At 42.5% G+C, this 121,896-nt stretch overlaps 1 protein-coding gene across 4 annotated transcripts; it reads right to left on the bottom strand.

Moving 5' to 3' along the window:
• Positions 1-314: 314 nt before the first annotated feature.
• Positions 315-67,151, bottom strand: ESRP2 (epithelial splicing regulatory protein 2). Of its 4 annotated transcripts, none has more exons than XM_030582077.1 (17): positions 67,054-67,151; positions 66,716-66,868; positions 65,679-65,807; positions 33,158-33,271; positions 31,621-31,735; positions 30,790-30,888; positions 30,600-30,660; positions 28,884-28,994; positions 26,434-26,566; positions 25,984-26,026; positions 24,823-25,124; positions 21,381-21,602; positions 19,655-19,853; positions 18,148-18,343; positions 17,165-17,342; positions 6,212-6,323; positions 315-1,621 (listed from the first exon to the last, which is right to left on the bottom strand). In XM_030582077.1, exons 2-16 carry the CDS (start codon positions 66,848-66,850, stop codon positions 6,234-6,236), a joined length of 2,127 nt encoding a protein of 708 aa, XP_030437937.1. In that variant the 5' UTR covers positions 66,851-66,868; positions 67,054-67,151; the 3' UTR covers positions 315-1,621; positions 6,212-6,233. The 4 variants fall into 4 exon arrangements, with proteins under 4 accessions (XP_030437937.1, XP_030437936.1, XP_030437938.1 ...); XM_030582076.1 differs by having other exon boundaries at positions 67,062-67,151; XM_030582078.1 differs by having other exon boundaries at positions 19,667-19,853; positions 67,062-67,151.
• Between the last annotated feature and the right edge of the window lie 54,745 nt (positions 67,152-121,896).

Here is a 121,896-nt window from a genome sequence, read left to right as displayed (position 1 = left end):
TCTGCATTGTTTCTTTTACAAAAGACTGGGCCTGACTATTTTGTATTACTTCTGAGCTAACTACTTGGATGACTACTAGCCATATTCTATGGCTTAGTTTAGGGGTCCCCGCTGTGAGCTATGATTAGCTATTGTAGAATAAACAAACAAGCTTACCTTTTATACGCATAATGTATTTCAGTATTCTCTATCAGCAAGATATCCTAAGCAATAGTCATACCACCAACACTTTAGTGTCTACATCACCTTGATGTGTTTGGATGAAGGAACAGAGGCACTTAATAAGCCAACACACATTGTAAGCATCTCTTTTATTTGTTGTAATATAAAGAAGCATACATCATTCATTCTTTTCAGTACAACTCAAATTGTACACCAACTAAAAAAAGATCAGTGTACACAGACATCCATGAGCCTGTCACAACAGGACTCATGACATTTTGCTCTGCTGGTATTGCACTTTGAATAGGCTTGAATTAAGGCACAGTAAAAACAAAATCATTTAGTGCTTCTACAGCAGATGTCTTCTTAAACACATGCTACATGACAAACTAGTTTTTCTAGCTTATGTATATACACACAAAGAAAGGAAAAATGCATGCACTAGAAGGCTTAGATTTCAACAATTTTGTTGCTTCATAATATACAAATAAAGTAGTTTAAAGATGTAAACAAATTGCATGCACATAAACTAGAGCGAAATCTTTAATACAGTATCTGAAAGCTATTATGCTTAAATAAAAAATATAACTTACTAGTACTCAATGTTTATGTGCCATTTTTGTCCTGTAGAAATTAAAAGTTTGGGGTTCTTTTTGCTTCACACATTGGCAGCATGTATGTTGGTAGGAAAGACTGATATGGCTTTTGCATTACACAACACAATGACAAGAAGCAGCTTCTCCTATTCCATTTGGATATGGCATCCTGGGTATTTTCCAGTTAAGGAAAGCAACAACAAAAAAATCCAATAGGATTTATGCTACAATTTGGGAAAGCTGCAAGTTTCAGCAGCCCTTTCTGGAGACATTTTGCTGAGAGTAAATTCTTAAAACCTAAAACAAAAGAATCTGAACAAACCAAATTTCACTTTCCACTTCAAACACTACAGAACAAAAATTAAGCCCCCCCCGGGGCTGTGATAGCTGAAGTGCTCTTGGATTGCTTCACGGGTTAACTGGGTGGCAGCATTTCAACAAGTATCCTGAAATCAATCTTCCTTCTCTTTCTTAAGGAAATTTGTGATATAGTTTTTATTTCTCTTTTTGGTGCAGGGCAGGAGATTTTTCAAATTAAATACAGGAACAAGTATCACTCCTGCAACCTACCATGCAGGCTGAGAAGGCACATTTACTGCTGTGTGGATAGCAAGGGAAGACTTTGTTTTATTAAAAGGCATAGTGTTTAATATTACTTCCCTTCCCTTTCTTCTCCCTCCCCCCTCCCCTCAAGAGTCTTTTGGTTAGACCAGATAGAGTTCTATATAGCGACTTCCCAGGAGCTGTCCATTTTTCTCAGCCACTGCTTTCTTAGCCAGGTCCAGGCTTGGAAAAGTCACCAACGCTTCTCCACTGGGCTGGCCACTAAAGTTGTAAAGCACGAGAATGGAATCTGTGTGGAGCTGCAGGAATAAGAACACAAGGGAGGGGGAAAAGAAACTTAAAAGCTAAGACCACAGATGTAGGCTCTGTCCCTAACTATGTACTCCTACTGGTTTCTTTAATTGCTTTAGATCAACAGAAAGGCAGTTCAGAGTTTTATACATAAAAACACTTCATCTGCCAAGCTTCAGATCATTGTGGCTACAAACAGCCAAGTCTGGAGGAGAATAAAGGACTGAAGACTGAACTGAGAGCTGTTTTTTAGTTCATAGCAGAAGGAACTTGAATTCTGCTGGTGTACGAGTCAGAAAGATTCAAAAGTAGCTCCAGGAGGACAGTCCAGTACAGAAGTACTGCAGATTACTTAGATTTAAGGTTAGCAAGACCATGTGTCTACATTATGGGCACTACAGTGGCATAGCTACTGCACTGTACCACATGGTATAGATGCAGACAACAGTGACAGAAGGGGTTTTTCGATTGCTGCAGGAACGCCACCTCTTCAAGTGATGGTAGCTAGGTTGTCAGAAGCATTCTTCCATCGACCTAGTTGCATCTATACCGTGGGCTAAGTTGGCATAGCTACAGCACTCAAGGTATGAATTTGTCATACCTCTGAGCATTGTAGCTATGTTGACCTAAGTTTGAAGTGTGGACTAGCCCAAGACAGAAGAGATATCAAATTTAGTAAATGATAGGCAAAGCAAGGAAGGAAACCTCAGCCTGCAGTGAAGTGTGCTTGTGCTACCTGGCTCATTGGCCAAACAAAACAGAAAGGGCTATTAAAGCATCATGAATACTAACCCAAAAGAAAATAAGGAAGACAGTGACACCAGAAAGAGAAGTATGGATAGAGCAGAATGAGAGGAGAAGATGCATGAGAATTAACAGAACTAAATTAGCCCCCAGAACCAGAGAAGTAAAAGTTGTAGTACTTCAATTGAATCAAAGGAGCCTTTAATATGGAGGGAAGAGGGCGGAAAGAGTGGTGGGAAATGATACTGTTCTGTCAATGTAGTTAATCTACTTGGGTTGACATCCGGGCCATGGTGTGTTCAAGGACTTAACCCTAAAATATTGAGTATAAAATCCACTCGGCAGATGTGCCTGAGCTTGTCTGTGCCCCCATACCAGACATCCTGGAAGCCCTTGCAGGGTAAATTTGGAAATCTCATTTGTATATTTGATTTAATAAATCTGAACCAAGCTAAGAAATCAAAAGTTGAAGCAGCAAAAACTCTGAATACAAGAGATTCATTTGCTGGAAACTTAAGATGGGGTCAACTCATTGCCAGAAAGAACACAAACACTTGCTAAGTTAGAACACCACAGTTTAAGGTGGGGGGGGAAAGAGATCAAGCGTAATACTTGCTTTGTGGAGTCTACATCCTTCAGATTTAAAGAGGAAAAACATTTGCATCCCTCCCCAAAAAATGATGCTACCATATATGCTTGTTACAGTAAGATAAATGGCAAAATGCTCACTTTTTGGTTACCTCCCATACTAATTTCTGAGAAACTTTATATTCTGACATGTAGAACTAAAGCCAGCACATACCAGAACTTCACTCACCAAATGCTTGGTAGGCAATAAAAGCAGCCTGAAGTTATAAGCAACAAATCATGTTAGGAACTAGAGGTACTTAACAGGGCAGTGAGCACAGACACTATTAGATCCATATAATACTGATACATTTCTCCCTCCAGAAACAAAGTGAATTAGGAAAGCAGCATGCTGAAAAATATTCAAGAACCTTATACAAAAATTCCTGTAAGAAGCCCAGATTAGGTTTAGAAATCAGATTAATAGATTTCAGATTACTAATGCACTTAAAGAGGAAGAAGCACTTCATTTGGGTAGAACCACTGACAAAATTGTATTGGATCTGTTTTAAAACGTTTTTGCACCTATACCTGGGATTGCTAACCGCTGGCTACAGTCATGGCTACAGTATATCGAGGTCAGTCAGTTTTAGTCTCCAGACGCAAATGCAGTGAGAGCATATGGGAATTATGGTTACACCACTGAGCACAGGAGACAACAAAAAAGCAGTTCCTGTAGCAGTTTTGGTTTTTAAATCAACGTATTAGAAAAAAAATAGTGTAGTTATGATAGTAGGAAGTGTGCTTCTCCCCCCCCCCCCCTTTTTTTTTTTTTTTTGGAACAAGCAACATCAGTAGCAGGAAAAACTGTATGGAAGGCCAACAGAACAGGCTGCAGGTTCTGCAAGAGGCAGAGTTGCCTATGTTTGATTAACTCTTTTCCAAGCTCATTTGTGTTCACTTTAAGACACTAACCTATGGTTTTAATGTAGATGCCTTACGTAAATGTATTAATTTTGGGAATTACAGCTGAAGATTCATTCAGAGGACGAGAATGATGTACTCACACATCGTGGCAAATATTTATTCTCTTTGGGTGGTTTGCACCAGAGATGTTCATACACGGTACCCAAGGCTACGCCACTCATTTTGTAGTCTCTTAGTCTGAGATAACTCAGCTCCCATCTGGCTGTAGCAAGGCCCAGTTATTAACCCCATTTTCCAGATGATACGAGTGATACACGAGAGCGGGTGAATAACTTGCCCAGGATCACAGTGAGTGTCTATGTATCTGCTCAGAATGAACCAGAGATTCTGCTGTCCGAGCTCTTCTAAACACTACACCACACAGCCTTCAGGTGACTGCTCCCCAGCAGGAGTGATATTTTATAGTGAAATCACACACATACGAAGGCCTTGATACAAATGGCTTTACAGAAAAGCCGCTCTAACCTAATGACCTATTAACTCAACTCTTTGTAAGTCATCTGTTTCCAAATGATATTATACCTATGGGGGAAGGGGGACCAGCAGAACTAATCAGCTGGATTTTTAAAAGAGAGACACTTGATATTATGGAAGTCATTAATACTTTCTAGGTCATATTAGAATTATGCATTACAACCACACAAATGCCAAAATTCATTATTATTAATATCAAGGCAGAGGCATAAAGTTGTGTCACTTATCACTGCACTGAAAAAACTTGGACATTAGCAGAACATTTAAATGCATAATTTAAAATAGTACCATTTGAGCTCTTAAATGATTGCTTTGGTTTCTCTTCCAAAAAGTATTAGAATAATTATTTTTAAAAACAAATCTAAGCGTCTTTAGGGAAAAAAAAGTTGGTTAACTTAGGGTATGGCTACACTGGAAACTTCAAAATGCTGCCGCGGGTGTGCTTTGAAGTGTGAGTGTAGTCGCAGCGCCAGCGCTGGGAGAAAGCTCTCCCAGCGCTGCATGTACTCCACATCCTCATGGAGTTTAGCTTGCAGTGCTGGGAGCCACACTCCCAGCACTGCGGCACTGTTTACACTGATGCTTTACAGCGCTGTATCTTGCAGCGCTCAGGGGGGTGTTTTTTTTCCACACCCCTGAGCGAGAAAGTTGCAGCGTTGTAAAGCGCCAGTGTAGCCATGGCCTTAGTATTTAAGGCTCAGGAGCAAACTTTTTACATGGGAATGAAGCAATACATAATTTAGTGCTCTAGCATTCAACAGAGAGCCTGTACAAAGCTTATGGACCTGAGGGCTTAAGAGATACATATCTCAGGTGGGCCCTGGGCAAAAGTGAATTTCATCATGAAGTGGTAACCAAAGTTTCCAGGCTCCAGAGATAAACTGCCTCCCCTCTCCTACTTTGTTTTCTTTTAATTTCTGAAGTTGTTCCACTCATACTGTTAAATCAGAAGAATACTTTGAACCTACAGTATAATAATAAAGGTATCTTAATATTGCTTTGTGCCCTCAAATTGCACAAATTTTTTCAATAATTATATGCTTTTTTTTGTTAATAGTTTAATTGAAGGATTTAGTAGTTTAATCAATATCCATTACACTTTTCAAATGTCTGTTACCTTTACTATATGTGAATGATTTGTAAGTCCCAGCTCAGAGGCCAAAGTGTAAGCGTGTATTGGGAAAGCCGGGATCAGACTGCAAAGGACAACTGGGATAGTTCACCATTAGCAAGTTTACTCACACATATAAAGAAAACAAACACCCTTATTGACAGAGCAACATTCCAGACCCATTCTAAAGAATAGGGATCTCACTGGTGCAAAGTGAGCAGGAGATATCTGAGAAGCATTCATTTCTAGACAACTTTGCAGTCTAAGAAAGATGGAGAAAGGCGGGGAGAGGGTTTAAAAAAAGAAAAAAAAAAGAGTGTCTTCCTCTTTTTGTTGAAGTCAAGGTTAGAAGAAATGTTCTTGCTATGTTCAAACAAACAAGAATAAAAGCCCTGGGCTAAAAGCCTCAGATGGAGCACTCAGCAAATGGTAATAAACCACTGTGAAAGTTTAACAGAAATTTCTTTGCACAAAGCCAAGCTGTCACATAACCTCCACCATTTACCACTGCTGTCCCATCAGCCACAGATCACAGGAGTAGCCTCAGTTTCACCAGATTAGTTGATTTTTTTTTTTTAATAGGACAGGAGCAGGGAAGGTTAGAGTAAGGTTCCCAAACACAAGCTAGGAAGGAAAAACAATCTCCACATCACCAAGCCCTTCATTTCCCTTCCCGTTCACCATTGGAGACCCAGCTTCTGCCATCCCATCTTACCTTCTTTGGAAGTTACAAACAGTTACAAACAGACCCACTCTTTCGGTGCTTGTAACACACTCCTTGCTTGATCGTTCAGCTGAATAAGGCCATTGTAGTCATCAGGTGCATACTACAGTACAAGTGTGATACACGATAATCAGCAATAGAAGGTACAGTTCTTGTACAGCAAGCCACACAGACTACATTTGCAACCTTAATTAAGAGCATCAGCTACAGTAACTGGCAGGAGACAAAGTGAATTTGACACACACAGCTTATATGCAATCAGTAAAATACATTACTTGAAGAATTGGTTGGAGATAGGTTTATGGAAGAAATATGGGGGAGATTATATACTGCATATACTAGCTTTTTGTAATGCAAGTCTTCATTAATAAGGAAATTTAAACAACCAAATACCCTTTTTTCCTTAATATTCATAGAACAGCAGCAAGTAGATATTGAAATGATGTGCCAGGTAACAAATGACAAAGTCTATGTATCAGAGAGAGCTATACTATGTTACAGCAGAGAATCTCATAGGAATTGGAGCACATGCTTTCTAGATTGCACAAACTGACGTGAGGAGAGGAAGGATTAGGAGAGACCAAGGTCTGAATTCTGATCTTACTTAGGAGTGTAAATAAGAAGTTAACTCCACTGAAGTACAGAGAGAGTTACCCTGGTGAAAAGCCAGCGGGAGGCGTTGTCCGCACACAAAAGCCAAAGTTATACGTCTGTGCCTAACACCAGCATAGCTAAAGTCATACAACTCCCAAGTGTGGATACATTTATACAGGTATAAAAGTGCTTGTATAGGTGAAGCTTACGCCATATAGGAAGGAGAACAAGCGATATCAGTGTAAAGCACTTTTATATGGATATAACTGAGTCCAAACAGGGGTTGTGCCAGTATAGCCATTTTGGTAAAAAGAAAAATCACATCACTAACCAATAAAGTTATATCAGTACAAAATAGGGTTGCCAACCCTCCAGGATTGTCCTGGAGTCTCCAGAAGATGAAAGATCATGTCAGATGATGAAATCTCCAGGAACACATCCAACCAAGATTGGCAACCCTACTACAAAAGCCGTGTATAGACTAGGCCTGAGAGAGAAGAGTCAGGTCAAAGATCTTAACCATGCATGAGAAGGGCGTGTTGTTATAGGGGATGGTGCAAGTCTGTGTCTAAAGTCAGAAAACAGATCTTGGTTGATGAGACCAAATGCTGGTTTATATAGAATGTCTCTAGAAGCACACATACCGGAAAGAAACAAATCCCAGAGAACACCTGAATATGTTGTGGAGACTACTGGAATGCTACTTTGCAGCAAAGAGGTACACATAACCTGGTTTACATTATGTCCTTTCTGCAATAAGAAGCAGAATTTTCTTTTTTGAAATGGCTTCCTTTACATGCATTGGCAGATTACACTATCCCCAAGCACACAAGTTCTATTGCTATGCTGCCCTTTCATTCTTTTGATACAGAAAATGTCTCCTGCCAGTTTATAGGGAAGAATAAATATTGTATTTATAAAAGAAAATAAAAAAACACTTTATAGCCACCTATAGTGAAATTTAAAGAACACATAATACATCTACCACACAGAGCAACATCCAAGAGCCCAAACACCATAAGAGAAAGAACCCCCATAATCTTCACTACAGATTTCTAGCCGCCTTCACCTCTAGACCCACTCCATTAAGTACAAACAAACGTAAGAAGTTTTTTCTAGATAGTCTCTACCAGGGCAACCAGGCTGAGCAAATATTAATTATCAGCTACCAGACCTGCCCTTGAAACCAATCTACAAAAAGTAAGTTTGTTCTTTGGAAGGAATGTCTCAATATAGTACATACTTTAGATACTAGATTATCAGCAGATTTGCAGTAGGTAAAGCCCTGTAGCCTCTAGTGAGAATATTTTTTTTTTAAAGTATGCATAAGCAACAAGAAAAATGAGGTATGGAAAAATTACAGTGTATCAGAAACGGCAAGAAGAGAGATTGGTATAAAGCATAAGCTCAAGTGTGCAGGAAACTTGAATAAATATTGTGGTGGGTTTTTTATAGAGTTTTTTATTTAGAGGACAGACATGTAAAAGGAGAGATTGTATTAAGTTACAGTAATTAAACAGAGGTTGTGGAGCAGTAAGTGCTTCTGAACAGCTCCAGCTTAAAAAAAAATTACAAAAAGGCATTATTGTTAATCAAGTTAGGGAAATAATGCAACAGGTGAGGTCAAACAAGAAACTAGGTCTCTAGTGAGAAAATGACAGCTACTCCAAAAGACTTGAGATAGAGCATTAAATGAGCATTTCAGATGTTGCCTATATTTCAGAAGCCTCCTAAATGAGCAAGGCCAAGGTACACTACTATTGGACTGGATGACCAAAAGTGGAAGAACCTGAGGTCAGCTCAGGTGTCCAAAGTGGAATATCAGTGTTGCTAGCTTTGAATGCAGGGACATGTAATTAGCATTAAGCCTCTTAATTTAGGCTCAGTATTTCTGCTTTACCAGTCCCCTACCAATCTGAGATTGTGAAATAATTACACAATAATGTAAAACTGCACTATTATGGACTTGCCAGAAGTCATCCAATGCCACATATTGTACAGATGACAAAAAGCAACATTACATAGAATCATAGATTATTAGGGTTGGAAGGGACCTCAGGAGATCATCTAGTCCAACCCACTGCTCAAAGCAGGACCAATCCCCAAATGGCCCCCTCAAGGATTGAACTCAAAACCCTGGATTTAGCAGGCCAATGCTCAAACCACTGAGCTATCCCTCCCCACCAACTCAGAAGCAGATAGCTAAAAAACTACTGCCAAAACCCATTTCCTGCTGTTGAAAAGCTGGCGTGTACAATAGCATGTTCTTTGCCTTTGTTCATTCATATGGGCAAAAGGTGAATTTTCAAATAATTCAAAAATTCTGCTTCCATTGCAATCAATGGCAGATAAGCCAGTCTGAAAATCCCAGATAAGATAATCAGCTGTGAACTCATAGAACCGGAAGTCATTTCGAAAAGCTTTATAAATCCAGTGACATATCAAATTTGGCCTCAACACATCCAACCTGAATATAGATGTTGCATTTTCAAAGGCACTCTCTTCAGTGGGCATTTTTAACTCACTCAGAAAACTGCAAGTTTCTGAGGAGAGCTTATTGTTAACTGCCTGGCAGCAGCAGCTGACCCCTGTTATCCAATTATTCATCAACAAACCAAGCATCTATTGAAGATGTTTTTCCATCAGCCAGTGTCTCTTTTTCCTCTATTTGACTGAACAGTCTAGTTTATTGATATAGATGAAGCAGAGGGAGCTGCTTCTTAGATTGAAGAAAAATATAAAGGAAAAATCAATCTGTCAGTGACAAAACGATTCCTTTTTCACCCTGAGGTGGCTATCAAGTCCAACTGAAGTTAGTGGGGAGAGGCACATGAAAAGAGCCAAGAAGAGGCTGCACACACATCACCACTGTGGGGGTTTCTTTAAAGGATTCCTCACATTTGACCTTCATCTCAAGGGCAGCAGGAAATGGTACATGGTGTGCCCACCTGTACTATGAGTCTTCCAGTGGGTAGGTAGGATTGGAGCCAGGTATAGAGTAAAGTTCGCACCAAGAGGGTAACTTGGAAGCAGAAAGTAATGCCAAGTAATAGCAAGTGGTGAATCTTTACAGGCTAGGAAAAAAAAATGGCAAGATACACCACAGAGTGGCCACAGATAAAAGACAGAGTGGGTGAAAAGTGCATCTGGTAGGAATAGAGTACTGGTACCAAGGGAAGCGGATGCTCGGTGAGTAGCAAAGCCAGTTTGAATAGGGGGAACAAGTTGATCCTTTCAGAAAGCAAAGGTAAGGCTGAATCATTTTATATGGGAGCAGGATCAATCTCTTATTGACTAATGAGACTGATAGTAGGATTTTCACACTGAGAAGTCGCCGTCAGAAATCTAGATTTATGAAGGCTGAGGGAGGAGATAGAAGCAACCCTGTTTATCAAATCAAGAGGATTTCCAGACTCAGTACGTCTTTTCTAGTGTCCTAATATGAACTGGCAAAAATGTAAATGTAAAAGAGAGAAAAGAAAGTTAATCCATCCCTTGGTTGACAAAGGTTAAGTTCTGTGTCTCAGGTCCACACTGTTAAAACAAAGTAGAGTTCTACGATTACTTGATCCTGCACTCTACATTTAAAGAGACATTCTTGTAACATTGTTTCTTTCTCTCTGCTCCATGTTAGTCTGTTTTCTTGCAGTTCCTCGGTAAGAGGGTTTTACGGTTTTTGAGTGGCAAGTTACAGCACTGTAAGTAGTACTTCATGTTCCAAGGGAAAGTTGAACCAAGAGTTGAAAACCCATGTACCGTCTAGGTGGAGTCAACTCTCCCTCACTAGCAGTAACCAAGGGGCTATTACATTTCCTGGTTTACCTCAGTCCATCCCAAGAGTCACATTCTCTGACTGAAAAATACTCCCTCTACTGTTTCAAAGGTTAGTTTGAGACATATGATATATAAACAATATCACAAGCATCCTTCACACAGCTTTTCCAACATTTACTAATTTTTGACCCGCAATAATTCTGCTGTGCTAGCCTATCATCTTATGCAGAGATCACCTGTGCTGCTTCCTGAGGAGATCATGCTGCTTTTTCATTCCTTTCCTAAAAAATTAATTTGAACCTAAATCTTTAGAAGCAAAAAAGTTAATGCATTACTATCACTGCATTACTAGCCCTCCTGAATTCCATTTTCCCCTCACCTTATGTTAGTGCCTCTGCAAGTATCTGCCACCTAAACAGGAATAAGGGCTTGGCTACACACCATTTGTGCACTGATTTAACTAAATGGTTTAGAAACTGATTTTAGTTAAGCCCTAAGGAAATAGGGAAATTAAGGGGAAACATAATAGGAGCTAAGAATAGTTTCCAGCTAGAAAGGAGGTGCAACTTGCAGTTGTTAGAGGCAAAATGGCCACTGCAGAAATGCAGCTGTAGCAATTCTATTCTGGATTTACAGGGCAAGTCACCAGAAGAGTTCGCTAGGAAAGTCTCCTCTGAAAATATGAACCCACACCAGAGAATAGGTCCTAGGGAGGGGAGGAATCCCTAAATGTCTGAGACTCTGATTCAGTCTAGATTATTTGGTATTGAATCAAAGTGCCAAAATACAGCAGCAGAGACAAGCTTAAATGTTTGGTGGAAGAGGTAGTAAAAGGAGAGACCTGTGTCATTCCAATTACCCACCACAATAGTGGTGCCATTAACTGAATTGCTTAAAGTGTGACAAGCAGCTAGTTGACAGCAATGGTAAACAGCAAAATTTACTATCCCAATTTTGAGAGAGGCTCTCTCCTTGTGGACAGTGCTTCCAACTGAAAGATCAATCTAAATTCAGAACCAAAGCAGTATATGTCTGTGAGCTACAGCTGTGTTCCATTTTAGATGGGGAAAGTGATACAATACACCTCTACCCCGATATAATGTGACCTGATATAACATGAATTTGAATATAACGTGGTAAAGCAGTGCTCGGGGGAGGGTGGGGCCTGTGCACTCTGGCGGATCAAAGCAAGTTCAATATAACGCAGTTTCATCTATAACGTGGTAAGATGTTTTGGCTCCTGAGAATAGCATTATATCGGGATAGAGGTGTATTATCTACTGCTTGCTAGCTTTTCTGCAAAGCTACGCTAAGTGAGGCTATTCTCCCACCCCTACTATTCCCTCCCACCCCCACCCCAGAAGGTTTTGTGACTAGAATTGGCAACTAGAGGATGCAATAGACATGGATGAAGAAGCTATCCCCCTAGGACTGTGAAAGGTGTCAGATTTCAAAAAGGACCCATAGGAAACAGAGAATACTTTCTTTGTTCAAACATACATGTCAGGCAAAGCTTAATCCAGGGGAAGTCAGCAAAAGTGAAGTCTGCTGTCCTGATATTAGAGATAGATGAGTTGTTAAAGCTCTTGGAATTTTGCCATTCATCCATCCATTTCCCCCCACTGCCTCATTGCTGCTTTTTTTAAAAAAGCAATTAGCCTTGAATTCTGTGTCTATGAAGACTCAGAGGATTAATACATTGCAAAACCCTCTATAGCTTCACATAAGGAATGGTATACATAAACCCAGTATAGGTTTAAAAGATATTCATTTTATTTTAAGCCTATCCTATATAAAAACAGTAAAACAGCCACCAGGTTTCCAACCTGGCCCTGTTTCAGCAAGTAGGGACAAACTCTCACAAGCTTTAAGCAATTTTCAGATGTTAACTACGATCCCTCAAAGTCAGTCTTCCCAGCTCATATCATTTCTGACTGTAGTTCTGAATGAAACACAATGCCCTAGTGAAGAGGACTACACTGACATCCAGGCTACCTGGGTTGATAAATCTGCTTTCTATTCCAGAGTACCACAATTCTATTAATGGCACACACATTCCTATGAAAGTAGCAAGCATCAAAAGCTTGGATTATTCTTGGCATCTTGGAACATTCCCCTTAATCTCATTGGTTCAGTTAGTAATCATGAGAAGCTGAATTAACCAATAAGCAAATGTAAGGCTAAAGTGCACAATACACAGCAGATTTAGCAAATACATGTTACATAAATAACTAAAGATAGAGGCAAAAAGTACCTTTGCTTACTTGGTATTTATTTACCCTTGCATAAAAACATCACTGTTTCTACAAGTGCTAATGGCTGTTCTCCAATCATTCACTTACCATTTCCTTAATTCCTCTCAACTTTAGTGACAGCTGTTTAGAGTGTTGTGCTGCAGTGACCTAACTGTACAGTTTACTAGTGCTGAATATAGTCAACCACCCAGGTTTCCCCCATTCCTTCTCCCTGATAGAGACACATTTTCAGGAACTGAAGAGTAGATTTTTATTTTTAAAAATAAATTCCAGAAATTCAGTTCTCCTTGAAGTAGAAGATTTTCAAGTTATGATAGGAGCTCGCAGTAAATATCCAGACTGACTCATAGTCCTCCTCCAAATCCCTTCAAAAATTTTAACAAATAATTAGGGAGCTGATGTGCTGAGGCCACTGCCAATCATGCTGACCAGTATGGTCTCATTATTTCCTTGTGTTTCCCCTCTGTCTATCTAAATTCTCCGATTGGCTGTTGTCTTATACTTAGGCTACATCTAAACTACAGACCACTGCAGCGGCATCGCTGTAAGGTCTCCTGTGTAGTGCTCTTTGCCGGCAGGAAAAAGCTCTCCCACTGGCATAATTAAACCACCCCCAATGAGCGGCGACAGCCTCGTTGGGAGAACCTCTCCCACCAACGTAGCACTGTCCACACCGGCGCATGTGTCAGTGAAACTTACGTCAGTCAGAGGGGTATTTTTTTTTCCACGCCTCTCACCAGCAAAAGTTTTGCCAACAAGAGCGCTAGAGTAGACAGTCTTAGAGTGTAGCTATCTGTGGCAGAGACTGTCTTTTTGTTAACTGTACAATGCTCAGCACAGTGGCATCCTGGGCCATGATGGGATCCCCAGGATTTACTGCAATACAATAATCATAAGCTACATCATGAATTATTGGATGGTAACATGCTAGCATTAAACGTTTACATTCAGAAGCGTATCGCACATTGCAATACAATAGAGAGAGTTTTTTCAAGCATCTCCAAAAAAAAAAATTGTTAACTGCTCTGTAGATTTTTTGTGAAGTTAACTGAAAGCATCATGTATGTTTAACTGTGATGAAGGAATTCTTAATTTAAAAAAAATCATAGGAGCATCTGATGGTGCTATAAGGATGAAACCAATTTACTGGGCTATTAAATAAAAGAAGCCAACACTAATAGTCAAACTGATGAAAATACTGAATAATAATTTTAACACCATCTACTGTTGGAAGCATGTACTGATGTTGAGACCAGCTTGTTCAAGCACATGGTAAGCCAAGAGTATCTCCCTTATGAGGCAGGTCTGGTGTGAAAGCTGCTTTCAGTTAAGTAGCAACATGTACATACATGCAGTCCATGAAGCCCCTGAAGACCAAAGAGATTCAGACAAGGAAACAGCAGAAAATAAATAAAACTGAACTCATCCCTTTCAGACAGGAATACACAAAAGATAAAAATCACCCTTTGTTCTCAGCATCTCAGATCCAATTTCCGCGTCCACTGAAAATCAACTTCAATTATTTTCACAAAGGGATTAAGATCATACCCATGCCAATGGTGGTTAACAAGGGCTCACTTTATAAAGGACCAGAAGCATCGTTCAATACATCCTCTGGGTAGCAGTAGAAAGAGAAGAAATGGGGGAGTGGGAGAGGGAGGGAGGAGATAATGTTAGATTTTCTTACCAGAGACAAAACACTGTCCCAACACAATAAGTCATCAGACCTTTTACTTACAAAAGTATTTTTCCAGATTACTGCAGGAGTGTGTGCGTGCGTGGGCGTGTGTAAATAAAAAACCTGGACTAGCACATGTATCATGTAGTGATTTCTCAGCTCCTTCACAAGATTCTGATCCCTGATCTACTCAGGGCAGCATTTTCTAAAGACTTAATTCAATCAGTCACTCTCTTTGATCAGCAGTAGCTGATGACAGTAAAATGCGTAAACTTTTAAATATCTTGCTGTGTTCCTCATCTCAAACTCTAGAAAGATAATTCAACTGGGCAAATGATGAAAGACACACCCAAAACCAGCTTCTTAAATGTCATAATGACTGAGCTTCACTTTTAAAATTATTTTTGGGTGGAGTAGGGTAGGGATTTATTTCTTGTGATTAGAGAACAGGTTAAAATAGGAGTATACATCTAGTTCTGATTTATAAACACATTCCTATACATTTAAAATTTTTAATTATGCTACACACACACTTTAAGCTACTTTCCATTTAAGGAGATCGAAGGGGCAAATTAAGCAACAGAACTGAAACCTGTAAACTATAAATATAAGATTTAGTTAATAACACCCAGCTATCAGAAGTGGAAAGTTCACTGATCTACAAACAATTGCCTATACAGTCCCATCTACGAATGGGGGCAGGTCTAATTTCACATATTTTCTTGTTACTTTTCCTCTGAGGTTTTGATGCAGGACATAATTCTACATTCTCAAAATAGAATCTCATATTAAAAGCTAGCAGGGAACAAATGAAAATAAAAATAAATGTAGTTTTAAAAAGTTAATTAAAATCAATACAAATGAATAAGTAGTAGCTGAAGAGTCACTGTCATATCTCAAAAAACAGGTACACATTACTTTGGTTTGAACTTCTCCTTAGAAGAAAATTTCTGAGACAAAATGAAAAACACAGCTGATTAATTTCTTAGCAGAATTCAAGAGGCTGTGCTTGATTTACACAAGAGCTTTGTGGTTTTAAAGCCATTAATTCCCCAAACTGTGTAAAATCTGCAAAATTCTTTCTGAATTACCAAGACCAGAGCAATATGATTTCAATACCACCAAAGAGGCCATCTCCACTGTTTAAGCAACACTAGTTCTGGAGAAGACCTGGTTTTCTTCCCATCCTAATTATCAGAGAGATCTCTCCTAGGATATATAGCTAAGTGTTTTCTGTGGCCCAAACAAGATTACATAGCTGATACCATGCATTACAAAAACAGTCTACTATAGACTTAGAAGAATCTTGGAGAAATTAACTTACGATTGCCTCCTTATTCTGACTGTTTTCCTTGCCTGAAGTTTGCCCCTGTCCAACAAGAAAAACCCCCAACCCATCTGCATTGCAGTCTCTAAAGGACAGTAAAAGTCAGAAACAGGGCTGGTGTGGCTGGACAGTCTATTTATAAGCCACACAGATGGTAGTTTGAGATCTAATGTAAGCTATATCAAATTTTTCATTTTTCCAATGTTTCAGTACAATTTAATCCCTACTATCAAAGGTTTGGAATTTGTACCATTTATTGCTATTTACAGACATTAAATTATCTCCTGAATGATTTTATTTTTGCCTTTGCAAGTATTCAGCTACAGAAGAGAGATTTAGATAGCAGGCATATCAACAAAGCTCATCTGATGTGTGCAGGAAGATGCAGGGAATACTAATCTACACATTCAAATATGTGGCTATCCCATGGATGCAGCTCAGGTTCTTCATCTTTTAAAAAATATATATGGTAGATTGATGCTCACTTACCCATTAACTGGAATTCAGTTCACTTGATAATTATTTAGATAACTACTGATGGTGTATAGAGCATTTGTTCAAGGTAAATCATGGTTTGGAGGATTAATTCCAGTCAACAGCAAAATATGTTAGGCCTTGTAAAATGCCTCTGAAGTAGGTAGGTAGATTGGTATCACCCTCATTTTACAGATACATCTCAATTCTTCCCCACCCAGGTCACAGAGGGAGCCTTTCAATGCTGAAATCATCATTCACACCTGTGCTCCGACCACTAGGTCATGCATCTAACATTTGAAGAGAAAAAAATCAGAATTGCTATAATTGACAAAAATGAAATGTCCATGAATATATTTTGGGATGTGCTGATTGTAAAAATTGCCTTACCCATGATGCAATGCACCACCATTGGCTGACCATGGGTACATCTACTCTGCACTGTGTTGCTATTTCCCTGATGCCAGAGCCTTTCCCCACTGCAGGGAAAGACTATGGTGGTGGGTAAAGGCTTTGGCAGCGGGGAGGCAGTGGAGAAAGTTTCCAGCAGCTCCTGGTTGCCTCCTCTCTGCCAGAGCCTTTTATTGACACATGTAACTAACTACACACTGCAGTGTAGCCTCAGCAGGCTTTTCACTGCAGCGTGTAGCTACATGCACCCTACCCTCTGCCACCAGTGGTGTGCAGTGCAGCTGTGGCCCATACGACAACGAATGCATAGCCAGCAGGTCCCTTCCTCTTTTTCCCAAAGCCAAGATTTACTAAGATTGACACAGAACAATAGCTATCAGAAGTCCAAGTCACAGAAAGGCAGATGTTGATGACAGGGACTGGATACTAACCTGGTATCCCTGGAAGAAACTGAGAATTTCCTTCATTCCTGTGTTATAAGGCAAGCCCTGCATACGAACTAAAGCTCCAGGCTGGGGCAGCATTGGAGTGTGTGTGGCTGAGGCAGCAGCTGCTACTGCTGCAGGAGGAGCTGCAATATACCCCACCGTGGTAGGCGATACTGGAGGACTGAAAAGGAAAGAGTGAGGCAGAATGGTTATCAGTGACCAATGGGTGGCTTTAGGGCTTGGGGTAGGAGAAAGGTTTGAGGTGGATCAATTTCACTGAAGATTCAATATTAGCTCAGGGGAAGAGCTCCTGAATGCTCTTCATTCCCAACCCTACCGCAAACCTAGGAAGTGTTACATCAGAGTAAATACCAATCAACAGTTCTAAACCACCAGGCAAGCAGATAATGGCTCTTCCTAGTATAATAAGCTGGCTATTTAAAAAACTGGCAATGGATATGTCTACACTGCAACTGGAGATGGGATTGCAGCTTGCATAGGCTTACCCCCCAGCAGACACGGCTAAAAATAGCCATGAAGGTGAGGTGTCATGGACACTGGCAGGGGCTATGAACGCGAGTATGTACCCAGGGCTCTGGGTAGGCTTGTATAGCCCATGCTGAAGGCTCTGCCAGCATGTGTTCAATGCTATTTTTAGCCACGCTGGCTGATTAAAGCAAGCGCTGGTATGACTACTGGGTTGCAATCACATCTCACATAAAACTGTAGACATACCAAGTGTCTAAAACATCCTTGCTTGCCTGAAGGAGGCTTGATTCCCTCCGGCAAAAGCTAAGCCCCATTAAGAGGCCTAGATGAGGCCACCTAAGCAGTCATCGTCCCTGTTGATAAACGTCAGCAACTCTCAGGACTGTCAAGATCAGAAACACAAATTAAAGGGACGCACAGGTGACCCAATAGTTTCCTTTCTATAAAGAAATGGATTCTGAGATCAAGTAGCAGAAGGCAACCAAGCCCCACTGTACCTGGGATAGTAAGCTGTGTAGTTCATGTAAAGCTGAGCAGCCTGAGCCGGGTAGTAGGTAACAGTTGGAGGGGCAGCAGCAGAAGCCTGGGGAGTCCTGGTTGTTGATAACAGGGCTTGTGGCTGGTAAAGTGCTGCTTCTGCTGGGATCACTGCTGCGGCTGTTTGGAAAGCAGCATACGCTGGTGGAGAAAGACCTAAAAAACAAACCAGAAAAACTGACCCATCAAAACAGGAATTGGCCTGGGGTGGGAACAAGATGGGAGAAGATTTATTTATTCCGTGAGTATTATCCACGCTAAGAGCATCTGACCACAATGAACTAAAGCTCACACATCTGCTCTAAACCCTCTCAGTGGAAACACCTATCATGTCAACACGAATGACAGGATTTCTGGGATACTTGGAATAAACAATACCTACCAAGTGCATGAAGATGAGTTGCCTCAGCCATATTAAAATGGATACTAGAAAGCTGCACAGTTAGCCAAAGAAAGTATGAAGCTACGTGAACAGATAATGCAGGGTATTGAACGCACATGTGTGCCCACATACTTCTGTTCCTTCTAGCAGAAGTTGCTCTCTGTGGGACAGATTTTCAAAGAAGCTAGGTACACAAGTGTACCTTCAATTCTCAACCGACAGTCTGCATGCAACTACTGCAGACTGATATGCTTATCAGGATATTGTAAATACAAATGGCTAATTAAATTCATTTGCATGCACAGATACCTGTTTTTCATACAAAGATTAAGCATGCGACTGCACACCTTGCTTTTATTTTTTTTTTAAATTTGGCCATCTATAATTTAATGTTTGGAACATATCCACATTGTGATTGGGTAATCAAACAAGTTTGAATGGAAATCATCAGCCCACAGTAAAGCCCCAAATGTTAAATTATAATCATTGTAGTATTTATATATTCTTAAGAAAGAGATAAATTGTCATTTGCTGGAAGTGTTCAGTACATAGTAGGGATAGTAATACTGTTCACAGATGACAGCCAGTAAAATCCATCCAATTTCACCCCCCCACCACACACTCCATTAGAAATATATCCCAATGGATGTTTCCTTCAAAAACAAGCTATCCCCAAGAGTAGCACCTTCTCAATGCTCAGAGGCAGAATAGCAAGAACATTCACTGGCAGCTATAGTAAAGAATGTCTTCCAATTTGAAAACAAAATAATCCAATTCCAAACAGGTTTCACTACAGGCAAATCTACTGCAGAGCTCAGAAGAACAGTACACCCATAAAAGCAAAAGTGCGCAACATATTCACTGGCAAGGCATCTCTGACATCTATTCACCACCGAAAACATAATAAAAATGCTTCAATCACTCCCATTATTGCCCAAGGGAACAACTTCCAATCTCAACTATATACAGATGGATGATTATTGATCACGGCAAAACCCAAGTAAAAAAGATGAAAGGCCACAGAGCTTGAGCACCTACCACATATCAGCCTTTAGCAGCAGAGAGCAGAAGAACTGGAGACTTACATGGTAACTTACATGGCGGTGGGGATAAGCCACTACGATTTAAAGTGCCACCCATTAAAACAAAGTTCATCTCCTCTCCTGAACACTGGAACACTTCCACGTAGCGGTCCTTCATCATTTTCTTGTGACACTTCTGGGCCACCAAAAAGGCTCTATCAGAAGATTTCATTTGGATAAAAGCATCACCTGATGGTCGTCCCTGTGGAATCGGGAACAGATCATGCTAAGAGTCATTCAACTTCCCAGAGCAATAAGTAGAGTTGCCCTGCCCCAGCCTGGTGCAAGTGAGTGAGGGTGGTGGAGAGCGAGCGATGGAGGGAGGGGAGATGGAGTGAGCCAGGCGGAGCCCCAGGGAAGGGGTGGGGAAGGGCCAGGACCAGGGTGTTTGGGTTTGTGTGATTAGACAGTTGGCACCCTAAGCATAAGGTATGCCTGAATTTCAGACAAACGTTAAGACCAAGGCTTTATTGAAACCCTGCAGCATAATAATTTCAAGGAGTGAATGGCCAAACTTACTTCATTAAATCATTGGTTATATTTAGTAATGGAAGCAAAACACCACACTACCAATTCCTTTGCCAATAAAAGTACAGTTAAAGCCTTACTTCAGTAAACCATAAAGCCATGTTACAAATTGATTCCCAGGTTTGTGATGCTATGGAGCACAAAACACCATTGCTGTTCTCAGAGACAGGAAAAAAAACCCTGATGAAAAATGGCTTTTCAAATAAATGATGATTTGTTTTTATTAAGAAAAATATTTTTCAACACCTTTTTTTAAAAAATAATTTGTTTAATTTTGATTTGTAGGGGTGTGTGTGTCTCTCTCTCTCTCTCTCATATACTCCCTCCCCTTTAGTAGAAAAAAAGTAGGGGGGAAGAAAGACACTCATTTAAAAAAATATTCTCCCAGTTTTCTACTCGTACAAAAAAAAAAAATGGAAGAAGCTGGAGGGGGAAGACAAAATGTAAACCTCTAAAATGAACCCAAAAAAACAAACACAACTTTTGAATTAGAAATGAGCACTTTTCCATCAAAACCCTCCAAAATCTTGAGACTTTTCAAACCAAACTACAAATGTTCTCTTTCTTCCAAAATGTTTCACAAAAGCTAAGATTTAATCTTCAAACCAGTTCCAATTTAGCTGCTCTATAAAAGCCAGGGCTTACTGTGGACCACACCCAAAAGTAGGGCTATTATGGTAACTCCCTGGAACAGGGCAAAGCTGCTTGTGGTTCCATCTTGTGCTGCTGCTGCTCAGGCAGCCAGACCAGGCTCACTGTTCCCATTGCAGTTCCGTGAACCCAGTAGCTAAGCAGGGATGCTATTAAAGACTCATTCCTACCCTCTGTTTCCCACAGCACTGGACCTACTTGTGGGAGAAGATTTAAAGATAGCCACCAGTGCAGAGTACAGATAGCTGATCACAGTTCCATCCCCTACCAATTCTGGAAGGAGTAGAGCTCAGAATCATTGATTTAATTTAACTCTCTCCCCTGCCACCCTTATGTCTGACTTCATGCAGCAGGAAGCAGTGGTCGCTATTAAAAGCATCACAGTGCTAAGATCACAGTAAGCACTAGCCCTGTTTTATTAAAGAGGAGAAGCTACTTTTGCAAGGTCACATAAGATCAGAGGTAGAGTCAGGAAGAGAGATCAGGGTTTGACTCCTAGGCTTGGTCTTTAATCAGAAGGTGAGCCAGCCTCCCTGCAAAGTTCTGTTACCTGTTGATTAAGGACCATGTGGACTCCATGTGGTTTGATATCTGCTGTCGCGTCTCCCATGAATTCCAGGATGTCATCAATGCCAGCTGTGTAAGGAAGGCCCCGGAGCCGGACACAGTCACGGATGCTGCCAGCAGCAATGGTGTAAGGCGGGGGGATGACAGGAATGATGGGAGTTGGAAGAGTAGGGATGAGAGGTGTTGACAAGTATCTGTTAAGCACCTAATGGCAAAAAACATAAGTGAATGGATAAGAGTTAAAAACCCTTATGGGGTGCAAATAGGTCTTCAGCATTCATTGAAACATAACCAACTGTTTTAGAACAGGCAAAAAATGTTCTATATATAAAATAGTCACAGCTTTTCTTTTTCTTTTTTTTTTTGGCGGGAGGCTGGGGAGAGTAGCAGTGCTGTTTTGGCACTTTTCAGTTTCAAATAGGGGGAAGATCTAAATAGAGCCATTGACAAACTGAATTTAGAAGGGTCCATTTAGGTTTCTACCAACCTCATTAAATAAAAGACAAAAAGTAGATTATAGATATTTATTTTACAGGATCCCCAAATGCAGCATTTGAAAACATCAGGCTCGCTGATAAACCCAAATTGGTACAATTACCAGTTACAGATACTTAATTTAATGAAGGTACTTCACATACAGCTATGTATCTTTAAAAAAGACTTAAAAAAAAAAGTTCTACTCTCCTGCTTTCCATAGTAAAGCACTTTGCAAGAGCTAAATATTACTACTACTTGGTCAATGCTCCCATGTAGAGTTCTTGAATAACAAAAACAGTAAAAGCGGTGGACGCCCCTCTCTCTCAGTCCCCCATTGTTAACATTTTATTTGCTCTCTGATCTCTCCCAAAGGACAAATATAGAGAGGGAGAGAAAGAGATAATTGGAAACATGTTGCGCTGCCAGAAGATGCTGTTGGGACTTATTGTTCAAAAGCTAATTACAGAGTATGAGTAATAAAATAAGTTAGGATGGACAAACAAGTTACACTGGTAGGTGCAGCAAATAAGAGGCAGACTTCAGTAGTAGGCTTTAATTTTGTCAGCAGTGATTCAACCAAGACTGTTGTGCTTCATTAGAAACAGTAGGAGCAATCTAATGCTCTAAATATACACATTACTAAAGGGAAGATTTCTCAACTATCAGATGGTTATTGTTTTTGACTACTGCAGTTTTGTCTATTTTAACACTAGCCAATGAGCTGGCTCTATAGTTAGAGTGAACAACTGGGCTCCAATTCCCAGAACTGGACTATTGCTCCTTGGATCAGCATGATGTGTGAGTGCCTCACTTCAGAGACACCCTCTGGTAAAGCAAGCAGCAGCGTATTCATCTAGTTTGAATGCAACCCTATGAAGTTCTCCTTAGTCAAGGAGACTGGAGTAGTAGGACATGAATTTTTAGGCATTCAATGGAATTATCCTCCCTCAAGGACAACAATAATAAGCAACACCACAAGCCGATGTCATTTCATTTACAAAATGGGTTTTACTATAGCTGTGTCAGGTTTAACAGACACTGCTATGTCTATGGGCACAGTGGTGTTGATAAACACCAGCAACTAAAATGTAGCATAGATATTCTTCCACTTGCCTCACTGCTTACTTGGACAAGAGTATACCATATGATATAGTGCAAACATGAAAAAAAAAATGCAGAAATTACTAGATGAAATTCTATGCCCTGTGTTATGCGGGAGGCTAGACTAGACTATCATAATGGTCTCTTTTGGCCTTAAAGTCTATGAATACAGTATCCCAAAACAGGTACTCTGCCATATCTCCTTAAATATGGTAATTTCAAAGGCTCAGCTTGCTGGTGACAAGAAATGTTACTTTCTGAAGTGATGTTTAATTGAAATGGGCCAGGGTTAATTTTTGTTACAAATATTACTAGATATCTATGAGTACATTCAGAGAGAGAAAGGAAGTGAAGTAGGGGAGGGAAGGAAAGTCAGGTTGTTGTGGGGGAAATTGAGAATTTCATTCCTATTCTTCAAAAATCTATTAGGCACTTCTCAAAAACTCCAGATGTCCCTAAAATGACCAAATTTTAACAAGATCCTTGACTGTACTCGAGTTTTAATCACACACCATATTATAGTTCTTTATAAACCAGAGGTGGGCAAACTTTTTGGCCCGAGGATATGGAAATTGTACGGTGGGCTGTACATGCTCACAAAATTGGGGGTTGGGGTGTGGGAGGGAGTGAAGGCTCTGTCTGAGGGTGCGGACTCTGGGGTGAGGTCAGAAATGAGGATTCAGGCTGCAGGAGTGGGCTCCAGGCTGGGGCAGAGGGTTGGGGTGCATGTGGGGGAGGTGAAGGCTCCAGCTGGCAATGCAGGCTCTGGGGCCCAGTAGGATGGTGGGACCAAGGGGTTTGGCGGGTGGGAGGGGGATCAGGGATGTGGCAGGGGAGTGGGGTGCTGGAGAGGGCTGGGGCGCAGGCTCTGGGTGGCGCTTACCTCAAACAGCTCCCAGAACCAACAGCATGTCCCCTCGCCAGCTCCTACACGGTGGCGTAGCCAAGCGACTCTGTACCCTGCCCCGTCCAGAGGCACCGCCTCTGCAGCTCTCATCAGCCACAGTTCCCAGCCAAGGGGAGCTGCGGGGGTGGCACTTGGTGCGGTGGAAGTGGACAGAGCACCTTGGCTGCCGCTATGCATAGGAACCGGAGCTGGGGGGACATGCTGCTGCTTCCAGGAGCCATGTGGAACGGGGAAAGTCCTGGACCCACTCCCCAGTAGGATCTCAAGGGCTGGATTAAAACATTTGAAGGGCTGGATGCAGTCCCTGGGCCATAGTTTGTAACATTAATTTGTAAATGGTTTATAACAGGGGTGGGCAAACATGTTACAGATATGAGCAGTATGTATTAAAGATGAGTTATAAGTAGAGGGAGTAATAAATGGTTATAAACAACTTGTTGGATTCTAATGATTGATTAACCATGTAGTAAAACATCAATAAATTTATCAACTCTTATAATCTATTTATAAAAGTAAACAGAATATAAAGTGTTTGGAATAATTCTGTGGTTAGGCACCCAAATTTTTGAAAAACGCTGCAGATTTTCAAGCAGCCCAACCCCTTAGCTGTTGAATATAAAAATACAAGTTAAAAAATTAAGTCAGTCTCAAACTTGTCAGGCAAGTGGAGGAAAAGACATATCTGATGATCTCTATCTAATGATATGGGCAGTGTTAAAGAGAGGGAAGAAAAAAAATCAATGCAATAAAAGTGTAAAAACTATGCAATCAATAATCAAAATGTCTTCCTTGATACTTGATTTATGTAATAGAAAAGCTGCTCCCACTATACTGTTTTTGCAAGACCTAAAGTGAAGATCAGCATTTACAAGTACAGGGCAACATTAGAAGATGACTGGAAAAGATAAGTTTTCTGGATTTTATAGCCAGTAGTTACAACCTGTTGGACTTCTGCTGCTGTGCTCCTGAACAGTTCAATGTAACGTTTTCCAAGGATCTCCTTGTGCTTTCTAAGTGCATTCTGTGCATATTCTTCACAGGAAAACAACACAAATGCATCTCCCGTGGGTCTTCCATCTGGGTACTTGACAAAAAGAAGTCCCTCTTTCCCTCCTGTGACTGGACACTCAGGCCCCAAGAACCCTAAGACATCCTCCAGAGTGGCTGTGAAAGGAAGACCCCTCATCCGGATGATGACTTGATTCTCCTTGGACAAGAACTGAGCTACTTCATTGGAGGTGCCTGGCAGGACAGGAAATAAAAAAAAAGTGTGTCCATTTAGTTTGGAAACAGTGAGGAACCAGCACAAATACACCTAGCAACACAAGGTGCAGGGACATCTCCTGATAAACTACCAGTTCGGTACAGCCCGTGGTACTGGAGACTTGCTCAGTAACATCTTGATGTGAAGCTATCCCTAAGTACATTGACTGGTTGCTTAGAGCAACATGAAACCATTCAAGAACGAGACAAGAGGATTTGTTGTACCAAGCAACAAAACAACTGACAAGCATGGATACTTCTTTCCCCTCCCCCCTTCGTGCTCCTGGGTATACTACTTTAAAAGTGCCACATTTTTAAACAAAAGGTGCATGAGTACTTCACATAAATCTGTTGGCATTAGCGAGAACCAAGGGCTTATAAAAGATACAAGGAATCTCCCACAGCAGAAACAACTGAGGTTTCTCTTCTCCCTCTAAGGGTGTGTATATAGCACTGGGGGAGAGAGAGAGAGAGAGAGACACTAGCTCTGCTAAAGCTAGAGTATTAAAAATAGCAGTGTAAATGCGGCAGCACAGGTGATGGCTCAGGCTAGCCGCCCAATTACAAACCCCGGAGGCTGGGTGGGTTTGTACTTGTGTGACTAGCCTAAGCTGCCACCTGAGCATCTATGGCCACACTGCTAAGTTTAGTGCACCAGCTCAAGCAGAGCTAGCGCGCGTCTGTCTACTTGTGCTGGGAAGCTCCCGATATTTGACCCTATGAACTTCTGAAGTGCAAAGAGAAAAAGTCGCTTATTAGTCCTTTATGTTCTCACCCACCTGAAGAGTAGAAGTAAACATTACACTTTAGTAAATAGGTTTATCTTAAAATTACTCACCTCCAGCAATCTTTAAAAATTCTTCTCCAGTTGCTTTGTAAACCTAAAACCAAGAAAATGGTTATATTTAAATAAACAGAAAAACATTCAATGGTCACTACTAAATTAAAAAGTAACATTTTCCAGAGCCCTGTAAAACTTCAGAATGTCTTATTTTTTAAACAACCAACAAAAGTAACTTTTAAAACTCAAATGAAGGATAGGATTTCCAGAAACAGCTAGTGAGGGCAGAGGTTCAATTCCCAGTGACCATCAATAGGAGCTGGGTGCCTAATTCCCTTAGTCTCCTTTGAATATCCAACCCAAAGTTAGTGAAAGACAATTCCCCTCTAGTTATATAAGTCTGTAGAGCACAGTATTGCACTGGGGGATAACCTTCTGCACTAGTTTAAAACTGGCTGCATTCCCAGCATAGTGGGGCTGATATGTTGTCATGCTGTAGTTCTTTACCTCAATGTATCTGCTACCCATGTGATGCTTATGTCTTTCCAATGCCAAATCTCTCTGTTCAGGGTTGACAAATCGCACTAGGGCTTCCCCGTTTCGCCTTCCTTGGGCATTCAGGCAAAGGGCAACACCGCCTCTGAAAAAGCAAGAACCCAAAGTAAAAGCTAAGCTTGAATCATCAATGCCTTATAATATATCATTGACATAATTCCCCACTCTTTTATTCAGCAGGAAAATACAGAGGCCAGGCTTTAAGAAAGAGCCTGTACTTTCAAAGTTTTTCCACTAACAACATTTATTGACCCAAAAATCATTTAAACAAAAAACAAAACAAAAAAATGGCTCTGCTATATAATCCACTTCTTTGGTAGACTAGTGAGGCAAGTGTCTTACCACACCATACCATTAATGCTTTACAGTGCTTCCCACAGGCAGAAATGCTTGATGTACCGTTAAAAAGTAAAGTAAATTCACAAAGAATTGAAAAGGTGGATTTAGAATTGTAAATTCATATTGATAACTTAGGAAAAATCTTTGAAAGAATATGGAAGTTAAAAAGCCAAAAAAATTCAAGTTAAACAAATAAACTTGCAAACTTTAGAGAATAATGTATAAATATAGAGTTACAGTACACCCAAACAACTTCAATTTGGATCCCGGTAGCTATAGCCCAGGAACAACCAACCAGAACATTATAAAATCAACTGACTTGGCCCCCTTCATCTATTTAAAAAATAAAATAAATAAATAAAAAAAAACCACACACAACATATTGGGGCAATTACTCTATACTGTTCCCCAAAGCCATATACTTCTCAATAGAGAAATATTGTTAAACACACAGCTGTGTTATCTATGTATAAGCCTCCGAACAGAAATCTCATGTACAGTACTGTAGGGCATTCTAATGACTGCCACAGTGCATTAAATCATACATTCAATCTCTATAAAACCTCTGTACCAAACTAATACTGTAGATTTACTACCTTTCATATTCAAACTGTAGAAACAGAATAGGTTTCCCAAATGTAAATAAGATTTCAAAATCTTTAGGAAAACTTATTCAGAGCTTTGTTAACTTATTAATGGAAAAATCACATCTTACAAACTAGGTAAGAGCATACCAACTGGAAGATGAAAGTAAGGAGGTGCTGCAGAACCAAAGAAAAGGTTGTTCTGGGTACCTTGGCTCTGCATTTCTAGACCTTTCCAATTTTTCCCTTTCTTAAATTTTGTTTTAATGTATCACTTCCTGGCGTTCTAGTCTGTATCATCATTAATAAAAAGGTTCAAAATTTTTCTGCCTTCTAACTGATATATATTTACAACTAACTCCCTCCTCCAGCTTACAGTGTTGTGTCTGGGAATTTCCCTCACTTTTTCAAATGGAAATATGCTGGTACCCTAGCATAATTAAGTATATATAGTCATCTCTAAATATGTAAATTAGATAACAGTTGGAAGCTATGCTAAATTAGCATATCAGTGAGTTAGAATTATACAAACATTTCTTCCAAATAATACTTATGGGCTTCCAAGTCCATTCTTCTTCAGAGCTAGACTAGGATCCTGCAACATTAACCCTAAATTAATTCTTCCTCAGTTAGCTCATATTAATATTTGACCGAACCCTGACTACTGCACTCAGAGCTTGTACCCATAGTGATAGCAACAAGTGAATTTGTGGTGCGTGTTTTAATAAAAGAAATCTCTCCTCTTCATTTACTTGTTCAAGAAATGTTTCGTTTGCTTCATAGTCTTGTGAGGAGGGTGAAGATGGGTATTTTGGTTAAAGGCTAAAACCTTAAGAATAGGAGTCAGAAAACCTAGATTAGTTCCTCACTCTACCACAAGTCCTGTGTGAGGAATAATCTATTTCAGGGGTCGGCAACCTTTCAGAAGTGGTATGCTGAGTCTTCATTTATTCACTCTAATTTAAGATTTCACGTGCCAGTAATACATTTTAATGTTTTTAGAAGGTCTGTTTCTATAAGTCTAATATATAACTAAACTATTGTTGTATGTAAAGTAAATAAGGTTTTTAAAATGTTTAAGAAGCTTCATTTAAAATTAAATTAAAATGCAGAGCCCCCTGGACCAGTGGCCAGACCTGGGCAGTGAGAGTGCCATTGAAAATCAGCTCGCGTGCCGCCTTCAGCATAAGTGCCATAGGTTGCCTACCTCATATCTATTTCATCAATGACAAAACCGGACACAGAGGGATTGTGTCTTGCCGAACATGATGGCTGGTAATAGCTCCAAGTTTGTACTAATTAGTGCACACTAGAAAGAACAAATTAGTAAAGGTGGGGCAAAAATCTTTTATTGGAACCTTTCCTGAATTTTGTGAACTGCACGGATGAGGAAGACCACACAAGGTTAGCACTTCCTTTACAAAATAAAGGCGGATGATAAAAACAAAGCAACAGCATTAGACCGGATGTAGCACTTACTTGGCAATATTGAGTCCTTTGAAAAAACGGGCAATATCTTGATCTGAAGACTGCCAAGGCAAACCTCTAGCACGTATTACCGTTTCGCTGTCTACTGCTTCAGATTTACTACTGCAGAAAAAGAGAATAGTAAAATTCAAGGTAATTAATCCAAGCTCTCTTTTATTACTACCAAATTTCATTGTAAGTATTAATTCAGCATATGGATCACAAAGAATGTCTTAAAACCACTGGGATATTTGCTGTTGGGATTTTTCTAATCATTCCCTTTCTTGACTGAAATGAGATGCAAGCTACTATGAATACCACCTATATACTACCCTGAAATATGCTGTGAGGCCATCCCATCACTCAAAAAAGGTTTTGTTTTCAATAGCCAGAACGTACAGTAACAAGTCTGCAGGGAATTGAATTAGATTCATGGGATTATTAGAGATGATTTAGGGTCAACAATCCTTTGGAAGATGGTTTGCACACCATCACTAATGATAAGTTTGATCAAACAGGTTTTAGATAGCAGAACTCCTGGTTACTGCAATCTCTTTCAAAAACAAAACAAATTTAAGATCTCCATCTTTTCTCCCTTCAAGCCACAATTTAGAATAGCACAAAGAGACAAAGCTTAACTCCTCAGAGGAAAATGAAGGAATTGCATTAATTTAGGAACTGTTTGTCGAGATACAGAGTGAGAATCTCTGGGTAAAGAGAATGGTATCCAGCATAACTTGAGACATTTCATGGTACAGTTACAAAGGGCAAGCTCATCTTAATTGCCCCTTTTGATTGGAAGGAGGTAGGTTTTCCTTACCCCATCCCTCCAGTCTCTTCCTTTCTATAACTTGATTGGAAAATTCCAGCAGAGAGAAAGAGAAAAATAATTCCCTGGTCACCTGTGAATTATCCACACCAGATGCTGAATACCCACTCATTAATAAACACAATACACCACACAATAGGGCATTATATGAACCTAAATGCACATTGCTAGCAATTCCAGCAACTAAAGTGAGAAAGAGCCAAGGTGCATTTTATATCGGCACTAATCAATAACTTTTGTTTAAAAGTTTGAGTGAAAGCAGCAATCCACAGAGGTCAGAGAATCTGTAAAAGATTTCTAAACAGTCTCTGACTGGACAGCAAGTAATCAGTATTTACATATCACACAGCTCTCTCACTCTTTTTGCCATAAGAGTGCAAAGGCTCCCTTCTACTAAGGTCCCAGAATCCCTCAAGTTATCTTCTGTTTCTTACATTAGCTTCAATTGCAGTTTGTAAGACAGTTTGCAATACAGTGTACAGTACAATTGCTCCTTTTTACCATCCCTCTGTACTGAAAGAAAGAAAATGGTATACTGCATGACAGATTATACTGGTTTAGTGTGTACAAGATACTATCCCTGTCCATGCTACAGACAGTTTCTAAATATTTATCTTCTACTGACTAAACGGTTTCAGCTCCACTGATGTTAGTCTTGTCCATCACTAGTGTATATGGACCACCAGCATTTTATGCACTATAACAATTGCACATACTCAGAGCAGGCCTAGTTGACAGTGATTAAGATATCAGTGGCAACCTGTCTACACTGGGGCTTCCCAACATTACTACCTCCAGTGGGGCTGAACTGGTTAGCAATGATCGAAAATGTTTGTAAAATGTTCCTAGTGTAGCTAAAACCCACATCAGCTAAAAACTGCCGCAACAAAGGCACTTACCAGGGACCTGTTTCATACTTGTATTTCACAGTTTCAGGGTCAGTAAATCTGCAATCTGTAACTAATAAGAGATTAAGTTTAAATATAGTCCTGAACAACAGCTATTTCAACAGCAGTGAAAATGCCCTTGACAATTTAATAAGATATTTTGCCTCTTCCAAAGAGAATCCCATACAAATATCCCACTTACTGCAGGTTTCAGAAAGCATGCTGAAAATAATAGCCACCATGGTTTTCACTTGCCATACACCAAAGTCCTCCTCTGATTCATCTGTCTCTAAGCCTATATCTATACAGCGAGTCAAAGAAAATAAAAAGGATTTCACAATCATTTGTCAACAAGTTATAAGGCTTTGCTATTGTCAACACAAAACTGACAATCCAATTAGATCAACTTTAACAGAGACATGTGACCACTGCATGTGTGTCACTCTGCTCTTAAATTGGTTAATATTCACTTTACTGGTCAACATTCTGAAAACTACTGATAGCTGACATCATCTCAGCCTAAGTTTACAAAACTGGGAGTCGTTCCTACTATAAATACACCTGATCTTTTGCTGTATTCATCTGGTCCACAAAATTCCTCCCTCGGAGTAAGATTAGTTGTTTTTTTTTTTACATTAGCCTCCCTCAGACACTCAGAACTATTACCAACTGCAAGTACTAATGTACTTGGATGTGTATCTTCAGGTGCTCAGTTCTAGAGAAGATCATTTTACTCAAGTGCTAGAGAAGCATTTTCTTATAATGCGAAGTTTGTGTCAATATCTCAAAGGATTAAAAAACCTTGTAAGTGTACCGAACTCATTCTAAATCTCATTACTAGACAGAAGACTAAATGTGAAAAAATATGTTAACAGCTGAAGATTGCAACACTATCTTCAGAGTTACGTTAAAAACTCTTTCAGCTCTATATAGAGATGAATTTTTAAAACCAGCTTCCAATTAATTCAGTGGGATGAAAACTATAAACAATTGCACGGAGAATTACAGTTTAGAAGTGACATCAAAAGGATACACTCTGCCATGGATTTGATAGTTTGATCCTTCACGGGGGCTGAATTGGGGTAGCACGCGTGAAACTCCTTGCGTAGATCATAAAATGAATAAAAGCAGTCTGACAGTAGGAAGTTCTATAAGGAAGGAAGGGAGAAAATAAATTAACATTATGAATGTTACATCCCAGCAAAGGACAATTAGGGTTTTTTGGGGTTGAACAAGGACCTTACCTGGCCACAGTTTATTTTATATATATCATAAATTTTTATTTTATACCAGATCTACTCTTTCCCTCTCTGATTACAGCCCTGCAATTTAATTCTCTTATCACCAACTTCTAATAGTTGGTGTCACTGACTGCAAGGATATACGCTCCTGGAGTAGCAAATCAGGATAGCTTCCCAGATGTAAGTCCATGCAAAACAGTTACTATTTTAAAAACCAAGTGGTGCTGTTATATTAAGGTTCCCATTTAGGGTATTGTATCTTTTTCTTCTGTGCTCTTGCCAAAAGCAAGAGGACTCCAAAATGTAAGCACCACAGGTTAAAATGTTTACAAAAATTTAAGAAAAGAAAAAAGGAAAATTGTAATAGTATAGAAAATACTTTGCAATCACTTTGTCCAATATAGGACAAAACAGATTTCTGGAAATAAGTGCTGCATTAACCATTGTTCCTCCCTTCCTTCAAATAAACAAGCTAAGTGGACAGATGGTAATCCAGGTCTATTTCAGCAGTCTCTTTCTCTGCTAGTGCTTTGTGAAGTTTGATTTTAATTCAAGCAAAATAGCACTCACCTTTGTTAGGATTGAATCATTAAGGAAAGTCATGAGAACCCTATTGCAGTAGTCTCCAAACTTTTTTGATTGCGCACCCCATCAGTAAAACATTTTTGAGCACACAACCCCTGCTCCCGGCCGAACTGTCAAAGCAAAAAAAAAAAACCACTCGGACGCCCGGCTGAACTGCCAGGGTGGGGGGAGTGGCGCTGCTCTGGCAGTGTTCCTCCTGCTGCGCACCCCAAAGGATCCTCTTGTGCACCCCACTTTGGAGACCACTACCCTATTGATAAGTTACAAAAGCAAGGGTCTGAGGGTGGTAAAGAGGTTTTAATAATGTTTGAAGAGAATGAAAAAATATGTTGGGGAGCGGGGAGGGAAGAAACCTCACAACTGAGTGAGGCCCATCCCTCAATCTGGTAGAAACAGTTGTTCTGTCTCCAGTATTTTTTTGCGGGGAGGGAGACAGAAATAGATAGAAGAGGTGAAGAGTCCTTTTAATCTACTGCCTTTTCATATTTTTTCTGCTTTACACTCCGCACCTTTGGCGCCCCATTATTATAGCCACCATCCTCCCAGTCAAGAAGCAGACTTCCTGGAGTCAGTCAACGCCACTATTTTATTAGCTACAGGGACCACCAATTAATATTACTGAAACATCTCACTTCCCAGAGCAGGATTACATGTCTCTGGTGTACGAGTACCATGCAGGATATTTTCTTGGTTGATTTGAAATAGAGGACTGCCTTTCTTCCACACCAAACTCTGCTCTCATACCTTTTTGGATGCTTCTGGGTGGAGGGCCTGCCGAATGAGCAACTGGCCATCTGTGCAGAGTGTGTAAGAGCTTCTTCCCAATAACTTCAAATCACTGGAGACCAGCTGGCTAAACTAAAATTAAGTGGTAAAGATTATTTTTATTGATGGTTCAGCTTGTCAGTCCATCTTGCTGCTTTATAAATTTTATTTACCAAATGTATTTTCAAAGATAAAAAAGAAATTAAACACAATGATAATCTTTGAAAGATCACAACAGATAGAAGAGAATGGGGCTCCCGTTATCTGAAGGGCAGACAGACAGCTATTAGGCAATTACAGGACAGAGATTTATACCACAAGGACAAATCCTCCCCTAAAACCAGAAAGCGGGCATTTCAGCAGAGTTAAAATTGTTGGAAGCTGTCATGGTAATGGTAAGGTTCAAACATTTGGACTCCTTACTATCAGTTTTCTGTTGAAAGCAAGAGAATATTAGACCAAGCATAACACTGATTTTGCAATACCACTTCTAGAAATAAACTGGACCCAAGTTTTATTTTGTTTTGAAAAAAACATGAAGAGCTAGGACACTACTCTTTAGGGTTTATTGGTATTTTAACAACCGCATACTAATCAAAACCAAACAAATTGAGGTCTGATGTCTTGAGTAATGAATTTGTAAGAATCTATGCAAAGGCAAGAGAATGTTAGTTAGAGATATGGTACAGTGAACATTAACACAAAGCTATCCCATCTTTTCAGGCTTCTAACAGTGTTGAGCCTCACTAGGAAAAGGATTGTTTGCCCCTAATTTCTGGATTGTTAAATGTTATTTTCCATCCTTGTACATAAATTTCTATCCTTTTGATCAATCTATATCAGTGCTGGAGGCCCTGATATAGAGATTACCATAACTAAAAAGCTATTTACTGATTTGATAAGCAGGAGATAGTTTTCAAGGGGACAAACATAATTAGTTTAAATTTCCCCCAATGCATACATTCTTGCAGGGAGGGGGTTGCATCGTATCACAAACAAAGCAATAATTAATAGCATGATTCAGCATCCACACGTTTCTTTCAGTAATGGCTTTTCCTTGCAGTTTGCTTTGTAAAATAGTGGTGATCTGTGTGCTATGGCTGCACCTATTAATTTAGACAAGCATACATGGCACTATACAGATCCACAATCCGTTTCTGCTCTTCAGATGTTACAGCTTAAAGGCTTGATTCTGCAACTATCACACAAGCAATTAGTCACATGAGATCAACATGGTGACCAAGTGTTGCAGTATCAGGCTGTAAGACGCAACAAGGAGAGACAAGGCCAGAGGATATCAGTGATTAAGGCAGAGTACTTTTTGTAGCACCCTCATTAGGTCCAATTTTTGGTAATAAACTTTTTTTTTTAATGTTTTAATTAATTTGAGTCAGGTGTGCTTTGCAGACAACGTCGAAAGTGAACTGGAAGGAGGAGGCAGGTTGTTAATATAGAGGTGTTATGGATTAACATGAGGGCTACTTCTGTGCACAGATTAGAGGTTCAGGTTTGGGTGCAACTTCCATCAATTTCTATGAGAGTTTCACCAGTTTATGTCAGGGCTGAATTTTGCTCTATATGTTGGGACGTGCTCTGCCAAGAGACTCTGTCTGAAAAGAGAGAGACAGGCACTTCTCCTCTGAGTGCCCAGCAGAGGGCAAAGTCAGAGTCACTGAGCCTTATTGAAGAAAGGGGTAATAGGGTTACCATATTTCAGATTTCCAAAAAGAGGACACTGTGGGGAATGGGGAGCTGAAGGGGAGGTAAAGTTGGGGGAGATAAAGGGGGTACCTGAAATGGGATTATTCACTGGAGGTGGGGGAGGGTGTCACTCACTGTCACAGTGAAAGGGGGGCTGGCACAAGCCCAGGACACAGAGACAGCTGTCAATCAGTGCTTCCCTGCGGGACACCCTCCCCAAAGCTAGGAGCCTGCAGCTGTAGCTGCAGGTGAATGGACCAATTCAGCTGCCGATGCAGGGGAGGGAATGATCAGGAAGCCAGCCAATTGGGGCTATTTCTGGAGCTGCCCTTTGCTCTGCAAAAACCCTGGACATTTCCCGTTATTTGAAAAATCCACCCAGAGAGAGGATGGTGGCTCGAGAGAGAGGCAATAGCCTGGAAAACCGAGATGAATGGTAACCCTAACTGGTATGAGTCAGCCACAGGAAAAGCTTTTCATCCCCCATGCTGGCTTTCATAGACTTCCTCTCTCTCAGAGCTGTGCACTTCACTAACAGGTCTCACTGGCTTTTTTCCAGAGGCTGCTGATGCAGAGCACCTCTCCTAATCCACACATCTCCTCTGCGGAAGGAATAGGAGGGACACAGGAAGAGGAGTTTGTGGAAGCCTCTAGTAATAACGAAAGTGTGCTGCATCCTGAGAGGAAGGAAGGAGACAAGTCTGCAAACATTCCTTTCCCTTATTTCCTTCCCCCTGCAGGCGCTACAGGTAGGCAGGACTGCACCCTTCCCAGGGCTGGTCCACACTATGGGGGGGAAATCGATCTTAGATACGCAACTTCAGCTACGTGAATAACATAGCTGAAGTCGAATATCTAAGATCGGATTACTCATCCGTCCACACCGTGCGGGATCGATGTTCGCGGCTCCCCCTGTCGATTCCGGAACTCCGTTGGGGTTGGTGGAGTTCCGGAATCGATATAAGTGCGCTCGGGGATTAATATATCGCGTCTAGATTAGACGCGATATATCTATCCCTGAGCAATTGATTTTAACCCGCCGATATGGTGGGTAGTCTGGACGTGGCCCCAGTCTCCTCTAAATTCCCTCTACTCTCCAGCAGACTCAAGATTCCAGTATTCTGCCCTATCCAAGTCTCTCTTGCACAGATAGATCATTAGAGGCAAAGGAAGAAGATTAAGTACTTCCACATGCTCAAACTGTACAATGGTAGGTTCCTAGCAAAGCAGCCAGGTCACTAATGATGCTTTTCTCCCTGCTAGCACTTCTCTCATCCCAGGATGCATTTGTGATCATTATTATAGTATCTAGGCACCACGTGGAGATGGCATCTGGGAACTCAAAATTGACTCTTTAATCCCTTTCATGAAAACAAAACAAAAAATAAAAATCACACCAATCCAACTGGGGGTTTGAGTCTGATGGGGATTTGGTTCTCTTGCCAAAAAAGTTCAAGTTTCCATCTTTGACATGCTACTTTGACCTAAAATTGCTACTTCAGCAAGATAGCTGCCACAGTAGTAGCCTCAAATTACCTACCTTTCATGCACGCATACTACTGAAACGAGCAAAATGATAAACTTCCTCCCCTTTAACAAACAAATATGACTGGAGATGCTGTACTCTTCTACAGTTTGTTTTATAGGTGTGTAGCATGGCACAGCGAACATTTGATTCATTCTGTGACCACAGAAAGAGATCCAGGGGTAAGAGTTCATTGGGGCAAAAGCTACTGCAGAGCTAGAGTGGCACAGAACACACAACATATAGTCTCGAGAAGACAAACTCTGTGCTTCAAGACTAATATGAATCCCCTCCCAAAATATGAACTGAGATTCTGTTTAGCAAACTGCACAGAATCTCTCAGTCTGCAAAATCTATACAACAAACAATTGTTTCATGAACTGTCACTACTGTTTTGAGGCATGTATCTTTGTGCCACGGTATACAAAGGCTATTCAGCGTCAATATCCAGATTTTCATTCCCACCCAGCACATATCTATCTTAAGCATTTACTAATCCATGGCAACCACTGGAAACTGCAGTTTAAAGGTTTTAGGGCCAGCATTTCAGACATTTTACATGTGCAAGTACATCTCTTAATACCACAATTTTACACACAAACCAAGTTATTTGGTTTTTGAATTGCAATGCCCAAAGGCCCAAGTAAAGATCAGAGTTCCATTTTGTTAGGTGTTGCGTGCACGCACAAACACACACACAAAGAGACAGTCCTGTGAAAATACATGTACTGAGCTAATTTTGCTTGCCACAATGGTAACTGCACAAGCAAATTGTGTGCAATATTTGCACACATTTTGAACAAGGAATTGCATGCCTGAAGCTTCAAAAAACTCTGCCCTGCCCTCCTCCTCCCCAATATTCACTGTGTTCAGTTGAATTCCACATTCAGGTAGGGCTGAATGAAATTTATGCCAGGAAAGAAATTAACCAAAATCTTAAAATGGTTCTGTCACATTTTGCACGAATAGCACAGTCTCACTATCCACTAAAGCAATCAAATCAACAAAAGGTTAACCAGTTAAAAGGTTATGTTACAAAAGCAGGTTTATTATTTTTTTTCAAATGAAACTTCCACCAAAAAACATTTCATTTGATAGAAGGGAAAAAATTATTTTGAAAAACAAACAATTTCCAATTTCTTTTGAGAAAAAAATATTTTTTTTAAAACAGTAAGACCGTTCTCCCATCTCTCAAATTACTCTCTCTTCCCCTCCAAGGAAGGAAAATAGATAGATAAATAAAATAAATAAAAATAAAAAGGTGGAGTACACGGTTTAACATTAGAAAGTGAAAAAAGATCTCACTCACACACACACCCCCACGCTTTTGCAGTATAAAAAAAAAAGAGGGAAAAGGATGAGAAGGTAAGTTTGGGAAAGATACTATTAGATTTCTCACTTTTTCCCCTTTGCCCCCAACCTACATGGGAAAAGAGTATTAGGGTATGTCTACATCTACAATTTTGCAGCGCTGGTTGTTACAGCTGTATTAGTACAGCTGTATAGGGCCAGCGCTGCAGAGTGGCCACACTTACAGCAACCAGCGCTGCAAGTGGTGTTAGATGTGGCCACACTGCAGCGCTGTTGGGCAGCTTCAAGGGTGGTTCGGGGAACGCGAGAGCAAACCGCGGCGAAGCAGGTCTCCTTTCCCGCGGTTTGCTCTCGCGTTCCCCGAACCCCCTCCTCGCAAGCAGGTCTCCTTCCCCGCGGTTTGCAGGGGGGTTCGGGGAACGCGAGAGCAAACCGCGGGGAAGGAGACCTGCTTGCAGGGGGGTTCGGGGAACGCAAGAGCAAACCGCGGGGAAGGAGACCTGCTTCCCTGCGGTTTGCTCTCGCGTTCCCCGAACCCCCCTGCAAACCGCGGGGAAGGAGACCCACTTGCGGGGGGATTCGGAGAACACCGGAGCAAACCGCGGGGAAGGAGACCTGCTTGATTACCAGAGAGGTATCCTCAGGTATGCTGGGATACCTGCTTATTCCACGGAGGTCAAGAAAAGCGCTGGTAAGTGTCTACACTTGATTACCAGCGCTGGATCACCAGCGCTGGATCCTCTACACCTGAGACAAAAACGGGAGTACCGCCAGCACTGCAAACAGGGAGTTGCAGCGCTGGTGATGCCCTGCAGATGTGTACACCTCCTAAGTTGCAGCGCTGTAACCCCCTCACCAGCGCTGCAACTTTGTGATGTAGACAAGCCCTTAGTAGTTCTTTTTCCAGAGTAAAAAAAGGTAAGTGTTGCTTTTCTCCACACACACTGGGGGCGGGGAAAGCAAAGGGAAAATGTTACTGTCTTTCAATTTTCATATTATAAAAAAAATGTGAAAGGGAGAGAACATTTCTGCACACACCCATCACTATTTTTTTCTTCATAGGAACAATATAGAAATAACTCTCTTACAACAAAAACAACCAACCACCGCCACCATCACCACAAGAAGTGAGAGAAAGTAAAAAAATATATATAAAACAAAATTTTCAAAATTAAAGATTTTTCATTGTAAAAAGTGATATTTCTTCATTGTAAAATTTCAAACAAAAACATTTTCTTTTGAAGTTTCCACAATAGTCCCTCTGTCAACCCTCATACACGTACAAAAATTTAACCAGCTCAATCCACTACGGGCTCAGAAGGATGGTCTTCTCCTAAAATATTTAGCCTGCAGTTTAAGAATTCGTATTCAGAGCAGATGAGAGTCAAAGGTCTGAGGAACATGAAACAACACAGCAGGTTATTGTTTAAGGAAGACTTTCAGCCACTGCATAAAACCCAGAGATTAAGATCTAAGAGTGCTCAAAATACCTCAATTGCAATATAAACACCAGAAAGACAAGCAAATTCCAGAGGGGTGGAAGCCCCTCAGAGGTGCAGCTCTGGAGACGGCAACATCCACAGCCCAGAAGCAAAGAGCTTCCCTGTAATAAAGGAAAAAGTGGGGAGCTGTCTGTTTTTTCATTAGATGCAGCACCTTACTGTTTTGGTGTAGCTATTTTCTGTGATAGATACAATAATGGGCAAACAAATATTTGCACAAAAAAAGGTGGGGTGGGGAGTACTAGAAATAGCTGTAGGGTTTAACTACAGATTCTCAATGAAAAGACACCAACAATGAGCTTTGTGCCTGATGCTTCCAAAGATGCACAGAGTCCATACAAAAGAAGTGCAAGCAGGAGATATTTTAAATTTAATGGAGAGTTGGTGAAGGAGACAAATGCAGGACAGTGATTTCATGTGGCAGGAGCCTTTAAGGATAAGGGTCTCCAACTAAGAATGAGGAGTGGTTATATAGCGTGACAGATATCCCCTCTGCTCATCTAGTATTGGGCCTAAGGGAGGGAGTAGGGGCAGTATTTGCAAAAAGGGTTGAACCAAGTCCCTGGAGAGTTGTCTTTCTGAAACAATCAAAGGGTGTTTACACTGCATCTTTATAAAGATTAACAGTGACATTTAGTGTAGCAGCACCGGTGTCTACTGCTAGACATATGTTGATAAAATCACCCACCCTGATTAACAGAGCAGGAGCGGATTTACCATGAAACAAACCGTGTGGAGGCCCAATGACAGGAGGCCCACCAAAATGCAGGACAAATCTCATCTGACAATCTGCCCCCGAGTCCCGGCTGGCAGCACAGCAGGGCTCAGGCAGGCAGGCTGGCTGCATGCCATGGCCCCACGCTGCTCCCAGAAGCGACCGGTTGCTGGCACGTCTCTGCACGAGCCCGGTGAAAGGGAGGCGGCTCCACATGCTGCCCCCCGCCCTGGGCAGCGGACGGAGACCCGCTGCCACCCATGCCACAAGAGGTGCTCAAAGACGTGCCAGCTCCCTGCCCACTCTGCCACCCTCCGTCCCTCCATGCCACGCTGCTCCCGGAAGTGGTCGGCATGACCCTGTGGCCCGGTGGGGAGAGGGGAGGGGCGGTGGTCGCCTCTCCATGCACTGCCCCCACCATGAACACCAACTTTGCAGCTCCCATTGGCCAGGAATTGCAGCTCCCATTGACTGCAATTCCTGGCCAATGGGAGCTGCGGGGGCAGCGTCTGCAAGAGCAGCACATGGAGACCTCCTGGTACCTCCAGCCTAGGAACTGCTGCCAGGGGGGTGCTGGTAGTGTGTGTGCCGGTCGCTTTGGGAGCTGCATCACCCGAAGTAAGCACCAGCCCCTGCCCCTCTCCCACACTCCAACCCCCTCCACCAGCCCAGAGCCTGTACCCACACCCAAACTTCCTCCCAGAGCCCGCATCACTCATCCCTCCCACACCCCAACCCCCTGCCCCAGCCCAGAGCCCACACCCCCTCCCACACCCTGCCCCAAACTTCCTCCCAGAGCCCAACCCCTGCACCCCCTCCCATACTCCAGCCTCCTGCTCCAGCCCAGAGCCAGCACCCAAACTCCCTCCCAGAGCCCGACCCCGTGCCCCAGACAAGGCACCTCACTTTATTTTACTTTCCATTACTTATTATATAGGAAGAGGACGAAGATAAAATGAATGAAAAACAGGGGGGAGACAAAAGAATGTTATTTTTCTTGGCTGGGTCCTGACAGAGGCCATGTCTACATCTAAAATTTTGCAGCGCTGGTTGTTACAGCTGTATTAGTACAGCTGTATAGGGCCAGCGCTGCAGAGTGGCCACACTTACAGCAACCAGCGCTGCAAGTGGTGTTAGATGTGGCCACACTGCAGCGCTGTTGGGCGGCTTCAAGGGGGGTTCCGGGACGAGAGAGCAAACCGGGAAAGGAAACCAGCTTCCCCGCGGTTTGCTCTCTCGGTCCCGGAGCCAGCCAGCAAACCGCAGGGAAGGAGACCTGCTTGCTCGGGGTTCCGGGACCGAGAGAGCAAACCGGGAACGCCGCGGTTTGCTCTCTCGGTCCCGGAGCCAGCCAGCAAACCGCAGGGAAGGAGACCTGCTTGCTCGGGGTTCCGGGACCGAGAGAGCAAACCGGGAACGCCGCGGTTTGCTCTCTCGGTCCCGGAGCCACCCAGCAAACCGCAGGGAAGGAGACCTGCTTGCTCGGGGTTCCGGGACCGAGAGAGCAAACCGGGAAAGGAAACCAGCTTCGCCGCGGTTTGCTCTCTCGGTCCCGGAACCCCGAGCAAGCAGGTCTCCTTCCCTGCGGTTTGCTGGGTGGCTCCGGGACCGAGAGAGCAAACCGCGGCGTTCCCGGTTTGCTCTCTCGGTCCCGGAACCCCGAGCAAGCAGGTCTCCTTCCCTGCGGTTTGCTGGGTGGCTCCGGGAACGCGAGAGCAAACCGCGGCGAAGCTGGTCTCCTTTCCCGGTTTGCTCTCTCGGTCCCGGAACCCCGAGCAAGCAGGTCTCCTTCCCTGCGGTTTGCTGGGTGGCTCCGGGACCGAGAGAGCAAACCGGGAAAGGAAACCAGCTTGATTACCAGAGGCTTCCTCCTTCCACGGAGGTCAAGAAAAGCGCTGGTAACTGTCTACATTGGATTACCAGCGCTGGATCACCAGCGCTGGATCCTCTACACCCGAGACAAAACGGGAGTACGGCCAGCGCTGCAAACAGGGAGTTGCAGCGCTGGTGATGCCCTGCAGATGTGTACACCTTCAAAGTTGCAGCGCTGTAACTCCCTCACCAGCGCTGCAACTTTCTGATGTAGACAAGCCCAGAGTGGGGGAGGGACCCAAAAATGAAGTTGCGCACAGGGCCCCACTAACTCTAAATCCGCCACTCTAACAGAGGTTTATAATATACTGGCTAAAAAACTGCCTCATGTGGAAAGTTGATAGTTATCAGATTAAAAGACTAATTTAATGAAGACATTAAGCAACTGTTAGAGGAATAGCAAAAGGTAGCAGAGCCTTATCCTCCACCCATAACAATCCCAAGCGGCACCAAGGTCTGGGAAGTTTGAATATGAACTGCATAGCTCAATCTAGGGTGACCAGATAGCAAGTGTGAAAAATCAGGACAGGGGGTAATTGGTGACTATATAAGAAAAAGCCCCAAATATCAGGATTGTCCCTATAAAAATCGGGACATCTGGTCACCCTAGCTCAATCCCAACTCTTGTTACCACAGACTCATGTAGGGAACGACAATGCTCCAAGGAAACAATTATGGACAAGTCTTTTCAGATGGAGTTGGAGCACATCAATGTAGAAATGGTTATCAAGCCACACTGAAATAAAGGCCAAGAAGTTCAGGCTTCCAGCTATAATGCTGAATTCTGCTTCTCTTACCACTTTCCCCCTGTGTCCTTGGCTCCAGTAATGAAAACCACCTCACCTCTATCTCCTCTCACTCATCTTTACACTTTATTTCATGATGCCTCATATAGCTGGCATGCCTTCATTTTAATGGAGAGGGTATGTGCCTTGCATGTCAAGATCCCTCCTTGAAACTCACTTCTTCCTTGAGTCTAACAAACTCTAGCGTCTGTTGGCAACATGCTGACACCCATAGGTGCTGGAACAAGGGATGCTGGGGATGTGGCAGCACCCCCTGGCTTGAAGTAGGGTTTACAGTTTGGTTCAAGGGCTCCCAGCACCCCCTCTATACAAATTGTTCCAGCACCCCACTATTATAAAACAACTATGATTACATCATCATCTGGGTGTCTCAGTGCATTTTCACAGCCATTTTCACAGCCAGTCTGTCTTTTTAGACTGTAAGCTACTCAGAGCATGGAGAGCATCTCTGTAGTGTGTATTGTGCAGGGCCAGTCGCTTCGGTGGTGCTTTACTAAATCATTTCATGCATTGGGAAATCATTTAGTGGTTCAACTTTTATTTCAAAGTTGAACAAAAATAAGTTCTGTGGCAAACAAGCTGCTTTGTACCTAACCTCTCTGAAGCCAAGACTGTTCTTGGGGGAGGAGGAAGGAGAGTGTTTGAATGCCAGATTGAAAAACTGGTTGAACAGGATTCTGGTCAATCAGCTGAGGGTAGAGAGAGAAGCGGAGAGACATGTTTAGCCAGCAGCATGCTGGATGGGAGCCAGCACAGACTGCGATGTTTTCTGCAAACCAGTCCTAAGTGGTTGAAATGACATAGCCCCCTTCATGTTGCCCTACCTATAACTGAACAAACAAGCTATGGATCTTAGAGAAACGTGAGATTTCTTCAACAGGCCTCTTTCCATATTTATGATTGATAAAGAACTAATATAAGATTCTCCCCCACCCCAAAAAATACTCCTTGAAAGGCCACCAGGCATCTGCATCAGTTTCATGCAGCATCTGCAGCACTTCTACACTAACTGTAAAGACATAGTTCAATTGCTTAATCCATCCAGACCAGTCATAGAGCGAACCATATCTAGCAGTAAGACACTATCCCAATCGTGTACGTGTTGTTCTGTTCTAAGGAATGGCAGGAAATACATCAGCTTCTCACTCACCAGATCTGCTCCTGCACATATTCAGAGTTAGATCTACTTGCTTGAATGTCTACAGCAAGTGTTTGGTTTCATGCCTGTTAGCCCTACAGAGCCAACAAAACTACAGCAGAGCAAGCTGTGTCCTATTCCAGCTCACACAAACAAAACTGCTAACAAGGTTCCAGGCCGAGTTCTGTGCTCTGGTATAACCCAGAGTAGAATGGGGCTGTAGAACCTTTTACCGTCATGGGACACGAGGAAGAGGCAGAAGCTATTGAAACTCAAGTTGTGTTCTAAATTTCAGCTAGGTCGTGACTACCCCTCTGTAAGTGCACCCAGGGTATAAGCAAACCTTCCCAGCAGTGCACAGCCTTTGTTCGCCTGCACTCTGAGCTCATGAACCTAGCTATGACAATGGTGAGGGTAAAAGATAGGACAATGGACACATGGCTCTGCATGCACCAACCAGTGCAGTTGGACAGTGGGATCACATTTGCACCCTGCGAAAGGGCGTAAGCAGGGGCTATTCTGGCCTACACCTTGCTTCTATGAGTGGCTGTCAGGCACGTTGCCTCTGGGAGCTAGAGCGACGTGCTTCTGCACCTCACTGCATACATATCATTGACAGTAACTGATATGCCACAGGTTTCCTAGGCTGGCAGTTGAAGGGTAGGGGAATCCAATTAAATCAATTCACTCTGGAGGCAGACATGGAACCCATGGTTTTACATGTACACACGCAATAACTGTTCAACTTTTCTCTTAATGCAGGAAAATATAGGACCTTGAACAGGGATGAATGTCACACACACATATATTTAAGATAACCATGTGATTATATCCACCTACATTCAAGTTCATTTAAAAGCATGTACCTTTATCCTTTAATGTGCATGTTAGTAATTTTGATTTTAAGTCTAACTTCAGCGTGGGTCATTTTTTGTTTGTAGCATCTCATGTATTGTCTGCTTTTGCAATAATGAGAAGAGTGAAAGAACAGAATCAAAATGTTAAAATATGTCAGCAATAAGTTAGGCCTATTTTGATAGTGTCATGAAGTACGATGTTGTATTATGTAACCAATTGCACAGTGTGTGCATTTTAATGTAAAAACTCTGAGATAAGAAAGTCATTGCAATCCTACAGCTTCTGCTTGGCTAGCCAAACTATCACAGCCCTTATGCCAGGGAAGGGATGGGCAAACTTTTTGGCCCAAGAGCAACATCCAGATATAGAAATTGTATGGTGGGCCACGAATGCTCTCAAAATTAGGGGTTGGGGTAGGGGGAACTGGGCTCTGGGGTGGGACTGGGAATGAGAGGTTGTGGGTGCAAGAGGGTGCTCCAGGCTGGGACTGAGGGATTCGGAAGGCAAAAGGGGGATCAGGGCTGGGGTGGGGGGTTGGGGCATGGGAGCAGGCTCCAGGTGGTGCTTACCTCAAGCAGCTCCCAGAGCCAACAGCATGTCCCCTCTCTGGCTCCTATGTGGAGGTGTGGCCAGGCAGTGCACACCGCCCTGTTGGTTGGGGTGGGGGCAGTGTGCAGAGCCCCCTGGCTGCCCCTACAGGTAGGAGCCAGAGCGGGGCCATGCCGCTGCTTCCAGGAGCTGCACGCTGTGGGGCAAGCTCCCAACCTCGCTCCCTGGCAGGAGCTCAAGGACTGGATTAAAACATCTGGAGCTCAAGGACTGGATTAAAACATCTGGAGGGCTGGATGCGGTCTCCGGGCCATAGTTTGCCCATCCCTGCGCCAGAGCCTAATCTTGAGAGAGACCAAATAACCACAATTCCTATTGCTAAAAAATCAGTGTTTATGGAGTCACAGGTACTGAGGTCCTACGAGGAGCCCTCCTTTGCTCCCTTCATTGTGCATTTTGCTCATGCTCCAGCTGGGACATGGGTCCATTCTTGGATGCCAGCAGCACTTAAAGACTTAAAAACAAACAAACAACTAGCTACACTATGAGAACCTCAAAAAGAGTCTTCCACAGCTTCTCACCAATACAAGACCTGATATTTCCAACAGGAGAGCAGCAACAACTCCAATTCCAGTGGCCCTTAAAAGGAGTCAATTAGAGTTACAGGCAATGCCTAAGCACTCTATGTGCAATTCATCAGCTTGCTATTAGACAGAGGTATGAATATATTCTACATTTCAACACTCCTTGACTTCAGAAATATTCCCATTTGGACGCTGTGTGTTGGGCCCCCTCTTTATGAGTGATCCACATTTCAGATACAATCTGAACCAATAGTTTTCTGCTCCTTTACTCTTTAGATGTTAACTACCTCTGCCTTATCCCTGCAATGAGGAATTTAAAGCGTGTCAATACTATAAAGAGGTGTGTAGCTAGTGTTTCAATAGTATTTGCAGGCATGATAAACCTTTATTATGTTAAGTAACTTTTTAAACAGAATCTATAGTAAGCCTTTTCCTTTGTTCATCTGTTAACTGTTATTCCATGCAGCTGACAAAGGATTACATAGTGACCTTGTATTGAAATCACCATGTGCTAAAAGTGTAATCAATCAAGTTGTTGCTAATTTCTTTCTGCTTCTGGCAATATAGAAGAGCTACTGTATCTGGATACTACTCTGGGCTTCCCTGGCATAAGAAGAAATGTTCTAGTGGTTACAGTCCCCCACAAGGGGGAACTTCATGTTAACAACATAATTATAGGGAGAAAAAACACCCGTCAAATCCTCCCACTTGAAATTTTATATCAGATTTTCCTTTTCAGAGCTAAAAAAGAAATTCTGCACATGGAAATGCCCTGCTTTTGCCCTATTACACAGAAATATGGGAAGCACTGTCCAGAGGGATATGGTGCTAGCCTAGGAACTAGGAGATGAGGGTTAAATTTCTGCCACAGATTTCCTGTGTAATTTTGGGCAATTATTTAATACTCTGTGCCTCAATTCCCATTCTACCTCACAGAGGTGTTGTGGGAAATACATAAAAACTCTGATGCGTTCAGAAAATACAGTAATAGTAGCCATAAACATGCATACAATAGGTTGATATCAGAATTAATAAATTAAACTAGAATAAAACATTATCCTAATCTCAGATAGTGCTCAATTTTGCTTCTGAGTTTCCAGCCAATATAAATATCATTTTCTTAGAAAAATATTGTCACTTTCTAATAGATATTAACCTTATCTTGTATTACTGTTCCAGCTCCATTTGCTGCCACTCCAATTCCAGTAAAATAGCTAGCATGCAGTGGAGTTCTGCTCTCCTTTCAAGTCAATTTCATCTACATCCAGGGTTCATATGAAAGACAAAATGATTAACGCAGGGGTAGGCAACCTAAGGCACGTGAGCCAAAGGCAGCATGTGAGTGGATTATCAGTGGCACTCACACGGCCCTGGGTCCTGGCCACCAGTCTGGGGGTTTCTGCATTTTAATTTAATTGTAAATGAAGCTTCTTAAACATTTTAAAAACCTTATGTACTTTACAAACAACAATAGTTTAGTTATATATTATATTATAGACTTCTAGAAAGAGACAAGCTAAAAACGTTAAAATGTATTACTGGCACGCAAAACCTAGAGTGAATAAATGAAGACTGGGCACATCACTTCTGAAAGGTTGCCAACCCCTGGATTAACATATCATGATATCAGTTATTTGTGAAAACCCATTTCATCTTTCTTTATAACTGGCATATGCTTAGGGATAATAAACAGCTCAACCATTATTCTTATAAAAATTAGAGTAGGCTTAGAGCGCTGATGTTATAGATTCTAACAAACAGCACACATTTTCTTCAGTGAAAAGAAGAATTGTTTGAGGAGTTTGTGTTTTTTAAATTCAGGACAAATTAAAAAAAATTCTGTTTATGGATATTTTTCTCAATGTCAGTTTTAAAAAAAATTGATTTTCTCTCTTGAAATTTTCCACCCTTTCCTCATGGTCAGGTGCCAAAAAACCAACGTTTCAGGAGTTGATATGATTGATATCACAATGCCTTACCTACTGGGGAAAGAGTAACTATGGAGTCTTGGGAAAAATAAAAAGCACATGTAGCTCTTACAATGGTGGGACAAAGTCCAACGAAAAAGCTATTAAGGGCATTACCCAGAATAAAGTTTTGTCAGATCCCTTCAGTTAACAACAGAAGGTAGAAAAATGTAGAATTATGAAGGGAAACTTATTTGAAAAGTGTTGGAAGGTTAATTGAACTGTGCGGGGGCTAATGCAATACTAGTTTGCTGGGTATAGATAGGCAAGGGGGAGAAGCAGGGTAGCACAAAGTGGAGACTGATGGAAAATGTGGGGGAAAGGAGCAAAATTTGTATGAACTAATTGTTTACCTGCTGCTGTAAATCTACTGTGACTCAAACAGCATAAGGCAATAAGATTACCAGAGGAGCTTCCATTGTGTATACCTTTCTTGCTTCATTTTAACAGTTTGGGGTTTTATATGGTTTTCGAAAGTAAACAGCAGCTGGTTGCTTAGCTTTTAATTCTTTCTGGGAAAGAGTGTCAATCTAGCTTTTAAGTTACTACCCAAGAGAAAAAACTGCCTGAGTCCTGCCCCTCTAGAATATTTACGGCCAATTTTGATTAATTATTTCTTAGGTGGAAGTTTGCAAGAACCAGAATATTTTCATGCCTATCAGCTACAGTCATCTATGGCACCCATCCAGCTCAGGTAACAGTAAAGCACAAAAGGCAAAATTATGGTTCAGGCCACCAGAACTTCATGGCAATCAAAATTCAAAACACACAATTAGGTTATTTTAATATCTAATGTTGAAAATATATATATGGAAAAGATGAATCATTTGACGTGTTACTTCCGTAAGATAAACACATTCCAAGGATTTATAAAACAGGGCTATGTTCCATTATTGTTAGTCTTGTTTTGCTACTGTACTATCATGATGGGAAGCAACTGAGAACTACTGAAATGTTTCCTTATTGAAAGGTGGGAAAAAAATCCCTCCCACCTTCAAACTAATTCTCTCTCTTGTTGGATCAGGTAATTGAAGCTAAACAAGCTACTGCACAAATTTGCTAGAGAAGTTAGGCTCAACACCAAGTTTCAGAGAAGTTTTGAGTATTCTACTCTTTGTGATACACACAATGGAAGGTTTCTGTTGGGACAGAAACTAAAAAATAGTGAGAAAGGGTAACCCCATAGGATTGAAATGAAGCTCATAAACTTTGCATAAAAGGAGTGAGGGTAAAACAGATTGTGTGGGAAGAAGAGAAAACTGTAGTACATGTCTTTCTGTACTTGCCTTCACCCCCCAAAAAATTAAAAAAAAAAAAAATCTCACACACCCCGGTAAAACACCATGTGCTGAAAGTGAGGTTAGTTTCCTGGTTAACATGGAAGTTGATGGAGGGAAGGGTTCTCTCTCTCTCTCTCTCTCTGCCCACTCCCTCACCCCACAGGAACAAGATAATTCCACTTCCCATGGCTGCAAATATTTGGAAGATCACCACTGCAGAGGTATACATAGTATCAAAATACTAATTCCCTTTCGCCTTCATGGGCCAAAGTTTAAACGGGGGCAGAAATATAACCTTATCCACAAGAACATATTTTAAGAATGTTTAAGGTTAGGAAGTGAAGCAGGCTGGGTTAGTGCATTTGAAGCTCCTGAACAGTGGCCGGTAGGACCTTCTCCATAAAAGTTCTCAAAGTTCCCTCCAGTTTCATGAGGATACATGCTCTACTGAATACTACCCTCTAGCATGAACACAGCTAGCTGTTGAAGGCTGCCTGTGTAATCTGCATGGACACATACACCCTTAATGAGTTCCCAATAAAAGGCAATAGGAAACAATAACATTTTATGATGACTACTTCATGCTTGATCTATTTTCATATGCAATTATCTATCCACACACAAAGAAACTTAAAATAAGAATCACATTCAATAGCCTGCTCCCAGGTCACCTCTTTATTTAAGAGGAGACCTGAATGGTCTAACAGCATACAAAAGAACGTTCTCCCCCCCGCCCCGCATACCACACCTTTAAAAATCTAAGGATTAGTGTGCGTTTTGAAAGTTTTACTGGCATAATTATGTTGCTACGGCTATGTCTATACTGCACACCTTACAACGGTGCGGCTGTGCCGCTGTAACCATGCTACTGTAAGGTGCACTGTGTGGCCACTCTATCGCCAGGAGAGAGCTCCCCCAGCGAAAAATAAAATCACCTCCAATGAAGAGTGATAGCTTCATCACCAGGAACGTGGGTCCTGCTGACGAAGAGCTGTCATTCGGGGGGAAAAAAGGGGCAAGGGAGGTGCAAAAGTTTTAGTGACAAAAGTGCCAGTGTAGACATTGCCTAAGTGATGTGATTTTTTCCCCCCCAACATAGTTATACCATTAAAAGCCTTACAGTAAATGCAGTTATATCAGTATAAATGTGCCTTACCAGAATAAGCTATATAGACATAAGCACTTTTATACTGTGCCCTCACTAGGGGAGTTTTACCGCTTTAACTATGCTGACATAGTTAAAGTGGCAACACTCTAAGAACAAGGCCTAAAATAAGTTAATCAAAAAAACTCAGCTACAAAAACTACTCCTAGCAGGGAAAGAACAGTAGCCAGGAGACAAGCTACTCACTACAAAAGAGATAAAATCCCCATTGGTATAAGGCGTGAGCAGAAGGAATAGCAGATGAAAATCCTGAAAATCCATAGCACTGAGAAGTGTGTCAAGAATAAGACAATGAAAAAAAAAAAGGGGGGGTGAGGGGGTGTCTTCCAGTGTGTGGGGGGAGTCTTAAATACTGTCAGTGTTCCCAATATAAATCTTTGTTTAGCCTTGAAGACACCTCTCCCAGGGAACGTATTTTTTCTCTCTCTCTCTCTCTTTTTTTTTTAAAATACTAGTCCCTTAGCTGCAAAACCTATGTAGTATTTCCAACCTTTAACCTATTTCTACAAGCACTATAATAGCATCTCATTGCTCCCAGCGGCTCCTAGCATTATCAGCAGTACTCACTTAACATGTTATTTCAGCCTGAAAGACAAGGTTGAACACAGTCCCCAAATTCTGTGCACTAGTTAATATATTCTGGTTGTTATACCGCTAAAGTCAAGTCTTGGGTTAAGTACAACTGTGCTCATACGGTATTCAGTATTCCCTCTCCTCACCCATCTGTGTTTCAAGGACAAACTTTCATTAGCAATGTGATCTTTAGCACTGGGTCTATTGATTGCAAGGCATAGTGGTTCTGCTGTGTTTACTCAACACTGTCCCATTGTTTGTAGTGCAAGCCTAACCAGTTGGAGGATGACAGCCAATACCTGTAATGTGGGAGAATGCAACTATGTTTTTCTCATAGTAGTTTTTAAAAGGATTTCTCTACCCTTCTTCCCTCCTCCCCCCATTCTTTTCTAAAATCAGAAGATAAAAAAGAATGGGTCTTTTCAACTCCCTTCAGACACTGCCCCCACATACTTTCATCTTCTTAGGGATTCTCTCATGCTTCTGCCACCCCTTACATCTTGCCAAAGGAACTAAAGCACTCATGAGCAGAAGGGGCTCCTGGGTACACACGCAGCCTTTGGGTTCATGACAGAACATATCTTTTTTTGGAAAGCTTTTTTCCCTACTCTTTGTGAAGAGCACTGGAAACATAAACCTGCGTAAACTCGCTGAGGGTTAGAATGTAGCTGGGCTCTGCTATGGCAACAGCAGATTTCCTTTCCCCTGAGTTCAATACACTTTTAAAAAACAAAATGGTTCAGTTACGTTTCGGTTGCATCCCAAAGAATCATGTACTATCACTCTCCAGAATCCTCAGCCCAGATCTGGGCTTGGCAGTGTGATCTTCGGGGACAGGAGTTGGTTGTATCACAGAGAGAGAGCAAAATACTTTTCAGAAACAAAAATGGTAAGGCTGGCTTTACTTGCTAAATCTTCTGCCTTCTCTGGCAGCTCTTGTGTTGCCCCACCCCCAAGTGCTCCAAAGAGCACATGGGATATGCATCACATATATCATTGCACCTCTCCTCAATACAGAAGGGGACAGAAAGAGGGGGCAAGCTTCTGTTCCCCTGATTGCCAGCCCTATAGGATAGCCCCACTGGTGGCCTTCCTGTACAGCCCCAGCTTGAAGCCTGGGAAACTGGTACCAGAGGAAAACTGGAGCACTGCTCCCCTGAACTAGCCAGAGACCCAACTTCCTCCCACCCACCAGTCAGGACCATCCCAAACACTTCAAGAATCAAACAAGAACCTTCCCCATCCAGCCACTGCAGTCCAACTTGGGTTGTCAAGTGGTGTCTGGCCATAACACCAGCCACTACCATTTTTTGTTCCTAGAGAAGGGCAAAATTTAATTCACAAATATGTAAAAGACCAGGTATCAAGTACCATATTGTTGCAATATGCAGTAATTCACGCAGCTTCTCAGAGGTCTACTCACAGCTGTTATCAATAAATTTAAGTACACACTGACAGCTGTTGCCCCTCTTTCCCCAGTCTTCCTACCTCCTCCTTCAAAGCCTGGTGGCCTTTCACAAGTTCCTCAGTAAGCAAGAGTTCATTCTCTAACAATTCTGATTTGCTATAAGAAATAACACTCCAGCTGATACAATGGGGGTAAAAATCTTTACATCCTGCAATCCTTCAGAGCCCTGTCCTTACTACCGCTACCCATGACCTACCCTCACAAACACACACTCTTCTCCCTCCCAACCAATACAGAACACGTCCTCTCCCAGGATGCCTCAAGCGACAGACTTCCAAGAACAAGCATAAGGTTTTTTCCTCAGCTGCAGAAGATGCTGCGAGGTCAAAAATCTTTAGCACCAATCCCAATATTTAGGCCCTGGAAACACACACAAAGATTTACACTAGGAGGAAAGCCTCCCTTCACTGTTTTCCATGTTTCTTTAGTCAGTGGTCTCCACATTTCATTGCTATTGCTCTAGCATAGCTTTATATGGTTGTACACCGAATATCAGTGTAACGGAATGTCTCATGATCCCATTCCTGCAAAGTTTTATGTACGTGCTTAACTTTAGATGTTGTGCTTGCAGTGAATAAAGTTCAGCATATGCATAAATCTTCACAGGATCATGGCCTTAGCCTGGTCATGTCATCCTCTGGGGCTATCCCAATGAAAGATTAAGAGCCATATTACTGACAGCTAACAGCAGTTCTCCTTGAGCTCACGTGGTAGAGTGTGTGTTTAGTCAAAAGATCCAGAACTTTCATGGGAGCCAGACTTAGACTCTAGCACTCACTCCCACGAGAGATAAGAATGACTGCTAATCTCATGGCTTTCCAAACTAAGTACAAAGCCAATTTCTTCAGTTTCTCCTCCTCATTAGCTCTTCACAGTCTACACAGGTGGACCGGAGGGGGAAGAAGCAGGTGGGAGGAGGAAAACAAAACCTTTTATCATTTATCTACTGCAAGAACTGAATGGGGGAAATTTTGTTTATTCTTTTATTACATTATAAAGTGCTCAAATACTAAGAATGTAAGCTTCTATTCCCAATATTTTATGTATACTCTTTAGTCCACTACTAATGTCTCTTTTTGCAGCACATGGATACACTGGGATGAAGAGCAGCTTGGCAAAGCAGCTATTCCATTTCTGGAACAATAAAAGACATTACCTCACCCACCTTGTGTCTCTTTTACAAAGCAAGAGATTTGCTAAAAGAGTGGAATGATCATCCTGTAAAACTAGGAAACTAGAGTAGAGTATGGAACTGATTCAAGATCAACCCAAGGAGACAAATGTATCATAGAGGTGAGGCAAAGAGGCTACCAGAGGGAGGGTACCAAGGTGAGCATCTTTTTAATCCAGTGTCTGCTAATGATAGATACATGAAGTTGCTTTCAAACAATGCAGTCTTTTTGTACGGAAGGGAGGAGGTAATTACAATAAAAGGAAGAAGAAAAACTAGTCATGCCCAGTAGAAATGGTGGACAGGCTGTGGCTCTGGAATTTTATGCAGGGCAGCAATTATAAGGAAAGCAGTGTTTCCAGGAATATATGGGAGGAAGAGGGCCACTATCTGCAACAAAAACATAGCATTTATGAAACCCAAATTATTATTTTTCCAGCGACTTAATGAGGAGAAGATAGACAATTCTGATCCTCCTGTGACATTTTAGGAAGAACACTAGGTGAGCTTAGCAAACACTTGTTAGTCAAGATTTATCTCAGATGATGATGTGTTAGGACCAAAAATCCCACATAACTGATATACTAGTAATCCCTAATCCTTCCACCAGTAACCGACTGCAGTAGCAAGTTTTTATTGTTGTGACGCTGGCAGACCAGGTGTGAACTCACACTGAAGCCCCAGGCCAAGTCACTTGTTTATAAGTATAGAGCAAAGAGATTGTTAAATGTATAAGAATGTATTTGATGTTTAAATTTCATGAAAACTAAAGGGATGCTATTTACATTGTTTTCATTTATCTGTATCATGTTATACACAATGTAAATGTTTGCTACTACATTATATCCATGTAATGAAATATCCCATCAAAGGAGAAAAAAGCCTTGTAGAATGCAGATGAAGAACTCTAACAGAAAAGAGTCAATTTCAAAGCAAGTGATCAGCATATGTGATGACTGAAGGTCAAAGACTCAAAATGCATCCCTTACGCTGTCATCAAAGGAAAACCCCACAAGGGTAGTGACTAGGTTACCAGATAGCAACTGTGAAAAAACGGGAAGGGGGTGTGAGGTGATAGGAGCCTATATAAGAAAGAGTCCCCAAAAAAAGGAACTGTCCCTTTAAAAAGGGGACATCTGGTCACCCTAGTAGTGACACTGTCAGCTGGTTTTCTGTGATAAGTATGGATTCAAGGAAAGATCTTAGATCTCTGGACTGTTTGGACTCTTACAGGGAAGTGAACCAGATGGAAAGCGGAGATACCCAGAGAGAATCCAAGTACCCTGACAAGACTTTTGGGAAACTGGCAGTTTAGTACATCACTGCCATCATTTGGAATGACAAACTGTGACTCACCTGTACATATATTTTATGTGCTTTAACCGCTCAATGACTCTCACTTCCTTTACTTAGTTTACTATAGAATTAGCTGCCAACATTATCTTTGGTGTAAGATCCAGAGTGCCAATTGGTCTGGGGTAAGTGACTGGTCTCTGGCGACTGAGAGCAACCTGATGTGGTATGATTTTTGGTTTAAGTGACTTTTTATCACAAACTCCAGTTTGTCTGGGTGGCAAAATATACTGGAGAGTCTAAGGGGACTCTCTGTGACTCCATGATAAGACTGGTACCGTGATCCAGGAGTTCACATTTGTTACTGGGTTAGTGAAATCTAATTATACAACACACCACCAGCTTGGGGTGCCTGCCCTGTTTTCTGACAGTCTGCCCTGAGGTATGCACTCACAGTCAGGAGCCACTCCAGACAGCATGACAATTGTCAAAGAATTATGCCACATTAAGACTATGCAGAGCTTCTCCTGCCAGAGAAGTAGGGAGTCACACATCAGGTACTTTGTCTGCATTTGTGGATTATCAAAATATTTGCACGTTGCTAAAAACTCTATGCAATCAGACCTTCAGATCAGGATGTCATTTAGCATAAATGTTAGATAGCAAGTTCCTCACCCATTCACGGGCATTAAGAGTCTATGGCACTTTTTTTTCCAAAGAATCCACAAGGTTCCTCTTGAATTAAATAAAGTTACATTTTGTAGTTACAATTCTGCCCATCTAAATACTCTCTGCAATTTCAGTTACATAGAGTATTCTATGCTTTTCATCCTAAACATCTGTGCAGGGTTATTAGAGTCAGAGTTTAAGAAAAGACGAGACCATCAGATCATCTAGTCTCACCTTCTACCCACACACTAAACCAAGCAACGTATTGTTGCACTCAGTCCCTGAAATGGCAGACTTGATAAGCTGGAGGAAATCACTAAAGTTTGGAATCTTTGTATGAAAGGAGTCTGTCAGTGAGACACACCAATATCCATATAATTACAGGCATGCAATAGAGAGAATTAGAGGTTTCATTTCTATAAAGGGAGTTTTTTAGCTTAAAAAAAGAAAAGGAAAGATATGAGCCAAAGGACCAAAATTAGTCTTTGAAAAATAAATGGAACTATCCCTAGATTAAACATACAAAAGTATTAAATGTAATGGTTTTGCATAAAGCAAGCATTACAAGGGCAGTTACTCTAAAACCAAACTCCAACTAACCTTTTTGGGCTCTCTCTCTAATATCGCCTTGCTACCTCTGCCAATAGCCAGAGTCAGCATCTATGTTTTTCTTAGACTGACTATTTAACCTAGATGTGCCACAACATGTTGAGTAAGGTGTTGTCTTCATCTAGCAGCAGTTAGCTACCCAATGTTCACATGCATGAGGCTTCGAAACTCTTAAAAAGTGCTGAGTAGAGCAACATGCAGAAGTGAGAGCTGTGCAATCCTCTGGACAGCTGCCACAAGAGCCAGATTGTAGGATCATAGGAGAGCAGTGAAAAACACAAACTCAAGAGATTTATAAGATCTACAGGAACAGTTTCTCAAACTGCTTCCCTGTTACCACATGCCAAAGCTGATGGTAGACCCACGATTTTTGATTATGAATAGAATTTCCAAAAGCATGTAAGGAGGTATTCAGACAATAGCATACAATAATGAGTCATAACTACCTACAATAAGGTAAAGTCAAATAATCCCTTAGGATCATGTGCTCCTCACTCGGCAGTCTTCATTTCATACATATTCCAATGCTATTTTTAAAAATAGAAGTAAATATTGTCTCAGGTTCTGCCTGACACAATATGAGCATGCCAGACTACATTAGTGACATGCCAGTGAAAAGCTACTTGGCTTCCAAGCACATCCATCTATCGCATGTGAAGATATGAATTGTTTGGGTGACTATACAGCAGAGATCGGCAACCTTTGGCACATGGCCTGTCAGGAAAATCTGCTGGCGGGCCGAGCCGGTTTGTTTACCTGCTGCGTCCGCAGATTCGGCAGATCGCAGCTCCCACTGGCCACAGTTCGCTGTTCCAGGCCAACGAGGGCTGCAGAAAGCAGCGGCCAGCACATCCCTCGGCCAGCATGCTTCCCGCAGCCCCCATTGGCCTGGAATGGCAAACTGTGGCCAGTGGGAACTGTGATCAGCCGAACCTGCGGACACGGCAGGTAAACAAACCATCTCCGTCCACCAGTGGATTTCTGTAGTGGGCTGCATGCCAAAGGTTGCCGATCCCTGCTATACAGGTTGTTGCAATAGTTTGCTATTTTATAGCTGCTACTCCACCCCAATCTGATAAGAAGCTTAAGTTACTGTTTAACTTTACCAGAAGTAGGCAGCAGCATCGGGAGAGAATGTCCAAATTCTCCCTCCCCATATTAGAATGAAGCCATTATGAACACTCACCAACAGTGACTAATGTGGTCCAGTGGTTAAAGAACAACAGCACTGGCAGCCAGCACTACTGAGTTATTTCCTTGTCTGCATATCACTCATGATGTAGCCCAAAGCAAGTCATTTAAGCTACCTAGGTCTCAATTTACTCAGGTGTAAAATGTTTTAAATATACTTCTTGGGGGTATACAAGGCTTAATATTTGTACAGCACTTGAATCTCTCAGATGAAAATATTATGTGAAAAATATTACTGTGCCCCAAGCCCCTGTGGAGGATATACCTTGCCAAGACTGCACACTGACATGTGACACAATGATGCTTTCGAAGAAGCTATCTTAGGCATGAGCTGTCATATGGCCTAACTGACTGTAAAGTAGGAAGTGTTCCAAATGTGACCTCCAGGGACTTGGACAGCCCAAAGAATTAGCAATGAAAAAAAGACATCAGACTCTACCTACAGCATCAAAAACAGAATCAGGGCTAGATTTGGGGAAACTGTGTTTAACTATCCATCTCCCCTGCTAATCATACGAAATCCCACTATATAAACAAAAGCCTGGAACCAGGCAAAAAGCATAAAGATCTGGAGGAACTAAAGGCAATTGTTTTATAGACTGCTGAAGCTCCAAGATTAGGTGCAAGACTTCACCTTAACTAGCTATATTTGAATTTAGCAAAGACAAGATGCAGGACCAGAGTACTGCACAAAACTAGATCCTGTAGATATGCCAGTAGTAGTGCTCAGTTTAGCAGACCATCCCAACAAGCTCTTAGCAAACACAACCAGTACTTTAAAAATAAAAAATGGCATATTCCCTATCCATCTTACCAGCAAATCACAACTCTTAGCTCTCACACTAGTCAGAGTCATGGCAGCTGAACATTCAAGGTTGCATGCAAGACAAGAAGTTTAGGGTACATCAGTACAGGGATAAAAGACCCATGGCACAGTAGCTGCTGGCCAAGGCTTGAGGCTAAAAAGCATATAGTGTAGATGTTTGGGTTCAGTCTGTAGTGCAAGCTCTGGGACCCTCCATCCTCATAGGATCCCAGATCTTGGGCTTGAGCCCAAGCCTGGACGTCTACAGTGATTTTTCAGCCCCAGAATCAAGTCCCACAACACCAAGTCAGCTGGCTCAGGTCAGCTGCAGGTTTTTTATCCCTGTGTAGAGATATCCACATAGATGCATTCTGTTGGGCTAAAGAACTGAAATACTATTTAAATGGCCTTTAAATTATGCATTTGTTTAAAATCATTAAACCACCTCTTTTAAAGCCTTTCCCCTTTCCCTGCCAGACTCCAAAACACTGTCCTGGGAAGAAAGTGGGCCAGGATAGGACTCTGCTCCCCTATTGCCCTGTACACCCTAGACATGTAAGTGCCAACATATGGTCATCATCAGCTTAAAAGACATTTGAACAGTTGTTCTCATTCACTCATTTCCTAAAATATTTTTTTAAAAGGTCACTATGTGGGAGAAAATATAGAGCTAGTGTAGGAAGTGGAAATGGGAATCTGAATGTCTCAGAAGTGGTGAATTTTTTGCCTTAAGACTTGCCTCCGCCTCCTCTCAGCCATGTAACATCCTATACTTCATTTTGCATGGACATCCTGAAGGCCACATACTTCTTGATGCAGATCTAAATATCTGCTGTAGAGGGAACAGCCTACTTGGTTATCTATGCCAACTACTCTCCAAAATACCAGGTCTATGATCTAGAGCAACACCACAATTTTAGAATACAGATATGCCAACTACAGAAAATTCATTTGGATCAATGGGTCACAAAATTAATCAAGGTTAAAAAAAGACACAAAACCATAGATCTCATTTTTAAAACTAGAGATTTTGTGAGCTACAAGTTCAGCACTTGAGGGAATCAATCTAAGGATAAGTTTTCACTGCAGAGTTAACTTGAGTTATTTACATTGGTTTTATTTCTATTGAGTTAGCCTAGCTCGAGGGGTAGCAGCCACACTGCAAAGTAACACTTAAGCTGCTGTGTCCACATTGACACTGCACTTGCATGTGGCACTAAGACTTCTGGGAACATATCCCATGGTTCTTGGAATGCAGTAAGATGAGCAGCTCTATTAATTGTTTCCCAGTGAACTGTGGGAGAACTTGTCTGTCCTTTCTTGGCATGGGGGGATTGTGGGAAAGCACCACTGGGCTAACAGTACTTGAGGTGGAGCTAAAGGCAAAGCTCAAGTTATCACTCATGTTAACTTTGCAACGAAGACAAGCCTGGAGGAGCTTGGATTTACAGTTGCTCCAAAGAGCTAATGTGCACACATGCAGTAGTACTATTTTGCAATTTTAATAATAGAATATGCTGCATATATAGGCAAAGACCTGAGATGGGGACTCCATCACATTGCTTTTCCTATGCTTTATCAGAACGAAGGCTGGGGAACAATCACATGATTGCAAAGTAGTTAAACACTGCTGTTATTTCCCTTCATCCATACCAATTGCTCTTAAAAAAAAAGCAAGTGTTGGTATTAGATTTTGTCAACACTACTGATACCATTTTGGTATGAAGAGTAGGGAGCATGGGTGCTAGAGAAGCCTCGAGGAAAAGACAACCCACAACAATGTATCTGTTTGGATTTTATCAGCATTGATACTAGCAAGCATTCAAGAGTCAGATCTCTAAAATCAAGAGATTGGCATAAAAATGAGATTTGTCAATATAAGTAGCTTGGGGTTCTTTTTATTTGTCTTCTGGCCTCTGAGGCTTTACAGTAAAAATCAGTTCATGTTTTCAGGTTTTTCCTATGTGAACATATGGATTAGAAAAACTAATTTCTTAAAAACGAAAGCTTTAACAGATACCAAATACACCTCTACCTTAATATAATGCTGTCCTTGGGAACCAAAAAAAAAATCTTACTGCATTATAGGTGAAACCGTGTTATATACTGAACTTGCTTTGGTCCACCGGAGTGCGCAGCCCCGCCCCCCGGAAGCACTGCTTTACTGCGTTATACCATGTTATTATCAGGTGGCATTATATCAAGGCAGCAGTGTATCACCAGACGCATCACAAAATCACAAGAGTTGAAAACAATGAAATGGGAACAACATTTACTACCACACTGTGGAGAAGAGGCTGCAGAACAAGTTCCCTTTAAGTTTAGTTCCAACTGGTTAATCAGGCTGCAGGAATCCACTAGTTCTATCACCCCTTGTCCTTTAAAGGCTCAAACAACTAGTTTGTTTCCTGCCAACTTGGTTGATATTTGGCAAAATATACCAACCCTGTGATTCTATTGCTAATGAACAAGAATATGGAAGTGTAAAAGGAGCAATTTGTTTTCATGGCCACTTAACTTAATGGCAAAGCCCACAGTATTTTCAACTTCTGCTCAATGTAAGAGAAAAAGAAATCGGTATATTGCTTGCTTCCAAGTTCTTTAGGCCAGAGAAGACAAAGTAAATTTATCCCTGGTCTATTTGCTGCAATATATAATATGATGAAAGGCCAGCATGCAAGTATTTGAGTGGAACTAAAAGATGATTTCATATTGTTCCATTACTGAATTTTGGGGGAACATTTTTCAAAAGGAGTCACACACACAACTCCCAATGAAAACTCCTGCTTTGTGATTACTGCTCAAAGGAAATCAGTAACTGAGAATGGAAGCCACCAAGTGTCTTCATATCGCAGGCATTTCTCCACCATAATTACTAATTTTTCTTCAGCTTTTTCCTCTCTCAGGATGACAAGCAATAAGGCTTGTGCAAGGTGAATAAAGTTGACTTAGGTCATGCCTTCGGTGGGGTGTGGAGGAGTTAAGATATTGGCAGTGTCGCTAGTTCTCACAATAGCTGGCTTTTCCTCAAAGCCCCAGCTGCTGGAATTAGGACACTGCATGAGAACCCCAGCTTTCATTTAAAAGCAAAAGTAGGCATCTAGCTCTCCTGGTTGCAAAGAAAAGCTTGAAAATATGAAGTAAGTGCACCTCAAAGGCTCAGAAACCAAAAGGGAAATAAAATTATTCAAAAATTTATTATTTAAGGAAAGTCTCATGATTTGTAAGCCACTCATGATTTGTTGGGGAGGGGGGTTCCAATTCACAAATTTTGAACTTTTGAGGTTGGAAATATGGCATGAGAATGACAAAGAAAAAGTCCACAGCTGGCCATACTTGCCTTTTAATGTCTAGACCAGGTACTTAGGACGCTTTCCTCTTCGTACGAGAGCTACAGCTATTTTTACCTGATTATATTTCAAAAGGTACTTGATGGGGCATTTCTTTATAGGCAATGACTGCTTTAAAAGCTTACATCACTGGATCTAGTGCATATAATTTGTGATAAGAAGTATTGTGCAAAGAGCTTCCAATCTGTTTTGTGTTTTGAGATGTTCAACTCCACTATACCATATGACTGCCTAAAACTGTAACTACATTAGGTCAGACTGTGCAATATGATTCTAATATGGAAGATAAAAATTCCTAGAGTGCAAGACATTTTTAGTTAAAAAACAAAATCAGTCTGATTTTATATGGCCTGGAAATTAATCTCTATATGCACTCAACTTACTGAGATATTTATTATTTTAGAAGAGTTTGAGACTTAATACTAAACTTGCATTGAATATGAAAGGAAACTCTCAAGCTAGGACAATGAATCCGAACCAGTAAGGAGCAGATCATAGGCTTTCCAAGACTGTAAGGATGTCGTACTTAAAAGTTATGTTTTGGAATCATTTCCATTTTGAATTCACTGACTACGCAAGCAAACTGACTAAAAGGGTGCAAATTTAGGATTTTGGAATCCCTAACCGAATTTCCTCCACTAAGACAAAAAGATACCTGTATACACTATATCACTGTGCATCATAGAATGCAATCTAGCCCTTGGATCTACAGGCATTGGAGTTTGTTACCATGAGCAAGGATGAATAAGTTAGAGAGACACGGTGTAAATTGATCATATCATGCACATTAAAAATATTCATTATTTGAAGATTCCCTTTGATCTTCAAATACTGTTTTTAAAATAATAAAACAAAACTTTGTAGAATAATATAACTAGTTTACTCAAGACCATACAAATACAAAGTTTTCCCTGCACTACCACACCAACTTATGCAGGTAAGTGCATAAAAAAAATAAAGCCCAATTTTGATTTAAAGACATCTCCTTAAATTGTTAAAGCCTAGTCCACTAGTAATATATAACCTGAACCCCAACACATGCTTTTAATGGGCCATGTGCCAGTGCTGAAGGAGAACTGCTGTCAGTCGTTTGAATTCTGCTAGAACAACAACAAAAATAATCCTTTCAGGCTCAATGAAAAAGCTCAGCCACCTGCAGTTCATCCATTTTTGTCCATGCCTGAAGCAAGGCTGAAAGTTACAATATACAGTGTACTTATGTTTGGAAATTCTCTCTCTCCAACATAGGTAGAGATTGGGAATCCAATGGAAGAACAGTATATGATTAACAAGCACTGACACTCTTGATTACAGGGCTGAGATTTGTGCAAGGGCAAATTAAGTGCAAGACACTTAAATTTACCTTTAGCTTTTCAGAATGGAGTTATATATATGAAAAACACTATATAAAATCTCAAACTAGGAAGAGGCATTGCAGTGTAAGATATTTTTTTCCCTGAAGCTACAGTCTCTCTGCAGGCTTTGTATACTGGAAAAGTGTAACTGGAAAAACAGTCTATTATTTCAGTCACAATCCAAAAAGCAAGATTTCTATTTTAAATATATTGCTAGTAGAAGTTGTATAGCCACCCATACATCTAATTTAAAACCAAACATGCTTTTTAAAATGTGAGTGAATAAATGTGCAGTACTATCATATTATATTGTATTTCTGCAAGCAGAGCATTTGAGATCTGGTCTAAAAAGAAATGGTGTATACCTAGGTGACCATATGTCCCAATTTTATAGGGACAGTCCTGATTTTTTGATCTTTTTCTTATATAGGCTCATATTACCCCCCACCCCCATCCCGATTTTTCACATTTGCTATCTGGTCACCCTACGTGTACCCACTGAAGCCAGTAAGAGTTGAGGGCACTCAGATGAGGCTCATTCACAATACAAGCTGCTACTGTGCAAGCTTCCCTTTCCCAGTGCTGCCAACGCTCCTGACTAGAAACAGCAGGGCTGGGCTACTTTCAGCAACAAACGCCTGTCATTATAAGTTTGGGGGGGGGGGGCCTTCTGAGGGACCAGATGAAGACGACTAGTTTTGTGATCTCACCCTCCCTCTGCAGAGTTTGCAATAGTGTCTCCAGAGGTGGATAACGTTTAGTAGACTGATCAATTGCAGGTTCTCTACAACATGGCCTCCAATCTAGGTATAATTTGTGGTGTTTTTTTTAAATAACCACTTTGTCTAATTGCACTTTTAAAAGTGCATTAGAAAAATAATCTAAATTTAAAAAAAAATCTGCATTCATTGACAGTACAATAGAACCTTGATTTTACAAACACCAATCATATGAATATCCAGTTACACAAACCATTTTTCTTGATAGGGGTTGAAAAAACAAAAAAAAACACACCCGCACACAACAAAATGTTGAAGAGCAAGTTGATATCCTTTCACATTCCAATTCCTTGAACACACTGAAAAATCACTTCAGAGTGGTTTGAAGGACAAGAAGAAAGCAATGCAGTGCACCTGACTGCAATTTATGCATTGTATTTATTATAATTTTGAGATGTTCCATTTAATGAACTACTCAATCCCCAATTATTTCAGGCAATAAGGGTCCTACTGTACCTGAAGGCATCAAGTAATTTTTAAGAACCTAACACAACATGCAGGGATCAGCTCCTGTAATTGTGGACTAAAGATTCTACTTTTGCTACCAAAACATGAATTAATATATCCTCATAACACATCTGACTTCAAGGTATTGTCACTCTCTTTTTACAGGTGGGGAAACTGAGGCACTGAGATTAAGTGAAGTGCCTAAAGTCACACAGAAAGACAGTGAGAGCCCAGCAGTTGCACTCCAATGCTTTAATCACAAAAACATTCTTCCTCAATTGCCAAGATCTGCCACCCAAAATGAAAAAACAAAAACCACTTTGCAAGAGTCTCCTCCACACCCATACACAAAAGCTAATATTTCTCTTTATATGCTGGAGTAGACCCACCTACAGCACAGTTTACGGCAGTAAGATACAATCTCTCATAAAAGTATGGAGTATAATTAAAGGGTGTGCTATAAAGGTAAACAAGGAGTACTTTGCTAAGCTGTTCCAGATGCCTTTAGTGCAAGATCTGGGACAAGCTCAAACCTGCAGCTTTACATTTTCTCAGAGTTATTTTGAAGCGATACAAATCACTTTGCACTCCCAGCTGGATTCTTGTGAAACTTGTGTAACAGAAAAACCAAAGAGTGTAATCCATATTTAATTTTGAAAAATAAATGATGTTGAATCCACAAGGGTTATATATTTATATTTAAGAAATTATTTAGTCCAGGTAGAGTGAATTGTTAACCATTCAGCATCAAGTAAGGTTAGTTCCTATTCTGCCAAGTTATGTATGTGTCACCAGAAGTTACAACATGAACCTGTCCTACTGCCTAAGCAAGTTTCTCTTTCAAAACACACCCACAATGACTCAAGCAAGGTGTGGAAAGACAGTTTTCATATACTCCACAAAAATGAACTATTGTATTTTTCCAGTCAAGTTCAGTATACTAAGCTATCATATTTTAGAGAGACAAAAAAAGCCATGTGTATATACACTAAAAATTAAAGTAACTAGCTGTCTCTTTAACCCATAAGGATTATAAGATTTTCAGATTATCATATTGCCTGAAATTAAGGTGATGCAGAATGTTTCAAGGAGCAACATGCAACAATAGCAGAAACAAGCTTATAAACAGAAGGCAGGGATTTTTGTATCATACGTTTGGACATCCAAACTCAACTTCTATCTCACTATAATTAAGCACTTCACTATCTATTAATTTAAGATCATTCAGTTCAACTTTCTAGAGAAGTCATGCACACTCTGCATGTGTGGTATTTTACAGAAACTATAATTTGGTATGTGCAACTAATTACCTTTATAGTAAATAATTTTTCTTCACAACATGAGAAAGACAAGGTCTTATATTAGCACTGATAATCTTAGGAATCTGTATCTTTAGTATAATGGTATTTCTTTGATCAAACTTCTCTGAAAATTTTTTGTTAGTACCCTAATAATTTCTGATGTGTTAATTATTCTGCTACATCCTGTTAAGCCTTGAATAAGAGAACTTTAGGGTAAAAATTGGACATGGGCTTATTAGAATAAATTGAAAACATGGGTCAAAACTCTCAAAACAAGAACACTGACTCAAAAGTTTTGCCACAATGTACTTGAGCTATTCCCATTTTTCTCTGAGAATCCAATTTCACATAGCTCAACATCTCTCTGTGGGGCAAACCTTGACTGAGGTATTGCTAGTTTTGAAACAGTTTGCTAGGGGTTTCAAATTGAAAGGCAAAACCAAGTCTATTTGCTTTATTGCATCAGTTCAATCCTGTTCCCAGAGTTAACCCTTAAATGCCCTTGCTGGTCCTCACCTGTTGGAGAACTCGGTCCAGAGGCTCAGCTTTGCTCAGTCCCTCTGGTGTTAAGCCACTCACTTCTCGACACTGGTCACTTAGCTCCAAATTGTCTGCTTTTACCAGGGATTTGTGCAATGTCCCTACCTGAAAACATGTAAGCGGGGGAGAAAAGTGAGGAGCAATGGAATGAGTTCATATTACAGTGCATTCAATTGCTTTGCAGAAAGGTCGGAGAAGTCCAGTATCACTTTCCAAAAAATGTATTTGTCAATTTCACAAATTAAAGTCCTCCTCAACTTTTCCTTCTCTCCTGACCCAGGAGAGGAGACTCCCAACACTAGGTACTTGCTATGGGTTCTTATGCATTCATAGGAAGAACATGTTTTCCACTCAGCATTGGTTCGTTCTTTAGTTGTTAGTTTTGGTGGGAAGATCATATCGCTTTACACTATTTGAAGACTCTGCTCAACAAAATTGACAATTGTGTACATTTGTGTACGTAGGGATTAAAAACAAAACTTTACATCTAGCAGCTTCTGACTCATTTACATTACAGTAATTAAAAATAAAAAAAATTTTTAGCATGGCCTACAATAAGATCCATATTTTTTAAAATAGCTTGATCATTAGGAAAAAAACAAAAACAAAATCAAGGCCATTCAGGATCTGTTTTCCTTATGGAGACAGTTTCCATTAAACCATGCAGATTGGTGTACCAAGCGTGCATGCGGGGAGAGGGAAAGAGGATTAGAAGCCTCCGAAAAGGAGAGGGAAATCTAACATTGAAAGAACAAACGTTTAAAGAAAAACAAGTAACCTAATTTTAAAAAATCTTAGGGGAAAAATAAAATAAAGTAAAAGGCCTCTGTAGACTTAACTGCCCCCACCGCCTCCGTTTTGGTGCATTTGTGAAATGAACAAACAGCCCCAGCTGAGGTGGATATGTGATACTGACCATAATGCCTGCACCCGGCCAGCCCAGGGCTGGGGGGCTGCTTCGCTTGCAGTGTACGTATATAACACAACCTTGTATCAAGACTTTGAAGCCATACCTTCTTGCTGTGTAGATCCACAACTTGCCACACCAAGAGAATTAGTTCCCTCTCATCCGAACCCAGTTTAGCCCCATATGCACCAGCTGTTGCCCCAAACAACACCACCAAAGAGTCACTGTGCGAAGCCGTCATGACCACAGGGGGAAACAACTACAATCAAAAGCACAGGTCAAAAAAAAAAAAGACAAAGGAAAATAAAATAAATCCCACAGAGACTCACCCCTTCTTCCAAGTGATCAAAGGGGAAATAAAAGGACAAGGAGTAATAACATCAAGAGAAGAGAGCGCGCTATTGGGGAAGAGGGGCTGAGACAAAAATGGAGAAAACTTCTTACAGCTCTACCTGTTCTCAATGATCTCCTTCTCCCCGGATCTGATTGGGAGGTGAAATTAACAAGCTGTGGGTTTCTCTCCCTCTAACATCATGGCAGGAACCCAGCCTGGGCTTGGGCTTTTTTTTTTTTTTTTTTTTTTTTACACCTCTCCTAAGTTACCTGCCCTTGATTCAGACCATGTGACTGAAGTCAATCTCCCAAAGAGACAAAGCCATTGGGTCTTTGGAAAAGGTGTAGGAGGGACGTAGGGAGAATCAACGCCTGGCTGACCCTGCCTGATTGGTTTTTCAGAGAGATCAGAGGAATACTCCCATTCTCTATTTAATTCTGCCTCCAGGAAGTGCCTCTACCTGCCTGCTTTCAGTTTTACAGGATTCCTTTATCAGCAACCAGTGAGTGGAATGCAACATACAGCTGAATATTAAAGAGACAGGAGGCCTCTCTGGTTTGTTCACTAAGTTCTAAAGGTGTTTGGCTACACAATTTTGTTGGTTTAAGTTTGTTTAGAGATCTTTTTCACTTGCGCTGAATCTACCTATGTGGAAGTCTTAAGTATTTATTAATATAGCTGCTTTAACATGGTTTGATCTCTGAAGCATTTCTTTCAACTTAAATCTAGATGTTTTTTCAATCAGTGTACCAGTGGGTGTGTATTCAAATCTCTTGGGACAGCTAACAAAAATAAATGTACATTTCATACTGTAATATTATAAGGGAAAAATGTTTAATGGGTGTAACACTGTAGCCAGGAAATATCATACATTTAGGTCCTGATCGTAAATATTGTCCACAAATGCAGATCCCAATATAGTCAACAGAATTCTGTATTGACATAAGGGTATGCATGGAACAATTTGATGTATGCCTGAAGTGTAAGGCACTCCGGAAATCTTTTAAGTTATTGCCACCCCATGCTGAGCAGTTCTGTAGCTATTACTTGCAGCCTGATTACAATAGTTAAGTTTTTCTTCTCTGTGTAGGCATATGTAACTTTTTTTTTCTTTTCTGCTTTACCAAAAACAAACTGGGAAAAATTCTTTTTAAACTGAGGAAAACACACCAAAAAAGAGAATTGAGGAACTTTACCACTGTAAGTAGTTCCATTAACTGTGTCTACTCTGGCTAAAATTGGATGCACAATTCCCTACCAGTAGTAGCAGTTGGGGAATTTGTAGTGTGGAGGACTCAGATGATTTTAGCATCCTGTTGCTTAACCCTGCTCTAGTTTTAAAATAATAAACAAACTCATATCTCTCTTTAGCAACATCTTCAGCTATTGCTACCACTGCTGGAAATGCGCTCATGGTGAATTGTGTATCTAATTGGACATTAGGAAAAACTTCTTAACTGTCAGAGTGGTTAAGCACTGGAATAAATTGCCCAGGGAGGTTGTGGAATCTCCATCATTGGAGAGCTTTTAAGAGCAGGTTAGACGAGCACCTGTCAGGGATGGTCATAATATTTAGTCCTGCCATGAGTGCAGGGGATTGGACTAGATGATCTCTCAAGGGCCGTTCCAGTCCTACAATTCTGTGGTTCTACGATCATTTTTGTAGTGCAAAGATTGCCCTTTAGTCTAATAGGACTACTCAAGGTTTCTTCAGTTAGAAACTATATTTTCCCTCTGATAAAAGTTGATGGGTGCCAGATAAATTTTATTTAATAGTGGTGTAGCTATAGTGATGATTGACTGGGAAAGGGCAGAGTTGTACATTTATTCATAGTTATCTGATTGTTAAAGTATGGTTTAGATTTTTAAAGCTAAATTTTCTCTAATCTATTATATTTTTTAGGCTTTAAAAGACTTAGAAACAGCCTACAAATGCTTAAACTTGTACTTAACTTTACTCCAATTGATTAAAATTGAATGGCCCATGATGAAGTTAAATTATGCAACTGCTTAAGTGTTTGTAGGATTGGGGCCTATGTATATAATTTAGTTTGCAAGTATTTACATAGTAAAAGCCAGGCAGCGAAATCTCACAATGCACAGGACTAACTCCCTGGAATTACAAAATACACCAGTTAGAGCAAGTAACTGACTACCCTTCAGCCTCTGCCATTGCTGCTTCTGCTAATCAAGTATGTTGCTATTTGAGAAGCAGTCTTAAGGATATGTATCCACCCTATCAAAGAAAATAAATACCCACAAACTTTTGGACAAACAGTCTAAAAACCTTATTGCCTCCATAATATATGAATTTAGAAAAAAGCATATCTTCACTATCATGTTCTGGGGTTGTGCTTGTCTTTGTCTCTGTACTTTAGTACATGACAAGAACTCAATAGAATTATAATTCCATAATTTCATCAGGGGGTCAGATATTATGGTGATAAGATGGCATACTCCTCTAAATCACTGGTTTTCAACCTGTGGTCCATGGACTCCTCTGCAGACTATGCCTAAGATTTCCAAAGGGGTCCACACCTCTTCTGTTTAGGGTGACCAGATGTCCTGCTTTTATAGGGACAGTCCTGCTTTTTGTGTCATTTTCTTATATAGGCTCCTATTACCACCACCCCTACTCCATCCCATTTTTTCCCATTTGCTGTCTGGTCACCCTACCTCTATTCAACAATTTTTAGGGGTCTGCAAATGAAAAAAGGTTGAAAATAATTGCTCTAGACAGATATAATAGAAGCCTATCATTTACTCTGTATGCAATATATGAGCACAGTTACAGGCTGAATCCCTTTTGAGACTGCGTGGGTATGTACACGTGGGGATCTTCCTGCTCTCACTGAAATCAATAATCAAAACTATAAACTCTATTGTCTTCAATGGGAGTAGCAGCAGGCCATCTCTGTACAATTATACACAAAGAGTATACATTATGAAGAGAGACATCCAATTGGGAAAGATCTAGTAAGTACCTAATCAACCCGACCATCTTTTTAATTCCAACCATTATTGTTATAAACAAAGATATACCAGCAAGTAATAGGGTGGTCTGAAATGTTTGCATGAAATGCCCCACCTGTTAGCAGGTGTTGGTCCTGCTGTGGTGGATAAGTGAGAATGTCTTGTATGTGGGCGGAGGAACCCTGTGGAAAGAACTCTAGTAATAGCCATGCCCACTGAGAAGTTTTGAGCTGAACTTTCCTGTATTATTTTTAATTTCTTTTTAGCAAAACCAACTCCAGAAATGGAGTGAGCCTAAAGTCTAGGCTGTGGAATGCATTTGAAACCAGATTGGGAAAGGCAGCAACTCGCACAACACTTCAGCAAAACCTCTTGTAAAAAATTCCTCTTCAGCATTTGTCTAATGTTTCTACCCTGACTGAGCTGCTACAGGTAATCTTAAAGTTGATATTGTGATAGACAGAATTGCTTTTCCAGAAAGACACTTCAAAAGAGCCATCTGCCTAGTATTCAGTGTATTTTCTGCTAGAATATTCATTTTTTTTAGGTTTGGGTTTCCTCTTTTTGTGCATCATGTGCACAAATCTGTTACACACAGTCTGACCTGTGGTTAGAGTTTTGAGCGTGTCTACACTGCAATAAAAGACCGGTGGCATGGCTGCGGCTGGCCCAGGTCAACTGACTTGGACTGTGGAGCAATAAAATTGTAGCATAGATGTTTGGGCTTGGGCTCTGAGACTCTGTGCTGCAGGGTTTTTATCACATTGTACATACCTTATCTGTCTAATAACCTACTTAATTAAGTTATTTCTGATTTACAACCGTGTAAATGAGAGCCCCTCAACTCCAGCTTTCATGTAGCTTGATGATGTTGGAACAGGCAATAAAATCATTAGAAAACTATAGGTAAAACTTTCAAAGATGCCTAAATGACTTAGACAACTAAGCTCCATTTTCAAAAGTGACTTAGATTGCTTTATGGACCTAAAGGAAATCTTATACATTTTAAGGCCAGATGACACACAACTCACAGAGAAAACATTCTCTACACTTATCTCCTTCCAGTTAATTTTATGTCAAACAAGTCTTCCAAAAAGCATCTAAACAACAATGATTTCCACAGCATTTCAGAAGTTTTCAAAATATCAGATTATGTAGGTAGTTTCTCATTTCCCTTCTACACACAATCTCCATACACAACTCAAAATAACAATCTGTAAAATATTATCTATTTTAAAAACTCAGAGGAATGCTATAGTCTGTTTCCAGAAAACAGCAACAGGATCCACTTCCTGAAGCAACACATGTGCTAAGCCCTTGTGCATTTAGTGCCAGCAAAGTTAATTTGTAACCAAGATCTGGCTGAAATAAAGAGTGACTGCTCACCTTTAGCTTTAATTCTGGTAGTCATATTTACAGAAGTTCTTGTTTGCAGGCTACATATAAGAATAATGTCCCATAAGTTTTACTGACTGCAGAAAACGTTTTAAATATAGCCCATAACTGTTGTTCAAGTTTAGTGCTGCAGTTATTTTTTAACAATTGGAATGAAGCAATCCTGGAAAATTGAGATGTTTTATCACATGAGTTTATAATTATAGAGATTTATTAGATGGTTTATGATTGTACTAGACAAATCTGCACTGAAAACTTGAGTTCTTACAGTATGTACTCTACATTCCCTTGAAAGTTTAAAACATTTCTTTAAAGTTACACTGCTTTTGACAAGTACTGAATTGAGAGCCCAAGACTTTGAACTCTTGTATCTATGGTCTAGTTGAGAGAGCATGAGGCTAGGAGACAAGATCAAGGATGAAATCCTGGCCCCTTGAAATTCAGATAAAAACTCCCACTGACAAGAGGTGCTGGAATTAGGGGTGCTGAGGGTGCAGTAGCACTCCCTGGTTTGAAGTAGTAATAACAACCAATATGTGGTTCTGTTTTCAGCACACCCACTATAAAAATTGAGCCAGTACCCTGCTACTGACTTAAATGAAACCAAGTTTTCAAATCATCCTCTATTCCCAATTTGTGTGACACTGGGCAAGTTGCTTATTTATGCCCCATTTTACTTATCTGTGAAAAGGGAGACGATACTATCTCATAAAATACTTTGATGACTACCAATAAAATGTGCTAAACTCAATAAGTACAAAGTCTTGTTATTTATCTAAAACAAGGATAACGTGGGCAGTAACAATATTGTCTTGCCTCTAGGATGAGCCTTTCTATGCTGGTGAGGTTTATCTTTTGTTTTTGTTTTTCAAATGCTTGTTTTAATTCTTAGTGGACAAATCAACATGATCAGGATTTTCCTGACATCCTTCTTTTGACAAGGAACTATCCTAAGAAGGCATGAGAACAAATCCTTAACTGTATTCCTTAAGTGACTGTCTCAGATGTTTTGAGACATCAGTTTTTCCCTGTGCTATCTAGCTCTGCCATGATTATAATGCAGATAGAGACGTCCCAAATGCTTGCCTTCACAAGACCTTCACAAAAGCATATGAATACATAGAAATACTCCAGAACCTTGACTTCCTCATGAGAATGGCACTGGATGCCTTTGCTCTCTCTATCAAGCACTACAGCAGGCACTCACTATGTACATATTCTCTAACTGCATGCTGCATATGCTTACTCAATGTATGACTTGCATGCTAATACTACAGTAATAAAAACAAAATGGATGACTAGCACTGTAAAAAAAAAAAAAAAAATCCTAAAATATTTCCTGCATTATTTTACACAGCTCCTTTCCCTTCTCATGTGTGGGGAGACAAACATTGTAATGCCCTGATCCTGGAAACATTTCCTCACGTTAACTTTATGCACATGCATAGCTCTGTTGGCTACCTTTGGAGTGCACTGTCTGACTATCAAATACACTGAGCACATTATTTTCTGTATCAGTCCAGTGGAAATGAAAAAAGACTTCAGGGTTGAACATCAGGCAGATTTCAATCTTCACTTTTTATTGGAAGTTTATCAACAGAAAACATGCATACATCCCAGCAGCAAGCTGTTTTTCTGAAGTAAATCCTTTACTTAAGATTCTTATAGGTACTTAATTGAGCTAAATAAATAGTTTGCAATGAATACTTTATTCAGTGAATTTAGACTTTTCCCTTTCCTTTTGCAATGTCTGTGAGTAGATCAGAATTTCCTCTAAATCAAAAAGTGTTTCCCAAACTTGGGACACCGCTTGTGTAGGGAAAGTGCCTGTTGAGCCGGGCCTGTTTGTTTACCTGCTGCATCCACAGGTCTGGCCGATCACGGCTCCCATTAGCCACGGTTCGCTGCTTCAGGCCAATAGGAGCTGCTGAAGGCGGCGGCCAGTATGTCCCCCAGCCCATGCTGCTTCCAGCAGCTCCCATTGGCCTGGAGCAGTGAACTGCAGCCAGAGGAGCCACAATCGGCTGGACCTGCAGACATGGCAGGTAAACAAACCAGCCCAGCCCAACAGGGGCTTTCCCTATACAAACAGCATCCCAGGTTTGGGAAACACTGCTCTAAATCATCTATGATTCAAATATTTTCAGCACAGTTTTCTGGGTGTCTTTACTCTGTAGTTTGATTGCAAATAGTTCACAACAATTCCATATTTGAACTTTGGTCAGGCAAGCCACTTTGTATTGTTTCTGTTACATGATTGGGTAAGTGTATAAGTACTTCCTGTATAATTACTCTTGTAATTATGATTTTGATTTTGAAATAATTAAATAATCAATCAGTAATTTGATTTTGAAAATTCACTTTCTCTAAACATTCATGCAAGTAAAATTTGATTATAAGTGTTTGTGGAAAGCAAAATCAAATGGAGGCCAGCATTGCAAAAGCAAATTCACTTATACAATTGAGCAGATATTTATGATTTAGTTTTTTGCAGTGTTAGCTCAGTTGTCTCCCAACCTTCATCTACAAACTTGTGGGAACTAGATGGCAGAAGAAAATGAAAACCAGAAATTGAGCCTTTCATATCTAAGTCACAGGTTGAAATGTGGCCTAGGCTGCCCAAAGTCCTAATCAGTGACGCATGTGAACGAGTGATGGTGTGTAGTCCCATTCTTAGCGGCTGGGCCTTAAAGAGATTACAACTTGTGATGATAGTTTTGTGAGATCCCTCATTTGGTAACCTCTTTGATGGTCTCAGGTCAGACAAGGAAAATGGAAATCATTTGAAGATGTTAATTCCATAACAGGATTGAAGCGCATGAATGGGGAATTGTTGGGGAAAGCTCTTTCTTTCTCTGGATAAATAGAGGACATCAGTCTTTAGGGCTGTGAATCTGACACCAGATTCACCAGAAACAAATTTGCTTTGCTGCTTTGTATATTAGACTTAATGTCAGTTCCCCACATCTGCCCCCCACCCCACATGCTTCCACCTGTACCCCTAACTATTGCACTGTCCAAGTTTGTACTTGATTTTTTTCATGAAAAGTGTATTTCTGACTTCTTAAACTTTTTGGAGAAGAGTACATTTTCTTCAAAAAAAAGAACGTTCACTTTCATTCACTAACATAATGTGCATCAGTCTATTGCTCTATTAACAGTACAAATTAAATGGACATCAGTGGTATAAATTTTACATCCTGTTGCTGAGAGACCAGCTGGATCAATATCCCTTCTAATAGATACTAGAATAGAATAAAAAATCAGATTGACCTGAACAGGTGATGTCCCTATGATGAACAACTTGGATTGTGCAGTTTCAGACCCTGTGTTTAATGGACAGACTTAGAACGTTTAATTACATGGATAAACAGGTGAGAAGTTACTATCTTTGTCCAGCAAGCTTTTTACTTTTGCATATGTTCTCGCACACGTTTTAGCATATCCCTACAGTGCACTGATCACATCCTTCCCCTGTGGAAATGTAAAGGTTTCAACAGTTTGGGTCCTTTTGCAAACAGAATGCTGAGATATTCAAAGCCATCAACAATTTGGACACCTAAGTCCCATTACTTCTAATGGGTATTCAAATCTCTTAAGCAGCTTTGAAAAAAATCTCTCAATATCTCCCTGAAAGCTGTGTGTAATATGCCCCTTTCATCCAAGGAGGGCTAAGAACAAGCTCTGCAGTGTGCTGGTGATGGGAGAATAAAGGCCCCAACTGAATAAATAAATCCATGCAGTGGAAGTCAAGATTGCCCAACTAAAAAGAACCACACTCAAATAGCAATTTAGCATTTGTCAATGAAGCCAGAGATTTAGGTGATGATGAGAGACTGTCTTGACATGGATCAGTCAAATAAAGCTTTATCTTTTGATCCACGTGGTGCTACACACCTCTTTCAGGCCTTGGTTTCCTGATAAATCCTAAAGGGCGTGTGTGTGTTTGTTGTTGTTTCATTCCCATTTGATTTAACTGCACAGAGGTGAATAGCTTTCTCAGGTTCCCCCCATGTATCCCTTTCTTATAATTCAGTGTGTTCTAAATATGGACAAAAATAGGCGGACCCAGGTTGAAAACCACTGTTCTATGATAACAACAACCTTCAACCTTTCACAGACCCCTTAGACATAATCTGCGGACCTCCAGGGGTCTGCAGACCACAGGTTTAAAACCACTGCTGTATGCTCTTAGTCTGGAGCCATTCCTGCACCTCCTCAGCTGTCTGACTGTGCCAGTAGAGCTTTCCCAGTTTGTCTGATGGCCTAGGTTGATGATATCTCAGTTTTCATCATGTCTGATAGGATGTGCAGGAACTTTGCGATTGTATGTGTAACCCTTCTGCCCCTCTGAGTTGGCAGCAACAAGGGCCGGGTTCAGTATCCAGGGGTTCCTTTTCAGTAACACAATCCATAACCGGCTCGAGCCTCCACCCAGTGACCTGGGACACTCACATACCACACCCCCCTTGGGTGCCTCTAGGAGGCAATACTTCCCCTCTCGCAAGCACGGAGTCTGAATGTAGCAAAATCTTTTTAATAAAAGAAGGAATCAATGCATCATCCCATTGGAGAAACACCACAAACAGGGTTATAACACAAACCATAAACAAAAACCCACCTCCACGTACGTTTGGCATTGTCCTTTTTCCCCTTCAGGTTTTAAGTCCAATCACCCCAAAGTCCAACAACCCAAAAGTCTCTGGTCAATGCCACCCCAGAGTTCGACAGTTTATCTGTAGAGGCCCCTCCCCCCAGCCTGGGTAGAAAGGGGCATCTTACATGGTCCGGGGCCAACTGCCCTGCCTCTCCGTGGGTTCTGCTTCCGCCTTCTCCACAAACTGCTCCGCTTCACCAGCTGCTCCACGCTGCTCCTCCAGCCGTCCTCAGAAACTGCTCCGCTCCACCAGCTGCTCTGCTCCATGAGCTACTCCAGTTCTCCCTGCAAACTGCTCGGGTCTGCTCACTCTGCAGGCCACTCCACCCGTCCCACAGCCACGCCGCACTGCCAGCTGCTCTGCTGCCACCAGCTGTCCCGTGATCCGCTCCAGCCATCCCCACAACTGCTCCACTCCGCCAGCTGCTCTGTTCCACAGTATATCTTCAGGCTCCCCCACTAGTTAGCACAGTACTCAGTGCTCTCAGCTCAGTAATTTCAGCTCTTTAGGGATCTCAGCTCTTAGTAGGGGAGCCCCAGTGCTAGTGCACCATTAGCCCAAAGTGAGTTCAGCTCAGTAACCTGTATTTAGATTCTTGAGGGAATAAAAAAAATCAACTCTGACATTCCACAGTGGAGAGAGGAGGGGGTGGAACTGGTGCTTCTGGCACCACAAGGAGACTACACCACCAGGCACAGATACCTGTCCCCAACCTCTCTCAGTGCACTGGGTTTTGGAACCCATGTCCCTTGTCTAGCAAGTACCATCTAACTGAGGGTGAGTCATTTGGGTGAGTGTGAGTCAAGCAGTCCCACAGCTCGGCAGTCTGGGATAGGGTAGGCGTGCCTATGCAAATACACTCTCTGAAATTCTTTCCACCAGATGTCAGGGTAGAACTTATCCTGACTCTGCTTACATATGAACAAGCCTCTTCTGTCTGCACTAATTGGACTAAGAGCAATTAGATCTTACTGGACTCTTGCAGTGTTGCGGTCCCCCTTTGTTGCCCCAACAATTGCAATGGGGCATCTCCATGACTAAGGTGTTGGGGAGTCTTTTTTGGATCTGAACAATAATGCTAAGGCAGCAGTTCCCAAACTTGTTCTGCCACTTGTTCAGGGAAAGCCCCTGGCAGTCCGGGCCAGTTTGTTTACCTGCCGCGTCGGCAGGTTTGGCCGATCGCGGCTCCCACTGGCTGCAGTTCGCTGTTCCAGGCCAATGGGAACTGCTGGAAGCAGCACGGGCCAAGGGATGTGCTGGCTGCAGCTTCCTGCCGCCCCCATTGGCCTGAAGCAGTGAACCACAGCCACTGGGAGCCGCGATCAGCTGAATGTGCGGATGCGGCAGGTAAACAAACTGGCCCAGACCACCAGGGGCTTTCCCTGCACAAGCAGCAGAACAAATTTGGGAACCACTGTGCTAAGTAACTGGGATGAGTCTGAGGAGGAGGTATAAGGCCACGTGTAGAAATGCTGCTGACTCCTTCCTGAACTTCTTTTTCAGGGATGGGTTTTCATTGCCAATTATCTTGTGGTCTCAATGTTGTGGCACCAGCTAGTGTTTCTGGACCCTCCAGTGGACCATTTGGACCAGATTCAGAGGTATACTAACCGTATTTTTTGAAGTCTTACCACTGTTGCACCCTGCTTTGCTGATCCTGCCATTAGTTAATGGGGGCCAGGCTCACTGATTTAGTCAGCGGGGTGGTGGTCTTTTGCCTCCAGTCTGTTCAGCATTTGATATACTCTGACTCCACACTGGCCTGAAAGTCACTTATTTTTGTTGGTGCCTGGTCGATTAGAGTCTAAATTTGCCTCCATTCTATAATTTGATGCCTGGTTGCTAATGAAATGTGTGCAGCCAGACCAAGTGTTTTCTAGCTTGTGGCTCTTGGGACAGTTGCTTTATTTTAACCCATATTTCCCCTCTGAAGCTCTCTCCTCCAAGATCCTGTTTTCTGCCTTTATTCCGTTGAGTTGACCAAGGTGTCCCATCTGATTGTTCCTAGCTGGACAGTGACAGCTCTTGCTGTTCAGACCAGAATCTGATCCATGTGTTTTCTTGGTTAAGGTCCTCTCTGAATTCCAGAAAGTGCTCCCTCAGTAGGCTGCTCAGTATTTGCAGAAAATTTTTGCAGAGACTGTTTTTCCAGGAGGGAAACCTGTGTTCCATTAGCTGTCTCTTCTTCTATGGGTGAGATCTTTGTGCAACCAGGCAGATGGTTGGCCTGGAAGGGTTTGGTGAATCTTCCTTTTTCAGTTATGACCAAGAAGCAGCTCTATGGTATAAATGTCAAGGTGCGACACTATGCCACCTTCTCTGAACTCCCTGATTCAGCTGGGAGGATGCTTGTGTCCGCAGCTTGAAGGACATTGTACAAACTTTTTCTTCCTAAGCACTTCAGTGACTTTTAGTGGAGGTTCCTGAATAGCATGGTAGCAACCAATTGTTTTGTGTACCATATTACCCCTGGAGTGTCTGCACAGGGCCCCTTTTTGTTTGGCTTCAGACATGGTGTTTCATTTTTTCCTCTTTCTATTTTTTTTTATCCCAGCAGCAGCTTTTGGGGTTTGAGACTTGTTTACTCCAAGCTCCTGTTAATTCTCAGAGTGAGATACCATGCTCATTCATCCAGCTTCCTGTCTGTTTAACTTTTTGCTGAGTCAAGCAAAATTAGCCATTTAGAAATCTCATTAGGACAGAGTGGCTGGAGATGAGCAAGTCGATGTGCTAGGGCTATTCTGAACACTGACTGTGGCTGTGGATTGATTACACCATTTATAAATTGACTTGTAACTTGAACATTTTTGGGTTAAATTAGTGTGTTAACAATATTTTGAGTGAACTTGATGATAATGATGCTTTAATGATCTGTGTTTAACGTTTACTGAAGACATATTTTGCTTTATTTTATTCATATCTTTTTATGTATATATTTATTTTAATAGCTTTAATGTGATTTTATGCGAATAAGGTATTTTTCATTTTTTTTTTCTCTCTCTCTCTCTGGGTAGCACAAATATAAATGTAACTTAATCCTAACATTAAGTTGTTAGGCTTTAGTGAACTTCCTTTTCAGAATGTGCTAAGGAGTGAAACTTTGGGCAACCCCAACAGGCATGAATAAGATGTTTACCTGAGAAGGGTGCCTGTCACTCAGTAGTTCCCCCTACTCACTGATCATCCATCCTCGGTATGTTAATTTCATTCCTTTCCACCCCCAGAAGCTGCTCCATGCTTTGGGTCTCAAACCTGAGATTCAGACTGTCAGACATGCCTGGTGCCCTCTGCACTGGTTTCTGTCTGGTTGGGAATGGGGGAAAACTTGACACACTGCTTCAGGCCACTGCTTTATGTGCAACAATCTGTGTTTTTGTTTTCACTGCCTCTGGGCTGAAAGAAGTACTGGGGTCCCAAAAGTATTAGGTCACATTCTCACCAGACTGGTTACCAGCAGACCCTGAGAATGGGTCTAAATCCATCTCTGGAAGCCTATAGAAACTTATCTTCTATTGTACATCTGCATGAGTAGAACATGCAAGAGTGTCCAGGGCACATATAGTTCTCATAGTAGGCATCTGACTTTCATCCATTATAGCATACTAGTCCAGATGCAGTTTAGTAACTGCCACTTGTGGGCTGCTATTACCTGGTGATGTGAATTGCTCACAAGCAATGGCATGATATATTGAATAGTGAGTAAATGTAGCAAGATAGGGGTGCCAGTGCAGATCCCTCGCATTGTGCAGTGCAGGAATTTGAAACTTAAGATGTCAGATGATGCAATTCAGTGCATTTTATCCCTTTACAACCACCAGAATTGCTCTGTAAACATTGATAATAACTCACCGAAAGGCGAACAGGTGCTGGGAGTTCTACCCGTCTTGTCCCTAGTGAACTGGAGCTGTGCTAAGGAGATACCATGACAAAAGCCTTCTATGTGGCTTCACCTGCCAATGCCAGCCTACCTCTTTTCTCTGCCACCCTGCTAACCTGGCATACCCTTGTTTGACAGGAAATACAACATAGGCTAGGTTGTTTCTCTGATTGTAGTTAAAACACTTTAAAAAAATGTGAAATATTCATAAACTACAACTTGTCTGTTTCATAAAAACCTAAAGACTTTGCCCTTATCACATAGAAGCTGTCTGATTCTTGCACTTACTTCACAGTAAAAAGAACAGGAGTACTTGTGCCACCTTAGAGACTAACAAATTTATTTGAGCATAAGCTTTTGTGGGCTACAGCCCACTACTACTTCTTCACAGTGGGTCCCTTTTGGCGTGTAGGCATGACTGAGGAAAGCCTAAAGTATGTCAAAGTGAAGGAGGGGATACTCCACACACACTGGGCTGCTGCTGCCTGGTTTACTCTTCCTGGCTCCTGCCATGTGCCCTACAGGCAAGTGGTGAGAGTGCTCCATACACACAGCCCTGTCTGCCAAGTGTTGGTGCAGAGGATCAGTGGAAGATGGTAGACGGAAGGAGTGCTAGGGGCAGGGCCAGTGCAACCATTTAGGCGGACTAGGCGGTTGCCTAGGGTGCCGAAATTTGGGGGTGCCAAAAAGTGCCCCCCAATTTTTTTTTTTAATGGTTGAGCAGCCGCTGCTGCTGGGACAGAGAGGGAGTCTGAGCTGCTGGCGGTAGCCGGCAGCCCAGGGTGTCCCCTGGGTCAGGGCGCCTCCGCGGCAGCCCGCAGTCCAGGGTGTCCCCTGGGTCTGCCGCAGTGGTGCCTGCAGGTGGTCCGGGGCTTGGGTGGAGCTGCCGCAGTCGTGCCTGCGGATGGTCGGCTGCTTGCATGGCTCTGGTGGACCTCCCAGAGACACCACTGCGGCAGCTCCACCAGAGCCACGGAGCACCGAACCGCCCACAGGCACCACTGCTGCAGCTCCACTGGAGCCGCAGGACCAGAGCGCGGGGCGGCGAAATTGCCGTCCGCCTAGGGCGCTCAAAACCCTAGCGCAGGTCCTGGGGAATATTTGCAGTCCCCAGGGCAGGGGTGTGATGTCTGGTACAGCCTGAGACTACATGGTGGGCAGGGTATGTGTGCCTGGCAATGCTGGGGGTGGGGGAGAGTGCCTGGGCTGCAGAGGCCTCTCTTCTCCATGTTTCATCCTGCATTCATTGCTGGCCTTTCGCTAGCTGCTCCTCCCTGCAGCTGGAGCTGTAAGTAGGGAGGTGGAAGCCACCTAGTTGCTTGCAGAATATGAACCAGAGGCATCTGGATGCCAGAACCGAAGGGATTGCTACAGTAGCTGTTCCAGTCTGTCCTAGATCATGGCTGTGTTCTGCCCTGCACCAGGGGAAAGGAAAAGGAGATGCCTTTGCATTTACTAAAAGTAACCCCTGATATTACAAAGCCGAGCACTGTATGACAAACAGATCTGTGGAAAGTGTTGGCAAGCAAACTGCCCACCACATGAAACTTGCCCAGCTTCATGTCTGATTGAAAACTCAGACACTCAGCCCAGGTTTGCTGAATGGTTTCAATGCAATATTCAGATTTTTCAGGTAACCCTGGCCCAGTTTGGAGCCTGCATGGACTTCATGTGGAACACAGGCACAACTTAGCAGGTTTGGCTGAAACTCACTTTGAGGTTTTTTTGCTTCATTCAAAACAAAATTTGGAAATTGAAGCTCTGCAGCCCAGAATAACTCCGAAAAAACCCTGCCAGGCAAAATTACCAGGCTTCTTAGAGTTTTAGTAACAAGCTTTTAAAACAGCCCACAAGGCTATGGGTTCCACATCAAACCATTTGAAGACTGGTGTATTGTACAAATACCCTACAATGGTTCACTAACATTAATCCCACTTGTGATGGGGAGCATCATGTGGTTCCAAGGGCTGGTTTTGATAAATAATAAAGAATGTGGAAGTGCCCCAAACCCCTGCTCTGCAAAATTGGAATGCAAGATCATGAGAACATTCTCTTGTGAGATTTTTATTCCTTCTTGTTTCCAGTGGGGCTAGCAATAACATGAGAACAGTGGCTCAGGTTGTATTTTGGTATTTCTACTTCTGGTGCCAACTATAAATGAGAAGGCAGAGACTTGTAAAATATTTTTTTCTTAAAGGAGGGGAAATAATTCAAAATTTGGGCATCAGATAGGTTCATCCCACGTGTTCAAAGGATGGGGATGGCCATGACGCTGTGGTAGGTTCTTATTCTCTCTTAGCAGGTTTGTCCATTTCTATGTAACATCTGATCTGTAACTTAATCTATAAGCAGCTCCAGTGAGATTCAAGAGCCTGAAGCCACCAAACACATGGTGACATAGCTACATACTTTCTGCCCTTCCTGAAAAGCCTGACAGTGTTATGTGTTATACCTCACCCACCTTATCTGTCTAATGTTGTGTTATATTGTAAATTTAAGTGACATTTTAAGTAACATTGGGAAGCCTAGCTCTTTCTTTGCCTTTATTTTGTTTTCCTTTTATCTGATGGCAAAAACACTTACTTTTTGTTGAGCAAAATTCATTTTTGGTGTACATCCACTGAGTCCAAGGATAAGTTTGGACCTATATGTATTTTTTTTTCAAAATAAAATGTTTGTGACCTATAGTCTTCAAAAAACCAAAACTCCAAGATAACCACCCATTTTTTATGAGTAACCCACATGTAACAAGTCTATATTACTAAATTGCTCCTCTAAAAGATGGTGGAAAATCTATTTTGTTATAGAAAAAGATGTTTCAAGTTTCGAAGGGATTATTACAAACAAGTCTGATCTAAAAAAATTTGAACACTTTTAAAACAGTGAAATATTATTTAATAAAGTCCTACAACCATAGCAAAGAGAAAACAATTTGTAGGTTTTAAACACACTAGCAGGTTGAAGTAAACTACAAACTGCATTGTCTTCATCAGGATTTTACAGTGTGAGAACCCTACCTTTTTTCCTTGTGAAGACAAGGCCAATGGTATTAGTACAAAAAAGGGTGCTTGAGGGGGAGGGGAAAGGTAGGGTTTTATCTTGTAACTCTGCCACTTGACGACAGTGGGTTTACTGAGTAAGAGCTGTAGATCTGTTCCCCTGATTTTTTAATGATGATTTAATTCTGAAATTATTTCCTTGATAAGGTATCCTGTAAAAATGATTGATTGCATAGAGCATTGTTTTTTTTTAACATTGCCTTGCACTGCATCCCAATGCACAGGACATAAAACATTCAAATCTGACACATTTGTTGCGGGTAGAGAGATGAGGTGGAGCCTACTTTCTTTGAGAATAGCTGCTTTAATCAAGGCGATGTGAACAGCTTGCATTCTCTGCTTTTTGACTTCCACAAAGCCTGTTTGTTTTACTTAAGGCTATATTGCTACGCCCCTGTTTCCATGGAATTGCTAGGGAGCTAAGCCACACCTTTATGAACACCAGGAGAGTGTTTCCTGAGTAGAGCAGCTTTGAGTATAGGAGACTCTGCTCCTAAGAGTAATTGGAGGTTTTTTAAAAAGGCATAAACAAACAACTAGATTTTAAGACTTTGGCCTGCAGATGATCTGCCAGTGCATGTCACCTGTCTTTGTGTATATACTGCTGTGGCCAATGGTGTTCACACTGAGATTCTGGCCTGTGTTGATGTGTAACACTTAATAACATTTCTTTGAGGGTTACTGATGGTTCCAGGAAATGTTAATGAGAGAGGGGGCATTTTTTGCAACCCATTTACAGGTTCAAACCCAGCTCCTCTGCTCACTCCTAGTAATAATGATCCCTCCTGGTAAGGTTCAAGATATATTTGCAGGCACCATAAGTGAGCCTGTAAAGCTGCTGGGCTGCTCATTTTATTGGCTCCTGTCCTGTTCATTTATGAATTAACTTCTTATCTTTGTCTACACAGTTGTCAGTCCTGCAAGATAGGAAGATGCCTCATTTCTGGAATTTTTATGAATATTGCAGTTACTGTTACATAGTAAAATTGAAAGAGCACCAACATTTTTTCAAACACGTAGAGACACTATAAAAACCAAGCACAGAAATCCTTAGTCATGAAACTGAAGTTGTGCCAATATTCCCCACGCATGCAAAGTATTGATATTAAAAAGCTTCTCCTGCTGGTGAATCATTGCAGAGTTTGTGCAACCACTAGACTTACCACTCCCTGTGATTCAAGGCATAAAATCATGGTTGGTTGCTTTGTAGCCATTCCCTATTGTGATGGGCTAGTAAGAGAGTTTAAGTGAAAGCAAAGAGGTAATGGTGGTTACTATTCCATGAGTCCTATAAAGACCCAGGACTTTAGGTTATTGCTTGATATTTATAAATGATTTTATGATATGTTTTACAAATTACAGAAGCATCTAAGGCTTCTGGATAGTAAAGACATTTCATTTTGAGGTACACTTTTTTAAACTGGGAGTAAGGTGGAGTAGCTATGAGTAATTGTTTTTGGTAGGAACTTATCCAGCATTCTCTTTAATTGATGAAGGTGAAAGTATTTTGTAATCATGGCAACTAAAAATTGTGTAGCATATTTATGCTGCCTCTAGGATTTTTGGTTTGTTTTTTAAACAATGGAATATTTAAAAAATGGCATATTAGAATACTGAGAACTTTGGTAGGCTTGATCTATGCTAGGAACTTATGTCACTATAACTACGTCATGCAAGATTTTCCACACCCCGAACGACATAGTTATTACAATTTAGCCCCCAGTGTAGACAATGCTGTGTTGGTGGGAGGGTACAAATACATCTTCGCTAATTGCTGAAGCTGCACTGCTGTAAAGTATAGGCAAGTTCCTATTCTTAGGCTCCGTGCTACACACACAAAGAACATTTGCTTACTCAGACTTACCAGAGAGATCTGCTTTAGGTGTGTCACTAAATAACACCATCTCCAGAATCATAGAATCATAGACTTTAAGGTCAGAAGGGACCATTATGATCACCTAGTCTGACCTCCTGCACAATGCAGGCCACAGAATCTTACCCTTCCACTCCTGTATCAAATCTATGTCTGAGCCATTGAAGTCCTCAAATCATGGCTTAAAGACTTCAAGGTGCAGAGAATCTTCCAGCAAGTGACCTGTTATAGGATCTTTGATTCCAATGGGCAAAATGCTGGCGCATCCTTTCTGGGCATATAGGCCCAAATGCAGTGGAAAATGTTCCATGTTTTTAAAGTGTCACTTGTTAGTCACATAGGGGTAAAAACAGCAGAAGCAAATCTACACAGGATGTCTTAAATCCCCCAGGGCATCAGAGATATACATAGTGGATAGCCACAGCTCATCTCTAAGTGGGTGGAGAGGGGGGAATCCTGGTCAGTGGATCTATACATATTGTAGATCTACTGGGCCAAAACCAGAGGGTGAGGGAAAGCACCTGGCAGCATTTACCTGTGTGCTATAGCTATACCCTGTAATAGGGGCTATGATCAGGGCTGACAAGAGGGGGGTGGGGCGGAAGCCGGTACAAATTAACGGGGTCCAGTGGTCTGGAAGGGGGCCTGAGGCCCGGCTTCCCTGGCTTCATCGGCCCTCTTTAGCCAGTATGCCCCTGCTGGGGGGCCCGAAAAAATGTTTTCACTGGGGCCCAAACCCGCCCTTGGTGGCCTTGGCCTATGGCCTGGTTGTGCAAAGAGCCTGGATGGTTGAGGTGGAGAAATCACTTTCCCAGCTCTGCAAAGCAACACCTTTTTGTGGGGATTAGCTCTCTTTCCCAAGATCATACTCAAAGGGATTTACATAACCACTATACACTCACAATCAGTCAGACAGCCACTTCTCTGCTGCCTGTCAGACAACACACTACACAACAGTGGGAGGGGAAACTTTTTGTCCTAGCACACGGGAGAAAATCTCTATTCTTAGAAAAGTTCCCTGGGATCTTTAATGTTTGTGCAAGACTGATAGGATTATAAAGTGACAAGGAGGTTGAGGTAAAATCTTTTATTGGACCGACTTCTGTTGGGTGGAGAGACAAGCAGTCCAAGCAATCAAACTTATACAGTGCTGAACAAGAGCTTTATGTAAGTTTGAGTTGAAAGCTTGTCTCTCTCCCCAACTGAAGTTGGTCCAATAAAACATATACCTCACCCACTTTGTGTCTCTAGTATCCTGGGATCAACATGGCTAGAACAATACTGCATATAGAAATTATAAAGTGTTTTCTTCCATATAAGAATCTGCCTCGGGAAAGGAAAGCCAACCCTTCTGTAAGTCAAATCCATGGGTGTGGGTATTTCACACCGAATGCTTGAACCACAATGCCATCCACTGTGACAGGAGTTGCTATTTATTACAGATTTTGAGTTTTCACTTTTCTTTCCCACAATACATACTGCTGTAGGAAATCAAGGTCAGATAACCTGAGAGCACTGTCATAGTCCGTACAATGCTACAGTTTTATTTGTGACATTTTATGTTTAAAAAAAAATCCTATAATGCTTTATAGATTTGCTATAAATAACAGGACTGCTGCATTTAATATATTATAGCAGAGAGAAATTACAGGCAAGGAAAAATACATATTTTCTGGCAGGATTTGGAAATGGACAGTTAATGAGGCAGAGATACAGAAAGGCTGTTCTAGATAGCAATAGCTGCATGGGAGAAGGGTCTCAAACCTACATGCCCCTCTTTACACCCTTGATTACCATATGAAACTTACATCTTTGACTTTAGCAGGAGTTTTGCATACATAGAATAAAATGTATGACTGTATTTGTCCCAGTCCCTGTAATTAAGATCTACAAATGGGTTGTGACTTTAAAATCATGGTCTGTGTAGGAAGATAATGGGAGGAAAAACTTGGATCTCTGGAAAAATTTCTAAAACACACATACTAAACTGCTCTAAATTAAGTTTCAACCATTTCAACGGCTTCATTGTCAAATTGCTAGGAGTCAAAAAAGAGCTGGAAAATGGAACTGCTGTTGTCCTCTAAATAAAAGCAGGACATTTAATCTAACAGATTATTTTATGCCATTTCTATAAAAATCTGATCTAAAATGAACTTGCGTACACAGTTCAGTCATACTATGTTCCTATATTACACAGTGGGACAGGTTTATACGTCGTCTTAAATATCCAATACAGGCCACTAGTGGAGACTAGATGGACCATTTTTCTGTTCTGGAATGGACACTTCTGCATTCCTACTAAGGGCTTGGCTACACTCAAAACCCCAAAGCGCTGCCGCGGCAGCGCTTGTACTCCACCTCCCTGAGGGGATTAGCTTACAGCTCTGGGAGCCGCGCTCCCAGCGCTAGGGCACTGTTTACACTGATGCTTTACAGCGCTGTAACTTGCTGCACTCAGGGGGGTGTTTTTCACACCCCCCAAGGCTTTACAGCGCTGCAACTTACTCACCGTCCACACTTGCAAGGCACATACAGCGCTGTATCTCCCTGGCTACAGCGCTGGCTGTACCCCTGCTCTGCCTGGGGTTTAACGATTGCAGCGCTGGTGTTGCAGCTCTGCTCTGCCAGTGTGGCCACCAAAAGCACTGTAATTGGCCTCCAGAGGTATTCGGAGGTATCCCAGAATGCCTGTTCAGCCACTCTGCTCATCAGTTCGAACTCTACTGCCCTGGCCTCAGGTGACCCGCCCTTTAAATGCCCTGGGAATTTTAAAAATTGCCTTCCTGTTTGCTCAGCCAGATGTGGAGTGCAATCAATGAATCTTTCCAGGTGACCATGCCTCCACTTGCCAAACGAGCCCCAGCATGGAGCAATGGCAAGTTGCTGGACCTCATCAGTGTTTGGCGGGAGGAAGCTGTGCATTCCCAGCTGTGCTCCAGCTGTAGGAATTATGATACCTATGGGCAGATATCAAGGGCCATGCTGGAAAGGGGCCATGACCGGGACGTGCTGCAGTGCAGGGTTAAAGTGAAGGAGCTGCGGAGTGCCTACTGCAAAGCCTGTGAGGGAAACCGCCGCTCCGGCGCTGCCGTTTTTACAACCTGCCCCACAACCTGCCGTTTTTACAAAGAGCTGGATGCGATACTTGGGGTTGTCCCCACCACCAATCCGAGGACCATGATGGACACTTCAGAGTGTGGAAGGAGGGGCAGGGGAGGAGGAAACCAAGAATGATGGTACTGGGGTGGGGGGAGACACCCCGGAGTCCCAGGAGGCATGCAGTCAGGAGCTCTTCTCAAGCCAGGAGGAAGGTAGCCAGTTGCAGCAGCAGGTACTTGGTGGAGGACAAACAGGAGCGGGTTCTCGGTAAGCGGCTTTTATTTTCAGGATGGAAATGTTTCAGGAGAGGAGGGAGGGTCAGGGCTGCATGCATGCATGCCTAGATGTGGAATAGCCCATTGATGTGATCTATCACGTCGCGGTAATCGGCCTTGGTAATCTCTTCAAAAGTTTCAGCCAGAGCGTGGGCAATGCGTTTGCGCAAGTTTATTGGGAGAGCCACTGTGGTCCTTGTCCCAGTCAGGTTAACGCATCCGCGCCACTGTGCCGCGAGGGGTGGGGGGACCATTGCTGCACACAGGCAAGCTGCATAGGGGCCAGGGCGGAATCCACATTGCTGTAGAAGACCCTCCCGCTCTTCCCAGGTGACCCGCAGTAACAAAATATCTTCCAGGATCAACTCTTGTGGAAAATGTTGGGAGAGTGTTCAGTGTAGGTGCCCCCTGCAGCTGTTTGCTTTCCCCAACGCACAGAAACCCCAGTGCAGCCCAGAAGCAATCAGTCCCCCTTACTCACCATTTCGGGGCTCCTGTGGGTTATGTGCACTCTCTTTGGCATGGGAAAATTATGCTATTGTGAAGACTGTAAACTCCTTCACTGTGTGGGAATAACTGTCTGAGATATAAACAATGCTGCCTCTGTTAACTGTTGCCTTTTTTGCTTTTCTACAAGCAACCTTGACTTCTTGGATGCCCGTGTTATCAACAGCTGAAAGACTCCAAAACCTCCGGAAAAAGCCGCGAAAAAGCAAAGATGACCTGCTGCAAGCAGTTATGCATCACTCTGCCAGAGAGAATAAAAAACTGCAGGACCGGAGGGAAAAGGAAAGCAGGATCTGCCAGAGAAACGCAGCGGCCAGGACGAAAACCATAAAGCAGCTGATAAGCATCCTGGCTCGCCAAGCGGACTCTATCCAGGTGCTCGTAGACATTCAGGCAGAGCACTACCGTGCCGGCCCCCGCCCCTGTGCCAAAGCTCTTTCACTTGTGCCCCAATGTCAGCTCCAAACCCCCTTCCCCAGCATCCAGGTTCTTAACACCACCAGCTGTCCCCAACACCTGTACGTTCACCAACCAGCCCTGAGAACTATGACCCTTACCCTCTGCACTCAACCCCCATCACCATGCAGTATAGGCATTCTGAAGTGCAGCAGTCATTGCACAGCACTGCAGACAGGACATATTCAAACCTGTGACTGTACAGTTCCCCACCACACCCCCCTGCCCTTTTAGGTTCCCAAAATGTTTTGTGTCTGTCAATAAAGTTATTTTCTTTTCAATAAATGAATTCTTGGCTTTGAAAACAGTCTTTATTATTGCAGAAAGTAAAAAGATACCTTAGCCCAGGAAAGAAACAGGCATTGCAAATCAGCTTAGGAAAAACAGATTCCTACTAACATTATAACCACTGCACTTCACTCCCGTGCAAGGCACCAAACATTACTGTTGTTTTTCAGCCTCAAATTCCTCCCTCAAAGCATCCCTAATCCTTGAAGCCCTGTGCTGGGCCTCTCTAGTAGCCCTGCTCCCTGGCTGTGCAAATTCAGCCTCCAGGCTTTGAACGTCGGAGGTCCATGCCTGACTGAATGTTTCACCCTTCCCTTCACAAATATTATGGAGGGTACAGCACGCGAATATAACTGCAGGGATGCTGCTTTCCCCCAAGTCTAGCTTCCCATACAGAGATCTCCAGCGCCCTTTTAAACGGCCAAAAGCACACTCCACAGTCATTCGGCATCGTCTCAGCCTGTAGTTGAAGCGTTCCTTGCTCCTGTCAAGCTTCCCTGTATACGGTTTCATGAGCCAAGGCATTAACGGGTAAGCGGGGTCTCCAAGGATCACAATGGGCATTTCGACACCCCTACTGCGATCTTCCGGTCTGGGAAAAAAGTCCCTGCCTGCAGCTTCCTGAACAGGCCACTGTTCTGAAAGATGTGTGCATCATGCACCTTTCCAGGCCAGCCTGTCTTAATGTCAATGAAACCTCCATAGTGATCCACAAACGCCTGGAGAACCATAGAGAAATACCCCTTCCGATTAACGTACTTGGGTGCTAGGTGGGGTGGTGCCAGAATAGGAATATGTGTCCCATCTATCGCCCCTTCACAGTTAGGGAAACCCATTTGTGCAAAGCCATCCAGAATGTCCTGCACGTTCCCCAGAGTCACGGTTCTTCTTAGCAGGATGCGATTAATGGCCTTGCAAACTTGCATCAAAACGATTCCAACGGTCGACTTTCCCACTCCAAACTGGTTCCCAACTGATCGGTAGCTGTCTGGAGTTGCCAGCTTCCAGATTGCAATAGCCACCCGCTTCTCCACCAGCAGGGCAGCTCCCAATCTCGTGTCCTTGCGCCGCAGGGTGGGGGAGAGCTCAGCACACAGTCCCATGAAAGTGGCTTTTCTCATCCGAAAGTTCTGCAGCCACTGCTTGTCATCCCAGACTTCCATGACGATGTGATCCCACCACTCAGTGCTTGTTTCCCAAGCCCAAAAGCAGCGTTCCACGGTGCTGAGCATTTCCGTTAATGCCAGCAGCAATTTCGTGTCGTACATGTCAGGCGACTTGCTATCATCGTCGGACTCCTCATCACTTTGGAGCTGAAGGAATAGCTCAACTGCCAAACGTGATGTGCTGGCGAGACTCGTCAGCATACTCCTCAGCAGTTCGGGCTCCATTTCCCACAGAAATCGCGCTGCACAGAAACCGTTGAGAGAGTCAAGATGGCGCCAAACATGGATGGAAAAACAGGGATTGCTGGGATGTGAAGCGATGCATCACGGGGGTGTTGGAACAGGAAGCAGAATGACCCGCCTCCTCCGCCCCCTTCTCACAACCCACGGCGCCAAAATGGGACGAGGTGCTCTGTGGGATAGCTGCCCATAATGCACCACTCCCAACAGCGCTGCAAATGCTGCAAATGTGGCCACACTGCAGTGCTGGTAGCTGTCAGTGTGGCCACACTCCAGCGCTTTCCCTACACAGCTGTACGAAGACGGCTGTAACTCCCAGCACTGCACACCTGCAAGTGTAGCCAAGGCCTTAGGAGCAGTACCTATTCCAACATCACTTTCTCCAAGGGAGAGACTCCCTCTACATGCAGCACCTGATTACAATACCCTTCCCCCTATGACTAATGTTCCTGCATTTAAACAGCTTCTATCTGGGGAAATAATACAAAGGCACCTGCTATTCATTGTCCAGCCCGTAACAGATTAGATTAGACTATTGCAATGGGCTGTGTTTGGAACTACATCTTAAAACCATTTGGAAAATAACGTGGATGTAGAACGCAGCAGCTTGCTTACTGACCAAGGGATTTCACTGGCAGTATGTGCAGTACTGCCAACCTCAAATGTTCAAAAATCATGAGTCAGGGTCACCAAAAATCATGAGATTGGCTTTAAAATCATGAGATTATGTAAAAATAATAGATTTGGTGTTCTTTGTATTAGCCTTCTACTTTTGTGAGCCTTTAGGGTGCACTGGTCTAGAAACTTTTTTTTTTTCTTTAAGAATGAAGGCTGAAATCATCACACATCCACTTGACTCCAGGAGCTGGGACTTTAAGGAAAACAATAATTATCATGAGACTCATGAGAGTTGGCAACACTGTTTGTGACACCACTGCTCTGGGATCTGCATTGGCTGACCATGAGTCTCGAATGAAGTTTAACGTATTGGATATGATCTTTAAAGCCATAAACAGGCTACCTCAGGGGTGACCTCTTTCTCCAGGCTGTGTTTGTCTCAGCTGCAGCCAGTAAAGGCACTGACCTTGATCCCAATTTATAAATAAGGAGATAGGTAGCAAAACATTCTTTGTGAGGGCTCTAGAATGTACTAATCCCTTGATGTGAAATAGCCCTGAATTTGTTGACGTTTTGGACATGAGGCAAAAGACCTTTGTCTAAGGGGTTTTGGAGAGGGCTCAGGATACAGTTCCCACAATGATGAAGCATAGAAAGGAGTTTCTGTAAGTGACTGTGGGCCTGTCTACACATACAGCACTGCAGCGGTGCAAGTGCACCAATGTAGCTGCGCCACGGTAGCGCTTAGTGACGATGCTACCTATGCCAACGAGAGTAGGTAGCTACTTTATCTCCCTAAAAGGTGGTAGCTATGTCAACAGGAGAAGTCCTCCAGTCGACATAGAGCTGTCTACACAAGCAGTTCAGTTAGTATAACTGCATTGCCCAGGGATGTGGGTTTTCCACACCCTGAGCAAAATATTTGTAATGACACAAGTCAGTAGTGTAGACCAAGTTCTTGGTTCTTCTGGAAATTATTACTTACATAGGGCTGGGATTTTATTGTTATTTTAGAGTACATAGGAGCATAAGATAGGCATTTTAATTATTTTAAATCTAATTAATAAAATAGTGTCCTACCTCCATTATCCAGATATACAATAGCAATGCTATGACTACCCATACATTTCTGCATCTTAGATACTTTCTGCCACTGGGCAGATATTGCAAAAGTGAGTGCATGCTATTCATTTTTCCTGTTCATTTTATTTTGCAGTGTCAGTTCTTGCCACTAAGTGCATATCTTTAACGATCTCTCAAGGTCAAGGATGATCTCTTCCACAGGTATTTGTTTTTTATGAGACCTTTGGTGACTGAGAAGTCCGATGTTTGAGCCACGGGCTCACGGGCAGACGTTCCATATGTTGTTGAAAGTTAGGGTTGGGCTGTTACAGTTGTCTGTCTCTTCTTTTCTGGCATTTTTCTGCGACCAGGCCAAGGTGATTTTCCTCAAAAATGGACGTTCCCTCTTTGACAAGTTATCCCTGTCCTGGGCTACTGTCTCGCAATGTGTGGTGTCGATGCCACGTCTCTTGATGTTTATCTTGAGGGTGTCTTTAAAGCATTTCTTTTGGCCTCTCCGTTTCCTTTCTCCTTTGGTAAGTTGGGCATGCAGCAGTTGTTTAGGTAAGCGTACATCAGCCATGTGCACACAGTGCTCACTCCACCTCAGCTGGTGCTGAATAATCAGGGCCTCAACACTGAAGACGTTGGCCTCTGTGAGAACACTGACATTAGTGTGATGATGCTCCCACTTCATGTTGAGGGCTGGTGCTGACATACGAGGTTTTTCAGGGTTTTCTATAGGTCACCCAAGTCTCACAGCTGCAGAGGAGAGTTGGGATTACCCCCGCTTTATCAACTAAAAGTCTAGTGTGTGTTCTGATGTTGTGATTGTTGAACCCCCGGTGAGACAGTCTGCCAAAGGCAAGGCTGGTGCAGTGGATACTGTGCTGAATCTTGACGCCTATGTCTGCCCTCTGTGAGAGATGGCTGCCAAGATAGGCAAAGTCTTCTACATTTTCCAGTTCTTTGTCAATGTAGATCATCCTTGCTGGGTCTGATGATTGACTAAGTGCATATACCAAAGTTATCAATAATAATTAAGGACTTCCATTTTATATACCAACATCTTTCACCCTGAAGCTCCAAAACTCTCTTCAAACTGTATAGGTAGGTGTCACTTTACCATTCAGTGAATGGCAGAATTCTCTTGGGTGGAATGCTGCTGTTATTTTACAGCACAACACAACCCTACATATCAAATTAGTACAGGAGGTGAAGAATATCATAACCATTTGAAACTGGGGTGGGAGGGAGAGGAATTTAAGTAGGCAGGATCTATTTGCCTATATTGGCATTTGGCCAAGATGCCATGGTCCGATTGTGAGAAATGCAGTGGAATCTTTCATGACCATGAACTCATTTTTACATTTCATCCAAAAACTGGCACCCACTGGTAGCAGCACAGTGCCCCTTAGCAGTACTCTGCAGGCACTAATTTATTACTAAGCCAGATGGAAGATGCCATCACCTCACAGCAGAAACCCTTTGGTACTTTCTTCCAAAGTTGACATCACAGCTAAAATTTCCAAACATTCAAATTATGTATAAAATTCAAATTATATATATATTTATATAAAAAGATTACCGGTAGCAGCTCACTATCCCATCCAAACATTAATCCAGATTAGCCTGTGAGCTCTGAGTAGATCACAGCCCCACATGAAATGGCTAAAGGATGCAATGCTTAACCGCACCTATCCTACCTTGTCATTGCCTGCCCACTGCTCTGCCCAAAGATCATTCATAATTGCAAACACTAGCATCCAGTGATTTTTATTTATTTATTTTTTAAAATTAAGCATCATATCAGAAATTTACACTTCAAAATTGTATAAGGGCTGTCAACTGGAGTTTTACTTTCCCTTCTGTTATTTCATTCGATTCATCCTCAATCTCTTGGAATAAGATGGTCAAATAACACCTAGGAATTAGAATTATTTTTAGGGTTTCAGGTACCCACAACTTTTTTTTTTGGGGGGGGGGGGTCGGACCCAGATGTACCAAAACAAGTAGATTTCCCTAAAAAATACAAGGATAGTATTCAAATGGCTGTGCTAAACTTCATATGCAATACAAAGGATACCCCGCATAATGGCAGAAACATCCAATTACATATCTGTATTTTTAAGAAAGATATGAAGAATAGGAAGATGCCACTACGGCTCTATCAAGAGCTCTTTAATGACCTGAAAATCAAGAATGAATCCTACAAAAAGTGGAAATGTGGACAAATTACTAAGGAGTACAAAGGAATAGCACAAGCATGTAGTACCAAAATCAGAAAGGCTCAGGCACAAATGAGTTACACCTAGCAAGGGATGTAAAAGGCAATAAGAAGAGGTTCTTAAATATATTAGGATCAAGAGAAAGATGAAGGAAGGTGTCTTAGCAGCGAAGGAGAGGTAATAACTGGTGACATCAAGAAAATGGATGGGTTTAATGCCTATTTTGCTTCAGTCTTCACTAAAAAGGTAAATACTCAGTACAATTAATATTAACAACAAGGGGGAAAGAACAGAACCTAAAATAGGGTTCAGGTTAAAGAATATTTCATAGAATAGAATATCAGGGTTGGAATGGACCTCAGGAGATTATCTAGTCCAATTCCCTGCTGAAAGCAGGACCAATTCCCAGACTGATTTTTGCCACAGATCCCTAAATGGCCCCCTCAAGGACTGAGCTCACAACCCTGGGTTTAGCAGGCTAATGCTCAAACCACTGAGCTATCCCTCCCTCCTAAGATGAGTTAGGTGTATTCAAATGAGCAGGGCCTGATGATATTCATCCTAAGGTACTTAAGGAACTAGCTGAAGCAACCTTTGAACCGTTAGCAATTATCTGGAGGAGAAGTGGAGGACAGGTGTGGTCCCAGAAGACTGGAGAAGGGCAAACATAGTATCTGCCTTTAAGGGAACAAAATAGACCCAGGGAATTATAGACCAGTTAGCCTAACTGGAAAGATAATGGAACAAATTATTAAACAATTTGTAAGCACCTGGAGGTTAATAAGATTATAAGAAATAGCCAGTATGGATTTGTCAGGAACAAATAATGCCAAAACAACCTAATTTACTTCTTTAACAGGTTTACTGGCCTAGTGGACAGGAGAAAGCAGAAGAAGTGATGTATCTTGATTTTAGTAAGGCTTTTGACACAGTCCCACATGTCATTTTCATAAGCAAATTAGGGAAATGTGATTTAGATTAAATTACTGTGAGGTGGATGGACAACTTGTTGAAAGATTATACTCAAAGAGTAGTTATCAATGATTCGCTGTCAAACTGGTGGGGTATATTTTATGGGGTCTTGCAGGGGTTAGTCCTGCATCCAGGACTAATCAATATTTTCATTAATGTCTTGGTAAGGGAGTGGAGAGTGTGTGTATAAAATCTGCAGATGACACCAAACTGGGAAGAGTTGCAAACAATTTTAAAACAACCTTGACAAATTGGACAATTGGTCTGAGTTCAACAAGGTGAAAATCAGTAAATACAAGTGCAAAGCACTTCACTTAAGGAGGAAAAATCAAATGTACAGCTACAAAATAGCTGGAGAATAACTGGATAGGTGGTAGTACTGCTGAAAGTTGATCACGAACTATGTAAGTCAAAAATGTGATGCAACTGCGAAAAAGATTAGTATTCTGAGGTGTATTAACAGGAATGTCATATGTAAGACAGAGAAGGTAACTGTCCCACTCTACTTGCACTGATGATGCCTCAGCTGGAGTACTATGTCCAATTCTGAGTGCCGCGCTTTATGAAAGATGTGGGGAAAACCGGGGAGAGTTCAGAGAAGAGTAACACAAATGATAAAAGGTTTAGAAAACCTGACCTATGAGGAAATGTTAAAAAAGCTGGACATGTTTAATCCTGAGGAAAGGCAATTGAGGGGGGATCTGTTAACAATTTTCAAATATGTTAAGGGCTGTTATAAAGAGGACTGTGATCAATTGCTTTCCATGTCCACTGAAGGAGGTAGGACCAAAAGTAATGGGCTTAATCTGCAGCAGGGAGATTCAGGAAAAACTTTCTAACTATAAGGATAGATAAACTCTGGAATAGGCTTCCAAGGGAGATTGTGGAATCCCCATCACTGGAGGTTTTTAAGAACAGGTTGAACAAACCTATCTGGGATTGTCTGGGTTTATTTGTTCCTGCCAGAGAGCAGGAAACTGGACTTGATGAGTTCTCAAGGTCCCTTCCAGTCCTACATTTCTCTGTTTCTGTGTTTACATATAGAATAATGCTGTGGGAATCAGACTTGAGACATTCATATACATGGGCGATGATAGATCGACAATCCTGGGAATGCCAAAGGATTCAGGGGGATTATCTCTCTTTCCATCTCCCCATTCAGTAGTCAGTTGTGGTTTATAGCAAACCCAATATTAGGGTATTATAGCCACCTTTGAATTTGGTCTTCGCTTAACATGGTAAAGGAACTTGTACAGCAGATGCTCAATACACCTGATACAAGAGGCCACATGTTCCTCTCCTGCTGCCCATGTACAGTATGTTAGCTGGTTTAAAATGCTATTGCAAGTTTTTTGAGAGAACCTGGATCTGTTTTACACTTTGAGTCTGTGGTTTTGGGAACAGTAAATGGAGAGTTTGCAATCTGTACAACTATTGAACAGTAGAAAGTATTTTCTAATAAAAATACTCCATGTACCTGGATGAATATTTGCACAGCTTAATTTTCACCACTAATAGACTAGTAACTTCTTTGACTGTCTTATATAGTAATCTGTGCGTGTACTTTATATGCTGTTTAAATAAAAAATAAAAACACCTGCTTTAATATTATAGTAAACTACTCCATTCATTTTTTTCCCCTTTCCATGTTAATAGGTTCAGTAAAATTATGGTAAGAGTCTTGGCAGGTTCAGTTTCAGGTATTTTTCTGTGTCTATTTTGCTTGATTTCATGATGTAATTAAGGGAATTTGGATAATGTTAGCTGGTCACTGAAATTCATCTGCTACTTCATGGGTGGATAGTGAAATGAAAGGAAGGCGTACATAGATCCCTGTGAAATGGAACTGCGGAATTCTGCACTGATCAAGATACTACTCAGAAACAAAAGGTGGCAGAGTATTATTACTCAGATTGCATCTCACTATATCTAAAACATGAAAGGTAGGATACACATATAGAATTGAGAGTCTGTTTAGAAAAACTTTAGGTAGCCTCATGACTTTAGTATCTTAGAGGGACATCCAAATGATCATATTAGAAAAAGCCTGCCACTTTTCCCCCTATTCAGCTCTACAGAGATCTAATATAAATATTGACTAAGAATGATATCAGAATGCAGGTTGACACCTAGAACAGACCTCAGGCAAGTTTCATAACTAAAATATTATGGCACATTTTCCATCCAGCCCACTTCAGGCCCAGGCCCAGTACTAGTCTAAAGATATATCAATTATTCATTCCACGGAAATATGTCACAGCAACAGATGAAGAAGCTATATGAGATTAAACAGGAGGTAGCCAGTTTTCCATTAGCAAATGTGTTGTATGTTCATTGCTATTTAAGAATATTTTTTATTCTAAATATTTACAGTAAATATATGAACTCGTATGATGTCCTGGTTACACATACTCATAGATCTCTTTATAATCACTCTTAGACTTGTACATTTTCAAAGCACCTTGCAGGCACTAACTAATGGTGATGACATTTGCAATTGTTAAGTGACATTGGGCCTGAACCATGTAACCAAATTAAAGCAAGCAGTCTGCAGTAAAATATTATCCTGTTTAAGTCCGCAGGGCTAACTGTGTGTATAAAAGTTGCTGGAACATGTCCTTGAGAGTCCAGAAGAAAACAAACTGAGCCTTAATACAGGAGTGGGTGGGTGAGATTCTGTGGCCTGCATTGTGCAGGAGGACAGACTAGATGATCATAATAGTCCCTTCTGACCTTAAAGTCTATGACTCTGAGTGTCCATTGCCAAGTAAATCACAAACAGACCTGGACAGAGAGCAATCATTTGCAGCTGGACAGGAAACAGGCTCTACATATTTAGCTGTGCTTTTGGACTGAACACTTGCCTTTTCTTTGTGTATAGATAGTGGTGAACATAACTCCTAATAACTTGACTTTCTGATTTGTTGCCTAGGTCAGCACCATGAAACAGGTACCACTTCCATATTCCATCTCATCATTATATGTAATCAGCCTGGTCATCATAAATTTACTGACATCTTTAGTGAAAATTCCAGATTTTCAGTGTCTAAGGCATTTTGAGACAGTGCTGCGTATAGAGTCAAACAATGTTTTGTTTCTATTTTGAAAGGTTCTACTGATAGGTTTGAGAGAGATTATCTATCATTAAAATGGGGAACATCTGTTTTACCTCTCAAACTCATTTGCTATCACCCAGTTGATACCTTACTTCCTCACTGCCCCATTCTTTATACCAGTAGGGAATTAATCCCTTTATACTAATACGGAATTAATCCCATTAATCCTGATGACTACTGAATTTGCCTTTGTGTTAGGTGTGTTTAGTGTAGTTTGGATTTCACATCTAGCTGGACAGTCCTTCTTTTAGCGTTTTGTCTGTTTTTGACATGTGCCTTTGGCTGGTCGAGGCACAGGTGTTTGTATTGCTATAGCAGTATCTCTATTTCTAAATGGACACCAGTACAAAAACTGTGTATAGACAAGCCCTTAGATATTGATTTCTTTAAAGTGCAACTTCTAGACTTCTTGAAAAGCCACTCAATTTTATAACAGTGATATAGGCAGCCTGACTGCCCAATAGCCAGAGTATTAATTCTAAAAATGCTCTCTACCTGTCAATTGAATGAGTGCTACTCATGAATAAAATTCCACAGATCCTATTTTTGTTTGTTTAATCTCCATCTCTTAATAGCAAAAGCAGTCTCAGGCCATCAGTTCCTCTCTATCAGTTGTTAATCTCCAGAAAATGGCCTGCTCATCAGTTGTTATTGTGTAAATAATAATAATGTGACATTAACACCCTGCATGGATCAGCACTGTGCTGCTATTAGCTGTACTTCACTTAGGGTATGTCTACACTATGGGATTATACCGATTTTACAGAAACCGGTTTTTTAAAACAGATTGTATAAAGTCGAGTGCACGCAGCCACACTAAGCACATTAATTCGGCGGTGTGTGTCCATGGTCCGAGGCTAATGTCAATTTCCGGAGTGTTGCACTGTGGGTAGCTATCCCATAGCTATCCCATAGTTCCTGCAATATCCCCCGGCCATTGGAATTCTGGATTGAGATCCCTGTGCCTGATAGGGAAAAAAACATTGTTGTGGGTGGTTCTGGGTACAGCCTCACCCCTCCCTCCGTGAAAGCAGCAGACAACCGTTTCGCGCCTTTTTTCCTAGGTGAACTGTGCAAACGCCATAGCACAGCAAGCATGGATCCTGCTCAGCTCAAGACAGCAATCATGGATGTTGTAAACACTTTGCGCATTCTTATGCAGTCTATGCTGAACCAGGACCTGCAAAACCAAGCGAGGAGGAGGCGGCTACGGCAGCGCAGCGACAAGAGTGATGAGGACATGGACACAGAATTCTCTCAAACCGCGGGCCCCTGCGCTTTGGAGATCATACTGGTAATGGGGCAGGTTTTAGCCATTGAATGCCGATTTTGGGCCCGGGAAACAAGCACAGACTGGTGGGACCGCATAGTGTTGCAGGTATGGGACGATTCCCAATGGCTGCGAAACTTTTGCATGCGTAAGGGCACTTTCATGGAACGTTGTTACTTGCTTTCCCCTGCCCTGAAACGCTGAAATACCAAGATGAGAGCAACCCTCACAGTTGAGAAGCAAGTGGTGATAGCCCTCTGGAAGCTTGCAACTCCAGACAGCTACCGGTCAGTCGGGAATCAATTTGGAGTGGGCAAATCTACTGCAGGGGCTTCTGTGATGCAAGTAGCCAAAGCAATCATTAAGCTGCTGCTATGAAAGGTTGTGACTCTGGGAAATGTGCAGGTCATAGTGGATGGCTTTACTGCAATGGGATTCCTTAACTGTGGTGGGGCAATAGATGGAACCCATATCCCTAACTTGGCACCAGAGCACCAGGGCACCCAGTGCATAAACCGCAAGGGGTACTTTTTCATGGTGCTGCAAGCACTGGTATATCAAAAGGGACATTTCACCAACATCCACGTGGGATGGCCGGGAAGGGTTCATGATGCTCATGTCTTCAGGAACACTACTCTGTTTAAACAGCTGCAGCAAGGGAATTACTTGCAAACCAGAAAACAACAGTTGGGGATGTTGAAATGTTTGTAGTTATCCTGGGGGACCCAGCCTACCCCTTGGTGCCATGACTCGTGAAGCCATACATAGGCAGCCTGTACAGTAGTCAGGAGCTGTTCAACTACAGGCTGAGCAAGTGCAGAACGGTGGTAGAATGTGCATTTGGCAGTTTAAAGGCGTGCTGGAGCACATTACTGACTCACTCAGACCTCAGCCAAACCAATGTCCCCATTGTTATTGCTGCTTGCTGTGTGCTCCACAATCTCTGTGAGAGTAAGGGGAAGACCTTTATGGTGGGGTGGGAGGCTAAAGCAAATCACCTGGCTGCTGATTACACGCAGCCAGACACCAGGGCGATTAGAAGAGCACACCAGGAAGCAGTGCACATCAGAGAAGCTTTGAAAACCAGTTTCATCACGGGCCAGAGTATGGTGTGACTGTTGTGTTTCTTTCTCCTTGATGAACCCCACCTCCTTGATTGATTCATTCTCTATAAGCCACTCACCCTTCCCCTTTGATTACCGCCTGCTTGCAAAGGAAATAAAGTCACTGTCATTTAAAAATCATGTATTCTTTATTAATTAATTATAAAAAGAGGGAGAGGACTGACAAGGTAGCCCGGGTGGGATTTGGGAGGAAGATAGGAGGGAGGGAAAAGGCCACTAAAAAAATGTCCAAATAACGACAGCCTGTTGGTTGGGCTGTCCACTGGGGTGGAATGGGTGGTGCACGGAGCCTCCCCCCATGCGTTCTTAGTCGTCTGGTGGGTGAGGAGGCTAAGGAACATGGTGAGGGAGGAGGGTGGTTATACAGGGGCTGCAGTGGCACTCTGTGATCCTGCTGCTATTCCTGAAGCTCCACCAGACGCCGGAGTGTGTCAGTTTGATCACGCAGCAGCCCCAGAGTTTCATCCCACCACCGATGATCTTCCTGCCGACACCTCTCATCTCGAGCGTCTTCCTCTCCTCACGTTCGTCCCTCCTGTCCTCACATTGGTCCCTCCTGTCCTCACAGTCACTGGCATCTTTTCTGTACTTTGATACCATGTCCTTCCACTCATTCAGATGAGCTCTTTCATTGTGAGTCACTTCCATGATTTCCGAGAACATTTCGTCTCGCATCTTTTTTTTCCATCACCTTATCTGAGATAGCCTTCGGGATGGAGGAGGGAGACTTGAAAAATTTGCAGCTGCAGGAGGGAGGGAAAAAAGGGAGAGAAGTGTTTAAAAAGATACATTTTACAGAACAATGGTTATACTATTTCATGGTGAACAACACTATTCACCTTACATTGCACATGCGATCTCACTACAAGGTCGCATTTTGCATCTTAATATTGAGCGCCTGCAGCTTTGGTGTTAGAGATCACAGACGCAGGTCCGGGCATCAGAATTCGACTTGCATGCGGCCATGGTAAGCCACTGTCTTTCGGCTTCTGTGGCCTTCGTATATCCAGCGCTCTCCTTTCCCAAATAGCAAGCAAAGCCTATTGAGTCCTGCTTCTTTCCTGTTAATGTGCAGCACCAGAACCGCCCCCATCCAATTCTCTGGGATGATCACTTTACCCCTCCTCCCACCATGTGGCTGGTATCATGGAAGATCACTGCTAGCCACCCTCCCCCACACGACATGGCTGGTAGCAGGGAAGATCCCAGCTAGCCAAATGCAAAAAAGCTCAGCGCCAATCACCCCCCGCTCCTCCCCCTGCTTGGCTAAATGCAGGGAAGGATTTCTTTTAAGCCACAGGCAAACAGCCCAACCATCTCTGTCCCCTTAATTAAATTCCCGTATTTCAACCAGGTTACCATGAACGATATCACTCTCCTGAGGATAAGACAGCAAGATAAAGAACGGATGTTGCTTGAATGCCAGCAAACACTGGGACCATACACAGCTAGGCTTTGTCATGCAATGATACCAGATTATTTGCTTCATGCATGGCATGGTCAAGTGTCCTACCATGGAGGACGGAATGAGGCTGCCCTGCCCAGAAACCTTCTGCAAAGGCTTTTGGAGTACTTCCAGGAGAGCTTCAAGGAGATGTCCCTGGAGGATTTCCGCTCCATCCCCAGACATGTTAACAGACTTTTCCAGAAACTTTACTGGCCGTGAATGCATCTCACGTCCTCAGGGCAAATTAATCATTAGAAAATGCTTGCTTTTAAACCATGTTTTATATTTACAAAGGTACACTCACCAGAGGTCCCTTCCATGGCTTCATTGTCTGGGATAGTGGCTTGGGAGGGCTGGGAGAGCACTTCAGCCAGGCTGAGAAAAAGCTCCTGGCTGTTGGGGAGAACGGAGTGCTGTGTGCTCTCTGCAAGCTCCTCCTCCTCTTCCTCCTCCTCCTCCTCATCTTTCCTGTCCGCAGAATCCTCAGGCAAGGCTAAGATTACCCCCACCTCGGAATCCACGGACAGGGGTGGGGTAGTGGTGGCGGACTCCCCTAGAATTGCATGCAGCATAGAAGCGGCATGTTTGCGGCCCTGCCCCGGACCTTCCGTTTGCTTCTTTGGTTTTCTGGTAGGCTTGTCTGAGCTCTTTAACTTTCACACGGCACTGTACTGAGTCCCTGGTGTGGCCTCTCTCCCTCATGGCTTTGGAAATTTTTTCAAATGTTTTTTCATTTCATCTTTTGGAACGGAGTTCTGTTAGCATGGAATCCTCTCGCCATATAGCAATCAGATCCAGTACCTCCAGTGCGGTCCATGCTGGAGCTCTTTTTCAATTCTCAGACTGCACAGTTACCTGTGCTGATCAGCTCTCCACGCTGGGCAAACAGGAAATGAAATTCAAAAGTTCGCGGGGCTTTTCCTGTTTACCTGACCAGTGCATCCGAGTCCAGATTGCTATCCAGAGTGGTCACAATGGTGCACTGTGGGATAGCTCCCAGAGGCCAATACCGTCGAATTGCGGCCACACTAACCCTAATCCAACATGGCAATACCGATTTCAGCGCTATTCCTCTCATCGGGAAGGAGTACAGAAATCAGTTTTAAGAGCCCTTTATATCAATATAAAGGACTTCGTTGTGTGGACAGGTGCAGGGTTAAATTGGTTTAATGCTGCTAAATTCGGTATAAACGCGTAGTGTAGACCAGGCCTCTGTTTCCAACAGCCTGAGAATAAGAATGTGAGCCTGGAAATTTCAGGGATCTCAGATGTCCAACAAAAACAATCATTAAATTTGTGAAAAATTTTGCCTTTGGTTACATTCATGTAATCACATCCACATCATCCTGCTGATTTGAATGGAATTGAGAGCATAATTTAGTCCTTGCTGGAATTTTCAGTTGTTTTTAATCTTTGACTTCCACTGTAGCACAGTTATCTGCATTTCAAAAGCTCCTATTGCTGTAATATCTACATACTGTGAATGGATTATAAAAAACACAGAACTATTCAGAACAGTAGTCGCTTATCTGTCCTACACTAGGTTTGAAGCTGGGTTGCTACCTTCGAATATGATGATTGCTTTTCTTCTGCTCTGGTTCTTTGGAGAATGTTGTGGTGTGTCTTGCAGTCTGACCTGAACCGAACATAAGGCTTTTGATCAGTGTTTCTCAATGACTGATCCATGGACTGGCACTGGTCCCTGAGATCTCCTTGACACAATTTAGGAAAGCAGCAAGCTGGTCCCTGGTATCAAAAAGATTGAGAAACGCTGCTCTAAATGATCTATTTTGTGTGGATGTTTAAGAGCCCAGGGAGGCCCCTGGTTCACTCTCTTGTCTGCTGTGCCTTTGAATCTGTATCTGGACTCTGCTAAAGATTACTCACTTGAACATAGAGTTTGAATACAGCTACCAAAGGTAAAGACACCTACTTAATGTTGCATGTCCCAGCAGGAGAGGACCCAGGTAGTGTTCTGGCACAGTCCCTACACTGCTTTTACAATATGTCCTGTACCAAGCACCAGGGGTGGCTGTAGGTATTTTGTCGCCCCAAGCATGGCAGGCAGACTGCCTTCGGCAGCTTGCCTGCAGGAGGTCCCCAGTCCCACAGATTCGGCGGCACGCCTGCGGGGGTCCGCCGAAGCCACGGGACCAGTGGACCCTCCGCAGGCATGCCACCGAAGGCAGCCTACCTGCCGCCCTCGCCTGGAGCCGCCCCTGACAAGCACCAAATACTACAATGATAAAGAGTGTTCTGCAAATGCCTAAGATACACCGAGGAGCTATAAGTGCTAAAATATGAATGGAGAATTACTTTTCTTTCTGATCTGAGTTGCTTAATAGGAGATTGGCAAGGACAATAAAACTGGAATGGAGGAAAAACTGATCAATACATTTGCTAGGACCTTTTTTACACAAGTGTATTGTTTCAAATAAAATCTTAAAGTGAATGGCTGAGTTCCCTTGGTCTCTGCCATTTTGGAATTCTAACTCATTCCTGTTTACACCCTCTAAGTTCTCTTATGTGTCTAAGTTGGTGGAATGATCTTGTAAAATAGCAACAGCTGCAACTGGCATGTTCTTATCCCCAATTCTTATAGCAAGAAAGTAAATTAGGCCAGCAAACAGAAGAAACACCCCCTCTTCTCCCCTCAGGCCTCTCCTTCCTGGCTGGGGAGCATGACCTACCTAACCATGTTTTCTCCCAACCACCCACTCTAGCAGTGTTTTTCTTTACCTGCAGCTGCTCTACTTATGGTCTCACCCACTGTCCCCAAGAGGAAGATTATAGTCTGGGTTCTTGAGTAGCTCCTAGTGGATGGCCACAGGCGCTGCCTTCGGGTATGTCTACACTTTGAGCTTGGAGTTGTGATTCCCAGCTCGAGGAGACCACCCACACTAGCTCTAATCAAGCAATGCACTAAAATAAGGCATGCTGACAGTTCAGCTGGGAGGTGTCATTCCCAGCTTGGGCAGATATACTGCTTGAGCTATCGCCTAACAATAGCAGTATGACTATGGTACCGCGGTCAAGCTTCCTTGAGTCCAATCCCATGTAAGACACTTTTCTGGTTCTGCTAGTCCCTTCCACTGCTCATGCTGCTGTGGCGACACTCCCTTTGGCAACTACATCAATTGCGTACATGGAAGAGTGACATTAGAAAAGGATCAAATATACTACTTCTTAATGCAGTTTATCAGCTGGAACTACAGAGATGCCAACATCATGAGACTAGCCAGCTGATCCATGGACCATAATTTGAAACCTCAGAGAGGCTAAGTAAAGAGATGGGCTTTATGCAATGTCTTGAGGGTTATGTCCCAGATTCAGGTTGTGTCCCACAACAGTGCAGAGCTTCTTGCACTGACAATATCAAGGCTGCACCTAGATGCGAATAGGGAGCAAGCACAGTCTATGCAGGTCTGCTATTAAAAATTACTCCAGAAACAGAAGGCAACAATACACCATGTTAGCAGTAGAAGAAAAGGGCCAAAGTCAAAGCATGACATGTACTAAGAAAGCAAAGGCGTAGAGAAAGCTTGTATATAGAGAGAGCAGGATGACATTTGCCTTTGTGCACCAACTTTTATGATCTTGATAGGAAAAAAACCAAACAAGGCTGGTTTGGGATTTTTCTTTGACAATGCCAAACACCACAGTCTTCTGCCAGTTTGGTGTTTGTTTAAACTTACATATGGAGGGAAAAGGAGGAGCCCATCTTACATGCTTTTGTTGTTGCCTAACCATTTTGTTTTTGTGTTTCAGCTGCTGTTGGCTTTGGAGACAGTGGCAGCCTTGTCTCAGTGCCTGATTCATGTACATTCAGTTCTTTTCCACACTGAGCCTGCCAATAAAATGGCTAGTTACCCTAATCAAAGAGCACTACAATCATAGATTGAAATGATAGTACTGATACTGCAATATCATAGTAACGATACTGCAATATTTAGGTAGTTATTGGAGTACTCTTTTACAAATAAGATCAGTGCTACGTGGGTTGGTGGTGTTGTGGATAACTATCCACTGAGAAGTTGAGTGAGTATCATTAATGCATTTCACAAGCTACTGAATAGCCACTGTGATAGCCACTATCAGTCACTATGCCAACTTGGACTGGAAGTGGGGGGGTCTCTTCTAGCTGATCCTCTGAGAGAAGCAGTTCTGTGTTGCCAGACAATCAACATCAACAACTCAAAGGTCAAAGTTCAGTTTGGATAAGCACCCACACATTCAGAGGCTGCTCCAAAGATCAAGTTTCAAGATAGGTTTTGGACTCAGATCTGTCTACTCTTTCTGATGAAGTTTCAATAAACTCTTAAACTTTATCCAAACCTGTTTGCCCAACTGTAGTAGAATTAGAAAGGTAGCTACTCTGCTCACTCAACTTCCAGTGTCCGAGTCCCATGGCTCTGTCAAACTGTGGCTTTGGATGCTAGTGTAACCAGCCCCCTCACCGCTTTGTCAGATTCTCTTCCCTGTTACAGTTCTGAAAGATTTGTTGTGTGCCCTCACTGCCTCCTTCTTGTGGGTTAGCACAAGCAAGCAGTGTCTATGGAATGATGACCGTGGCGTGAGCTCAGTGACATCAGAACATGTATTTATTACTGGCAGAGAGGACCAAGCATCTCCCTTCCTGATGCTGACTCCTACCAGTGGTTCTCAACCAGGGTACACGTACTGCTGGTAGTACTCAGAGGCCTTTCAGGGGGTACATCAATTCATCTAGATATTTGCCTAGTGTTACAACAGGCTACATAAAATGCTGTAGCCAAGTCAATACAATCTAAAATTTCATACAGACAATGGCATGTTTATACTCTATATACTATACGCTGAAATGTAAGTACAATATTTATATTCCAATTGATTTATTTTTTAATTATGTGGTAAAAATGTGACAGAAGTTTTTCAGTAATTGTGTGCGGTGATACTTTTGTATGCTTATGTCTGATTTTGCAAGCAAGTAGTTTTTAAGTGAAGTGAAACTTAGCGGGTATGCAAGACAAATCAGACTCCTGAAAGTGATACAGTAGTCTGGAATGGTTGAGAGCCACTATTCTAGACAACTATCCCACAGCCTCAGGCAGAAAGCACCCCCACCCCTCCTAGGGTTACTTCCTGGACTGTGGGGAGAAGCAACACCTTTTAGGGGGCTGTGTGAGGATGTGTCACAAAGAGCCAGCCACCAGAGCAACTCTATCAGAGATTTTCAGCATCGGTTGCTATTATTTCTGGACAACATAGCTGACATCTTCAGAAAGGAGATAGAGCTGGTGTTGGGGAAGGGTAGTATGTTCTCAAAGGAAGTGAAATCTTCAAGATCAGAACACTGGTTCCTGCTTCTTAGGGGTATTTAAAACATGGTGTTTGTTTTGTTTCTAAAAGGCTGTGTACAGGGAATATTATGCTGGAGAGAAGATTGTATTTTATATGACTTAGTGAAGAAGACGCTACTAAGTAAAATAAGAAAACAATGCTGGGTTAGATTCTGACCACAGTGACGCCATCTGGAGTAATACTATTGCTGTCAGTAGTGTTACTCCACTGACAGTAGATATGAATCTAGCTCACTTTCGCAGAAATAAGTGAATAAGATACTGCAAATAATAGCTGTCCAGAAGAGCACATGATGGAGACATATACTATAACTCGTTATAATTAGATTTGCAGGCTACAAGAACCTGACAGCTTGCTTAGTTACATTCAGGGTCCTTATTCAAAGACAATGAAGAATGAGGGAAGCAAAGGACAGTGTGTCACAAAGGAACAGTACAGTGCTGCCAAAGTTGAGGGCATGTTGATATTTTCATTATATTTTTAAATACTATTTCAGAGATCTTATACTACTACTCAGCTGTTTGATAATATCAGGGCCAGACAGGTTCTTTTCTAACAGTTCCACGTTCCTTTTTTTCTGCTTTATAAAAGAGGATTAATGTGGTCCAGGATGGCTCTCTAATGTGTGGCAAATCAGACACACAAATCCAGTTTTTACCAGGTAGACTTGGCCTAAGTTACCAGTCTGAGAGCCACCTATGTTTTGGTGCTGCCAGGGCACAGCTGAGATATGCTGGGCAAGACCCTGTGGGGAAGCTTGTATAGCTGCTGCCTGTGCTGGTTTCATTCTGTAGGTAAATGCCGTGGGTAAGTATCTTCACTCTGAGGGGTAGCAACTTTCACCGGCAGAAAGAAAGCCTTACATTAGAGTTAATAAATTCTAATCAAACATTTATAAAAGATAGTATTAAACAGAAATCAGTTTTGATATAAAAAGATGAAATCCCAGTTATAGTCCAAAGGTGCATCAGCTATTTTAAACATTCATCTTATGACAGTGAAGTGTTTAACGTTGGAAAGGGACCAGTGAGCATGCTTTCTGTGCTTTTCATTCTACATATGCTAAGTATGCAGTAATATATGCAGTGTGTATTAACAGTCCTGTGCGATTTTGCACCATAAATTATTTGCATTGAATTGTTGCTTTCACATATACTACACTGGTCTACAGAGGAGACAGTGCACAGCATCATCAGTTCAAAAGAAAAGTTATACACGTCTCCATGAGTGCCAATGGGGAGCTTATTACTATTGGTACCAGTATCTTTACAAGTGGTGAAGAACAAACACTAAAATTTCAATGGGACAGACCGAGTGTTTTGTAGAAAGCTAAACCAAGCATGGAATTGCAGGATGTAGCTAACCAGGCATCCTCTCTGTCTGAGCAGCATGGTAGGCTGGAAACGGTATCATTTTTGGAAGAAATCAGCACTCAACACAATTGTACACTAATTACTTAAATGAGCCACAGGGTTTGGGACCTAAATTTGCATGAGTAGAGAGACCTTTTCTCTTAAGCTGTTTGGATGTTGGATTTTGTAAACAGTTTTAACTACACTTTAACTAGAATATTCACAAGATAAATAAAAGTCAGACAGTAGATCTCATGATTTGCTTTGGATATGATTTCCCTAACCCTTATAAGAGCTATTATTTACAATTGTCTCCAAGGTTTGTGGCTCATCTAGCTCCTCACACAGGAATTTAATATGCGTAGGTTTTCCCAAATGTTTGATGCCATATCTCTGTTATGGAGGAGGATAATCCTCTAGCTCAGGAAGGAAAATGCAAAACATGAGTTTACTTGTTTTAAAAAAAAAATCTTCAGGTGAATGACTGGCTCTGAGGAGATTGCACCCTCATAAGGCTGAAAAATAAGAGCACTCATGCACTGGTTCATGGGTGCAATATAAATTGGAGCACCTAGATGTCTGTGATGAGGTTCTTACCTGAAAATACTGACAGGTGTCACATATCTTCCAAAGTTACAAGTAACAATCTTTTCAGTAGTTTGATGTGACTAGATTCACTTGATTTTCTGTCAAACTTCTCTCTCAGGCATGTGCTTGCAACGATTACTTTTTCATTTAGTTCTCAACACTGTAAGATTAGTAGTCAGTCCTCTTATCCAGAAATGAATTAGTCTCAGTTTAGCTTCTATAAAAGTTCTATCCCAGGCACTCATGAGTGTCCCCCTACTGGTGAACAGTTTCCTTTTTCTTGCAGAATGTAGCTGTTGAGAGATTCTTTACTGTAAGTTCAGTGTTTTATATCAAAGTACATACACCACTACCTCGATATAATGCCACCTGATATAACATGAATTTGGATATAACGTGGTAAAACAGTGCTGCAGGAGGATGAGGCTGCGCACTCTGGATCAAAGCAAGTTTAATATAACATGGTTTCACCTATAACGCGGTAAGATTTTTTGGCTCCCAAGGACAGCATTATATCAAGGCAGAGGTTTATTATATTTTTATTTATATACAAGAATAAAAAAGCCAAGGCTTTCCCAGGGCAGGCTTTTGATTAGAGAGGTCCCAACTAAGGAAGGCAATCCATGGTTTCCTGAGCTCTAGGTCTCCTCTTCTGCTGATGATGTTAGAAAGGATATTTGTTACTGAGGCTACTGTTGAACCCCTAAAATATAGGGCATCAAAAGATGTCACTGAACTTGCTGGTAGTTAAGGTCAGCCCTGGAGCTTTGATGAGTAGATAGCATTACCACCAGCAAGTCACTAACTTTCTTCTCCCATGAAACTTTTGAAATCTTGTTTGTACATTGTAGCAATTCAAAATGTAAATTCAGAACAAGAGCGCAGCAAATGTTTAAAAAGTAGAACAAACATGGGAACCGTATTACAAAGGGTGTCACTTTTTTCAGTCTCAAATTTACTTCTTCTCACCCACACCTGCTGGCAGGATTCCCATTTAAGCACTATATGCTGTATCAGTACTGCCAAATAAGTCATGAAACAGCCAATGCCATTTACAGATTAATCCTCACACTCAAAGCCTCTTGCAATTACTACCTGTTATAACATATCCAGGCTGTGTGGTTTAAGGGTTAGCCGTCGAGGGCCTGAGGAGGAAGTGGGAAAAGACACATTTTCCATCAAACCTCATGTTCTGCATCTGAGTTAAGGCTCTTCCTTTCTTTCTTTCCCCCCGGTTCTCCGCCCATAAGGGCAACCTCTCTTCCTTCATGTCTTGTCTAATTCAGTAGAGAGATAGTTATTTACTGTAGTGCCGATGGGTGAGGGAGCTCTTCTACTGTCCAAGCTGTTGACGGTGCAGGGGTGTAAGATGAGCCAATTCACTGGAAACCATTGCAACTCAGTATTTTGGTGACTGCAGTCCTCATTTCACAGTTACCTATTTCAGCTAAACCCTAAGTCTTAACTCATTTTTTCCAGGGAGACATTCCCCGCCTCACCCCATGCCTGTGGTCAAACAAATTCAAGGGCAACAAATTAGGCTACTGTGTAGACATAGCCTATGTCGGCAAAACTTATGTCACTCAGAGGTGTGAATATTCCACCCCTCCTGAGCGACATAAGTTTCTTAGCACTATGTCAGTGAGAGAGTTTCTCCCGCTGATGTAGCTTTTGCTACTCGCAGAGGTGTTTTTTTTAATGCTGACAGGAGACCTCTCTCCTGTCCACATAATAAAGCCTCTTCACCAGATGTGCTGCAATGATGCAGCTGTATCGGTACAGCTGCACCGCTGCAGCACAGTACTTGTAGACATACCCTAACAGGTAAAGCAGAAAATTTCAGAAAGATTCATAAAGTCAGGTACTCACAACTGCATCCATTCTGAATTGGCCTAATAACCTAAAACACTATAATAACGTTAGTATTAACTAGACTGTTTAGTGACATTGCTGTAGCTAGCTCTTGTAGTATAAAGGAAGTCCCTTTAAATGATTTGTGAGCCCTTTCCTGGCTCTTTCTATCTGTTTCAGAAGCCACTGGAACCCTGCCAGAGTAGCAGAAAATACTGTAGGTAAACCTTATCTGTTGATTATAGTTAGAAGATACAGTTATTGGGATGCACTGTACGCCTGTGGTTCTTTCATATTTTATGTGTGTGTGTGTATAAAGAGCAAAAGACAACAATTCTTTTTTAATTGCCTTGAGATTTTTAAGAAGAGAGTGTACAACAAAGCATTATACAAATTACCTCCCCAAACGTTCCATAGCCAGTTTCTGTCATCATCCAAGCCTAAACAAAAATCAAAAACCTTACTGTTCTAGTTTATCACTTAAGCTTTGTGTTTTCATCTCTCTAAAAGAATGCTTAAATAATTCTCCATTTTACCAAAAGTCATTGCTAACCTCCTAAGAAGCTTTTTCTCCCCTGATATATAGGGATTTTGTATATATTTAGATTTTACTTATTTGACAACTTGTCTTTGATGCTAGGAAATTAAAAGCTAAATAGTAAATACTTTAGCAAAGACTAAAAGTGTGCATACAGCCCTGCTATTTTTCATCACAGGTTTTCATGTAAACATTTTGATATGGAAACTTAAGAGTACAGATGAGTTTTAAATTTGACCAAGTGATGGTGCTGGAAATGTTTCCCAATGCACCTGCTCAGAGTATCTGCCATGTCCCTTGTCCCCTGAGGCCTTTACTCATTAGCAGTCTCTTTTTGATTCAGTGCATTGTTAAGGGACACAAAACTCCCCAACCTCACTAGAGAGATCAGATGACTGGAATCAGTTCTGGAAGTCTGACAAAGGGATTGAGAAAGAATGGACTACTTAGCCACTAATTAATTATGTTGCTTTTAAGTGTCAATTATTCTGCACACTGCAATATTTGCAGATTTTCTTTTGTGAATCAAGAGAGCTGAGTTTCATTTCCTCTGCCACAGATTTCCTATCTATGACCATAGTGAGCCACTCAACATTTGTATCTCGGTTTTCACCCCTGATATATAGGGATTTTTGTTCCCTAGCTAGCCATGAGTTCAATAAGTTATTTTACTGATCTTTTTTGAGGTGCTCAGATATGATGGGGATAAGCACCACAGAACTGTCAGTAAAATGAAACACACAGATAAGTGGCACAGGGGAGGATGAAGTGGGGGCAGTGCAGTTCCTGGGATGAAAGATTAGAGTTGGAGAAGAAGGGAAGGAAGCAGCAGCAGCACAGGCAATGGGGCCCTGAGAGCTGGTTTATGTGGTTACCAGCTACAGCTCTACTAGCCAGCCTAATCCAGGAACAATAGCTGTATGCCGGCAATCAAGGGATGAGACCTGAGACCGCGTGCCATTCTCCAGCGGCTTTTGTGTGTGAAAGAGAAAAGAAAAGTCAAAGGGAAGGAGAAAGGTGGTCTAGGCAGCTAGCACATAGGAGCGCTGCAAACCCTGGTCCAAAAGCTGTCCCCAGTGCACTATTAGAGTGGCCTTCAATAATTAAAAAACATTTTTGGTTTTGTTTTAAGATGAATTTCAGGTTGGTGAAAGATGATCCCTCACTCTCACAGATCTTGGGAGACAGACCAGTCCTTGCTTACAGACAGCCCCCCAACCTGAAGCAAATACTCACCAGCAACCACACACCACACAACAAAAACACTAACCCAGAAACCTATCCTTGCAACAAAGCCCAATGCGAACTCTGTCCACATATTTATTCAAATGACACCATCATAGGACCTAATCACATTAGCCATGCCATCAGGGCCTCGTTCACCTGCACATCTTCCAACGTGATATATGCCATCATGTGCCAGCAATACCCCTCTGCCATGTACATTGCCCAAAGTGGACCGTCTCTACACAAAAGAATAAATGGACACAAATCTGACATCAGGAATCATAACATTAAAAAACCAGTAGGAGACCACTTCAACCTCTCTGGTCACTCAGTAACAGACTTAAAGGTGGCAATTTTGCAAGCAGAAAAGCTTCAAAAACAGACTCCAATGAGAAAGTGCTGAGCTTGAATTAATATGCAAACTAGATGCCATTAACTTGGGTTTGAATAGAGACTGGGAGCAGGGCCGGCTTTAGGAAGTGCGGGCCCAATTCGAACACTTTCGGCGGGGCTCTGGCAGGGATGACTTAAAAAGAAAAAAGTGTAAAAAAGAAGCCTTCCATTTCTTCCATGTATTATTTATTTTCCATAACTATATAAATAATACAATTGTATATTATATACATTGCATCATATATGCTGTTGACTGGTTATTAATGACTGCCGTTTCACATGTGTGGGTCCCCGCCACTCCCTGGGGGCATGCACATGTGTGGGTTCCTGCTGCTTCCTGCCCCCTTCATTGAAGCAGGTGTGCAGGTTACTGGCCTGGGAACTGCAGGGCAGCAGTGGACATGGGGCTGGTTCGAGGCAGGGCAGGGGCTGACTGGAGGTAGCGTCTGGCTGCAGGCAGGGCAAGGGGTGCGGGGCTGGCTGGAGACAGGGGAGTGTGGGGCGGGCTGGTTTCAGGCAGGGCCACAGGGGGGTGCAGCAAGGGTTGGCAGGGCTGGAGACAGGAGTATGGGACTGGCTGGCTTCACGCAGAGGGGTGCAGCAGGAGTTGGCTGGAGACAGGGCAGGGCGGGCAGTGCAGGGCTGGTGCAGGCAGGGGTGTGTGGCAGGGGTTGGCTGGAGACAGGGCAGGGGGTTTGGTAGGGGCTGCTGTGGGCAGGGGGTGCAGAGCTGGCAGCAGGCAGCGGGGGCGGGGCTGGTGTGGCCAGGGCAGGGGATGCAGCGGAGGCAGCTGGAGCCCCGGCCCTTTAAAAAGCCCCCAAACCCCCCACTATCCCAGGGCTCTGGGGGCTATTTAAAGGGCCCAGGGCTCCCCTGCTTCTACCCCGCCCCGGACCTTTTAAATAGCCGTGGGAGCCCTGGGGAATGCATGGGGGCAGCGGGGCTCCGGCGGCTATTTAAAGGACCCGGGTGGCAGAGGCAGCTGGAGCCCTGGCCCTTTAAATAGCCCCCAGAGCCCCCTGCTACCCCAGGGCTCTGGGGCTATTTAAAGGGCCCGGAGCTTCCAGCCGGGGGCACAGGGCTTGCCGTGCTCCAGCCAGAGCTCCAGCCAGGAGAGCGGGGCCGCAGGGTTTGCAGCGCTGCGGCCGGAGCTCTAGCCGGGGCCGCGGGACTTACTGCTCTCCAGCCGGAGCTCCAGCTGGGGCCGCGGGGCTTGTCACACTCCAGCCAGAGCTCCAGCCGGGGCCACGGGGCTTGTCGCGCTCCAGCCAGAGCTCCAGCCGGGGCCGCGGGGCTTGTCGCGCTCCAGCCAGAGCTCCAGCCGGGGCCGCGGAGCTTGTCGCGCTCCAGCCAGAGCTCCAGCCAGGAGAGCGGGGCCGTGGGGCTTGCGGCGCTCTGGTCAGAGCTCCAGCTGAGAAAGCGGGGCTGTGGGGCAGCCGCGCTCCCGCTGGCGCTTTGGTCAGGGGAGCGGGGCCATGGAAGACCCCGGAGCAGACCGCAGCCAGGGTAAGCAAAAAAATTTAAAAAGCGCCTAAAGCGCGGGGCCCTCTTAGGCGCAGGGGCCCGATTCCCAGGAATTGGGCAAATCGGCCTAAAGCCGGCCCTGACTGGGAGTAACTGGGTCATTACACGTATTGAATCTATTTCCCCATGTTAAGAATCCTCACACCTTCTTGTCAACTGTCTAAAGTGGGCCATCTTGATTATCACTACAAAAGTTTTTTTCTCCTGCTGATAATACCTCATCTTAATTAATTAGCCTCTTACAGGTTGGTATGGCTACTTCTGCCTTTTCATGTTCTCTGTATGTATATATATTTCTTACTATATATTCCATTCTATGCATCTGATGAAGTGGGCTGTAGCCCACAAAAGCTTATGGTCAAATAAATTTGTCAGTCTCTAAGGTGCCACAAGTACTCCTGTTTTTTTTGAGGATACAGACTAATATAGCTGCTACTCTGAAACCTGTCACATTGGGAAACTAAAATTCTCTTTATCCACAGACGGGATTCATGGGCATTGGCAATATAAGCTTCCTTCCATTGCCCCATTAATGTTGTTCTGCTCCTGCTAGCGGCTACAGGTTTGTTCAGTCTCCAGGTACATGTAATTATGACTTTAGCAGCATCCACCTCTGTGCAGGGGATAGGGTTTGCAAATGGATCTGTTGATTTGCCATAGGCATTGTAAATCCAGATCAATAACAGCAAGTCCTGCATTGACTGTAGTAGTTGAAAACAGTCTAAAGCTATGTCTATACTACCACTTATGTTGCTCGGGGTCTGATTATTTCATCCCACTGAGTGACATAAGTTAAGCAGGCATAAGCGCTAGAGTTTGCAGCACTATGTTGACAGGAGAGCTCTCTCCCTTCAGCATAGAGCAGCTACTCTAGAGATCTTACAGCTGTCTCATTCACCAAGCCTAGTTCTTAAGATCCCTTACTAGCAGCAACTGCAGAATATGTGACATGTAACACAAGGGGGAAGGGCAGAACGTATCTGAAAGTCACTGTGCTAACCATAGTCAGGGCCGGCTCTAGCCACCAGCAAACGAAGCACGTGCTTGGGGTGACACATTTTCAAGGGCAGCATTCTGGCCATCTTTTTTTTTTTTTTTGCTTCCAGTGGCAAAAGCCTAGAGCCAGCCCTGAGGCTGCTGCAGTTCGCACCGTAGGGGAACAGCGCCTGCATCCTGTGGCTGGGCTGGGCTGGGCAGGGCAGGGCAGGCTCCAAGTGGGAGACACTCGGGCTGGGGGCCACCCTATGGGGCACACGGAGCTGCCTGCAGGTGCTGCAGGGCGGCTGCCCCCCAGTGCTGCAGCCTGGGTGGGGTGAAGCAGCCCTAGCCGCCCAGGGACTGTAGCAGGGCGGCCAGAAGCAGCAGAAGTGGGGCCTTAGAGGGTGGGGCGCTGTTATGCAGGGCCCACGGCCCGCTTTCCGGGGCTCCACTCCCTCTGGGGCTACCTTGCCCCGGCTCCTCAGCCCCTGGTTGGGGTGGTCCCTCAGCTCTATCCTCCCAGATCCCAGCCAGTCCTGGAGGTGGAAGCCCGGGCTGGAGGGACCCTGGGCTGAGGCACGGCCTGGGAGCCTCACTGCTTACCTCAACCCTGCCAGCGCCAGACCAGCTGGAGGCGAGCGGGCAGAGTCAGCACTGCTGAGGCGGAGCCCAGGGCTGGGGCAGCAGAGGTGTGGGTGGGTGGAAGAAGAGAGAGCCCAGGGCTGGGGCGGCAGGGGATGCAGGTGCAGTGGGGTGGAGAGCCCAGCGCTGGGGCAGCCGGGGATGCGGGTGGGAGGCGGGAAGAGAGAGCCCCAGGGCTGGGGTGGCGGGGCAGAAGGGTGAGAGCCCAGGGCTGGGGAAGGGGGCAGATAAAATTTTTGCTTGGGGCGGCAAAAAACCTAGAGCTGGCCCTGACCATAGTATGCAACAACTGACATTCAAACACTAGAAAAAATCCATTCCTGTTTTGTCCTCCCCAGTGATTATTTAGGACAGTGCCCTTCTTCATGTATATTACAGTTTGGGAAAGGAGGTGAATGGCTTGTTTGTGCAGGAAGAGGAGAGCTCCATAAAAATCCTTAGCCAGATTCTGATCTCATGTTGGATTTACACCCAAGTAAGAGCACAAGTTAGCCCCTGGGCTTCAGCAAAATGGATCAAGGTTTTTCGTGGCGTAACGCCCCTGGCTCCACATGGAGGTACATCAAGGGTAAATGTGGTGCTTTGTTTTTCTGCCAAAGGTTTGTGAGCCCCAGCAATTTGGTAACTGCTGACATTTCCCACTAGCATAGAAGCCCTCAGGCAGAGGCAGATAAGACTGAGCTCCTTCACATTTGATTTTTATTACCTCCTCCTCCCTGCATTCATCTAGCTCACTAGTCAAAACATGTCCCTGTTGATTTTAGTTCTTGATGGTCAGCCTCCTACAAATCTAGGTGTTTCCCTATTTGCTTCTAATTATAATTTTAATCATTTTCAAATTTGAACTTTTCAGTTATCTTGTCACGCATTGAATACACACAGCAGGGGTAGAGATTAAGGAGTTTGCTGGATGTTTTGATTAAGACACTGAGCAAAAATGTAGACGAGATTACATGGACATATATATTGTGAAACTGTGCCTTATACAAGTGACTCCACCCCAGCGTTATTGTCCTGTACATTATGGAATGATTTTACTTTTACATAATGCTTGTCATCCATATAGCCCAGACACAAAACTTTACAAAACAATTACAAAGTACATACAATATACAGGGACTAATTTACCCCTTACTGAAATGCAGTGACACCTGTGGTGAAAGACCACAGCCTTCAGAGAGGGCCAATAACACTAAACATCTTAAGATAGGAAGTGAAAAATACCTTGTCTAATTGAAATTAGAGGAAAGACTTTAGGTAGGCAAAATGTCATTATCTAACTGGAGTTTGGCCAGGATTCCAAGGTTAGCTCTCTTCTTACAAAGAGTGTCAGGGGATCTTTAATGATCACATGCAAAGAGCACCTTTGTTTTGAATCTTCTCCGAAAGATAGCTCCTCCAGCAGCACACTTGACACCTGACACCATCCTGGGTAGAGCAGGTCAGAAGATTGTTTTTGCCAGCCACAGAAAATTTAGATGAAAAATGAAACTGTTTTTTATCAAAGAATCCTAAACAGAAAATTTTTGAACAACCTTTGTTCAAAAGCCAAAAACCTTTATTTGTTTACTTTTCTTACAAAGAGTCAGAATTTTCTACAAAAAAGCAGACACTTTCTCTGAAAAGTTTACTTTAGTCAAAAATCCACTTTTCATCAAAACAATTTCAATGGACAATTTCTGACCAGCCCTAATATTGGTGAATTGTTTAATACTAGTTCAGAGGGAGGAGAGCCACCTAGTGATTCACCAGCACCATTTCCTACAGCATACAGATATTTTTTCTTGGCGGATTCACATCCACTTCCCTACCAGCCAGTTTTATGGTAGAGAATTGCCCCAACAACATAGCTTGTAAGACATCATTCTTTACTTCTAGAGAGAAAATGGTATTTAAAAAGGTAATTTTGATATCTATGAAGAGTGCAGTTAAGTGACCAGTAAAAATGTAGGAAAATTATCTTTTGGTTCCTTCTTCACCAACACGAGGACCCTGTTCTCCAATGCCTTGTGCGGTCATTTACAGCTCTGCAAAGGGGTATAAACAAATCAGAGCCAGATCAGTGTCAAGTCACTACGCAAAGCAGTGGAGAATCAGGCTCCATATTTGACTTTGACAACAACTTTTTGTGCAGGGAGATATGAGTTGAGGGAAACACAGAAAAAGGCTCAAACAGTCAGTACAGACACTGGTAAGACCAAGTTAAAAATGACATCAGTACTACCCCTTAGAATAAAATGACTGTTTCCTTCAGCTGACATGAGACTCACATAAGCCCAACTCCAGCTACCCAAAAAAATAAAGCTCCCTGCAATTCAGAGACAAGGTGAAAACGTCTAAACTCTTCAAACTGCCAGCAAAGCCTCTCAAATGAATTTATATCCACACGGTCATGGGACTCAAGTGTCTGCTGGCAGTTAGCCTTGATAACCCAACAGGAGCTTCCTGCAGGTGAGATGAGGATGCTGATAAATCTAATCTCTGGTAGCTTTGAGATCACCCGCTTGCCTGCGATGGCTGTATCAGGCCATTTGAGGCCCCCTGCTGGAGGCCTCAGGGTCCCTATGTCTATCCCAGGACAGAGCAGTAGAGGTGGGCCCACCAGGCTGCATCGAGAGGCTGCAGGGAAGCAGCTAATCAGAACCCAGCATACTCTTACAAAAGGAGCTGCTGGACCAATCAGTTCTTGGCTGGAGCCAGAGAAACAAGGAAGATGCTCCTGGTGATGACTGGACTTAGACAAGACTTTGGCCCTGAGATAAGGGTGAAGCTGAAAGTGCTGGGACTAAGAAGGGAAATCGCCCAGGGAAATGCAGCAGCAAGCAGTTAAAGAGTAGCAGCTGGCAACTGCTATTTATAGGGTCGCTGGGTTGGGACTGGAGTAGTGGGTGAGTCTGTGTCTCCCCACCACAGGCCAAGCGGCCTGAGCCTAGAGCAGGTATCTTACTGTGCCCAGACAAGGGGGCAGAAGACCCCGAAGAGGGTCAGCATTTAACTGAACAGTATTAACCCTGGAAGAGGATCAAATGGAACCCAGTGACTCAGCTGGGGTCAGGAAGGCTTGTTACGGAGTGAAGCGTCATTAGGGATGGGCCCTGGCCGGGGCACTGCTCCATAACAGAGTAGGTACCATTGGAAACCAGCCCAGAGGAGCTGAGGCTAATCAGGGTTCTGTGATAGGTCCTGTTAGATTAACTGAGAACTTAGCCTGGAGACAGGGCTATGGACTGAGGCCATGGTTACACTGGCGCTTTACAGCACTGCAACTTTCTCACTCAGGGATGTGAAAAAAAAACACACCCCTGAGCGCTGCAAGATACACTGCTGTAAAGTGCCAGTGTAAACTAGCGCTGCAAGCTAAACCCCATGAGGAGGTGGAGTACGTGCAGCGCTGGGAGAGCTCTCTCCCAGTGCTGGTGCCGCGACCATACTCACACTTCAAAGCGCTGCTACGGCAGCCCTTTGAAGTTTTGAGCGTAGCCATATACCCTAAGACATTAAAGAGGGCACCATGAGAGGCCCTGTTGGACTTGTACCCCAGAAGGGGTCTGTTTTGTTGTACCCCTACAGACTATGTGTGACAGATGGAGGCTGAGTCACTGAAACCTGCTCAAGAAATTTAACTATCATGGGGTCATAGCAAGCAGACCAAAGTTGAGAATGCAGATGCAGAAATCCCCAGCCAGCAGGAGTGCTCACATGAGGTGGGTGGCCCGTCACACTGCCTAAGACAAGGTTTAAACAAGTAGTTGCCCAGTAGCAGCATGCTAGAGTCATAGGCCATAAATTAAAGAGAAATCTTTAAATGTTTAAAATATATATATTTATTCTCTGTGTATTTATTACATTCTCTAAAGAAATACAGCACTGAATTGGCCTGGATCATGCAAACACTTATGCACATAGGAAGGAAGGATGCTCTGTTTATTAAGTTGATGGCCAGGGACTCTGGAAACCCTGATTCAATCTCTAGTTCTACCTGTTGACATTGGGTAAGTCACTAATCTACCTGCTGCCTAAATTCTCTCATCTGTACAGCTTGGAAGCGCTGTGAGAAGAGCTCTGTGTAAGTCTGAAAGTTTGTCTCTCCCACCAAAAGAAGTTGTCCAGTAAAAGATATTCCCTCACCCACTTTGTGTCTTCAGTTGGACAGTACTTCTCTATCTCAAGGGGTGTTGTGAGGATAAAAATGCACTAATAATTGGTGTACTTAAAATGGTGATGAGAACAATATACTCATGCTTAACTTCAAGTATATGACTTCTACATATACAACCTCAATGTGTAGTAGCTACACAAGGTGGAAGGCAGATGAAGAATCAGAGCCATTCAGTGAATTTACAGTTTTCTTTCCAATGGAGGCATTTCCCTGGATTCATATTTGGGTAAGGTTGCTGAAATAAAAGGTTCACCAACCCCTATGCCACACTTATGTTGGTATTGCTGGAAACCATCATATAGGCAAGTTGCCTGAAGTTGAATGTCTTTAAATCACACACAAATCAATCCCAAGCAGTTTAATGGTGTGACGGGTATAATATGCTGCTTGCTGGACAGACCTCACCCATTGAAGACATGCATATTCCTGTCAGTTAAGCCATTTTCTACCACTTAGAAAAATATAAGTGTAAGCCACCTTCATTGGCCCTACAACTGATCTTGTGCCATGGTCCTAGAATTCTCCCTGGCTCTTAGTAGCTTCTTGGAAATCTATAAGGGCAAAGCCAGGGAGAGGTTGGGAGTTGTGTTGTCTCGTTGTTTGACAAAAGAAAGGATATTGTCATTATATGCTAGCAAGCAACTGCTTTGTTTTATGA

This window comes from Gopherus evgoodei, chromosome 12 (assembly GCF_007399415.2).
Source record: "Gopherus evgoodei ecotype Sinaloan lineage chromosome 12, rGopEvg1_v1.p, whole genome shotgun sequence".
Taxonomy (NCBI): domain Eukaryota; kingdom Metazoa; phylum Chordata; order Testudines; family Testudinidae; genus Gopherus; species Gopherus evgoodei.
Note: the sequence above shows the minus strand (reverse complement) of the source record. Positions and strands in the feature narration are given on the sequence as shown.

Coding starts and splice junctions, on each gene's coding strand:
- ESRP2 (XM_030582079.1), bottom strand. CDS start 66,850: ATGACGGCTTCGCACAGTGACTCTTTGGTGGTGTTGTTTGGGGCAACA. Junction 33,272..65,678: donor TGGACCGAGTTCTCCAACAG/GTGAGGACCAGC, acceptor ACTTAATTTTAG/TTTAGCCAGCTGGTCTCCAG. Junction 30,661..30,789: donor CATGCTTTCTGAAACCTGCA/GTAAGTGGGATA, acceptor ATCTCTTATTAG/TTACAGATTGCAGATTTACT.